The sequence below is a fragment of the Barbatula barbatula genome, assembly GCF_947034865.1.
Source record: "Barbatula barbatula genome assembly, chromosome: 8".
Lineage (NCBI taxonomy): Eukaryota > Metazoa > Chordata > Actinopteri > Cypriniformes > Nemacheilidae > Barbatula > Barbatula barbatula.
Genome location: NC_136771.1, coordinates 12,686,933 through 12,831,111, shown reverse-complemented (window position 1 = coordinate 12,831,111; position 144,179 = coordinate 12,686,933). Strand labels below are relative to the sequence as shown.

The following is a 144,179-nucleotide window of genomic DNA, read 5'->3' as shown; positions in this document are numbered from 1 at the left end:
GGCCCTAATGGTCACATCCCTTCCCACAGGCAAAAGATCACCGCAGATATCTGCGAACTAGAGGGAAAGAAATACTTAGTGGTTGTGGACTATTTATCATGCGATATTGAGATTGCTCATCTACAAGCAATGACAAGCCAGCAGGTTATTTAGAACTTGAAAAACATGCTTGTTTGATTGGGGATCCCATAAGACCTCGTGACAGACAATTAGACTCATGAATTCACAGCCTCTGAATTCATGGAGTTCAAAAAGACATAACATTTTACTCACACTACATCCAGTCCTCATAATCCGCAAGCTAATGGAGCAGCCAAAAGGAGTGTTACAATTGCAAAATGGGTGCTAAGACAGCCGGATCCTCAGCTAGCTCTAATGAGCTATCGTTTAACGCCGATCAGTGCCATAGGATTGAGCCCAGCTCAAATCATGATCGGAAACCAGATCAGAACGACGATCCCAACGCTGCCACAGAACCTGTTACCAAGTCCAGTTAACTACTAACAAACCAAACCGGCTTACCAGTACATCTTCAACTGTCGTCATTCTATGCGCAGCTTACCCGACTAATACCCCAACTCTCTCCAAACCACACACATGTGCATCTACCAGTAAAATAACCTTTGCAGGTAGAGAAGTTAAAAAGCCTGCCAAATTTAAGGATAGTGTTTTGGGATAAATTGGATTGCCTACCTGACTGATGTGATTTGTTGTTCAACATGTTTACTCACATTTCAGATTGTATGTTGAGGCATAGTAGGAAATGGTCAAAAGAGAAAATTGCTATCCACCACATGGGGAATCATAAGCTAAAGTTATCTGTTGCTTTAAGCATCCAATCACATAACATACAGAAAACTTGATTGTACACACCACGTTTTCTACATGTATGGCCATTTGTCAATATACGTTCTTGTCTGTACTTGTATTATTGTGGGCTTGTAAAATGTTATCAGTAGCATCCCAAGTATTCCAATTCAAAGTTCACATCCTGCACTCCAATTCACCTAGCTCTAATAGTAGGTATTGTTTTTTGTTTTGGAATAGTAGGTACTTTTGAGTGCATGGTTAACTAGATGCACTAACTGGGATATGCTAACAGGAAGCGTAAGTGGCCGTTGTGGTCTAGACAACATTGTTGCCAATAATTGTCACACACATCAAAATGCAGCTCTCCTTTCCGTTAAGGTATGTATTCCATATGTAATGTTTACTGTATAATTACAATTGTTACTTTTTCGCATGTAATGTTTACTGTATACTTACATTTGTTAATTTAGTGACGCATCAGTTATATACTTTATAAATGTGTGTAGTGGGTAATATCAGCCGTTAGAGTGTGCATCATTCTGGATCATGTTCATGAACTTAACAAGACGATCAGCAGCTTAAAACTGCACTGACTTTCCCAGTCTTCTTTCCTTTTACAGTTGGAGGCAATAGATGAACGAGCAAAAGAATAGCTGCCGCATCACTGTCCCATCCTAGCAGAATACACCCTACTCCATGAGTATACAGTTAAATCTTAAGCCATTATAAAAACATACATGAACACTTACCACAATCATGCTCCTGCTGACCAGACAGAAGGTCATCCACATGTGCACATGTGTGTAGGTTTTTGCTGTCTGTAATTATCCTTGGTTTGTAGAATGTTGGCCATTTTCGAATGAACTTGCTTACAGTTTTTCTCGATTGTTTACACACAAATATTGGTACTTGAGACACAATGACCACAACATGTAACTCATTCACCAACCCCCTGAACCAATTCTGCTAAACTACTAGCACAATTCCTGCTTTACACTCACATTGCAGTTCTAAAACACACTTTTTTCAAAACACTACACACAATTCTCTGCATTTGGCACAATTTTCAGGCAGAAAAATCTCTTGTTTTCACAAGGAACACACTGCCATTCAAATATGAACACTGACTCATCACATGTGTAAACACCTGTCACAAATGTGTAAACCCCTTCTCCAAGCTATGGAAGATGCATGTCGAGATGTAGCAGCTGATGCTTTTCATGACTGGACTGAAAAACATTGCTTGAGATGTGGATGAGGTGCTGTGGCCAGACCCAAACCGAAGAGAAGATGCAGCATCGTTTTTTTACTGTAACTGTAAACAGTAAATTCTTCTGTTGTTTTGTATGTTAACCACTGTATGTGCAACTTTGCGTTGGTTGGGATGTACACTGTACATTGTTTTTGTTGGAAAAATAAAATATATTTGTTATCGTGTATTTGTGTGTTCTGACTATAAAAACTATTTTATATATATATATATATATATATATATATATATACTAAAAATATTTTACAACACACTTATATATGTACTGTCTGTAGTAAGTGTAACACTGAACCAAATAAAGAGCAAAGTCATTATGATGAATGGAGAAGTGTTCTCCATTCATTATAGTGTTTTATGTAGAGCACATCAGTGTTCAAAACTCCTCAGTGGCAAGGCACCGGGGGTGGATGAGATTCGCCCTGAGTACCTCAAGTCTCTGGATGTTGTGGGGCTGTCTTGGCTGACACGCCTCTGCAGCATCGCGTGGCGGTCGGGGACAGTGCCTCTGGGATGGCAGACCGGGGTGGTGGTCCCTCTTTTTAAGAAGGGGGACCGGAGGGTGTGTTCCAACTACAGGGGATCACACTTCTCAGCCTTCCCGGGAAAGTCTATGCCAGGGTACTGGAGAGGAGAATACGGCCGATAGTAGAACCTCGGATTCAGGAGGAACAGTGTGGTTTTCGTCCAGGCTGTGGAACGCTGGACCAGCTCTACACCCTCTACAGGGTGCTGAAGGGTTCGTGGGAGATTGCTCAACCAATCCACATGTGTTTTGTGGATTTGGAGAAGGCATTCGACTGTGTCCCTCGTGGCATCCTGTGGAGGGTGCTTCGGGAGTATGGGGTCTGTGGTCCTTTGCTAAGGGCTGTCAGGTCCATGTACGACCGAAGCAGGAGCTTGGTTCGCATTGCCGGCAGTATGTCGGACTTGTTCCCGGTGCATGTCGGACTCCTGCAGGGCTGCCCTTTGTCACCGGTTCTGTTCGTAATTTTTATGGACAGAATTTCTAGGCGCAGCCAGGGGCTGGAGGGTGTCAGGTTTGGGGACGACACGATCTCGTCTCTGCTATTTGCGGATGATGTTGTCGTGTTGGCCCCTTCAAACCAGGACCTTCAGCATGCACTGGGACGGTTTACAGCAGAGTGTGAAGCGGCTGTAATGAAAATCAGTACCTCCAAATCCGAGGCCATGGTCCTCAGTCGGAAAAGGGTGGCTTGCCCACTTCAGGTTGGTGGAGAGTTCCTTCCTCAAGTGGAGGAGTTTAAGTATCTCGGGGTCTTGTTCACGAGTGAGGGAAGGATGGAACGGGAGATTGACAGACGGATCGGTGCAGCTTCTGCTCGTGGTGAAGAAAGAGCTGTGCCGCAAGGCGAAGCTCTCAATTTACCGGTCAATCTACGTTCCTACTCTCACCTATGGTCATGAGCTTTGGGTCATGACCGAAAGGACAAGATCCCGGATACAGGCGGCTGAAATGAGCTTCCACCGCAGGGTGGCTGGGCGATCCCTTAGAGATAGGGTGAGAAGCTCGGTCACCCGGGAGGAGAGCCGCTGCTCCTCCACATCGAGAGGGGTCAGCTGAGGTGGCTTGGGCATCTGTTACGGATGCCTACTGGACGCCTTCCCCGGAAGGTGCTCCGGGCCCGTCCGACCGGGAGGAGACCCCGGGGAAGACCTAGGACACGCTGGTGGGACTATGTCTCCCAGCTGGCCTGGGAACGCCTCGGTGTCCCCCTGGAAGAGCTGGAGGAAGTGTCTAGGGTGAGGGATGTCTGGGCATCTCTGCTTAGACTGCTGCCCCCGCGACCCGGCCCTGGATAAGCGGTAGAAAATGGATGGATGGATGGATGGATGGTGTTCAACTGGTTCTTATAAAAATTTCTATTCATATGATGGTTTGTGTGTGTCATTTGATATCAAAATACCATTTTGAGAAGAAAGAACATTGTTTTGAATGTGAAGTTTCATTTGGAGGAGAATTGAGGGGTTTTGCCCATTGTGTTTGTGTTTTTTTATTTGTGTTTAGAGTTCTGAGAATAAGAGGCATGCTTTCAGAAAATGTGTGTAAACAATTGAGAAAAACTGTAAGATGTCATCTTCAAAGAGCATACTAAAGTCTTGGTCAATCTAATACAGAAAAATCACATTAATTAAAAATATACACACAATTAAGATTTTATTTTAAATAATTTGATATAATCAATATTTTAACAATTCTTACCTAGCCTGGTTTGTCCAAGAATCGGGGAAAGTAGTCAAGGATGAGTGAAGATTTCTCTGGATCACGTGTCAAATTTTGTCTGTACTTTAAGGTAATTTTTTTCCTTAATAACTTATGTGTCTGTAGTATGCTTCATCGTGGATACAGCTTCTGTGCATTCGTCACCTGACAGCTGCTCAGCTGTTGAAGATATCTCACGAAATGTCTTCGGACCATCTTTGTAAACTAACTTGGTTGGCATCATGAAGTGATTTACAGAGCTTCGCTGAACAGTTTTCAATCTGTAGGCAAGGTAACCCTGGCCACTGCGTGGATCGTAGTACTGTTTCTGTCAAACAAAAGTCTGATCGTTAAATTATCATCACTAATAAGGCCCAGGCAGAGCTCAATGGTCGTCTGCACTCCTCAGGTCTTGCATGTACGGCTGCAACGATTCTACGAGTAACTCGAGTTACTCGATTACATAAAAACCGTAACAGTGGCAAAGAATCAAAACAGGAAAAAACTACAGGTTAGGGATCATTTCAAGTTGAAAACTAAAGAGAACACAGTGGTCGAGATAAAGGCTTTTAAATCATGTCCGTTTATTATATAAGGAATAAAGCACGATGGCCAGTGCAATTCTGTGAGAAATTTGATGCACGATGGATGCGGAGGGGCATAACACCACCAGATTATTTAAAAGTTTATTCCACGGCTATTTACCGAAGTAATTTATTTAAAAAATGAAACGTGTATACTTTCTTTATACCATTGCCAGGATAAATACTCAGTTGATACAGCAGGTGTGGAAACATTTGTTTAATTTATGTTTGATTGTAATGAATAGGCTTTCGTGAAAAATATCATCAATCAGGTTATTGTTTCACCTCTTTTTCAGTAAAACATCACAGCTTCATATGGACAGATATGTGCGTACAGCTACTTCATGTTCCAGTGAGCAAGCAGCCGAGTTATCAGACAGCATTTTAAACATGATTGTCACAGACATGCGACCACTGTCCATGGTGGAGGATGATGGCTTTAAAGCAATGATTTCCACTTTCAACCCAAAGTACGAGCTTTAAGTTGCTCGACTAAAAGGCAGTGATTGTTTTGTATCATAATTATTTATTTTAATGCATGCCTTCATTTGAAAGCCATTTCTTGTTTCAAAAATGCTTTTAAAATAAACCCAGAATGTAAGGCACTTAAATAATTTTTATCATCAACTTTGTTCACACTTAAGTAAAACAATGATTAATAAGTTTTATCCGATTACTCGATGGAATTTTTGTTAGATACTATTACAAAATTATTCGATAGCTGCACTCCTACTTGCATGTTTACAAATTGTTTGGCTCAAGATGTTTTTTAAGAGTGTACTGTGTATTAAAGTACTGTATACTCACCAGTAAGTGAGCACTTTTCCTTCAAATTACGGAAAAGAGTAATAATTCCAAGAGCGTAGCTTATGCGGATGCTGACTGATGCGGATGCTCCTACATGACAAAAAGCCTCTGGCTCGTTGCAACTGATATGTTTTTATAAAACATACACAATGATTGTGAATTATTTAATTTCTTACTTACCCGTGACTCTCCACCATACAACGATGTTAACCAGCTTCTTTCGTGTCTTATCAGAAAGGCTGTTGGCTTGCTCGTACTCTTTATATATATCAAAGCCTCCTGGTTATGAATGCAAAGCTGCATAAACTAGCTGTTAAAAATAAATACCAGTTTTCAGTATACTAATAATAAAATGAAAGTGTTAATATATAATGCGTGATAACACTGCACCTGCTGCGGCCATGTTACGGCAGCAAACTTCCTTGATTATTATGCTGGAACAGTTCCTAATGAAATCAGCCTAGAAAATCGCAAATTTTCATTTTTCGCCTGTCTAAGTACACGATGTAACAACAGAAGAGTCAAGTTTTAAATAGGAAAAATATTGAATCATTTTTTAACTTGATGCCACTGGTCTAACGTTAATTGGATTCAATGATTTATGCTAAGCTTAGCTAAAAGTGCTATGGCCAGACCCGGAGATCGGCAGAATACATTCCAAAATGGTAAAACTCAACTTATTACCACTTCGGGAGTTGGAAAATGAGCATATTTCCAAAAAAGTGGAATGTTCCTTTAAGTGACCTCTGCAGCCTCCACACCCATCGCGCATGCTTGTCTAGCAGTTAAAATAGCTAGTTTAGCAGTCATGGTTAATAAAACGACAACGTTTATGGTCACACGTGTTTGACGACGACAACTGTTTGTTTTATACGCATATATTGTGTTGCATCTAACACCTTAATCAACCTCCAAGAATCAAGAAAAACTCTGAACGCCATTTTCTCTGTGTTTTTAATCAACAGAATATTAACAGCTATCATCTTAATGGGTGCATATAAAATTCGCCTTGCCTGTGCAATATTTGTTAAACATAGAAAACAATATCATGAATAAACTATGTTTAAAGTGTTTACCGCCTATTTAGATTACGTCGTGTTTATAATTTATATCATACGCCTCAATCATTTGAACGGTTCATATCTCATTTAAAAATGATCTTTATTGGTTTAAACAGCGTGTACTGATAGTCTCACATTTAAATTATACCCTCGTTGGATTATAGTTTTTTACGATTGCTTACACACTAAAATTTTACTTTTCCCACAATTCGCAAAACCGTACACTCAAGGAGCAAAACACAAGGCTAGATTTGCACAACTGTAAGCACATTGTCAGCTTCACACTATTTGCAAAGCATTACACACAGTGATTTGCAAAACACTAAACACACTTGTATACATCAGACACAGAAGTATATCATGATGTCACTTCCTTGCAATTCCTAAGCACTGACTGTCAAATGAGCACACCGATGAGCCAATCTGTTAAACACAGCCATCAGGTGAACAAACACATGATTGCTAAATTGTAGACACACCAATCAGGTTTAAGCACTATAAAAATGCAGCTGGTAGGTTCACCTGCCTTCAACCAAAATGGAAGGAGTCAGAAGAAGAGTGAGGGTGAGAGGAGGAGTACACAGAGGAGGAGGAGGAGGAGGAGGAGGAGGAGGTAGAGGAGTAGAAGGAGGAGGAAGAGGAGGCAGAGGCAGAGGAGTAGAAGGCGGAGGAGGCAGAGGAAGAGGATTGACGCTGAGGGAGGCTGGACTGAGAGTTCAGCCAAGTCTTAGCAGATATACAGTGGCATCTGTCATAAGGACTTTTCGACATGAAAACAGGTAAAATAAGATCTGTCTACAGTTATTATTGTATGCTCCATATTAGCACTTGTGATACCCCTTCCTGTGATATTGTACAGTAATTTACATGTATTATTCTCTACATAGGACTGAGGGTTGGGAACGACAAGGAGGAAGAGGGCCCATATTCACGCAAGAACAAGAGAGAGAGATAATAAACATGGTTTTGGCCAATAATGCTATCAGGCTCAGAGAACTACAAGCAAACATTATCAGTGACCATGCCATTTTCCATAATGTCCATCAGGTCTCTCTGTCAACACTGGCACGCATCCTGAAAAGACATCAGGTTCAAATGAAACAACTTTATCGAGTGCCTTTTGAGCGGAATTCAGAGAGGGTCAAACGGCTGCGGCATGAATATGTGGAGGTTTGTATTGTTCACTTTAGCACTGTGATGTTGCATACTCCACACATTACTTTTGTACATTGACTGTAATATACTAGACCTATCCTGAACGACACAATGTTGTCTTTCACTGTATTTCAGAGAGTTTTTCAGATGGATGCCGAGGAAATCCTCCATTAATTCATATATATTGATGAGGCAGGGTTCAACCTCACAAAAGCAAGAAGGAGAGGCAGAAATATCATTGGCCACAGGGCTATAATCAATGTCCCAGGGCAACATGGGGGTAACATCACCCTTTGCGCTGCCATTTCACAGCATGGGGTCCTCCACCGCCATGCTAAATGGGCCTTTACAACACACCTCACATTCTCGCATTTTTAGACCAATTGCACCACATCGTCACAGCAGGTAATGAAATGCACCAGATGCAATACACTGTCATCTGGGACAATGTGTCATTCCACCGCGCTGCGTTGGTCCAGAACTGGTTTCAACACCATCCACAGTTGACAGTATTATACCTTCCACCATACTCTCCGTTTCTAAACCCTATCGAAGAGTTTTTCTCTGCATGGCGGTGGAAGGTTTACGATCTTCAGCCCCAGGCTCGGGTACCCCTCATTCAGGCCATGGAGGACGCATGTGACCAAGTCGACGCTGCAGTGGTGCAAGGATGAATTCGACATTCAAGACGGTTCTTCCCACGTTGTCTTGCTTATGGCCAGATCCAGCTAGGCGAAGAGATAATGTATAGTATGTTTACTGTAGTATTTTCTGTATAATATTGTCAGTTTTTTCAGATTATTATTTGTTTGTTGTTATTTACTGTAATTGTTACCTGTACTGGATACAGTATTTTATGTTTGTCTGTTGTTTGCTGAGCTAACAGTGTTATGCACACTACTGTAGTAACATGACAACTGGGACATGTTTTCTTGTGATTCTCCGTGTTGACTGATTTGGGTATATGGAGGGAAATAAATGATATTTTCCTCAGTCTATAGCATTGGTCTTGTGTAGTCTTTGGTGAATTATTGTATAGTTGCACTTTTGTGTACTTCATTTACAGTACTCTAATCGCTGAGAATTAGACTTGCTAAAAGTGTTTTAGGTTAGCAACAGCAGTGTGTAAATGGTTAAAAAAGATTACAGTAATATGAAATGTGTGTGTTTCGTATGGTAACCAAATATTGTTTTTAAAAAGTTGTGGATAGTTTTGAAAAATGCGTTCCATTTTGCAAATGATCTGAAGTGTTGTGCTACTTTGGTGTAGTGTTGTATTAATTGTGTGTAGTGTTTTGACAAGCCGGGCCCTGTTTTCAAAATTGTGCTTAAGCAATTGTAAAAAACTGTAAATCGTGGATGTATTTGAAACAAGTTAACGTGGATCATTTTAACCAGACGACGTGTCAAATTAATAAATAGTTTTTAAAAACAATTCGTGCTCAGCATTATATACTTCACCGTGTTATGCATGAATTACTGTACTTTATTTTGGCTAAATCATCTGATTGCGTATGATTTACGTTACCTGCTCTTTTCTCGTCCCCGTACTTAAGAAAATGGCGGTCTCAAACATGTGGCAGTCGCAGACGTTAAGAGGAGGCGCGGCCTGATTTACGCCACTTGACATAATATTTGAGAATACATGCTGACTTCACACTCACACTTTTTTGAAGATTGTTTTATTACGATATAATATAAAAATAATGACAACACTGTGAATTTTACACAGTCCCTTTAAATTTTACACCAGCAACTTTGCTGTGATAATTAAATTTTTACTTGTAACAATTAAGATTTACATTTATGCATTTGGCAGACGTTTTTATCCAAAGCTACTTACATTGCATTTTCCGATACATTTATTTCTAGTATGTGCAATCCCCTGGGATCTCACCCACAACATTGGTGTTGTTAACGTCATGCTCTTACCACTGAGCTACAGGATTAGAGAGCACTATAATTCAATTGTTACTAGTAACAATTATGATTAGAGCTCTCTAAAGCAGGGGTGACCACACTTTTTCAGCTTGCGAGCTACTTTTAAAATGATCAAGTCAAAATGATCTACCTACAAAAATGCTAAACATATTTATTTATACATATATTTATGAATATATTGAAAATCATTTATGTACAATATAAGTTAGTGTACCTTGCATAACTGCATGAACCCATATTGCACAATACAACTCTGTACATTTTTTTTGTCCTCACCTTACTCTGATGACTTGCACTGAATGGAATCAGCCAGGGATGCATAGTCCGGACAGTAGCTGCTGATAGCCAGCCTCAAGCACATTTCTAAATGAGTATCAGTCATGGTGGAACGGTATTTGGACTTAATAATCTTCATGTGGGAAAAGGCTGACTCACATAAATAAGTGGAGCCGAATAATGCAGTCAAGGAGGTAGCACATTTCCTCATGTTGGGGTACTTTTCCTCTGTGAGTAAGTTCCAAAACTGTCCATGAGCCCTGGACTTGAGCTCAATGTCAGCTTGTAGTGTCAGGATCTCATCCTCCACTCCAGACGAGTTCAGGTGAAACAGTGTTGCAATTTTTGATGCAAGTAAATCAACCTCAGCATTTTCCCGAAAAGGGTAACACATGAATGTAGCGACTGGCTCCAATAAAGCAAAGTCTTGAAACCGTTTGTTAAAGTCTGACAGACAGTTTTCAATCTGCTCTGTGTAGCGTCCACTGTCAAGTTGCGCACACGCCTTCCCTTGTGTCTCCAGTTCTGATACGAGGTTCTGAAAGTTTGCCAAATCATGGCGCTGCAGCTTTGAGCACAGATGTTGCATTTTTCGTTTGAATGCATTAACTGAGCTGATCATATTGACCACTGTTTTGTCTTTTCCTTGCAGCTCAACATTAAGCTCATTCAACATGTTTGTCAGATCGGTTAAAAATGCTAAGTCTAGTAGCCACTGATCGTCATTTAGTTGGTTGTATTCTGCATGTTTAGATACAAGGAAAAACTCTTTAATCTCCGGACAGAGTTCTCTAAATCTTTGCAGGAATTTCCCTCGACTAAGCCATCTTACGTCAGTGTGTAGCAACATTTCAGTGTGGTCGCAGTCCGCCTTCTCCAGATGCACACGGAACAGCCGTCTTTGAAGAGATCTGGCGCGAATAGAACAGGCGATCTTCGTTGCCACATCCATTATCTCTTTCATGTTCAGCATTTTTGCGCATAACGCTTGTTGGTGTATTATGCAGTGGTAATTGAGGAAGTCGGGGAAGGCATCATCCTCCCTGCACTTGGCAATAAATCCATTTGAGCGGCCAACCATCGCGGGTGCACCGTCCGTGGTGATGGACACCAATTTGCACACTGGAAGCTGAGTTTTCTCGATAAAGTTTTTGAAAGACTGAAAAATGTCCTCTCCCCGCGTGTGTTCTTTCATGGGCAGTACTGTTAAAAGCTCCTCTTTGGCAGTCATATCGGTAAACACCATACGAATAAAAATGCACAACTGGGCTGTGTCACTCACGTCTGTAGACTCGTCTAATTGCAGTGAGAAACACTCGCAATCCGCGATATCCCTCCTAAGTTTCTCGGTCACATCCTCGGCCATTGCTTCACAGCGCCGTGTAACTGTACTTCTTGACAGCTGGAGAGATTTGATTGAAGATACTATGTCTGGTTTGTTTTTAAAATCTTGAAACAACGATTCAGCCGCTTCAACAAATGCCTCTTTTATCATCTCTCCGTCTTGGAAGGATTTCTTGTGTTTAACGATGACGTGACTCACCCGGAACGATGCTTCGGTGGCGGTCTTCGCTTTTGTGGTAAGCTGTGAGAAAAAGGCCTGCTGTCCGGACAACTGGGATTTTAGTTCTTTCACCTTTCTCCTTCTCAGTTCGCTTTTCGGTGGGAAGTCAGTGTCGTATCTTGTATGAACAGTCCGAAAATGTCGCTCCACATTTCCCTTTTTCGGAATAGCAATGGTAGCGTTGCAGATGAGGCAAACGCACTTCGAATAGGACATTGTGAAAAAAAAGTCCTCCTCCCATTCTGTATGGAAGTGGTAAGTTTTTGGCTTCTTACTTGGTCCAGCTCCCCCACTCATTTTTATACCCTTTTTAAGTTTAGTGGAAATTAATTAGGCTAACTGGGCAACTCGCTAGTTTGCTGGAATTTTGCCGCTGCTGTATGCACATGCGTGCTGACCCATATGTCAGAAAAGATCAGACGTTAGACTGGTTGTCCTGTATGTCAATCAAGAGAAAATGTCATAGTGAGGATGGATGATAGGCTGACATCTATTTTTTTTGTAATGGCATGCGATCTACCCACACTATCTTTGCGATCGACCAGTAGATCGCGATCGACGTAATGGGCAGCCCTGCTCTAAAGGAATTAGAGAGCTCTGCAATTGCATTTTTACTAGAAAGAATTGAACTACAGAGCTCTCTAATTTCATACTTACTGGTAATAATTCTAGTTTTAGAGCATTCTAATTCAATTGTTACTAGTAAAAATACAATTGCAGATCTCTCTAATTCCAATAGAGAGCTCTCAAATTAATTTTTTACTAGTTAAAGCTGTTTTAGAGAGCTCTACAATTGTAATTCTTACTAGTGAGAATTATAATTACAGAGCTCCACAATTGAATTTTACAAGTAAAAAATCGTATTCATTAGATACAAAACGCTTTGCTATTTCCTGACCAAATCCCGCCTGTGATGGAATACATTTCCAGAATCAGATGTTATCTAAGTATTATATTTTATAATTAAATTAATTATTAAAATTACATTTCTGAATAGTCAAAGAAAAAAACTAACACTAGAGATATAAAATGTAATTCTTTGTTAATAAAATGTATTATAAATAAAGCATGCTCCATTACATGTTGCAATATACTATGTACAATATATTTACACTCACCTAAAGGATTATTAGGAACACCATACTAATTCTGTGTTTGACCCCCTTTCGCCTTCAGAACTGCCTTAATTCTACGTGGCATTAATTCAACAAGGTGCTGAAAGCATTCTTTAGGAATGTTGGCCCATATTGATAGGATAGCATCTTGCAGTTGATGGAGATTTGTGGGATGCACATCCAGGGCACGAAGCTCCCGTTCCACCACATCCCAAAGATGCTCTATTGGGTTGAGATCTGGTGACTGTGGGGGCCATTTTAGTACAGTGAACTCCTTGTCAAGTTCAAGAAACAAATTTGAAATGATTCGAGCTTTGTGACATGGTGCATTATCCTGCTGGAAGTAGCCATCAGAGGATGGGTACATGGTGGTCATAAAGGGATGGACATGGTCAGAAACAATGCTCAGGTAGGCCATGGCATTTAAACGATGCCCAATTGGCACTAAGGGGCCTAAAGTGTGCCAAGAAAACATCCCCCACACCATTACACCACCACCACCAGCCTGCACAGTGGTAACAAGGCATGATGGATCCATGTTCTCATTCTGTTTACGCCAAATGCTGACTCTACCATCTGAATGTCTCAACAGAAATCGAGACTCATCAGACCAGGCAACATTTTTCCAGTCTTCAACTGTCCAATTTTGGTGAGCTCGTGCAAATTGTAGCCTCTTTTTCCTATTTGTAGTGGAGATGAGTGGTACCCGGTGGGGTCTTCTGCTGTTGTAGCCCATCCGCCTCAAGGTTGTGCGTGTTGTGGCTTCACAAATGCTTTGCTGCATACCTTGGTTGTAGCGAGTGGATATTTCAGTCAAAGTTGCTCTTCTATCAGCTTGAATCAGTCGGCCCATTCTCATCTGACCTCTAGCATCAACAAGGCATTTTCGCCCACAGGACTTCCGCATACTGGATGTTTTTCCCTTTTCACATCATTCGTTGTAAACCCTAGAAATTGTTGTGCGTGAAAATCCCAGTAACTGAGCAGATTGTGAAATACTCAGACTGACCCTCAAAATTGCTTAAATAACCTTTCTTTCCTATTCTGACGTTCAGGTTGGAGTTCAGGAGATTGTCTTGACCAGGACCACACTCCTAAATGCATTGAAGCAACTGCTATGTGATTCTTTGATTAGATAATTGCATTAATGAGAAATTGAACATGTGTTCCTAATAATCCTTTAGGTGAGTGTATATGTTGTATAAATATACTATAAGTACTTTTTAAATGTCAAATACTATTCATGAACAGAAGTCCAAGTGCTGAATTCTTGTAACATCTTTAGAAACTCCAGGTTTAAAGATGTGGTTGAGCGAGTATGCTTACTTATGGTTCCAGAAATGTAAAGATGTAATTTTTTACATTGTGTAAAGGTAAAAGTGAATTGGGGGGAAAGTGGGGTGAGTTGTGACAGTTTTTACTCAAAGTGACTTTAAAGTGAGGCCATGACCGTAATGCCATCAACTCAAGAGTGTACATATATTTCAGGGTGTGGTGCATCCCTGAGAACAATAACTTTTGATCTGAAATCAACTGTTTCAGAAATATAGCTTTTTGGGAAAAAGTGGTCTTGTGGCACAACCTGGCCCTGATGCGTGGTAAGTTGTGCCTTTGGGGAGAATACGCTGGGGTAAATTGTGCCAGTGATTTCTGAAGTAAAACAAAACATTTTAATGTTATGAACTAGTGCTATATGAAAGCAAGACAAATTAAATACAAAATTACTCATTTAAGGTTTATTTCGATATTGATACCCAACTAAACTGTTGGAAAAAGTCATATTTTGTAGATTTTGGGAAAACACAAAAAAAATGAATTCACAATATATGATATTTGTGTATCATTTCTGGCAAAAAGGCTTTGGCAATAGATGCCTGTTGACATACATAGAATGCTGTCTGTCAATTATGTAACATAAAATAAAGCGACTAATTTCTAAACATTAAACACTGAATAAAACTTCTCTTTAATAACATAGTGCAAACTCAAAACTGAAATCAGTGTTAGCTAAATTAAAAAAATGGCAGGGAAATAAAACACTGATGAGGCATGCCCATCTCCTCACTTCTCCAGATTAACGCTTGTGGGTATGTACGTCTACATGGTTTGGATCTTGCCTACTACTTAACATTCCACTTCTAAAGGCTGCAGGGGAATATAAACTTCTGCTCCCTTCTGCCTGTACCACCGAGTTTATGGGGTGTGGTTAGTTTCTTGAGCACATCACCTCTAGGGATGACTCCTTCATCATTTTCTTTAAATGTAAAGATGGGCTTTCCATCCACAGACTTTTACAACTTTGCCTTAGAAACTTTGTGCTTTGGTTTTACCTAAAAAGCTCATAATGACAAAGTCACCAGCAGACAGATCCTTGTCACCATCATCATTATCACCGTCATTCTGGACATCTGAGCTCTCGTAATCAGTGGTGTGGTTATGTGGAATGGAGATGTCACTCTCTACTGCGCTCCTGTAGACATTCGTTTTCTTTTTGGGTTTGGTTTGTTTGGACACTTTCAGAGCCCCTCTCTTCTTATTCTCATTCATTTTCTGTTTTTCAGCCCTATTATTTTCTCTGTTGTGTGTGCATGTCACATGGTTTAAGTGCTAAAATGTAAGAGTACAATGTACAATTACAAATGTATAATATGTTGAAAATAATCATAAGTGTGGGTGAGTTGTGCCACTGGCACAACTTAACCCAGGCCCTTTGGCACAAATCACCCCACAACCAAAAGTTTGAAAATCTAGCATGATCCAACAGTTAAGAGCGAACATCATGCTAACTGCATAATTTCATTGTGTAGCCTGCTAAAGCACTAAGACATCTGTGAAATGTTTTCAAACTTGTCTATAATTGTTCATACACTACAATAAAAACCTTGAAAATTTTACTTTGAAAGGAAGAAAACTGTTAGCTAAAATGTGCTTACCTCTCATGCCATGTGTCTCTATTCTTTGGATGATGAGTAAAAGGGATGGCTTTTCAAAATGATGTGGTCACATGACGAATTTCTTCTATGTTTTTCCAGAAACAAGTAGTGGAACTACTTCCCCCCTGGCACAAACCACCCCACTCTCCCTACTCATCTGTCAGGCTGCAGTGAAAAGGGCCGGCATATTTGTAGTGTTTACAACATTATGGTATGGAGTGGAAACAATAGGAGTCCTACACTTTGTTGTTCTCTGCCAGTTTCTTTCAGTGCAAGTACAGTAAGTTCCAGTAATAGTGCAGTGGACTGTATGTTTTTGAACTGAAGAATCACTGACTAAATGTCACAACAGCATATAGTTTTTGCCATCGAACTAGTTTTACAGATCATTAAATGGAGTTAGGTCCCTCAGCTCAATGGCAGTGTTACATAAAGAGACAGTCCTTTATGCACAACATGTTGTTAAATTGGCCTTCCCATAGTATAACCTTTGAATATGTCGCTTCTCCTTTAAGAGTTCGCGCTCAGATGCATGGTTTATGTGAACAGAGAAGCAGAGGTAGTTTTTCCTCTCTCGTATTTTTCTTGCATTAACTGTTTCTTTGTAAAGTAATCACTATATTTATGATGTTAAGACACTGTTAAGAGTTCCTATCATAATTTGTATCCGTGTGATTAGCGTATGTTCCTGGAAAGTGGTACTTTTAACTGTGTTAAATTTAGTGTTTTGTTTGCACATGTATCTTATTTGCAGGAATTAGAGAGTACATTTACATTTACATTTAGTCATTTAGCAGATGCTTTTAGCCAAAGCGACATACAAAGAGTTCGGGGAGCAACAACCGATATGTCATGAAAGAGCAATAATACATTCAAAGTTACTAGTTTCAACCAAAGCTAGACCACTGCCTGTTGAGAGAAGAGGGTTAGTGTTCTTTTATTAGCATTCAATTACAACAAGTAACGCTGGGGACAATTTAAGCTAATTCGGCTTGCCATACAGAACAGGATGAATGCACGTGTGTCGCCTGATCCACAAATGCACGTTTTCGATGCACAAATTGTGAAATTTTTATACAAAAGGGAACATTTGCATTCGCAAATATATATCCGTTTTTACAAAGTGATTAATATTCATTCAGTTCCGAATTTCACAGACACGAAATGAGAAACATTTATTAAACACAAATAACGCGTAGATGTCATCTTATTTATTCATTCTTGTTTGTCTGTGGGTCGTGTAATGCTGAAAACAGCGAAACGAATGTATAAAAATTCAAATGCACAGAACAGGATGAATGCGCTTGTGTCGCCTGATCCACAAATGCACGTTTTCTATTATACATGCACAAGTTATGATATTTTTTTAAACAAAGGAGAACATTTGCATTCGCAATATATATCCTTTTTTACAAAGTGATTAGTATTCATTCAGTTCCGAATTTCACAGAAACTAAATGAGAGACATTTATTAAAGACAAATAACGTGTAGAAAAATTTACGAAAGTATAAAAATTCTAATGCACAGAACTGGATGAATGAACTTGCCAAGTCCAATCAAGGACACAAGTCCGTTCTTTGCTTTCTTGAGAAACGGCCATCAGTATTAAACATTATATCTGAATGAGAGACTAATACACAATGCTTATACAGGTAAACAAACAGCAAACAAAATTGAAAACCGGATTACTCATAGGACTATAGTTCTATAAGGTTACACATATCTATGTAATTTAGGATCAGCCTCTTCTCTCTACCCCACCTTCATATTGGCTTGTCTTGCCTCAAGATTTTAGTGAAAATGAAATGTCAAATTGCATTTCCTTTTTCAATTTGACAGGTACAACAAATTGTTCATTTGGGCACATATTGTGCGCGCAGTTGTGTATAATGAAATCTGGTTTTCATTTTCATAGTAAAATAATTTATTTATTTTATATACTTTATTGTATTTACTGAAGTAAAATTGATGTGGAGTAGACTTTACTAAACAAATCAGTTTGTCTCTAATGTTCCTGACTGGAGCTGTTCATGCAGCTGCTGTAACATTCAAGGTATTTCTCCTTCCCTCGCCACAAAATGTCTGAGTTTAAATGTCATACACTCTTGTTCATTTAATCTCCAGACCATGCTTGGTACACTGATATCTCTGTACCATCACCTATGCCGCATTGCTTGACCTCACCGGAGTGGCCTTGAGTTCCTCTCGTTCCTGCTCTTTCACGCTTATCTTAAGGGCTGAAAAGTTATGGAGCATAAAGCCCTCTGTTTGAAATTGATAAAGTGTGGAGGACTGCGTTTCCCATCAGGCCAAGGAGCTTATCGGTACAACCAGCCTGGAGTGATAGCCTGCATTGCTGCGCTCTAAGGAACAAGGCTGACCCTGGAGCTGGCCATGGGGGACACTCTCTCTGGAGACTGTTTTGATGTGGCTGAACTGGAAAGTGTTTCTTATTAAAGTAAAGGTACTGCTGTGGTTTAGGAAGTTTTCTAAACAGTCCAGTCCCTAGGAGGCAAAGTACATTGAACTGTTCCTTTTGCACTAGCAGCGCTGTCATTGAAAATTGGTAAAAGTGTATGTGTACGTGCATGTGTTTGTGCTATTTTACCCTGTTTTATTTTATTAACTCTATACTGTCTATAATGCACATGACCAAATAAACATGGTTCTGTAAGCAGTGCATGGTTAGGGTTATGGATAAAAAGTATTGTTCAATCAGTATAAAGTTCCAAAGTCTTTGTAATGACAGGAATTCATGTATGTGTGTTGTGGTTGATCAGTCAGTGGTCCCCATTATTTAAATGTATTTTTAATCATAATCATATTAAACTGTTTATTTGAAAAGGTAAAAATGCAGAAAGTGTAAGGTAAGGGTGAGGTGAGGTGAGGTGTGTGGGTGTGCTAATGTATTTTTGGATGTCCACACTAGTATTACACCCCAAATTACAGTTTCTGTGACTGTTTTTCAAAGGATTTAATGTGAACAAAAATAGTCAGATACAAACATTTTACACTCCGTTGTTGCTTAAAAGAACCCAAGATATATCTTTCTATATCTGACAGTCTGTCTTTGACCAAGCAAACACTTGTAACACAAATACAAATATTTAATTTCACCATTGGAGTCAATCACACATGACTGTAGTGTGTGCCGTTGAGAAGAAAAGTTTTATGTGTTTGTGAGTATATAAATGTGAATGACTTTAAAAGAATAAGGGCTACAGGGCAAACTGCTATAGCATTCAAAAAACTGAGTTTACTTGGGTAGTAGCACAGTGAGACCAGCACTAAATCCTCCTGTTGTACCATATTTATCAGTGGTGTAATGTAAAGATAGGCGCCTTCCCACAAACAGGCACTTTGAATTGGAGCATATGAAAGAGGCAGAGAAAGGAGGACAGACACATCAGGAAAGTGTTGCTTTCATTAGTATCCAGTGGCACTTTCAGATACAGACAATAGACAGGTCAGCTTGTATAAGGCCATTCATTGCTGTCACGGCTGCATTGCTGCCTTGTATTTCATGTCTAAAGCATAACAATTCCCTCAATTAACAGTTAACTTGCTGCACAGTTTATACATTCATAATTTATTTTTGCTTTCAGCGACGAAACATAGATATTTCTAATCATGCCTGCAAGAGATGTCTTTAATTTTTTCCTCTTTTCTCTGGAGGGTGCTCTGTCTCTCCCTGGTTGGTCTCTTGGTATTCCATGCGCCAGCTGACAAAGTGAGTGCTTATAAAACATGCAGAATGCCATCTGTGAATTTTTCCTTTGGGCATGACTTCTAATCAACAGCAGTCACAGAGCTTTGTTCATTTCTTTTGTTCTGTTGATGCACACAGCATCACAACATCCAAGCCTTCACTTCAGTTCACAGCTGATAATTGGATTGTGCGAACAGTTTTGTGCTTGGGTACGTTATCGCAGATTTATAAATATCTTATTTGTTTAGCTGCTTTCTGTGGTTTCCTTGAGTGGAGGAAGTCTTTACTGGTCTGACGGTGGCTGAAAAAGGTTTTTGAAAGCTATCTCAGTTTGCCTCTGGGTGTCATCAAAAATAAATATTTTCACATCAAATGGGGGATTACATTTTTTAGATCGAGGATCAGATTTTGCCGGTTTAATCTTTTTTCTTATTTTCTTCTATACCTCCCTTTATTTTTTTATTTTCATCACTTTTGCACTTTGTTCTTTTCCCCCTCACAAATTAAAGACCTGTTAGAACACATTTTACAGCAGTACCCAAAGCACCTGCTAGGGGGCAACAGTAACCATAGGACAGATGGTCGGGACGAGAGACACGTCAACACGGGGATATGTAGAAACACTTCCTGGCTTCTCGCAGCAGCCCCTAAATGAGAAATTACACACTCTATGAGTTAGATGATGACTAACTGAAGCAGATGGCTGAAGGATGCCCTACTGTTCTATGTACTGTAGCTCTACAATACACATGCTTTATATGGAGAGAACTGAACATTGGTTGCAACATCACTGAGTGTGCAGAAATCATGTTAAACATCTAATCCAGTATAATAAACTGAAATGATCAATCACTTGCTTTTTTATACATAAAGGACTATGATGTGCCTCTTGCTACTTCCTTTCCTAATTTATTATTATGCCATAAATAAACAGTGGCTACTCCTTAAAAAGCAACAGAAGTAGCTGAATCACCTGTTCCCACAGATGGCTTCCAGCTGTTACGGATGAGGAGACTGAGAGGGAGGGAAGCTTCTCCTGTGGGATCTTTTCCATACAGACGGGGCCTACATACATCTTAAGTAAAATGATTTCAGTGAAAACTGGGTTTTACAGTTGAATTTGAGACTAGAGCATTGTTGAAACCATATTTGAAAACTGTGCAGATGTAGAAAGGGATAGACTAACACACTTTAACAGGAAATGTTTCCTGAAAAGTCTGTGTAGAGGCTGCTGCTCATCTTCCACGCAAATGTTTCCGTGCTATAAATGGCAACCCAGACCAGTGAGATAGTGGCCCAGCGCTTCTTTTTTCTGCAGACTTTTTATAAGACTGGAGATCATAACACTGTCGTATATTATTTGGTTCACAAACAGGAAGAACCAGAACCAAGTTATGACGTCGTCTTCCTGGTGATTTGGGTGTTTTCTTTCCTTATGAACTTACAATGTATTTTGTAATGCATTGAAAGCCGAGTTGAGTTCATTCAAACGGTTGTTTGCATACTCATTTGTTTTCATATCTTAACTGAATTGTGATAACATTAATAATTGGTTTGTGGGGCAGTTATGGTTAGTCGCATGATTTGAGGACAATCAAGTATGGCGGCTGCTCTCAACCTGCTTATAAGGTTATATAGCATTACAAAGTTGTCAAATCAAATAGATGGTTTCAATTGAATGATAAGTACACTTATCGTAGCCTCACAATGTAAGAGATATGAGCAATTCAGATCAAAGATACACCAGCTGTCACGACTTGTGCATTTTATCTAGAAGTGCTTTCTTCTTGAAAACCTTGTGATGTCAGACACACAAGTGGAATATTGCTGGCACAAAGCCATTGTCATTGTGTCATTCACCAAAACAGCGAAGTGACTTTGCGTATGCACTGGGTCCCAACACACTTCTTGAAAATCCCTGTTACAGTATTGTAACATGGCACTCTAAAAAGTTTGCTGAAAGACAACTGACTTGTATGTTGTTCTTGCAACAAAGGCCTGTTCTGCCACTTATTGTCAGTATAGACATGTCAGATTGCAACAGCTACCTGCCATGTATGTTCCAACAGCTTAACATAACGTCTGTTCAGATCTAAATGCCAGACCTGACATTGTATGCACCAGCTGACTGTAACTCTCAGAAATGCAGTGTTCCAAGGGCATTGGTGACTGCAGAGGCTGTTACCCTGTCAGTGAATATGATATGTACTCAGACTGACAGCCTCTGAAAGGCCTAATGGAGTTGTGCAAGCTAACCATGCAAGCCAACAGTCTATTTCCTCTACCAATGACGGCTGAATAATATGACATTGCAGTACTTGCTATAAGGAAAAGACTCAATCATCGTTTGGTAACAAAATACATGCATCGGAAAGACCCAAATATATGTGGTTGATAACTTATAAAAGAGTAAGCTGAAGCTTACACTGAAGCTTAAAGTATAGCAGGTTTAAAAAAAACATCTGTAATATTAACACTATTTTGAGGCTCTACGAGACTTAGAGACTCTAAATCCAAGTATTTTACTCGCTGAAAGAGCTGAGTAACTGTAGTAAGTTCTAAATGTAACACAAAAAAGGCTTTTAAAGTCTTTGGATTGTAAATATAACATTTAATTGTCTAACGAACAAATCCATTAGTGCTTTAAAACAAGCTTTGATCCTTTCATACTAGGCAGGTCACAGACAGTTATGTGCACAAATGGGCACCTTACACGTGGACAAGCGTGCAAGCAAGCTGAACGTTTTTTCTGACGTCATGAGCAGGTGACATGTTCAAAATTTAAAGATGGGTATGTGGGTTAGATTTGCCTTAAAAGCAATTGGTCTAAATATTGTTTTTCCACATGTTGCATTACTAGAACAACATACAGTATAGTATGGCTATATACTGGGCTCGAAAGCCTCTTAGAAGCTTTTAAATGTGTCAATGTTGCTTTACACAAACAGCTCAAATGCAGCACTGCTACCTATATCAGTTCTTTAATGCTGTCTTGTATACTATTGTTTTATGTTATTGAGACAGGGTGATTCATTTAAAATGTATAATTATAATTTACAAACTACTGCAGTGATATATAAATGTACATTTAATTATGTTATTAACCAAAGGTAATAAGTGATATAGTAGGCTATTTATAGTGAAATCAGAGTAATCAGGGCTAAAAAAAGTATATATTTTAATCTGCCATAGCAAAACACTGATTTCCAGATTTGTGAAATCTCGTGTTAACTAAACATATCATGTATATTCATAAAAATATGAAAATTTAGGTCTATATAATGTTGTAAACAGGTGGTGGGTATTGATGTTATATAATAGTAATGTATGATGAATTGTATAAACGCGTCCATGTACATACTATACATGCATATAAATGTATTTGAAAGATGCAGTTTACTGTCTTGCCAGAGGTGCTGTGCGCCTTCCTATCCTAAAATAGTCTATCGTATCCTGTTTCTGTTCTCGGGGCGTGGTTGTGTATACTTTGACCGCATGTGTTTGAACCGCAGGAAGAAAACGCTCAGTCAAGCTGTCAGTCATATAAAGCTCCGCCTTCTCTATCGCCCGATTGGACATCACGGAAGATGAGCAGTATTTGATTGGTCGACTCCGCTGTCTGTCAGTTTTCAAGCGTTTCCCTGCTTCCTTGCCGCCGAGCGATGTTTTGAGGGGAAATGGGTTCATGTTTCTTGGTGGGGACGGAAGGGGAAGTAAATAATTGAAATGTCTCTAATATCTCGGAAACTACATGTGATGGACCAACAATCAACGCCCAAACGGTATCCTGAACATTTCGACCGGAAAAAACTCATGGATTCGTAAGACTGAAGTTGAAAAACCTTGAGTCCCGTCCACTCATGTCTTTGTTTGTTAATGTGCAGGTGACGTCCGCGATGAAGTAAAGACTACATTACGTTTCAGTTGACATGATTCGCTTAATATTTTAACTACTTGTTGTTTGCTAGTCTTAACCGAACAGAAATGTATATTGTTATGGAACGCGGAGGTTCACAGTCCGGTACAGGCAAACAAAGGAGATGTTAACTTGACCGAACCATATCAATGTGTGTATTATTAATATCGCGTTTTCCAGAAAGGGATATATTGGACTTTTTATCTAAAAGAAAAACGCCAATATTGTCGCTAGAAATAGGAAAGCACACAGAAGATGGCCTCGACAAAGGGCAAAACTGGAATAAATAATGAAAGCAGTTGTGGTCGGGATAGTGGGAGGACAGACGCAGGCAGTCCCACGTTATCCGCAGGGGCCGCATCACTGCCCTCCAACAGGATTTATTCTCTAGATGACCTGGACACTATTGCCACTGTCGGTAAGTTGGTCATTTTAACAAATAAAACAAATGTTCATTGGACAAGAGAGATATATTTCGTTATACTAGGTTCAAATAGTCTCATATTCTCCCAGAGGGGTACCTGAGTGTCCCATCCAGAATATAAGGCCATTTCAAGGTTCAGTTTTTGATCCAAGACGTATCCTTTAGACTACATATTTGTACAGAGACAAGCCAAAGCCCAGTAACAGGATATAAAGTTGCCCTGGGAATTACCTTGGGGTTGACAGCAGTACTGGGCTGTCAGATACACCTGCATTATTACCTTACAGAACAAGGCCTGTATGGTTCAGAATTTCACATTTTACCATTTGTTACTTTTTGCAAGCTGCTATTTATCACATTTAACCTTATTTCATATTTAAAGGTGTTTTTAAATGATGCCATTCTATACAATTATTTTATAAAAACCCAGTTCACAATTCCCATAACACTATGACACAAACTAGGCATGTCATCTGTTGATTAGATCATTGGGCAGAATGTCACTGTTATCTATACAATGCTGATGGTGAAATGAATGAGTAATTTCCCACTACTAATTTGTATCAGTTCTTTTGTTGTCTTCAAAGCTATATCCGATGAGAATACTAAGTGTGATGTTTTATTTATTCTGGATCTTCCTCGCGCCCCTGGAGACCTCACTATCTCAGTTCACTCACAGCTCGAACACATTTTAATTAGTTTCATTACACACCTTCTCTTATACACCCGCATTTGTCATATTTTAAGTACGTACATGCTGTGCTTGCTAGCAGCGTAAGACACATCTGAAGGGAGTAAATATCAAGGGAATGAAATCTTAAATGTTAACCAAATGTTTAGCTTCTGAGACAAAGTCCGCTTGTTTACATTTTAATCACATGAAAGCTGCATGTTTCTTCTTTTCTCAGCATATTTTATATCCTGGTTCTTGCCACCATGCAATTTCAGGTAGAAACTGGCTGAGCTATTACTCATGTCATGCCACAATATTACTCATACCAACGAACTCGACCTAGGAACAACCTACATTTAACAACAGTGTTTATGCTGCTTTTTATTGTGTGTGTTTGCGTGAACACACATTTGGATTAAAGTGTCTTCTAAATAAATGTAATTAGAAGTAGGGATGGACGATACATTATTTGGTATTCGGTATCGGCCGATAATAAAATTTAGGCCGATATATTATAGCTGATAAATTATGAATAAATTCCACTGGTTTAACCACTTTCAGCTGCACACTGCTTATAGTGGAGCCGACTGCTGCTGAATGCTTTCGGTCTTGAAACCTGTTAGACTTGTGGCTTTTGAAAACACCTTTCTGGGTTGCTCCGGAAGAACATTGTAACAAAGATCCATAAAAGGGAAGGAAGGAGGCGGGAACCGGCGAACATGTAACGAACTTTAATTAAATAAACAGACAATCAAACAAACTTAAAATGCCGGGAGCCACCTCACGGTAGACTGCCGGCCACAAGTACATAAACACAAACTTAACACATGTCCGGTCCCGGTCAACAGTCCTGTCGCTCGTCCTCTTAAGCTCCCGATTTCCACCGTGAGATTTGCGGGACCGGTATGCACACAGTGATTCCAACTAAACTTACGCCAACGGCCCCGCCTCACGGCTCTTGTCCCGCCTTCATCACCAAAAACATCTTTAATTTGCTTATTAAATAAACATTATACCAGAAAAGTTTAAAAGTTAAAGATTAGTGTAATTAATGAATTAATAAGTGTTAAGTAGGCTTGGTACATGATTTTCAGTGGAACATTTTTATGTTCATTAATTATATTAATATTAGGTACTAATAAGATATCGGCTTCTAATGTTCAAGAATTATCGGTATCGGCCAAAATTTACATATCGGTGCATCCCTAATAAGAATACATTACTTTGTTGTAATTTTGGGTGACTGTACCATTTATCCGCATTGAATGGAAAAGTTATCATGTTGTGTTTCATAGAACGGAGAACGTTATACAGGTGTGGAATGACATGTGTGAGTAAATGATGTTCTGATTTTAACGAATGGTGATGTCCTTAGGTGTGTGCCTTAGGGTTAGGAAGGGAGTAGTTCAATCAGGTCTGAAATTGTGCACAAGTGCCAGCATGTTTTAGTTGAGCTTTTTTAGTGTTGCGATTGTTGCTCTGTGTTTTGAACAAGTATTCCCCCATTGTTTCTATAACTCACTTTTTGCTGTACAGTCAAAATATGACTTTATATATCACTTTTTTAGATTGTGAGGTTTCACAAGAATTAGCCTGCCATGGGTTCCTGTTTGGAAGGTGGTAAAGGTCTGGGACCCGTTTCAATAAGGAGGTTCAAGCAACACTGAGTTAAAATATGAACTCTGAGTTGATTTACTCAGATAACCGCTACTCTGAGTTTTCTGTTTCAGAACAGCTGGTTTCAATGAGTTCAATCCACTCTGAGTAAGTTCACCCGAGGTTACTCGTGTTCACCGCGGCTTTAAAAAGCCATCATCAATTGAGCGAAGATAACACGATTCACCATGGCAACGCCACATGACAAAAAGCGCTCCGTTTATTTCTCGCCAGTCGAATTGGAGGCACTATATATATATATGTATATATAAACATATATACCTACGATTTTTTGTCATGTAGGTGCAATCCTTCTGCAATAAAAAGAACATGGCAGCAGCTGAGAATAAAATATAAAAACATCATTCAGTCCGATGAGTTTAAATGCTCTTGGTAGTAGGATGCCTGACTGGGAAATGTTTGATATATTTAATAAACTGGCCTTGAAAGTTTTGAGTATATGAGAACCGAGCACTGTGGCTGTAGAAGACAAAAAACTGGCCATGCTTGCCCCTGCTCCAGCTATGTCTAATGGAGGCCAGCTAGAGATGCTCTAGCGACAGATGCAATAGGGACTGCGCTCGTTAGGCTCGTGGTTAGAGCGCCCGTCCCTCGTTCTGACCGACGGCAGTTCGAAGCCAGAACAGATTCACCTGCAATCTCATGAAACTCCTCTTTGATGGTCCTCACAGGAAACTTAACACACATGTATATAAAGTGCTTGAGAGCGATGCACACTTTTCTTACTGCTCTGCATACAGTTGCCTTGCTAACGTGTTCTGCATCCCCGGTATATAGAAAGCTTCCATTAGCAAAGACACATAAGGCCATACATAGAATCTGCTCAGATGTAAGAGCGCAGCCACGACGAGTGAGGTTTGTGATGTAAGGATGAAGCAGATTATGAATATATTTAATGGACTGTAAAGAAAAACTGTGCCGCTCAAATAAAGAATCCTCCGGATATGATAAAACATCCAAACGTGGCTTCACCATATATTCTCTCCCGACGTAAATGTAACTCTCTCTGAATGAATGCAGCTTCCTCGTCTACGGGTTCCTGAATAAACGGACATTTAATGTCTGTGTTACGAACTTGTGCGCGATTAAGGAAAACGAATGAAAAAACAAACGGCGAAGGCAATTTCAACACCGCTCGCGCTTCTAAAAGGGGCGGAGATTGTAACAAACCTCGGGTTAGTGAAATAAAACCTGCTCCTGACCAGGTTAGGTTCACAGAGTAGGTTACTATGGTTTCTCACTCTAAGTATAAGATACCTTGATTTCTGAAACAGGCTTGACTTACCCCGCGGTCACGGGTTTGATATACCTCGCGTTCTGAAACTGAAAACCCAGAGTATCCCGTTTTCTGGGGTTAACTTACTCTGAGTTTGCACTTACCCTGCTTTCTGAAACGGGTCCCAGGTTCGTTTTTTGGCTTAAACTGGTCAAAACAACCACCCACTTAGGCTACGTTTCTACAATGACGGTAGGGCTGGGCGATATGGCTTAAAAAAAAAATCTCCGATTTTTTTCACACCAAACCCGATTTTCGATTTTAATCGATTTATTTTTTCTATTTAAAAACAAACTACAACTAACAAAGAAATTGCTCAAAACAAATGTACTCTTAATTGTGTTCTGATTTTCCTTTATACAGTTTAATCTAAATTTCCCATTGGAGCATAAGTGTAACAGGAAACAAGTCTTAAAACATGCTTGTAAAGGAGATGGCAGGCCCTGGCATTGTAAACAGTGAAAATGTAGCTTATCAGTTTTCTAATAACCTCAAACTTACAGTGACACAATGCACCTTCAAAATAACTTGTATATAAATATAAATAAATAATTTAATTGTGTGTCCCTTTTTGGTCAAATAAATGCAACAAAAATGACAAAATTAGATTGTACAAAAATACATACAGCGGAGGTATTCATAAAGTGCAAACAAAACTTTAAACAGCTTTCCTGAATCCCTGAAATTGTAAACAAAATGAAACATCTGCATCCATTACTTTAGTTTCAACATTCTTCATTTACACATTTTTAGCCAGGAAGACAAGCCTGTCTACTACTACCTCTGGCTTGAGACATGCCCGGTTACATGTAACAATGCCCTCTCCCACACTGAAAAGCCTATCTGATGGGGCACTTGTAGCAGGGACAGACAAGTGTTTTTTGGCCAGATTACTGAGCCTTGGGAAGTTTGGTTCGTGACGCTTCCACCACTGAAGTGGATCAGTGTCTGGGTGTGCCGCTACCCTCTCAACAAAATCCATGTCGCAATTAGACGAGAGCGGCTTGCCAGAAGCCCCTCCCATGACGCGTATTTCACTCATGAATGGCGCGAATTACACACGCAAATGCACGAATTACACGCGTGAAAGAAGCGAGTAAACTCAAAATGTTCAAGCGTCCAACTACTCGCGAATAGCGCGTTTTATTCGCGCAACTCGCGTTTGGTGTGAACACTCGGGAGCGTCGGTCATAGAAGTTAAAGAGAAAACCGATTTTCATTAAAAAAAAATCGCCTTAAACGTCAAACTCGAGTTAATCGATAAAATCGATTTATCGCCCAGCCCTAAATGACGGAGTAGAAAACAGAAACACAATGACACACGACAGCGTTATCAAGACTATTTGCATTTACACGCTTTATTATGCATGCCAGGCCAGTTCATGGCAATGTTGTATTGTAAAGAAACCCCAGATGCCTGCGTACATTTGCATACCCTGTTTTAGATAAAAGCACTTTTAATACACTTTGTCGGCATGTATGTGTGTCTAACATTATACAAATGGATAAATTAGGGCCATATACTTTTTAGTTTTTACCAAATTCGCTTGTTTTGTATTTTAAATATTTTACTATATAGTAAACTATACTATATAAAAATACTGTATATCTAGTATTTGTGTACTATAATATTTACTACAGAAATGTTTAAATATACTAAAGTATACTTCAGTGTTTATGAATTAACTTAAAGTTATTAGTTTTATCATCTGGTTCAAATTAAGCAAACTTTTATTTTGGCGGGTGGTCCCGGAGACGCTTCAGCTTGTTTGACTGTACTTTCACACAAACTAAAACATAAAATATAAAATAATCTTAGGATTTTATCTGTTCATGGCCTTCTATAGTAAGATACAGACAAATCAACGGTTGTCACGCTTATCGATTTTCTTTTTCTTTCATATTAACGCAAGCACTGAACATTCATTAACGTGGATTTTATTGCTACTATTATCCACTAGATGTCACTTTTTTTTTAAATGGGTGGATGTTACAACAGTGAGCCTATCGCTCATTCATTGCTTAATAAACATGACGGAATATCTGTAGGATTTGTATCAAATCTGTACTCATTGACTCAAATCGAGAATCGAATCGAGAGCTTGTACATCTGAATCGAATCGTAACCTAAGAATCGAAACTAGGGCTGGGGGCAAATGATTATTTATTAAACGATTAATCGGGTGATTGTTTTAACGATTAGTCGACTAGTCTAACGACAATTTTTTTTTTATTCATCGATCGATTATTTTGCTACTGCTCGATTAATAAAAACCATAATGTATCTCAAATAAATACAAAAATATACTTTATTAAACAGTTTAAATATTCTGCTTTACACAAAATAAAATAATTTAACTGTTATACAAAATTAAAGGCCAGCCTGTTTAGCAGCTGTGCACTTTGCTGGTGCTAGGCTAACCAAGTAACCACCAACGAATTTTGGTTCTCTGTGCAGTTTTTTCGTGCTAGGTTAGTAGCTAATGTTCACGTTAGCTAACGTCAGCTACTATAGATGCAGCCGTAAGCTAGCTTCCATTCAAGCCAACATTAGATGATAACTAACGTTAGCTAAACACAGCTGTCTAGGCACCAGTAGCTACCTAGCATGAAAAAACTGCACGGAGAGCTAAGATAGTTAGCTAGCACCACCGAAGTGCGCAGAGCTCAAGATACTCAACACACTACACAAACATTTAAGTAATAACGTTGGCTAAATAATTTTTTTTATTGTCTCCTTCGCGAGTGACAATGGGGTGCCTCCGTTTCAGATGCTCCAACATTGCCGTTGTGCTGGTGTGGTATGCAGACTCCATTTGACAAAAAGCCCAAATAACGACACCTTTTTAAAGTATTCCCATACCTTCTAAGATTTAGGGCGAGCTGTTTTTTTTAGACTTTTTTTCTTTCATTGGCTTTGTTCGATAATATGTGAGGAGGTTGCTTTTCCGTGTCTGTTCAATGTTTTGGTCTCCCACGTGTGTGTGGCGAAGCGTCGACGCTAAAATTTGACGTTGACGTCATCGACGCATCGCTACAGGCCTAATCGAAACCCAGCCCTAGTCACGCTAACGTTATCATAGTTCACAAAAGAGCTGTGCATAAAACACAGAATCGACGCCATTGTGATTTCAGAATCGGCCAGACATTTCAAATTGGTGTGAATCGTAATGTGTATCGTCCCATCCCTACTTCAAAATTACCATGGAGACAATAATGCCGTCGTTTTCAAAAACTCCCACTTTGTGACCCGTTTTCAAAGGTTTGCACTGTCAGTCCCCTTAAACGTGGATGTTGTGAAAATGAACAGCCGAAACACCTAAAAAGTGTTCTGTTTTTAGTTGAAACCATCTTGTCTAAACAGGAAGATCCGTCAGACTATATCAGTAAAGTGATCGAGCACAGTTTAATTTATTTCTAGTTTTGTGTGCAATATGCATAAGCCAGTTAGTAAACAGTTCGCATGCGGTCTGTGGGAAAAGAGCAAACTTTTTTATGTCTGCAATAAATGTTAATGTAATATATGTCTGGTATACTATCCGTTATCAAACCACTATCCTCAGGCATCACCTACTTACAAATACTTCATTTTTATGTGAGGATCAGCCCAGCCTCAGAGATATTACTGGACTGCATATATAAGAGCTATTTCCGAGAAACAAGGATCTCCTGCTCGTATCTGTGATTTAGCTAAATTATTGAACCGGTAGGCTATGGGCTACGAGGAAATTGCTTTGTGGTTTAGGGAAGAATGTTGCTCATTGCATTTTGAGGGAAGATCTCCTCTTTACAAGTGGATAGTGAGGCTCTAAAGTGTATACTTGAAGCCCAGCATAAATAATCCAATTTGCCAGGCGTTATGTTGGATAGAAGACGTTTACAGCCTGGAACGAATGGCTTAAGCTCCTATCTGAATGCTCTTATTGTTAAATTTTCATTTCAATAATGAGAAATAACTTTCAATACTAACATAACATTTTCTTGGGTATTGCTCCGATTTGATATGAACGAGAAAGGAGATTTCATGTGAACAAAAAAGAACACAAATCCTTTGGTTGAACAGGTGCAAGTGGATCATTTTCTAACAGTTTTCAAAGCTTTTGATATCTTAATATGGGTAAATGCAGCTTAGTGAAGGTTATCCTTTCCCACCAGTCAGAAGTTAGATACAGTGAAAGGCTATTACTAAAACACAGGCTTTGTAGTGAAGGGCTGCAGGTGCTTTACTGAGACATGGTGCAGAGCTTTGCAAAATAACTTGCAGCCTCTCTACACTCTTAAAAGTGTGCTTCAAAAGGTTTTTCGATGCCACAGAAGAACCTTTTTTGTCTAAATGGCTCGATAAAGAACCCTTAACATCCAAAGAACCTTTGGTGATAAAAGGTTCTTTGATTGAAAGGTTCCTGATGGAACCTGAAATGGTCCTTCTATTGCAGCCCTCCCAAAAGTATGTTCGTTCCGGACCCGCCAAGTTCCAAACAAACACGCATGCAGGCACGCATGTATACAAACACACACACAGGCGCACACCACATGCTCAAACCAGTGTAGGGGAACGATCACGTAAAAAGTTGCTGTTAGACACACCTCTTTTGAAATGTTTTCAGTTGGCGGAGAGCATTTTGCACTCTGCTTATGTACGGCTGGCGTCCATAGTAGAGTTTACCGACTGCATCTGGTAAAGCGCATGGATACAGTAAAATGTTGCCGGTACAGCTCCGCGAGTGTGTTTTTTTGCTTTGCTGACGCAGCTTGTCTTTCTCTTGGTCTGTGTAGCGACCAGCAGAAAATAGAAGCACATTCAACCGACCGAACAACTGCGTTTCCAAAACTCTGTCACTGTTACAGACTGCCTGGGCATATGAAAATGGATGTAGTTTGTGTGCAAATATTTGCATGCCCAGACGGACATTTGTGCTGCATGATTCACTAAAAGTTGCATTGAAATAAACAGAACATATGTAAATTAGAGCGGCTTTTTGCATTTTGTCTCAACAATGTGTTCCAAACTGAGTAGTACTGAAATGTGCGCGTCTTTTAATATCTACTTCTGGCCGCCTGGTGGGAGTATGTTATTCCTGAATACGATTGTAACTACATCGAGTGCAAACCCCTGCAGCGTTGGAAACTTCGGCATTTCAATTCTAAGGTGATTTCAGATCACCGCAACTTTCAGAAGATTTGCGTGGCTTTCAACCGATCGCCGGGCTTCATCTAAGCTTTGGACACTGAAGGCTCTAGAGTGCGACTAATTTGGTCGCACATGCGACCTAAATTCTCAATGCTGCGACTTAAAAAAATCTGAGGTTGCACCGGTGCGACCAGCCGTTCGACGGAGAAAAAAAGTCTCCGCGACTCCAGTCTCCCTGTCACACATAAGTCCCATTACGTGGTCTAAACCAATTAGAGATAGGCCTCTGATTGGCCGTGGTCCAGATATTCCTGTACGTGCGTTTACATTTGAAATCGCGTGTGGTGCAATCAGACAGAGATAGAGGTGAGTAGAAAAGATGAAAAGAACGATTGAAAACTTTTTCGATAAGATTCCGTGCAATAATCTTAAACAATGCTCTGACACGGAGCCATCAACCTCCCAGGTTATGTCAAGCATTGGTCCGAAGACGGCATTCGATAATGAGCCAGATACGATCGAGTCCGAGCCGACTGAAATTAAAAGGGCGAATTTCATAGATTTCAAAGAGAGTGGCTCGACAAGTTTCCCTGGCTAAGATACAAAGCTGATGAAATAATGCACTGCATTTACTGTAAAGAGTGTGGGAAGACCATGGCCGGCAAAAGTGCATTTGTGACGGGTTCTAATACAATGATGTCATGCGCCCAAATTATAGGAGTCATCGCAGATACGTTGAAAAAAAAATACGTCTGTGCATGTTGCGAACAGTCCGTATGTCAGTACGCGATCCGTTCGCGCATGCGCACACAACGTTGTAGAAACCGCTCATGCGCAAATGATGATTTTGTTGTGGGATGATTAACGACACTGCACGATCTGTTCCACGCTTGCGCTGCTTTGTTTTACTTTGTTTATATTTTTTTACTGTTAAATTAAATACAATACTCAATTTACTTCGCTGCTGTCCACCTCGTATCATTTCACTATGCGTTCTGTCAAGTCAGTTTGAAATACTGTAATGTTTCCCCTGACTTTGTAGTTCTTTCTTCATGTCAATTAATATAGCCTAGCTAGACATACGTGTTATGTTCCTTATTGGCTTCTGCGAACGCCATTGAAGGGTTTATTTTACTAATTTAGATTACATGGATAGATATATTAGCCTATATAGTCCCATACTAATAAATTACTATATTTAAAGTTATCTAGTATTATCAGATTTTAGTTAAAAAAACGACACAAACCGTCTTTGATAATACTACTGATCTCAGTTCGAAACACGGTCGTTCTGCAGTCGATAAAACACTTTATTCCACATGTAACCAAAATCATCCATGTTCATGTAACAACTGTATTATTTTGGATTGGCAACCACATAAACACATCGTAATGGTAACGTAAGCAACATTTAAAAACATAAGAACAGACTCGCCGTGAACGGTTAAACTATGTAACGTTAGCCTACAAAACAAAAAATATGCTGCCAGTTGTGCCACTTGGCCATCAAATGTTTCATCGCCTGCGTCAGGGTACAAATAGTGTAGGAAAACAATTACGCGCATGCTCAGAACGGATCGTGTACTGACACCGTACATGGCATTCCTAATCGACGGAGACACAGATGTTGTAAATATATCTAAACCAACTGAAATGTATTTCAGTTCAGTGAAGCATACTTTTTCAGTAAGTTACCTTTCTTTGGAAAAAAACTAAATTTTTACCAGATTGTTAGTTAATCATTAACAAGTCAATATCTCCTAAATGGGATCCGGTCGAAAATTTGGGTGCACCCAAATTTTATGCTGGTGCACCTAAGAAAAAATATTAGGCGCACCAGTGCAACCAGTGCAAAAAGTTAGTCTAGAGCCCTGACACTGCTGAAAGATATGTGGACATACTGACGCAATTTCATTGAAATCCTAACTGTGTGTTCACACCGAGCGCGAATGAGGCGTCAAGCGCGAGTGATTACATGTTAAGTCAATGCAAAGACGCGATAGACGCGCTTGCGGCGCGAATAGCGCGAATGAGGCGGCGCGAATGACGCGAATAGCGTGAATGGCGCGAATTGCGCGAATGACGCGAATCGCGCGAGTTGAAAAATCTGAACTTTGGCGAAAATTCGCGGCGCGTTAACCAATCAGGCGCCTGCTTGAGTAGTGACGTAGACGACGTAGCGAGCAGAGGCAGAAATAAAAAATGGAGGACAAGCTCATCTCAGTGTGTGGACACCCGGAGCTATATGATACGTGTTCATAAAAATAGGAATAAAAAGGATCTTGCTTGGAAGAAAGTGAGTGAGGAGGTCGGAGAATCCGGTAAATTGTAAAAACATTTTCGTGAAGCGAATTTCACTCGCGAATGACGCGAATGACGCGAATGAAGCGAATGACGCGAATGAAGCGAGTAAACACAAAATGTTCAAGCGTCAAACTACTCGCGAATAGCGCGTTTTTGACGCCTCATTCGCGCTCTATGTGAACACACAGACAGAGGAGAAAGTATTTTACTAAATCGCGGAAATTGGGTAGTCACATTTGTGGCGGATAGATTAGCGATTGTACTGCAGGTGTCGTTCTAAAAAAAAATCCTCTGTATTTAATAATAAGCATTTTTGATCACATGACTTCCATTGTAGTTAATGTTTACTATTTTAATATATTCCGCGTTATTATAAATATCATAACTTTCGCAAACCTCAACCGTATTTCACAATTCAGGTGTCGTCGTAAAGGGAATTTTCAGCTCTGTCTAGAAATGAGATCCATTATGAGTTTAGGGGTGTTTGGAAATTTTGTTATCATACCTACTGTATGTAACCGTGAATACAGTAAATGCACATACGACTAGATGGTGCCATTAATATGAAGATTTGATTTACAAAAAAATAACTTAACAAGATAACACAAGATGTTCAAAAACAATGTTTTTATTGTGTATTCAAATTCATATCAATGATACTGCATTTGGGTTCATTTGGTAAAGAAATTATATAAAATACAGCTAACTAACACAATAAAAACATGATTTAAAAACATTTAAACTGAGTTATCTGTTTTTCCAAATAAACTCTTCACATAGAGTTGATTTGTTTTTTAATTTATTCAAAGTTGTTTTTAATGTTTATTAAAAGTTTTTTGATAACAATTGTACCGGTACTTTGACATTGACAATAATTCATATTCGACCATTGAATGTTTACTTTGAGAACCACTGTTCTACGGCATCGCTGTGAAGAGCCTTTCAAGCACCATTACTTTTAAGTGTTAAGAGTGAAATAAGTAAATCTAAGAAAAAACTGTTTGTCAACAATCACACTTAAATGCAGCCACACATGTGGGTTAAAGACAGCATGAAAGAATCTATGACATTATTTGAAGTACATGTCTGCCAAATGCAGCCACACATTTGGGTTTAGACAGCATGAAAGAAGCTATGACATTATTTGAAGTACATTCTTGCCGAATGCAGCCACACATATCTATCATTTAGTTATTTATAATAAGGTGAGTGTAAATAGGCCTGTCATGATTAAAAATGTTTATGACAAATAATTACACAATATTAGTTGATATTATGGTGATTAAGTGTCTGTTTTGGGTCTTTGACAATTAATAACAAGTGACAATTGCAAAAAAGCCAAACAGATAACGGTGTCCTTAACATGCCGAGGACACGGTTATCTTCTTGTCGCTGAAGCAGAGTTATTTTTAAAAGAAAGGGGGCAGACTTTCACCTGAGCATTTTGTATGTTATATGGTGTCTGTCTGCAAATATGGTCGACAGAAGGTCAAGGTTTCTTGAAACATTTAGCTGCTATTTCACTCTTTGACATTCAGCATATTGTAGGGTTTCTTAAGGTACTACACCAGTGTTTCCCATAGGATTTTGACCGACTTGTGGCGCTGGTGACGTCACAAACCAATTAGATCATTCTTTGACAAGAAAAAGTTGACAAAAGCACTTTTTTGTAAAAAAACGCTTTGAGCGTATGGTTACAAATAGCAGCCGAATGCCATGACTTTGCGCAGGAAGGCAGCCCAGCGTAACGGATGTTTATTTGAATTATAAACAGACAGCGTCATCGCAATAACTAATCACATATTTAAAAACTATAATACAAATTTCTCGATAGAAGTGCAATCAGAAGTTTTTGAGACTGAAAATTAAACTTACATTTATTAAAAACTATCCTCAAATGTGCGTTTTGGCCGCCATTTTATCTTTTCGACCTATCACCTGCCTTGCATTTTATGGAAACGACAGGTCTCTGTCATTGTTTAGCTGTGAAAAGGAGCTTGATGTAGGGCATTTTTTTCTGAAAAGATTAAGGCTGTGTCCGAAATCGTCCACTATACCCTTATTCACTATTCCCTAAATTAGTTCACTAATGTAGTCCACTTTAAGCAGCGGGTGAAAATGAGTGAGTAAATGCGGACACTGGAAATGCTGTGGGCGCCATCTTCTGCCGAGATGCGGGAATTCATTCAGCGCGAGCATCATAGATGGCTAGCAGCTAGCCGTGAGTGTACATCAGTTGTACATTCGTTATTATGATGCATCGTGGGATTGAATGAGTGCACTCAATAATGTACACTATGAATTCAGACACCACTGAAAATGGATGTCCCCTCAAATAGTGCACTGTTTTAGGGAATAGGGGGCTATTTCGGACACAGCCTAACTCTTTTAAACCTCAAAAGACCCTCTGAGCTGCAGAAAAAGCTCAGGAATTTTTTTTTAAATACTGTTTACTCCATAGGATTATAATGTTAGACAGACGCTAACAGCTTCAATGGTTTCATATGACATCAAACGGTGTGGTCTCCATTTGTAGGACCTGTGATAACAGCAAATCTCAAAGAAATGGGTTCATGTTTTACAATATCCGCGTAGTACGGACGCTGCTGGATAAAAAAACGTGCCCTGGAAACCCGTGGCCACAGTTTTGTCATTCGTTCCCAAGGTTCATTTCTGAAATCTGTACTCACGAATAAATTAATAATTAATGCTCATGCTTTTGATGCCCTAAATGTAAAGACATATTTCAGGTTAAGTTTGTTTTAGATGTTTATGTAAAAATACAGCATTCGTTTACTTAACAGAAAGTTATGAATACATTTGATCAGAATTCAAAGTAAAATATCAAAAATAATATAATAAAAGTAATAAATATGCTAATTATGATTTTTCCATAAACCTTAATCATAAGGTCTTAAAGGAAATTAATGTGTTTTTGTGTAACATTGTTTTATTAGAAAATTGATAGCCTTCTGTGGAAGGTTTTTTTTTTTAATATATTTAATTTCACATGGACTTTGTTGCGTGGAGAATAACATGATTGTAAATAAAGCCTAATCAAGTTACAACAAACAGCAGAAAATCTAAAAGCCAGTGGACAGAAAACAGTAATCTCGCATCTTATATATGCACGGCTGCGCTTCAATGTTTTTCACATGGAGTTTTTATAATTTGTTGATTATGAAATCCGATTCGTTGAATTTTGAAGAGACAAGTTTAGCTAAGAAATGGTTCTTCTCGGTTTCTTTTGCTTGTTATCAGAAAAACTCTACAGGAACACTATTATTTGCGAATGTGTACCGAAAGCTAAGGGCAATCTAAAAACGCACACATGCGCAGTAAAGTTTGTTTATGTGGTTGCTTTGAAACGGTCTGTAATGGCTGTGCTATTAGTTGCACCCAACAGAATTGCAACATTTCAGTCCTCTTGTTCTGCCCAATACTCTTGTTATTGTTTTGAACACTTGTTGATAGCAACACAAAATAAACAATACATGCTGTGCGTAAAGCCTTTTAATAAATATTATCTTCGTATTGTTTTGTAAAAATGTGTTATTGTACCTGTTGTTTCACTTCTCATACACATTCTGTACGAACAATTCATTCACTAAATATGACTTTGAAACCAAATGGTTAAATGTAATTTAAAAAGGGGCTGACGAATAAAAAGTTGGTTAGTTCTCAAAAGGCATAATTTGTTTGCCGGTGCCACTTGGTTTGATACAGTATTTTATCATCCAATTCATGCATTTTAAGTGTGGATTAAGTGCACATATTTTGAGGCCATTGTTGTTATCTTGGCACATGCTGGGATTAAAGAAAGCATTTTAATGTCAAAATATGACAGCAGTTTTAAAAAAAGTCCTGCTTGCTTAAGTATTTTTTGGATTTTCAGGTTGTGCACGGTAGTCACTTTGCAACACTCTTACTTTGACGGTTTTCTGTTTCAGGTACAGGAACCTTTGGTAGGGTTTTTTTGGTGACCGATAAAAAGACTAGCGGTTTCTTTGCTCTGAAGGCAATGAAGATCCCAGATGTGATCCGTCTAAAGCAGGAACAACACGTCCATAATGAAAAAGAGGTTCTGACGGAAGTGAGCCATCCTTTCCTCGTCAGACTGTGAGTGGAAACTACACAACATTACCAGACAGCATATAACTGCTTGTGAAAACAATCTTTAGACTTAAATTTTATATAAAAATTTCTGTGGTATGAAACATCATGATTATTATTGTGACATACTCTACCTATATATAAAAATACTTTGTATTACTATTTAAATAGCAGTTATATTTAATATACCTTCATAATGTAGTAAAAATTCTAATCAATATCTTCGCATATGATGTGATAGCAGCGTTGTGCATAACATGGCAAATATAAACATATTTTAGTATTTGATTGGTCAAGCAGGCCGTCCATAGATATATCTCAATAACAACCGTTATGATATCAGACTACTCATTCGGATGACTTTCTAATAACACTTAAATGTTTAAGTAATAAAATAATCGCAAATAAATATTTTATTTACAATATTCCATGTAGAATTATGTGGCAGGTAATCATATAGTAACTGTGCGATAACAGTCATTGGTTGTTATTGCACAGTTAACATCCTCTCAGGGTTCATTGTGGCTCTACTTGATCCCTTATGTAAAAGCATTGATACGATGAAATCAGCTTTGTCCTTTGATGTGGCTTTCTTAGGTTCTGGACACATCACGATGAGTGTTTCCTGTACATGTTGATGGAATATGTGAACGGCGGTGAACTCTTTAGCTTTTTACGTAGCCGAGGACGTTTCAGTAACAACACCGGGCTCTTTTATTCAGCGGAAATTGTATGTGCCATTGAGTACCTTCACTCCAAAGAAATCGTCTACAGAGACTTAAAACCAGAGAATATTCTGCTGGACAGCGAGGGCCACATTCGTCTGACGGATTTCGGCTTTGCTAAAAAGCTTTCAGAAAGGTATGTCGGCAGTTGGTTTGGTGACATATTACAATATGTCTATGAAGATGGTGGTTGATATTAAGGCTGGGACGATATATCGCGATTCACAACCAATATACTTCCGGTTTGTATAAAACTGTATAGTATTCCATTTGGGACGATACTACTCTTCTAAAATTCCTACACTAGATGGTTGAGTGCATAGTTTAAGTGCATAGTGTATAGTATGTCATTGTGATACACAGCTTACGTGTGTAAATGGTTTTTCTGCCCCATATTTGGAATTTTTGCGCAAGAGCTCACTCTGGCTTTCGGCTGTGGCTGCATTTACCCGTAATTCTCGATATGTTGTCCCAGGCCTAGTTGATATATTTTTTTTTATGTGCATGCAGCTTGTTTGATTTATTTAAAAAGACTTGTTATAGGACCTAGTTGAGATAAACTAAGGGTTATAATTAGTCTGGTATCAGGTCATCTTTACCCCGTCATCCAGTTTTACAAGGGCTGTTGACACCAGAAACATTCTCACAAATCAGCCCAGGGCACAGCAGATTAAAACAGAATGCAGATGTCTTAAAACACATTGTTTAAAAGCTGGACTATTTTTAACCTAACATGCATAGCGCAACACGAATGGCGAGACTCTAAAGAATCAAGGTAGGAGGCACAGATAAATATAAAGCAGCGTTGCTTTACAGCTTTTTTCCGTCAGTTTCTTACTATTTTCTCAAGCAGGTGGTACATGTTTAGAACTCTTAGTTCCTATATTGCAACAATCAAAAAGGCTTTGAGCACAGAATACTTGACTTTTCCATTTGAAGAATCAGTCTTTTAAAATGCAGTTTACGTTTTATTTGATTGTATTGCCATTCATTTAGTTACTCTCAGAATATCTGTACTCTGTATTGAAATAATGATAATAACCAAGAAAATGTAACTTGAAAGCATGATAGTAATTTTTTTTTTATGTGTGAACACATTAGAATTTTGTTTTGTTGAATCAACCACTCAAACGCAGTTGAAAATACATTGTTTGTGTATTTACTAGACAACATGATACAATTTGACTGCTGATTTCACAATTTTTTTCTGTCAGTTGATGTCCCAGTACATTGAAATACTCTAATTTCTCCTCAGTTCCCGAGACACGCTTAGACAGGTTTGTTGATGTTTTGAAATCTTTTGAAGTTATATGAAAGAGATCGGAGCGCAGCAGTCATCTGAGGTATAGGTCCTTGATAACATTGGGTTGGGCATGCTGCGGATGTTCTAATTCATTCCATGAGTTTAAACATTCCAATTTATTTCATTGCCAAATAGTTTTGGGAAGCTTTGAGACCTTCATTGCTGAATTTTTGAAATTCTGTGGGTGTTTTGAGGATTATTTTATCTTCATAAATATAAGAAAGTCATATCACTTCGCTGTGTAACTTGCAACAGTATGTACATAGTATATATGGATCACTTCTCTGGGGGTATTAAAGCTGTCTTCATATGAGCTTTTTCTTTTTGTTCGGCCCCAGAACATCTGTCTGCAGTTTGTATTTCTGAATGTGAAGGGCGTAGTGCAGTTTAAGGGTAACCTTGTTGAAACTTTAAATTCCCTTTGGAAGTGACCCCTATGGTAACATGGAAATATAAAATAAACCAGTAAGTTGTGCAGATATATCTTCTCAGACCCAGGCCTGACCCCCCTGACCTGTAAACACAATGGGTTGCGATTCTGTGCACAGAAAAGGGTAATGACGGACTCAGATTTGCTAGTGACCCACATATAGAAAGTAAAAGTAGCAAAAATGCCCAAAATGCAGCAGAGAAAACAACTGTTCCTGCTAGCAACAGCTTTTATTTTTCCAGTTTCAGTAGGGAATGTCAAGACAAGTTGCAGTGTGGCAACACTGCCATCTGGTGGTCGTGTCTATATTTACCATGCACTTAGGTATCAGCGTTTACACTGATCAATAGCCATCTAAAGAGGCTGTATTGTCGTTAAAGACAGGGCGTAGGTTTTGAAATCTGTTCCTGGATCAGCCTGATGACTTTGAAATGATTCTTTCAGGTGGCATTAGAGCATTTTTCATCTTTCATCAGTTTGTCTAGTATGCTATTGTCCCAGTGTCTGGTAAAGATTAGGGCTTATTATTCTGTCACTGTTGCTGATGAATTGCAGGGCTCTTATTGTGGTTTTGTTAGGGGGCGATGGAGAAATGTGTCAGATGGTAAGGGCACAGATTTGAGTGGCCAATTGAAAACCAAAAATGCACAAAGGGAAATTATGAAGAAAGCACTTGCGTCACAACAATTTTGACATTGTAAAAGTCATTTTTGAAAGTTTGATTATGAGTTTTAAGGTGTTTACATGTGTGTTACAGAAGCGGCAATGCCAGACTTATCAGCTGTCAGAAATAGAGATCTTTGTGTCTGTGAATAATGAGCTCAACTAACACTCAGGCAGATACATTTTTTTTATTGCACGCACACGAACACAGTGATACACACACATGCGTATAATGTTAACTGAGACATCAGATGTGCAGTGTGATCTTAATAACAGCATAATTTTTATGTACTGCCAATAATAGGTTTGTCAGATATAATTAGTGTAAACGCAAATCATCTGAGCCAGTCAAAAGTACGTCAAACTCAACCTCCCTCGCAGCTCATTAGAATGCTGTTGTTGTCTGATACACCCACATTTATGCACTCTGAATAACCAGTGAAGGCTAATCCTCTCCATTCTAGAGAAAAGAGCTAAAGCAAGACAGTGCAAGAAAGTAAGTAAGAAGGTGAATAACAAATAAGGTATTAAAAAGTGCAGTAACCTCTAAGCAGTGGTATGTTGTATTGAAACATTCAGTGAGCCAATTACTGAACCCTGAGGTACCCTTGTTATTTTCGAGACACTTAGACAAATTTTATTGTCATTCATATACAACAAGTGTACAAAGAATGACATGTTGTTACACTGGCCAACATAATATTAAAATGTATCAGTAATATCAATAACTAATATAGTTATTGCTATGTACGTGTTTTTCTCCCCCAAGAAACATTAGAAGATCTACCCATGTGATTTCTATATCAGTATTGGGTTGAAAAGATCTCTTGTCTTTGCCCTTACAGACCGATATAGAGAAATTACAGTTCTTTAGGTCAATGTACATGTTTGCTGCATGAACAGGACATACATTTACATTTATTCATTTGGAAGACGCTTTTCTCCAAAGCGACTTACAAGTATTATACACCCACTATTGAGCAATCCAGAGTTGAGTATTACAGAGATCTTGAGTTACTAGCAGATAATTCCGCATCAAATGTAATACTGTATGAAATTAAATGTCACATTTACTAAGATTGCAGTTGGATCAAGAATTTTAATTTACAGATCAGAAAGCCTTTCTTTGGCTATCTCTCTTCTACACCCAACTCATTCCCTATTGACATCCTGATATACTAACTGATTCTATCTTAATATTATGTTATAAATCTGCACATCATATCTAGACAGAGAAGCAAAAGGCAGCCGTTTGCTGAAGGACAAGTCAGCAGACTTATTTATCGACTGGACCTGTGGCCCCAAACAAACACAGATCTGTCATTTCACCCCACAGAGCCGCAGCTTCTCCATGTAATCAGAAACCCTCTACTACAAATAAAACGGTGTAGTGGGCTTTCATCCAGACGTGAGCTCCATATACTGTTACGCTTATAGTAGCCTTGACTTGAACTGGTATACAACCACTATAGTCCTGTCAAGAAAGTTATCTGTCACAATGTGTTCTGTAATTACACTCTTTTCTGTGCGCTGTCCGTGGCTTTTCTTTTTATATCCAAGCAGTCAGTGTGGTTGCCGGGCTGTATATTTATCTCATATTTTTTACGAAGTTAAATATAGCTGCACTGTAAACCCTGACAAGTTCACAGAACTCAAAAATTATTTTGTAACAGATTACACAACAATATTTAAGTGATGTTTTTAAAAGTTTTAAGTTTACATAACATAAAAATTACATTTTCAGTTACCTTAAATTATCTCAATGTTAACTTAAAAACATAGATATTCCTCAACTTATAATTAGGGAGCAATTCACTCAAAATATTCAATATTTTTCAACTCATAAAATGTGGGAAATACACTAGAAATTTTTTATATTTTTCAACTAATATAATGTTGGAAATAAACTCAATATTTTCAATATTCTTCAACTCATATAATGTTGGAAATACACTCAAAATTTGTAAAATGTTCACATCAAAATGTGGGACATGCACTCAAAATTTATTCTAAACTGAAATACTGATGTCGGCCCACTACACAATTATAATCAGCTAATAACGTTAGAAAGCATGAAAGTGACACCACAGTGACAATTGAACAACCTTTTTTATTTAATACAATGTGCGTTTTAAAAGGCACGAATCAAAGGAGCTCAGTCAAAGCAAAGTGCTTGTCATAAATTAAAACAAAAGAAAATTACTCCATAAAAAACTAAATCTGTTTTAACATATATTAAGTGTTAATAGCTTCATATTCTGATAGTGGTCATTGATACAGAGGGTAGATTCAGTATTTTGGGTCTCCATCTCACATTATACAGTTAACATTATGATAAAATTCAATAAGATTCTAAGTATAATCCATCCTAAACAGCAATGACAATTATTAGGATGTGGAGCCATTTAACACCATTTTAAAACGTTTTGGCATTAAACAAAACAATCAAATAAAATACTGGTTTCTACTGTACAGTACTTTAACTGGCAACATCAAGGCAACAGAATATCAGTATTCACTGTCCGGAGAGTCAGTGAGGTCTTGACCATCCGCTGACTAGAAAACACATATAATACAAGAATGAGTTCAGCCCCTCAAGGATACAAATATATCATGTCTAAACATTATTGTCACTTAGCACTTAGAAATGACAAGTGCTAACAAGTGTTGTTGTTCTTTGCATTTTTGTAATTAAAATTAGTACCCAATTTACAAAACTCACCTATTGGCACCTGTCTGATGGTGAAAAGATGACTCTTTGTAGCACTCTTTCTTTGTAGTCCGATATCTGTACATAACATGCACACAAATGTTTTTAACAAAATTGTTCAAGTGATCAACTGTGGACCACAGTTGATATAAAAACATTTTAAGAAATAGCAAAAGAATGACTGTGCAAACACAAAATAAACCAATTGTTAATAACACTATTTCATATAAATATCCTACCTGAACTGTTGAAGCTAGCACACACAGCTCGACAACGTAAAATATTGACAGTGTAAAGCGGAGGATTATTAAAATATGTTTATAAAATATGCATATACGTGCATTTATTGCCAGAGAGTTCAGACTCATGGCGCTTCCTTCACGGTCAGTTTCCCGGGCAAACATGCATTTTGGGAAATGTAGTTCATCCAGGAAACCCGCTGATAACATTTTACCGTTGTAAGATTGGTATTTGTCAAATTCAACAACTTCTAAAGTGACAATTACTTGGATTTGTAAACTATTTACAACAAATGTTGTCTGTGCACATTGTACAAATGTATTCCCAGTTCCAAATTTAAAACTATTTATCGAAATTCAAAAATAAACAAAACACAGCGTTACTTACCAAATCAGGGCTGAGGATAAGACGGCGCTTAAGAAAACGAGGGCAATAAGACTGATGAAAAAACTGATGTGGTGGTGGTTTGAAGCGGGGGGATTTAGTAAGTAAATAAAAACAAATTAAACTGTGTTCCACATCCACACTGGCTGGCCAAAACTTCCCCGCATCAAGGCAAATTCAAGATGGCTGACTCAGCTTTCCTGAGGGAGAGATAAGACCCACCCACCAGAGCGTCATGACGTCGATAATGTCATGACACTACTGAGTGGTTTCTAAACTTTTTGAGTGTTCCACACAAATTCGCTATAAAATATTGAGCCCTATTCACTTAAAGCGGCATAAATCTCAACAGAGCTCAAAACTTTATAGTTTGGTCAACTGCTTAACAACATTTGACTGTTATGAACTTATCAGTTTTGAGCTAGTACAACTGTTTGGGATTACAGTGTGTGAAACAAAGCTAGGTTACATTTCAACGTTTCTTTATAGGAGTAAAGAAAAGTCTCTCACCCTTTTTATCAACTGTAGGATCTTTATATTTTTTGTATATTTATAGTTTCTCTCTCTGTTTCCTCACTTGTTCTTTCTTTAGGACGTGGACTCTTTGTGGTACCCCTGAGTATTTGGCTCCAGAAGTGATTCAGAGTAAAGGTCATGGTCGAGCGGTTGACTGGTGGGCTCTGGGTGTGCTCATTTTTGAAATGCTAGCAGGGTAAGACAAATCTATAATCAATTTCTGGTAAACGTTTAATGAACTCATAACATTCTGTCATTTCAGATGTAGTTTATAACTGGGACATTCCACCAAATTGGTGACATTTCTTTCCCCAGGCCATTATATGTAGGAAAATGCATAAATATTCATTTTATTGTTGAATAAATATAATTTTATCATCAAACAAAGTGCCCTGCACATTAAGCTAACTGCATTTAAATAGTCAAATTTAAACCTGCCTGGAACACTGAAAAAAAATGCGTTTCTTATGTTTCCCCAATATGTATCGTTATACTTTACTATACTTGTGCTTTTCTGTGTAATTTCATATTCTTTCTATGCTTTTTTATGTGTAATATTTTATATATATTACTAGGGGTGTCCTCGACTAAGGATTTACATAGTCGAATCAGAATTGTCACATATTGCCTATAGTCAACTGATAGTCTAATCGCACGTGTGTGTGCGCACGCATGTGGGGATTCAAGTCACAATGTGCCAAATAATTGTGTTTAGGCAAAATGTCTGAAATGCAGGGGAGCATATTTTCAAAACAAAAGCCACAAATAGCTAAATGAATGGTAATTTTCCTTAAACATTACGTAACAACGCTGTGCCACTAGAACAGATCCTGCCTCCAAACTAACGATAATAATGAATATTTTTTAACAAATGGGAATACAGCATGTTCATTACCAATAAACTACAAATAAAGTAACTTTTTTACAGTATGTAAAGGAGAAATCCAATAAAGCATCGTACCATTTAAACCAGGGGTCGGCAACCTTTTTGAAGTGCTGTACCATTTATTTTTTTCATGGCAACCACTGTAACATTTTAACATCAACGTTTAGAATTAATACATGTAATTGTACCACAAGTTTATTTTTTAGAAAAATGTAACAAATGAAATAGATTGACTAATACACATTTGAATTGTAAAACTGTGTTATTAGTTTGTGTTTAAAATTACATTTTTAACTTAAATTTTAAAGTTTAATTTTAACACGTTTCATTAGCAAATGGCACCCATTCGGTAGAATTACACACCTGCTTTGTCTATTTTAGTTCAAATCTCCATGTATTTTAGCAAACTTTTTCACATAGTATCACTACTATTTTTAAATGGTTTGTAAAAATTTAACTCAAACTCATAATGAGGGAATGGTCTCTAACCAATAGGCATCATTGGTATCTTGGTGCATTTGTGACATTATAATAGCAAAAATAGAGAACATACTACGATGTCTTTAAAAGATTCACAGAGATCATATGGACTTTTAAAGCTGCCTGAAAATATGGCTGTTTCTTTCATCTAAAAAAATGAATAGCCATGACAACTGTTTTCCACATTTAGAGGAACTCTAACTCCGCTAATGAGGAGCAAAACTATTAATTGTTCTACCATATTTGTAACAAGGAGTTTGATTTGCAGCCATAGGCCAGTGAAGCAAGCATGATACCAGATAATGATCTGAAATGTCTTCGCTCTGATGAAGGATTTTAACGTCGTCCACATTTATACCGTAAGACAGTATTAAATTTAAAGTCATTAATGCACTGTAAAAAGGAATGAAAATAACTGTGGTTTTGCTTTCCACCCTGTGCTGTGTTTATTATACTGGTGTGCACTCGTGATAGATCGCCTGTCAGAAATAAACCAGTAGATGGCAGCAGTGCATATGTAGCTCGGCCAGGAGCTTAAACCTCACAACCCTCTAAGCGCACTGTTGATATTTGTTTTGATTATGAAGCATATTTAAGATCTCTATCTCTGTTTGCTTAGAGGTTTTCTCCTGTAGCATGTATACAGTGTGGGTGCGAACTTGCACAATATAAACACGCACACATCCGCGGGGGCAGATATGTTTCTTGCTAAAGAGCATGTTTATAAAAAGATTACATTTTGATTTGCTGCCATTACCCATACATATAAGCACTGATGTACATGCAAATTAAATTAGGATCAATCATAGAATCGTTTATTATTTTATACCCTGGACTCACAGTGAAACCTCTGTCTTGCAAAGGAAATTTGGTTCATTTTGTCACATGAACTCCAAAGCCGGTGGGAAAATAAACCCTTATTCTCTCCTCAATCATTTTCAATGCTGCTGTGTATATTCCATTTAGTCTGCTTCGTTTTCCCACCTGCATGTTGCTGACTATATCCACCCCAGAGGTTTCACAAGCTCTCGTGTGGAGGAAAAAGTGACCCACCCTTTTTATTCATCCAAGACCTTGTTTGAAGTGTTGGCTCCTGTGAGTGAAGGAGAGTGGGATAGAGACCTGGCTCTTCCATTTTCCAAGAAACACTCACACACAAGCTTCTTTCAGTGTGCCGTCTAGGTGCTTGTCCATCATGTGTCAAAGGTCCTGTGACTCCCCTTCGTGGTAATGCAGCAAGTTGTTTCATAAGAAGACTCCTCTTGGGTTTGACAAACTTCTGTTGTATTGACTCAGACAACCTTCAAAGGGGTCATGACCCCAATGTAGTGGCCGGCCGGGTGTTGGGCTGTGAGTGAATGTCTTGCTGTGTTTTTGTAATTTTACACAGCTATACTCTGGGTGACAGAATTTATGAAAATGTTAGCGGAATCTGAGCAGACAGATTTAAAGATGCCTTCGAAACTAGTTGATCGAAAAGTAAATTTGGGGAAGTCATGTTTAATTGTGTAATGCAGTTTGGTTTTTGCAAAAAACACATCCATTCAAAATAGCTTTACAGAAATATGTCTGGATTGCACTGAATTTAAAATCATCTGCATTTCAGCTGTAGCATGAAAAGGACAGTATAAAAATAGATTACTTTCTAACTGTGTGTAATGTTTGTTGTTTGTGTCAAAACAATATTGAAACAATTTTTGGAAAAAGCTAAATGTATATTTTTATAAAGCAGCGACATTTGAATGAGGTGTTCATGAATTTACTAAAGAAATTTCTATCAAAAGAGTCAAATGTGAGTTATATTTGATAGCAAAAATAACTTTTGAAGGTCATAATTGTTGTAATTGTATTTGTTTTGGCTTTCGTACGATATTGGACAGTTAAAGTGATCCAGTCGATAATGAAAATTGTGAAATATGCACCAATACACTACTTAGTATAGTTTAAAGCATGTATTAACTTTTCTAGTTTAAAACATGAATTTTAAATGTCAAATTGAGCAAGTGACCAATATCAGTCGCTACACTAAAAAACAGTGCTGTGTTAAAACAACCCAATTTGGGTTATATTGGTAACCCAATGCTGGGTAAAATAGAGACAAAATCCAGTGTTTGGTTATTTATCCCAGCCTGTTGGGTTGAATCTTTGATCCCACATGCTGGGTTGTTTAATTTAACTCCACTATTGATTTAAAATGATTACATTGCTAGTTAAAAAAAACTTGAATGTTTGAAAATAGTAATAAATAAAAGATCACAGTAATAAATCTAGGCAGTAAAAATCCTAAAGGTTTGGATTTATTAATAAAGAAGAAAATTGAAATGAAATTCATAAAAAGCAGAGACACCCCACAAAATGTCACTACAAATAAAGAGGAAATTACTTTGACTTGACAAAAAGAGCAATAAAAACAATTTTAAACAGACACATTAGGAGATACAATTGTGTTGTTCCTTCCAGAGTTTACACATCAAGAACTTTACTCACAGGGTGTAGGGCATATGGATGATCACTTCGGAATGGAATGGAGGGAAAGGCTTGATGGCACTGACTGTCATCCCCATGACCTAGGACAATGGGGAAGGGTTTTGCAAGCTCGCTTTATTAGAAAGTATTGAACCATGTTGATCCCAACCTTTTAAAAAAAGAACTCACTATACATGCAGCATTATATACAAAATGGATCATTATTGTTTATATATCATGCCGTTGACTCAAATGACATTCTACATTCATTTGCATAATTAGTCCATATAATCTATATATCTTTTGTTGAAACCTGTGCAGCCCATGGTTGCTTAGCAACGGCAGGCGCAAGGAGAGCGTAAACTCATGGGCGCTTTGGAAAAATATAATGGATTAGCTAGACTGTATAAATGCATGCTTTTTGAAACGACGCTCGTGTATCAACTATCACCCTTAAAATAATATAAAGATGCGTAGCAAACTAAATTACTCGCATAAGTCACAAATTTCAGAGGAAACGTTGAACAAAAAACTTGTTTTAAACAGCTGTATAACTTCGTGGCATACAGACTAGCAAACCAAAAGCTTGATGCTACTTTTCAAAACAGTTCTTGTCATGTGCACCGCCCAATTTAGTTTACATACTTTGGCATTTTCTGGTGTACAGCTATAGTTGTATAGATTAAAAACTCTCAAACATACCTTTTTTTGTGAATATACAGCTGTCCTCACTGAAAGACGCTTGTTCCTGTCTTTGGTGATTTAAAAGGCCAGGTCCGCAAAGGTAGAGTTTGTCTGAGACGTTGAGGAGGTGGAGGGGTTTAATCTCTCAACTGTGACTCGATTAGACCCAATCAGTAACCCAGCGTTGGGTTACACAAAAAAACTAGCCAACACTGAGAAAATAACCCAACAAAATGACACAACAAGGCTCACCCAGCATTTGGGTTAAGAAAATAACCCAAATTTTTCAGAGTGTAGTCTTTGTTTCAGTGTAATCTGGCTGTCTAACAATTTAAATGTTGTTTTTTACACTTTGGAATTGCGTTTTGTGCGGAATCGAAAATGAGTTTGTATTCATGCACACATGAGAGACAATGCATGTGTAAATAAACTTACACTCAGATCACAGGAGGGGTGCACAGGAAACAAAGGGTCCACAGGAAATAACAGGAGCAGCTTCCTCTGAGAGTTTAGGAGGAAACTCAAACCTCACACTGGGGTTTCAATGGATTACCATCTTGATTAGCTCCAAAGTTCATATACTGTACCTCCTTTCTACCTGAAGTTCATTTTTGAAGATCTTTATTATTTGTAACATCACAGAAGTTCGAAAACATTCTATATTTTCCAATTTATGCACTTTAGGAGAATAGCAGTCCATCCCCCTAGTTGTCTTTCTCTTTTTCGACCTCCTTGTGTGAATTTTTGCGATGCCTGTGCTGTCCTCTCAGGGTTATGCTCTGTCCTTATGGTTTCCACACTCAATACATTCACTCCTGTTCAACTCATTAAGTGGAACCACCTGAATACACTGCTTTCTAAAGGCCACAACTGGAGGTCTTTAACTAAGAAGGACCAAAGTGTTCTCTAACTGAAGTTCTCAAGCTCTGCTTTAAATGGCCCAAGCCTCAGTCCAGTTTTAAACTACTGGAATTGATTCAGGAACCAATATGATGTATGGCTATGATTGAATGTTTAGAAACCCTCTTATGTGACTTAAGTGGCAAACTCTTTACCATCTCTTTCAGACCCAGGTATGATCAAATATGTCAATGTAGGCAGATCGGGACTCATTTACAGTGTGCGTGTTATATATGCTTTAATTTAAAGCCACTTATTTTTAACAAATATAAAGCTTTGCACTTTCAATGCAATGTTATTTTATACCAGTTGAGCTACAGGAGCACTCTACTTAATAGTTTACTCAGCATGTGCTGAAGGATCGCTTTACCAGACACTACAGGAGACACATTACATCACACACACAGACGAAGGAAAGCTACAGTACTTAGAATCATAATGCAAAATGATTTTTTTTCTCACTGCCCAGTGCAGATTTTCAAATTGTATATCTGTCATGACAACTCTCGGAGAGTTGACATGGTTATGTATATAAAAATGTTAATGTGTTTGAGTAGATCTGCTACGCTGCTGCTAAGCAAGTACCACGACTCTCTACTGACAATACATCAGCCACCAATTGTGCAAGTTCTCCCACTTAAAAAGATGAGAGACCTGTAATTTTCATCATAGGTACACTTCAACTATGAGAGACAGAATGAGAAAAAAAAATCCAGAAAATCTATTTGCATAAAAACAGCCCCAAAGCATGAACCCCTGCTTCACAGTAGGTATGGTGTTCTTTGGATGCACCTCAACTTGTCGTGTTTTGAGGAGAAAGAATGCAGAGTTTTTACAAAAAAGTTCTATTTTGGTTTCATCTGACCATATGACATCTCCCAATAATCTTCTGGATCATCCAAATTCTCTCTGGCATACTTCAGATGGGCCCAGACATGTACTGGCTTAAGCAGGGGGACACGTCTGGCACTGCAGGATTTGAGTCCCTGGCTGAGAAGTGCGTTACTGATGGTAGCCTTTGTTACTTTGGTCCCAGCTCTCTGCAGGTCATTCACTAGGTCCCCCGTGTGGTTCTGGGATTTTTGCTCACCGTTTGCTCACCTCGTGATCATTTTGAACCCACGGGGTGAGATCTTGCGTGGAGCCCCAGATCGAGGGAGATTATCAGTGGTCTTGTAAGTCTTCCATTTTCTAATAATTGCTCCCACAGTTGATTTCTTCACACCAAGCTGCTTACCTATTGCAGATTCAGTTTTCCCAGCCTGGGGCAGGTCTACAATTTTGTTTCGGGTGTCCTTTGACACGTCTTTGGTCTTGGCCATAGTGGAGTTTAGAGTCTGACTGTTTGAGGTTGTGGACAGGTGCTATTAATACAGGTAACAAGTGGAGGACAGAGGAGCCTCTTAAAGAAGTTACAGGTCTGCGAGAGCCAGAAATGTTGCTTTTTTGTAGGTGACCAAATACTTATTTTCCACCACAATTTGCAAATAAATTCTTTACAAAAGAAAGATCAGATGTGATTTTCTGGATTTCTTTTCCTCAGTCTGTCTCTCATAGTTGAAGTATACCTATGATGGAAATTACAGGCCTCTCTCATCTTTTTAAGTGGGAGAACTTGCACAATTGGTGACTGACTAAATACTTTTTGCCCCACTGTATATGTACACAACAAGTCAGCATGAAATTAGCATTCCATTAGCACTTGAGGAGCGGGATCTGCCAAATGAGATACATGTTACATTTACATTTATTCATTTAGCTTTTATCCAAAGCGACACCGAAAAGTAATCGAACCGTCTACAGGAAATAAAGTATATCAACAAAGTATTGAGCAAAGGCTGTGAATACTTAGGTACATTTTTATTTTTAATACATTTGCAAAGATTTCAAACAAAATAATTTTTTTGAGTGGCACGACTTAGTCTAAGAAGGCAAACTCCGCCTCTCCTTTCTGTGGCTGCTGTTCAGAAACTGCAGTTCAGAATCTGTTGCTGCAGTTCCGCAGCATGTCTCGGTGGAGCTGGGGAAGGTGGAGGGTTTCTGGAGCTCGCTGCACTGCGTAGGGCAAACACTTCTGTCAGGTAGAGTTGGACTTATAGGACAACGTGCGCCATCTAGAGTTTCACGACCAAATTTTTTCATTACATTTTTTCTTATTGCTGTATAGTAATGGAATTAATCTGCTTTACTTGGCATTTTTTGACAAACAGCACTGGTGATTGTGTAATTCAAGAGTGATTCTATTTTTCAAACTGCATCTGTCAAAAAAACATGAAGGCACATCCAGATTTTCATCCGTGCGGCTCAATAAGACTAATGTTCCACATCGCTTTCGAAATTCTAGATGACATGCAAGTTGACAACACATGTTTTATTTGTATTAATGTCTTTGTTCTACTTGCCAAAGCTACTTTTTTGTTTTCTGGCCCTTGGCAAGTGCTAATTTTGGATATTACATTAAACAAATGCACATTCATGCAGAACCATCTTTTTTGCATCAGAGTGAGGTGCATGATTAAAGCACGTTTTGCATTTTACAAACATGCAACTTTGGTGGCTGTTATCACATTTAAATGTATAGCACATGTATGAGCTTGTTCTTGCTTGTGTGTGGTATCCAGGTTGGGTCAGTTCATGAATCATTGAAGAGGTTTTTGAAGAACTTAGCTGACAGAGAAAGTGTATTAGTTTATAGCGTTTCAGCAGAACTTTATTGAAGTCTCTACTGTCAATAAGATGAAGAGTGTCTTACTGCGACTTTAAAGATTTTTCCTGCTCTGCGTCATTCTGACAGATTTACTTATCATTTTAAGATGTTTTCTCTCTCAGGTTGGTCCATGTTTAGGGCATTGGATTGCTGATCACAGTTTACTTAAATCCCTAAAAACCAATAGAATATGTTAAAGAACATTAAAATGATATTCATTTTGTCATCTTTCTTTGTCATAGGTATCCTCCATTTTTTGACGATAATCCCTTTGGCATTTACCAGAAGATTCTGGCAGGAAAGCTGGAGTTTCCACGGCATCTGGATTTCTATGTAAAGTAAGTTTAATGGAGAAAACACAATAAAATGACTTTGACATATTTGTGTTGTGCAAAATCCAATCAAATCAATGTCCTCTGTCAATGTACGATTAAAGTGATAGATCACCCAAAATCTAAAATTCTGTCATCCTTTACTCACCCTCAGGTTTTTCCAAACCTGTACCTTTGTTCTGCTGAAGAAAATCAGTACCAAACAGATCTCATCCCCATTTACTGCCATAATAGGGAAAATAAATGATATAGGAGTCAATGGGGGATGAGATGTGTTTGGTACTGACTTTCTTCCAAATATCTTCCTTTGTGTTTAGCAGAACTTAGTATGTTGATTTTAAATGTCATCAATTATGATTATTATAATTGCATCGCAACATCGGTATAATAAAGTATGTTAATACATGCATACAGCATTAAGTTGTTATCCTAAATTATCCTTAAAATGCAACACTGGATCCATCTCTGTCTAAAAACGGGGTTGTCAAAATTGTTCAGGCCAATTTGTGGATAGTTCAAAGATACAAAGGCACTTAAACCATTTACACATGCCCTCTAATGAACTGGTATTAAGCACACTCACGGCTGCCTGTAGACAAAGACAAAGCCTCTAGATTATAGACAGACGTGTGTCTCCTTACTCAACACTACTGTTAGTTCTTTTGATCTAAAAGCCTTCAGGATTCAGCAAATAACTCGCTGTCTTGATGTTCAAACAAACCACACTAACACTCTTAATAATACAGGACAGTATCCTCCCCTAGTTGTAACATCTTAGAAGTCATCACAGCTGCACAAACACACACAAAATTACAATCAAAGCAACATTTCCGTATACGGCTTCTGTCCAAACTGTGCTCTCCAGACACCACAGACAGTTTTAGGAAGCTCTCATGAACAGAAACGGTTACCTCAGGCAAAGCAAGTCCATTTTGTCATTTTGATTGGCAAGGAGGCTTGTGTCACTTGATAAGATAATGCTTTCCTTAAGTCAAACACACATGAGCATTGGGAAATTATTAACATCTGCAGGAGAGCAGAGCATGTCTTCAGATGGTCATCTCAAAAGCAACAGAACTTTAATCGTACAGTCACCCCAAAACATATATAACTTTCTGCAAAGCACAAAAAGAACCATCGATTACCAATATACCATTTTCCCCCACTGAGTTTCATTGTACAGAATGTCTTAAAATATCTTCTGAGTTCATAGAAGTCATATAGAGGTTTTGAATGAGGGTGAATTAATGAGGACATCATTTTTAATAATATTAGCCATACTGTTCAGCCTCTGCACACGTGCTGATCGCGATCTTCGTGTAGTTTTCGGTGGCGGATGGCATACAAGCGTCTGGTGTGTTTTGCGGCACCTGCAGAAAGGGCGTCATTTCTGCGACAGTCGCTCAACACTCCCTTTCTGCAGGTGCCGCAAAACACACCAGACGCTTGTATGCCATCCGTGAAAACAAGTGAAGACTGTATGTATTGTTTCCTTATCTGTCATCTGTCTGACCTATAATATTACATTTCAATTAAATATTTGTTGAGCATACGTAACGTCATACAAAGTGTGCAATATTCTATCTAGTCCAGGCCACTAGTTGTCAATGTCACACTGTAAAGAAACACTCTGCGTACGTAAGCATACCCAGTTCTTTAGCCAAAAGCACTTTTTTATATCCTTTGTATATACGTGTTTTTAAGTCTGGCAAATGTAAATGTGTCTTGGCTAGAGATCGACCGACATGGGTTTCTCTATAACCGATGCCGATGTTTAGAGGTCAGGGTCAGCCGATGGCTGATTTTTAGGGCCGATATTTAGAAGTTTGCCCCTTCCTTGCATACTAAAAGTCACACTACTAATAAGTGGATGCACAACATTTCTAATTCGATTTTTGTTCAGCCATCAGACAGCCATAACTAAACAGAAGAAACATTCATGGTTAGAATTTAAGTAGTGCCATTATTTTCAATTCAGTCTATAATCCAATAATTGATATACATTAACAATTACACTCTAATTGAAAAAAAGTGTAAAAGAACCTAAACTAGCGGTGCAACATATCACAAAACTCATGGTTTGGATCACACTACGGATTTTGAGTCAGGGATCGGATCATTTTTCGGATCAGCAAAAAAGCTGTGTAAACTACTACCTTAACTTCTAAAGTCAGTAATAAAACAAGAACCATTACACAAATTAGTATAGATAAACAGCCTACAACATAAAATTATAAATAAATAAAGTAACAGTAGTATTCAGGAGCAGAAATGTAAAAAGGAAGTGTAAAACAACACAATAATGCTTCCATCGCATGTTAAAACTGCGCCATCTATCTCTTGTTTTTTAAACCAAACTCAAAACACACTTATTTTCTCTCGCTTTTAATGTTCATTCATTTTATCTTATTTTTCATTTTGCTGAATGTACTGGTATGCTCTTGCTTTAGTCATTTTATCTGCTTGTACAGCACTTTGGTCGGCTTCTGTGGTTTTTAAACGTGCTATATAAATAAACATTGATTGATTGATTGATTGTTGCTTTGAAACATCTATAAACATTTGAGTTCACTGTTGTAAGATTTCACATTTATATGTCATGCCAATGTGATGATATTTGGGTCAACCAATCAGTAACAACTTACATACAGAATGCCCAGAGTAATAAAGGAAAGCCCCGATCAACGTCCTTTTTTTGCATAATGATTCTAATGTTCTCCCTCTTTTTCTCTGTCTGTCTTTGTTAGAGATCTTATCAAGAAGTTTCTGGTGATTGACCGGGCAAAACGGCTTGGAAATATGAAGGTAAGCATAGTGTCAATGGAATCTGTTTTATGTACATCGTGTATGTTTGAGCAAAGTATCTCAACACTAATCGGCATCTGTGATCTTACCTCATGGAACATTTTGACAAAGCTTTCATCTTTTGCTCCATATGGGCTCTTGATTCTAGAGCAGTTTTGCATCCTAACAAAACCTAATGGTAGTCTGGTCATGTGAGATGTTGACCACATATGCTTCCAGTTATGATAAGGGGGCTGCCTATCTTTAGAGAGAGGAAGAGATGAGGCTCTGGGGAGACTCCCTGAGCACTCAAGAGAGTGATTCTGACACCGGGCAGCTCTCCCACCGTACTCCAACCCCAATCGGACGAGGTGTATGAGCAGAGAGGAACTGCAGACGGAGCCTATCTGCAAAATATTTCCGTTTGACTTATTCAAGCAGTTGCCTATTTAATGCCGGTTGCTTTTCTAAATTGTCCTTTCAAAGGAATAATTCCGGAATAACCGGCGCCAGATGAGGTGGCAGCGGTGCGCCAGGACCCTGTCATGCATAATGTGACACATAACGTGATGGTGATCTCATGGGAAGTTTATGAGTGGATGTGTCTGGGCTTCATTTTCCCATTAGCTACAGTTAATACTGGCATTATCATTTCCAGCACGTGAGGAATGAGCGCTGCTTAAACGCATATATTCAAGTGAATTATTTTACAAAGGACATTCAATCCACTTCAAATCCGTTTAACTTTGTAGTGTGACAGTTTGATTCACACTGCATCCGTATGTGGTTCCAAATCAGGTTTTTTTTTTTTTTGGATTGGCATCTGTCTAAACAATTCATGTACATTTTTGTGGCGCGTACGTCACGTCATACAAAGTGTGCAATATTCTCTTGTACAGTACCCTCTTGTTTTGCCCACTCTTTTCTCATTGTAGCATAGTAAAGCATGCTCATAAACGGATGAATTCATGTTTTCCTCGCTACTTCAGTGCCGCAACAAGATGTCACGACCAAAAGGCAAAGTTTCCAGCTTTCTGTCGTCCTTGTCAACGGCTGTTCTTACTTGTTGTGTGAGAGTCTCATGGCGTCATGCTGACACATTATTACCGCAGCAACAGATGCGAATGCGCCACATATCAACCTCACTGTCTGAAGAAATGAATCACATTTTATCACTTTCAGTCAGTTTTAAAGACCAGAAAACCAATGGCGTTTTAGAAATATGTCGCTTTTTGATGGAGGTCTTAGACTGGATGTGTTGTAAATTTCTCACTTTTCTTTCTTCTTTCTTTTAATGTGCTCTATTCTCTCCTTCTACATAAAGTGGGGGTTTAAGAGCAGCTGTGTTTGCACTGTGTTTCCACAGCAAGGCCAGGTCCTGTTGGCAGCACTCATTCACAAGTGCAGATATCTGTTATTCCACTTGAGTGAATGTGAATCTCTTATACTCCCAAAGTGAACAGCATGGCCCAGACTGAGAGGTTTCTCAGATACTTCTGCAGGTTAGCAGGGGTGTCCTACTTTCTTTTACGCTGTAAGAAACGAAAAGACAGATACTGAAGTGACCCCAATATTGACCACACCCTTCTTTTAAGACAAAGCCTTATTACATTTGCTGAATTTTGGAGTGAAGTAATGTTCCTTAAGGTCATTTTTAAGTGTTGAAAGACATTTGGTAGCTTTTTCATGGAGCATAATTATAGGTCGTAACCCCCTAAAGCCCAGCCCCCTTTTAAGCACAGGCCTGAGAATCTTTGAGTAAAAGATTTGCAGTAGATAAATATATATATAGATTAAATCATATATTCAATAGTGATGCTCGGATCAGGAGTTCATGATCATGATCGGCTGGAATTATTTATGATGTTTCAAGCTGTATATGACTGATGTGTAATAAGCTATTGCTATCCAGATAAAGCAATGCGTCACAGATGTTGCCTTGGTTATATTATTTATGTGGTACTGTTTTAGTGTAGAATCAAATAAGCGCAGCACATATTCATTCTATAATGAGCAACTTAATATGAAGAGTTTGGTTCCAAAATTTGTAAAATCATATTTTTATTGTTTTTTGTTGTGTTAGTTTGAGTTGTTATAGCTTGAATCAAAACAAACCAACTGCAGTTTGATTGATATTTATTGGAACGCACAATAAAAACGGAGTCATCTCATTTTGGAACCAAACTCTTCGTATGTCTTTAAAGGAGTAGTTCACCTTCAAAATGAAAATGATGTCATCATTTCCTCACCCTCATTTTAATCTGTATGACTTGACTTGAAGTTGAACTATTCCATTAAAAACAGGGCTTACGCAAAGCACCATCCATATTGCGATACTTATTGAAACAATATCAGCCTGAACATTATTGCAATAGAAGACAAAAAATAAATAGAAATAATATGTAGCTGTTTAATCAGAGAATCCCTAATATTATGTAGTTAAAAATCCTAACTGTGCTTGCAAAATTGAGTCTGCTGTTGCAGTTGTGTTCTCAATTTATTGTATGGTGACACACAAAATTACACCAAAACTATAATAAAAAAGATCACCTGGTCTTTTTGATTTTGCATGTTTTTGTTTATTCAGACCCAAAATTCGAAGACATTATAGCTGTGGCTTTGATGTTGTACAGTATCGCCCCTTGAACTCCTGAGGACTCCTGTCGAGTCCTTAAAATAAAATATTGGTTTTCAAGATTTATTTGACAGTCGCCAGTATATTTCACAGTGGCTTTGACAAAAAAACAGCTGGTCACCAGTGACCCATTTCTGTTTTTAAGTGACCCTTTCTTCCTAAAACAGTTTTTAATGTGTCACACATTCGTATGCATTTGTGTGCGTGTGTTTCCAGAATGGAGCTGATGATGTCAAAAAGCACCGTTGGTTTAAGTCGATAGACTGGGATTGTGTGCCCAGTAGAAAACTCAAGGTAAGATCATAAATCTTGTCATTTAGTATTTTAGAGTCCTCCCTGTTTAACGGTGGGAGTTATATATTTAGTTTTTTTCTTTAATGAGTCACTCTTTCCCACAACAGCCGCCCATAGTTCCAAAGGTATCTCATGAAGGCGACACGTCTAACTTTGACACCTATCCTGAGGACGAGTGGAAGAAAGACACGCCAGTACCAGCTAAAGATCTGGAAATTTTTAAAAACTTCTGAAGGGATTTTCCTTGGGGCTTTTGAAAAGACAGAAGGGCTTGTACACAAAATGATCATTTTAATCTAACCATTCAGGGGAAATTAAAGGTCAGTTTCATCATTATAGGGAAATCATTTCTGCTTTTACATATCCATATTTCCACATTTCTATATCTGCAGACTTGAAAGAGAGATACAAACTGTATGAGAAAATCACAACCATTATTATTATCATAAAGAACAACTTCATTTTGTTGGGTCTCTTTATATTATGCAAAAAATGTATTCAAATGTCATTAAATCAGCAATAAGAAGAATCTGTGCAAGGTTCCTTTGCTGGATCAAGACAATATCTTTGCTTACCTAAAAGTGTGAAGTCATGATTCTTTGATGACTCGTAGCTTAAACTCTCTCTCTCACAAATCTCACAAACCTACTGGTGACGTTGATGCTTGGTTGTATCATAATATTGTACCCGTTGTCTATTGTGCTGTACAGTCTTGTTATGTATGTGTTTACTGTTTGTAAAGGACGGTTCACTTTTAAAATGGAAATTCTGTCATTATTTACATGCCCTCTTGTCATTTCAAGCCTCCATGACTTTCCTCTGCAGAACACAAAAGAAGAAATCTTGAAGAATGTTGATAACAGGAAACCGTTGGTCCCGATTGACATTGGCTTTGTGTCCATACATATATTTTTTTCAATATCTTCTTTTGTGTTTTGCAGAACAAAAATTGCACAGGTTTAATTGGCAATAGGGTAAGTAAATGATGACAGAATTTTCATTTTGAGGGTGAACTATTCCTTTAAGTGCATAAACACTTCAGGTTTATTACCTAGTGCTTGTCAAAGGTTGCCTTGCAGCGGTGTAAAGGTGAGTTTAGCACAATTTACTTTACATTGTTTTGGAGGTTGTAAAACGTGTTAAAGAAAGGTTTGCTCAATTCGAGTCTTAATAAGAAATGACTGTTGTTTGAAATGCATTAGAATCGTAGCTACTGTGTGTGTTTAAAACAGTTCTTCCTCTTTCCTAAATGCCTTTGACTGATTTTGTCTGTAGCATAAATCCGTCATTGAAAATTGTCTGAACAAATAACACTTGTGATCATTTATTTGCTTTGTCAGCTTTGTTAGTACACTTCCATTTGAAATTGCACAATTTTATACGATGGAAACCAACTTGCAGATTTCATATAAACTTCTTTTCAGCACAATGCACTGTCAGTGGTACATACAGTATGAAGAGGTGTTGGATTATTTTCTGTTAATCATATTTGTTTGGCATGGTAGAATTGTGTGAATTCTTTTTGCTGTGTTTACATTTTTTATGTTTTTTGAGAGAATATTGTATTTTATGTTGTTTGCAAAAGCAAAGGCTAAAATGAAGTTCTATGAACTTACTGGTTGACATACCACAGCATAGAATTTGTATACTTATTTGTAATTATACATTTTTTTTTAGTTTATTGATACTATCTTTTTATTGCCTTTTAAACTTGGACAGTGTATTCAAGATGGTACAAGTGCAATGTATCCTGAAACCAAGTTGTTATGAAGACAAATGCTTTAACCATGAAAATAAACGGAACTTTTCATGTGGCCGAGAGTATTTGACTTAAAGACACACTGGCATATCTTAGCACACTCGGACCAAACTTGTAAAAGGAACCAGTATGCCTTTCTTTCTTCTTCAGAACACAAAAGAAAATCTTTTGACAAAGAAAACCGTTGGTCCCCATTGAATTGCATTGGTTTTGTGTCCATATAGAGGTCAATGGGGACCGACGGTTTTTGGTCACCAACATTTTTCCAAATATCTTCTTTTTGTTTTGCAGAAGAAAGAAATTCGCACACGTTTAAAATGACAACAGGGTGAGTAAATGATGACAGAATTTTCATCTTGAACGTGAACTCTTCCTTCAAAACCTTTTTACTGAGATGTTGAAATAACTTAAGTCTGATGGCACCATACCATAAACTCCCACCAGAGCCTTTTTAACTACAGGACCGTTTTCCTGGAAACGATTAAGATTTAAAGAGTCTTAATATGTTATAATTTGTATGTATATCTACTATGATGTACTATTTAGCCATTTTATATCTGCTGTGGGACCATTTACATTCAAGTATTTGCGTAGCATGTATTTAAACAGTTAACAAAACACATTAGCATCAGTCTTTGCGCACGCACAAAAGTGTACGAATGATCTCATCTACTAAGGTGCCATGAGACCATTCTGCTTAAAGGAAGTTATTTCCCTAACCCCTGTGGTTAGACTTCACCTCTACAAGTGTTCAAACATAACTTTCTTCGCTCTGCTCCTTGTAAAATGTGACTGTGGTTTAAATATTTCAATGACGTTTAGCTCTGTCAGAGACTCATTTTACTTAATAGTTCCCTTACGGTGTACTGGATGCCTGCAAGATAGACCTGTCCACAGCCTGCTTGGAAATGTTTTAATGTCTGAGACGTAGTTGTGATCACACCTCCGCACTTTTCACATGAGCAGTCAGACCCAATGATGACTACACTGTATACTGTAAATCATTTTTGCTGCCTTTAGTTATTAAATACAATGAAATTGAAATGAAAATAAAATTTGTATAAAATTAACAACTTACTATTTTTAAGTGTCAATTTCTTTACTGCCCAGTTTCACAGACAAGACTAATATAAATGGTTAAGCTGACGTGACTGAAAATGACTTGCCTTGACATATATCTTAAATAGTATGTTACATTCGAAATGAATAGGAACATTTTCTGATTTGACTATTTATAGGTACATGTTAAGATAAATTTATCACTTTTGTTTGATTCTGTGAAGTGTGACATCATTTCTCTCAAAATCCAAAAATGAAAATATTTTTATAGGCATAGATTTGTTGAAGAATGAAACGAGACTGTCGGCTGTGATTTTAGGGTTTGGGGTGAGGCAAGGTGTTGGGTAGCCACATCCTAAAATGATCAAGTACCAGGTTATAATTCTATATATGTTTATACACACGTCGTCTGTGTATTGAAAGTCGTGCTGAATGACATGAAAAAAGGGGAAATTCCTGTCCATGACCACAAATCAATATATTCCATATTTTTGAGACTTGAGACTTCGTTCTATATTCATGTTTAAACAACACAACACTAATGTTCTTAACCTGCTCAGTTCAAAAATTAAATCTATGATATAATAAGCCTGAGTTTTGCGTCATGCATCTTTGCCTTCTCTTGAGTCTTTCACATTGCTGTTGGGTGACTGTCATTCCTGAGGTTTGTTTCTGTTGATATTCAACAGACACTGAACTTAATTTGACATAGCACAGAAATGCTTATTAAAGACTAGACTTTTTCTTGCTGCTGTATATGCCCCCAAAATACCAGTAAGCCTAAAATATACAATATAAAAAATCTAAAATTAATGTTATTTGTTAGGACATTCCATCTGCTGATCTTCATTTCCCTTACAGAAAATACACAAATTTCCTGTTTTTCCACTTGTGTGTGTTTCTGTAACACATTTCCATGGGATCATGTGTGCAACGTGAAAAAAATGTGATAACATGCGGAGACATATCACCACATGTTGCACATGTGATCCCATGGGTTTCACATGGGAATTTAAATGTGATTCACACAAAAGTGTTACAAAAACACACTAAAGTTTTTTTTAATGTGAATTTTAAGTGTCACTCTTTTCTGAAAGACCAAGTGGTATACAAATAATACCTTCCTCTCAGACTGAAGAACTGAGAATGAGATATAATAATAAACTGACGAAACACATGTTTTATTTCAACTAAATTAATTATCATGCACCGTAAAGAAAACACTATAAAAACCCCATGGGGAACAAGTTTTCTATCTGATGGACTTATTTGATGCTTTGAACCAAGAACAGGTTCAAATAGAAGCTGGGCTGGGTGTAATGAAGTAACCTCATAATAAGGAAAGAATCCTACAAACCTATCATTATTCTCCCGTTTACTCAAATTGCTTTGAATGAACCCCTTTCCTTCTGGGTTAAACAAGTCAAAACATTCCGCAAGTTCCTCAGTTCAGAAAAGAAAATAGGTAATACATTGTAATATGCTAACTAGGGACCTTTAATTGCTTTATGTTCTTGTGATATCAAAGAGGCCTGCCATCAGACCACCACCACCCCTATAATGAGATATTATCATTGGAGGATTTTTTAATCACCTATGGTACTGTAACAGTTAAATGTCAGACACCTTCAGGACCGTAAGGCCAAACCTATTCTCAGTTGTTTGTGTATGCTTCTTGACTTATGCATTCCAGATTGTCTACACATACATTATGATGGCACTCGGCCATGTTTCAGGGTGCACCAACAGAAACACTTCCACTGTATGAGACAACACAGGACACGGTTACAGAAAGCCATTAGTGGGCGACACAAAGCAACGGCATTCATTTGTGAGATGGAGCTTAAGTCTGTCTTTGGCTCCGATAACATCAACTTTTCTGTTTGCAGGTCTTTACTGACACACACCTTTTATTACTTAAGGGAAACACACCATCTGAGAGGTTATGTCTCGGTCCATAGGAAAACAGCATGATTTATCCCAGCATGGTTTATCCCAGATTTGGATGAAAGTTAAAAGTCCTTCAGGAGGACTGAAATTCTTGGAATAAACATTTCAAAACAACACAAAAAATCCATCGACTTTGAGCCCATGAACCCGAAAATGCTAACTCACTTCTGGGGTTTCTATACAAAAATGTGTGCTGAACTCTACTGGCTGATCCGTGCTGTCCCACACTATCAAAATGAATATTAAAAGTCCTACACTATTAAAATAAATATGATTGCTGACAGGCTACTTTTTCCATCTATGACAAACTGTCAGAGAGACAGGTGTTATTTTTCAAGACACTCATTTCTTTGTTTTTAAGTAGCAGATATATTTTATGCATGGTATTCCGAGAAAAGATATTTTCCAGAAATGTGAATCGGGCAGTATTATTGGCTTTAGGCTTTGGTCAGAAATCACATCAATAAAATGCAATGAAGCAAACAACAAACTCTGCAAACCATCAATCATATTTCAGTAGATATGTAAACATCTTTTTTCATTTCAAGCATTATGCGGAACACACTTCTTAGAGATTTGCTCAAAGTAAACAAAGAAAGCAGGACAGCTGGATAGCGTTTCAGGATCAACTCAAAATGCATCTGTTTCTAAGTCATGCGCTGATTGCCTTTCTCTACTCGTAATGCTCATGTCACTGTGTCTTTTATAAGGATTAACACATAATGTAATGTAACGGCTAGGGTGGGTGGATGCATGGATGGGTGTGGTGCGGTGACTAATCGAAAGATCTGTGAGGATGCACGCTTTGCAACTTTTAGCACTGCCACATTTCCTGTACGTTTAGATTAGGCCCGTCACAATGTGAGATTTTCAAAACACTATTATTGTGACCAAAATCATTCAGGATAAAAATATTATCTTGATATCTATTGGCCTTTTATTCTAAATTAATGCTTGAAAATGAATTCATCTTTAATGTAGTTTTGTGAGTGTGAATCACAATCAGAATAATACATTTTACAGAAAGTTGGGTGTAAAATTGCACGATTGACAATATTTTACAATATTTTTCTGCCGCCCCAGCTGCTAGAATATTACCGCTTTTCCACGGCATTTGCAAAACCACCACTTCTACAGTATGGTGGAGCGCCAACCAGATAATGGTTCTGAATTCTTTGCAATATTATCATATGTGTAATATTAACACAATATTATCATGATTATGATCAGCCAGCATATTCCGACACACTTAATTCAAAGACTGCAGGAAAAAATGAATCTTTCATTTTCACTGCCATTCCACAATGAATCAGTCAAAGCTTCCTCCCACACTAAGAGGACAGTTAAGGTCAGCAGAGACAAAAGAGACCATAACTAGGTCAATTTACTGTAGATCCCTCATTTTCACACCGGCAATGTTGTAATCATTTTTGATTAACCAGCTGTCGAGTGTAACGGCATCTGAATTTGGAGCAGGCCTCTCCGGTAATGGTCATTGCACAAATATGCTTACTCAGATCTCATCGTCCATTTGCAGAGCCTCTGGGGAAGAGGTGAACTGCTCTGGTGATTGCTCTCCAACGGTCTGATTAGAGGGGACGTCTGCACCCAAATGAGAATCAAATTAGAGGGCATCTGCTGGAGACATAAAAGAGTGATATTACACTTAGATCTGCATCTTTTCCATATATTTAAAAGACTTATCTACTTTGAAGAATAGAGGAGACTTTATTTTAATGATTAACCTCTGTAACAGTCAGAATAAAAAAAGGCTTCTTTTGGACACTGATCCTAAACATTCAACAAGTATCCTGTGCAAGAAATGCTGTAATGCCAGCTTTTCCTTAAGCGTTATGTATACCAGATTTCTTCCATATCTTCCAACGCTGGTTTGTGTTATTTTAGAATTGCTTTGACTTGACTTCATTTATTTTACAGAAAGCCAGACTCGCATGCACAAGCCATTTAGCAAATCACTTAAGCTGTTTTTTCTCCACATCACTGCAAGCCTCTATTATAGATTATATAGTGTCTCCACATCACTGCAAGCCTCTATTATAGATTAATTGTTTTGTGGTCAGTTTGCATAATCCCTCTCATTATGCCTGGTTTTAGTTCATCTTTACTCTGATGCAAGATTTTCTGTCTTTTGATCTTGTTTGTGAGCAGAGGTATTGTCATTTTTTAAACACCAAGCTATATGGAGTTGCTATCTTTTTTTGCTGTAATCTAGCAATTCCTAGCTGTCATTCCTGTTACAGTGTAAAACCCTATAAAAGCCCCTCAGTCTCCGACACACTGACATACTCAATAGGCACCAGCAGACAAGTGAGTCATGCCCTGGCGGAGGTGAAGTGTATTCTGGCATAGCTTCCACGAGATGTCTTTGCTAAAAGAGAGGAAACATAAAACTAATGCTCATGGCTGAAAGACAGCTCAAAGATTTATCATATCATCTGCACACGGCAAGTTTAAGCACTGCCTCTGGCCTTCCTAGCTACCCATCTTTCTGTAGGGGGCGATTTCCTTTAAACTCAGTTCAGACATTTCCAGGTCAGTGATAACGGCTTCAGTTCTTAACGCGTGTTCATGTACAAGGACGTCAAATGTACACATTTTTTAAGGATTAACTGGATAATTCAACAAAAGAGAAAGATATCTTAATGTGTATAAGTGTAAGATGCTTACTAAGTAAGCAGTATACTATTTATTACACTGTGTATACACTTCCATTCAAAACTTTAAGGTCACTTGATGTTGCTTAGGTCTGTCCACATTTTAGAATAATATTCTAAATTGATATTGTGTAATTTATGTTGGAGTGGAGAAAACTTGAAATAAATCAAACTGTAATATTTTAGCATCTTGAGAGGAGTAAATAAAAATGTTGTCTTGGCATTTTGTCATCCAGCTTCTTGAAGCAACGCTACTAATATGAATTGTCTAATTATAATGTGTTATTTTTTCTTCTACATTCGTTCATAATTTTAGATTTTCAAGATGATAAAATGGCCCTGAAAATCACTTTTGACCGGTAGTGTACAGTATATTGTTGTTCAGTGCCAAAAACAACCTGTTGAAACAATGAACTCTTTACAACTCTTTGACTTTAGGATGCAAACAGCAGTGGTCTGTTCTAAAAGGTTACTCTTGTCATCACCCTGTTATTAGTGTCACGTGTGTAAACTCATATTAGCTCACTCATTCGCTGAAGTAAGGATACTAGAGCTTCTACCACAGCTTCAAACAACAAGACTAAATATCACAACAAAACAGGGGTGAGGATTTACCTGGTCATGTATGTTCATAGAGTATACTACAAATTATAACAGTGTCTTGTTTTAAAACAATGCCATGATAGAAACTGGAATCAACGATCGCTTTAAGAAAAAATGATGTCTTATTCCTGGGCTTATTCCTGCTGTATATCCTACTCTGTAAAAAAAATAGTTTACAGAATTTGTCTGGGTTTAATTTATTTTTTAATTAAAGGAATAAGCTAATTTACAAAATCGTTTTTGGTAAGGATGTTTCTTTTACAGTTTATTTTTGGAAATGCCGAAAAAATATAGAAAAGGACTGCAAAAAATGTTTCTTGCTTTCCTCCTCATAAAACAGACATTACATTAATCTCATTCCAGAGACATAACAGGACGATGCTGATTCCAGAGGAGTCATTGATTCTCAGTGTAGGCTACAGTATAGTGTAGAAACACACTTACCGCATATATACGTTAAATCGAATCGTTTTAATGTCATCATTTGATCTACACCAATGAAGCAATGAAACTCTTACAACAAGCTTTGTAATTGAATAAGTCTCTCATTGGAGCACCTCCCTCAGCTCTGTGTGGATCCTGTCAGGATCTCTTCTCCTCTGAGGTCAACTTAAAATCCTTTTTTTACACTCTCTAGCCTTTCACTACATTCCTTCAAAAGAGTACATGTGGATTGGTTTAGATGTACATCTGTTTAAAACCAATGCTCTCGGCTATTGCTCTAAGCTACTTCTTGACAAGTCCTTGTCCTCTCAGGACACATTCTGCATTTTACAATGCACATTTAAACAAGGGGGCTGTGGTGTTCATTCACTAGGGAAAGATAGATCTAAACTTGTATTCTTGAATGAATATTTTGAACACTAATGTGTTAGTAGACCATAACCGGTACACCCTAGCTGTGACAAAGTTGTTTCCAAAGTATTTCAGTCAAAAGTGTACGAATATTTCCATTTTGCAACGTTAAATGCCCGTTGGGCCATCATTTCATTCCGTGGTGCAGTGATTCAGATTAAGGTTCGTTTTCGTTTTGTTTGTCTAGGAACGATGTCTCAGGAATCTAATTGGAAGCGCAGGGTAGGACAGCTATAGACAATTGTTCATTGTTTTTGGACGTGAATGCTTTTGAAAGGCATTCTTTGAATGTGTTGCACAGCTGTTGAGTTCATTATGTGAGCAGTTTTGTGTTTTAGTCATTACTGTTGTTACAGGTAGCTGTTTTATAATCCTGTACATACAGTAGAAATTTCCTTTTTGTGCTTAGCATCTGTTTGTGATCGGCGCCAGACATGTTGAAAATATGTTACGCTGTCTAATCTGGGGTTTCTGGGATAATCCTGATTTATATGATCTTATTCACCTGAAAAGTTATCCAAGGCTTAACATTTACAGTACATCACCTACATTTTTCCCCAGTGCTACCACAAAAAGTTGCTTTTCACATCTTTCTCCTCCAAATTGAGCTTTGGTTTCTGTTTGCTACTCTTTGCTACAGTACGTGCGACAAAATTGAAAGAAGGTATTTATCGAAGTGCCATTCCTCAGATGGACTTCATTAAATTGTTATCTTCATTAATCAGAATATGCCTTCCTCTCTAGAGACTGGAAAATCTTCCTAGAGGACACAAACTCCCAAAAACCTGGATGGGACTGGCTAGAACATTTCTGTGACTCTTTGATACCCTTTAGTTTGAAACCTGTAAAAAACGAATGTGTCAAGACATGTTTGGTTTAGGGTTTCTTTCTTATATGAAGAAGTTTCCACATACCCCTGCCATGATTTCTCCGTATAACATACTGTTCTTTCATTTACGGACTTTTCATATCACAATAATCCAAGCCAGGTGTTGTGTTGCAGATGACAGCATGTGATTTACAGTGGCTGCTGCAGGAAGCTGTTCTTTGGTAAGAATGGATGAGCATTGGTACAGTACTAAATAATAATAGAATGCTTTTTAACATCCTTTTCTAAACTCATTTATATTTTGGGGTAGTTTGGGTATACTGAAGGTGGTTTAAATGTCAGGAGATTGTAAAAATGGAGTAAGACCTCTTTAAAGAGCTGAAATTCTTAACCAATGAAATTCTCGTTTGGCTTAAATCATTTATAAATATTTTAATTTATTTAGAAAAGCAGTGAAAATGTAAGGTTTTCTGATTTGTTTTAGTTTTCAAATAAAACAATACCTTTTTGAAATGTGTAAACGGAGTGGCTCTGTGGAGCTTTCAAAACATTGCTCTGTTTGTTTACGTTTGCCAGCTGTGTGAGTTTGGGGCGTACCAATAACAGAAGGGGAAGTATATAGAAATCCTTATTTTTGCAATTCTGTTGCTAGTAGCACAAAAATAACACGATTTGCTTCTGACGAATTGCTCACAGTCTAAAGGTAAGGCTCCAGAATAAGACATGTATAGGTTTTCCACTCTTTGTAATAGCAGCTGCACACAGCAGGTTGAGAGGCTGTTTATTATACAGTTCTGTCTATGTGGAGGCCCTGGGGATCTACAACGGCAAGACAAACCTATGTGAGGATTCAGCAAAATGGCCTATAAACCTGCGTGCTACGCTTTGATACAGACGCGCTGAAAATCATGTTCTGTGTTCCACAGTAAATGTCAAGAGCAAATACAGCAGAGACTGAACAACAAGGCACATATCTGTCTTGTCAGTGCTTGCCTTCAACTTTTTCCTCTCTTCTATGTGCCCTTTAAATGTCCATCACTGCGGTTGAGGTAAGGTTGAGAATAATTTAGGAGGCATGATAATAATAATCTATGATGGGATGATTCATTAACTCATAATTCATAAAGTCTATTTAGTGTGCTATGTGATACGTTCCACTATTGGAATTTATGACACCGTTAATCATAGCTACTTTATCCTTTTAAGATCGTTTGTCTTCCTGTCATTCTCCTTCTAACATATGTGGTCAGACCACCAATGAAAATAAACAGGGCTTCATTGTCTAGGAAATGTTGTTTATTATTGCTGAGTTGTATTCTGCAGGTCAGTCGTGGACCAGATGGTCAAATGATGTGGAAAAGAAGACTTCCCCTTTCAATTGAAGGCCGATCCAGGACCAGCATAAATATGAGTCTGCTACTGTTTCATTAATACAGGGGGAAATGAACAACAGATTATAGGGCCTAAAGAGGACCAAAAAAAGAATAGAAAAAAGGTATACAGCTGGTAAAATGTTGTAAAACACTGAGGTAAAAGGAAGCAGGTGTACTATTTAACAGTTGCCACCGGTGTAGTCTATGATGTTAAATGTATACACATGAATCAGCACTTTAAGTCTTGTCTGATGCTGTATAACATAAATATCTTAACTGACAAAAGCAATGCTTTTACTACACCTGAATGGTATTTGTAAAGAGATGTGCATGACTTTCGGTCATTTCCCTGTCAGGGGAAAGTTCAGGAACCACATGTGCTAACCAGGTGGACGGGGCCTGCAAAGCTTCATTGTTAAATGGTAGTTACATTCGTTTTCAAAACAGCGGAAAACCGGTGCAACCTTAATCCCTCCCACTATACCAAAATATTGTCAGTTCAATACGGGGATGTTGTCAAAGTGTTTCTGCAGCATTTAATGATATTTCGAAATTATAGCCATGTATTTTAAACACCTTTTACCCCCCATGTTATGACCTCATGCTTTTTGTTATCAAATGTTGTTATTCATCGCTTCTCAGACATTGGCTTTTAGACTGCATTTAACTGCAGTCATTACAATTATCGTAAACAAACCTTTAAAGTTAATCACATAGATGTTGGCACATATGCTCATCAACACTACGACCATTGACAATAGTTGTATGAGCTATACTAAACTGGCTAGACCATATAGAGCTGCTTTATGTCTCTAGGCTCATTAAAGAAATATATTTATATAAAAAGTGTTTCATTTCAAGGGTTTCTAATAAAATATATTACCACTTTTGGGTGAATACATGCATGTCAGTGGATCAGTACAATTCTTATTGAATTATTTTATTTAATAAGAATTTTTGTAAAAGTTCTGCTTTTAAACGAAATAACATTAACATTTTAGTCATTACGCTGCTTAATTTAGCATAGTAGATTGCAACATGTTAGGGTCTCAAAGGTAAACGGGGAATGCAAAAATTTGTCCCAGGTGCATATTTTAGTTCATCATCTGACCACATAACCATGTCAAAGACCATTAAGCATTACTCTAGTATGTTGTTGACCTTTGCACCTTTGCAATGAATCTCCACATTTGTACTCATTTTCCTTTTTCATGTGCGTAAGTAAAGTTTTCAGCCGCTCAGAATTGGACATTGCGATTTGGGACTGTATATTTCCTCATTTACAAGCAGTCCTTTAAAATAGAATTGAGCTGAGCATGCTCTTTGAAGATTTGAAGAATGTACTTGTATGTCAATCATCACAAATCATTTTGTTACCTTTGTCTTGTAAGTGTTAAAAATATTCTCTATTTAATGTCTTTTGGCTTGTTATATTTTGTATTTAGCTTTAGATTGTAATCCTAACATTGATGTGACATAATAAACAATTTGAATCAATTCAAGATAATAATTTCTCCTTTAATTTTTGTTTTGTAATATATACAGTTACATTTAGGTTATTGTAATTATAATATGTTATTCAAATGTTATTTAAAAATCTGTAAAGAACATCTCCCATTTGAAAATAACGTTGATGTTTATGTGATAAATGAGAAGTGTACAAAGAACTGTAACATTTCTGTTTGCAGTCTATTTTTCTCACGTTCACAGTCTGTGAAGGCTACAGTGAAGAGACCTGAAGTCTTTTTTCAACAGGTGTGCTGTCCACTTGATAAAACGTGATGTACAGAATCTCCCAAGTGGTCAACAACATGGACAGGAGCTTTTCTTCTCCGAAAGCTTCAGGGTGAACCTGGGGACTTCACATGTCAGGTTAGAATACGCTCGTATGATTTATGTGTGTGTTTGTGTGGTACACAGGGTCTAAGAGGAGAAAGCCAGGCTTTGAACCCTACTGTTGTAATAGAGTCCATAAAGCGTGTCATGGAAAATGCAGATATCCCTCCCTCTGTGTAAGCTATAAGCAACACTGTGCGCATTTGGTAGACATTGGCCAAGCATTCATTCGCTTTGATTTAGCATCAATACGCTGTTGCGGTATCTTCCTGACCTTTCTTCTTGAGTTTCTGCAACTCCTCGTTTTCAGGAAAGCGTGTGAAGGGCTCGCGTCGGTTACTCCCCCCAGTCCTGCGCACTGTGAGCAGACGCACGCACTCGTGCACGAGAGCAATTTGGCAGTCCCACTCTCACGTTTCCTAACAAAACGCGCAGCTGGACAGCGGGAACCTTTTAGACGCGTTCTGCCATTCCAAGATCTTACCTGTAGCACTTTATTTACATTGTTTGGACGGTACCCCTCATCACAATACAAACAAACGGAATAATCTTCCCCGACGGGAAATAAACACTTTTTTGAATGAAAACTCGTTTTCTTTCTTTTATCACCAGCTACGTTGCTGTCTGATGGACTATCACACCATTACCTCTGGAGATGACATTCTGAGAGGTGCTGTAGACCAAAATCATGTTGGATTGTAGTTGGGATAATCTCCTGTTAACGAAGATAACATAAGGTTTGCTTTATTATATGAATGACTGTTTAATAAAATATGACTTCAATATTGCACGAGCGTTCAGGCTTTGATGTATTTTTATTGCGGGTAGAACAATCGTGATCACAATATTTATACCAAATGCTTATCGCATACTTGAATAGGAAAGTATTGCCTCGCAGTGCTCTTTTACTGTGTTCGTGTTTTGCTTGCATGTAACTTTATTTGAACACTTTTTTTGCGGTATCCTGCTGCTGCTTTTAGGGCGATTGGAGCAGAGCTGAAGATGGCCAAGTTATATGTTCGGGTTCTCATGATGCTGGTCATAGGAGCACTGCAGGTAGCGGTGCGGTGTTGCCCGCGGCCGTGTACATGCCAGCAGCCCGCAGAAGTGCACTGCACGTTCCGCTCTTTACTTACCGTGCCAGCTGGCGTGCCCAAACAGGTGGAGCGAATGAATTTAGGGTAAGATAGTGACATGTTAATATTATCATCAGAATAAGTTAATTTCTAGTTTTAAAATCTTACGCATCTTGGACAAAGTTGAAACTTGCATAGGAATTTATTTATCGGTTGGGCATTAGGGATTCAAGTAGGAATATCTTTAGTACAAAATTTTACAGATGACCTTTGATAGCCTATGAACTATGCACAAATGTCTAGGATTTATTTAGAATTCCACGCAGGATTTAAATCCACATTGAAATATATATTTATCGTTGTTATATGATATTTATAATATAATAATCCCCCCTCCCCCTTTTGTGCTCAGGTTCAATACTATAAGTAGGGTAACATATGGCTCTTTTGCTGGACTACGAAAACTCGAGCTTCTTTTGATGCATGGGAATGATGTGCATCAAATTCCCAATGGAACATTTCGGGACCTCATTGCCCTTCAGGTGCTGTCAACATTATTGCTTGCAATGTCCCTCACTGTATTGATTGTACGGTGGATCATTTGCAATGAAAGATTTTTATTCAAAATGTTAATACAAATAAAAGTAACATATCCAGTTAAACGCTTCCTTTTTCTTAGATGCTGAAATTAAGCTATAATAAACTGAAGGTACTTAGCAGAGGAAACCTTATGGGACTCAGGAGTCTTACTAGATTGCAACTGGATCACAACAGACTTGAGTTTATCCATCCGGATGCTTTTCAAGGTCTCACCTCTCTTCGAATACTACAGCTGGAGGGCAACCTGCTTCAGCAGATTCATTCAGCAACTTTCTCCACATTCTCCATTCTTGGACACTTCTCAGTGTCCACCCTGAAGCAGTTGCACCTTTCGGATAATTTGCTGACTACACTGTCACAGAGAATGCTTGCAGGCATGCCCTACCTGGAAAACTTGTTCCTGCACGGGAACCCTTTGACTTGTGACTGTCGCATGAAATGGTTCAAAGAGTGGAATAAAAATTCACCAGGTATTTATTGTTCTATAACAAATAACATGTTCTAATAACCTTATATAATTTTTACCATATCATTTTTTAATACAGTAATAGTCATTATAATAAGTGATTGCACTGTGCAAAAGTCTTTGTTTTCATGATAATATATTTTTATATACTCCTTTTTTCCCTCTCAAGGTGTGTTGAAATGTAAAAAGGACAAAGCCTATCCCGAAGGCCAGCTATGCCCTATGTGTTCATCTCCAAAGCTCCTTGAGAAGAAACACCTCAAGGAGTTAGAGAACCCCACATGCAATAGCCCTATTGCCAGCACTCCAAACATCAAATCTATTTCCACAGAGGACACAGAAAGTGATCTCCTGACAACAGATGAATTTCTTCAACCCCTTGGCAACATTTCCCTGGGTCTGTCCGATGAGCATGGACATCAAGTAGACCTGTACTGCCTTGTAACTGAGCCCAAAGAGCTGACTAACATAAGCTGGACCTATGTCAACCAACATCAAATATCAGCAAACGTGACTCTGACATTAGATTTAAAGTGTCCCATTGACAGGTCGAGCTATGAGAAGTTGTGGAGATTGATTGCATATTACAGCGATGTCCCGGCCCACCTTCAGAGGGAGATTATGCTAAACAAGGATCCTTACATTAGCTACAGATATCGGCAAGATATTGAAAGGGATGCTCTTTATTATACAGGCGTGAAAGCGAATATAGCTGCTGAGCCACAATGGTTAATGCAGTCATCAATGGACCTCCAGCTAAATAGGCTTCAGTCTACCAGTAAAATTGTTAGACTTATTCTCAGCTCCCATATTACTGAAATTGTGGAGCCTGAATATATAAGAGAGCAGAAAAGGGAATGGGTTTTTATTGAATCCAAAAATTATACTAGAACATTGCAGGTGGCTGTGGTGGGAAGTCCTGTTGAGATGAGCTGTTCTATACATAGCTCAGGTAACCATACAGTAAAATGGATGCTTCCTGATGGGTCAACATTAAAAACACCTTATAGCAGTGGCGATAACAGGTTTTCAGCATCAAGTTCTGGCCTGCTTGAAATAAAATCTGTGGATCATTCTGATTCAGGAGTATACTATTGTATTGCACACATTTCAAAGGATCTTAGTGTCCTACCTCTACGCTTAATAGTGGAAGAATCTTCCAGCCCACCTCCTGGAGGGGAAGGAGTAACACAGCCAATTTCAGGATTTGCAGGTGGACCTGTTTCTCTTCCATGTGTTGCTACTGGGTCCCCAGATGCTGATATACACTGGATTCGTCCCGATGGCAGCATTGTAAACAAGTGGTTAAATGATTCCAGGACACTTGTGGCTTTAAATGGGACTCTGAGCATTAGACACAGTCAGCTTTTAGACAGTGGATACTATAAGTGTGTAGCAGGAAACCAGCATGGGATGGATACTTTGGTGACAAAAGTGATAATAACAAGACCACCAGGTATTATTCCCTTAAGGAAGTACTTCAGAGGGCCTCAACCTGCTGAGGGGGTTTCAACCCAAATAAAGGTTCTTATGTCTAACAATGTAGAGTCATCTGGAGATAATGAGCCGGAAGAGCTTTTGCAGAAAACCCTTCCTCGGCGTGTGGATTTACCCATTCGAAAGAGGGTCCCAAATATGGGCGTAAGGAGTGGCCATCCATCCAGGAATTCCTGGAGACGCCCTGCTATTCCAAGGAGGAGATTAGGTACAACAGGAGTGGACAGGGTTAATACTGTAGAATCGAAAAGGAGAAATAGTGTGTCAAACAACCAAATAGACCCAAAACGCTGGGCTAGCATTTTGGCAAAAGTTCGCAATGGTGGAACTAGTCCAAAAACAACTACTGTAAACTCTGTTCAAACCAGTACAAACAGAAAACAGGAGTCAGTGACTGCCTACACAAAGCAGTCAGGTATTACAAACAAAATTGGAGGATTGTTTGCAGAAAGTGCAACAGCAAGAATACCAGAAGAAATGTTGTACACAATCACAACGGCACGGATGCCTATTCCGACTACTGAGTACAACCTGGATATAAAACCTCTTGATTCTGAGAACCAGAGACAAGTTATATACCAGATAGCTGCACCAGAATCTGATTCAAATTCAAATTTGTTTACAGCACACACATTTATAGCACAGCCTACAGTTGGTCCACAGTTTAGTTATTTTACTGTCAGAGCTTTAGAGGTTGCAAACAGGATTGAAACGAGTACTGCATGGAATACAAAATCACATGGAAATCATTTACAGGAAAACCACTTGATGGGTAGTGGCAGTGTAAATGAAGCAATTCTAAATCCTGATGTTGAAAATTACAGTGATGAATATAGTGTTTCAAAAAGCCATGAGCATGTGGTAGAGGTTGATCGAGGAAGGACTGATCATAGCTTACCACTAACCACTGCAAAGACACATACTGAACAAAGTGCGGGAACACATGGTGATGCCAAGTTATTTACTGAGATCTTAACTACAGTTAGGCAAGGAACACAGACCCTACAAAAGCATACGACTCACCAGAAACCCAATGTCTCAGAAATTCCACTGCTAACTACTGTGACACCAACCACCAAACCTGCGTCAGGAGATAATAAAGCAACCTTCTCGAATTCGCTTTCTGCTTCACGTGACTCACTTGCTAGGAACTCATCCAGTTCGCGGAGGAGGGCTGGTGGAAGACGTAAAAAGCCTAATAGAATTAGAACTAAGACAAACAGATTTAAATCATCTGTAAATGTCACAAATGCAACCCCACAGCCCATTTCTGCTTCAATTGCTGAGGTCATGAAAGGGTTTTCAGTCGTTACTAAGACAACTGCCTCCTCTGAATCTAAAATAGATACATCTCCATGGGCCAAAAATGCAAAAGCCAAGATGAATACTACTGTTCCGTTAAACGACATCCAAGTACAGTCACCAGGCAAAATGACTCATGAAGAAAACACAGATCCTTTATATAGTGACAGGAATCACCAAACCCATCAATCGTTACCCCAAGAAAGAGCAACTGTAACAAAAGATAGACATTTAGATGATGCAACGCCAGCTCAAAAACTCAAAACCACCACGCCTGTTCCAGTGTTTCCATCAACATCCATTAGTTTTGGAAGAGAAATAAAAACAGCTATGCACAAAGAAGAAAATTCTACCTTGCCTTCACTGAAGGCAGGCATTCATGAGTGGTTTACAAGCACCCATACCCCTGCAGCTAAAACATCTGAAGAGACACAACAGGAAATTATTACACCAGATTCGAGCCCAACACCAGACCACTCCCTTGAGAACTCTTATACACATCCCGAAGACACACCAGGTGCAAGTTCAGATAAAACAAACAACCGATATAAACCCACAGATACTAAAAATGTACTGTCATCCAAAGCGATGTTTACATTGAGGCCATTCTCTTCATCTTCCCTGAGTACTCAGAATGACACAGTCAAACATCACACTGAAACCCCTGGTGGTTCAATGGCAGCAGTCATTTTTGAGGGGGCTCATCAGAGTTCAGAGATTACCACAGACAGACCCAAAACCTCTCCCATATTAACCACAAAACCACACAGAGTTACAGCTGGCAACATTTACAGAGAAGATTCTGTGTTTCTGTCTAGAAATCATTGGAGTCAATCAAATGTTACTAAAGGAATTGTACTTACCAAAACAACAACATCAGAAACAACCGTAATGCCCCCTACAGTACATACACAAATGGTTCGTCCCAATAAACCCACTTCTGCAAGCAGGATTGGACACCGGGAAAATGTTAAACACATTCTTGACAGTCATGAGAGAATTTTAACCTCTGGCCAGGAAACCATTCCTAAGGTAGAACTTAGTGAAACATACAGTAAAACAACACCTCCATTCACTCAATTCCCTCATCAATTAGCCCATATCTCAGAGGACACAACATCTCGAGGATTAAAGATTAATACCCCCAAAAAGACAACTTCAAAAGCATCCACAATTCCACCACAATCATCAACAACATCCCCATCACAGCAAAGAATCCCTGGGAGGTCAGGTGGCACCTTTCCAATATATCACACCACATCAAGAGGGGCTCAGCAAAGACCAACAGCAGTGCCTGAAGGAAGAGGCAGACCTCACATCACCAGCACAGACATTAGATTTGTAACAGCACAAGCTGGGACTGATGCCTATTTGCCATGTGTAGCTGTGGGAAAGCCCAGTCCTTTTCTATCCTGGACTAAAGTTTCTACTGGTAAGTCTTTATCATTTTATTTCATTATTTATTTATTACTATATTACATAATTTATACAAAAATGTACAAGGTATTGATAATCTTATATACATTATAGACAAAAAGTGTAAATTTATTACAAATATTTCTGTTTCATATGTACATTTATGTAGAAATGTTTCTGTTGAAATCATAACCTATACCATTCTTAATTTGATATCTAATTTGATCTGTCTTAGATGATTTGTTCCTATAAAATGTGCTTCTGTGCTTCCCTGCAGGAGCTAGTATTGCACAAAATACCAGGGTCCAGAGATTACAGGTCCACTCTAATGGTACGCTTGTTATCCATAATGTACTTCCTCTGGACCAAGGGCACTACCTCTGCAGTGTCCAAAATCAAAATGGAGAGGACAAGATTGTGGTTAATTTAATTGTTGAAGCTGAACACCCCAGGGTGCTGCATCCTCGCTACAGGGAAGCCACAGCATACCTTGGTGAAACTGTAGAGGTGATGTGTCAGTCCCAAGGGAACCCTAAACCTCGGATCACCTGGGTCCAACCTGACAGGGCAGTGGTGCATTCTGGTGTGCCTTCTAATGGCATATCTGGTAAGAGGGTCTCGGTCTCACCCAATGGCACGCTTTACATCAAATCTGCAAGTCACACAGATCGGGGAATCTATAAATGCATTTCTAGCAATGAACTTGGTGCTGATACAATATCTGTTCGTCTGACGGTTGCCGCTTTGCCACCCATTATTGAACAGCCAAGACAAGAGAATGTAAGTCTTTCAGAGGGAAGCACTGCCTTCATGAATTGCACTGCCATGGGTGCCCCTCACCCTTCCATTGCCTGGACCACCCCGGATGGCATGCAACTCCATCCCTCACAGTTTATTAATGGGCGTAACTTGTTTGTCTTCCCAAATGGAACTTTGTTTGTTCGTAGTCTTGTTTTGACAGATACAGGGAGGTATGAATGTTCTGTCTCTAATGTAGTTGGCACTGCAGAGAGGACTATTATTCTGACTGTAAGGAAATCCATAAAGTCGTCCAGGGCCAGGATTACGTTTTCATCATCTCAAAAAACAGATGTGGTCTATGGAGGCAGATTGCACCTGGACTGTATTGCATCAGGGAATCCAGAACCCAGGATCATCTGGAGAACTCCTTTAAAAAAGCTTGTGGATGCCCACTACAGGTAATATAAACACTTCCCTGAGGAACATTTGCTTTGCAGGAAAGTACATACAGGTTTATAAAATGTGAAGTAAATGTGCACATACCTAACTTTCTCTTCTTTCTCTTGCTTTCTCTCTGTATTCAATTGTGCTTTTGTTTATATACAGGTACTTTTTATGCTATATAAAAATGTTTCGATTTTCATTGTCTCTATTTCTTTTGTATTTCAGCTATGACCCAAAGATCAAAGTGTCATCCAATGGTACACTATCAGTCGTTTCTGTGACAGAAAAAGATGGCGGTGAATACCTCTGTGTTGCCCGCAACAAAATCGGTGATGATTTTATGTCTTTTAAGGTCAGTGTCCTGACAAAACCTGCCAAAATAGAACAGAAAACAGAGGCTGATAAGAAGGTAATGTATGGAGGTCACCTAAAGGTTGACTGTGTGGCCTCTGGATCACCCAACCCTAAAATCCAGTGGGCATTGCCTGATGGTACAATGATCAACAGTGTCATAAAGTCTGAGCGTAACATTGGGAGTCGAAGTCGCAGGTATGTTGTTTTTGACAATGGAACCCTCTTCTTTAATGAGGTTGGGATGCATGAAGAAGGCGACTATACTTGTTATGCTGAGAACCAGGTTGGAAAAGATGAGATGAAAGTGCATGTCAAAGTAGTTTCAGCTGTTCCAGTGATTGAGAACAAGACACATGATGTCGTCAGGGTTCTTTACGGAGAATCTGTCTCTCTCAATTGCAGTGCCACTGGTGATCCAACGCCTCTGATATTGTGGTTTTCGCCCACTAACAGAGCTATCGCTTCAGCTTCAGACAAGTATATCATACATAACAATGGAACTCTAGTCATTCAGAAGGTTCAGCGATTTGATGGTGGAAATTATATATGTCTGGCAAGAAACAGTGCAGGGCAGGATCGAAAAGTGATGAGAGTAGAAATCCTTGTCTCTCCCCCTGCTGTAAATGGCCTTAGAGGCACCTCAAATTCGTTGAGAGTGTCTACTGTTAGAGATCAGCGTAAACTGATTGACTGTGAGACCACTGGTACCCCCATTCCACGTGTCATGTGGGTTCTTCCAGAGAACGTTGTACTCCCGGCACCATATTATGGTAGTCGAATGACAGTACATCGCAATGGCACATTGGATATCCGTTCGGTGAGAATGTCAGATTCAGGCCAATTAGCATGTATTGCTCGTAATGAGGGAGGTGAGACAAGACTTAATGTTCATCTTGATGTAACAGACACTTTAGAGAAGCCAAAACTTAGAAGTCCCAAAACGGAGTCACTCTCTTTGACTGTGGGCAGGACCATTAACCTAAACTGTTCAGTTGAAGGCTTCCCGGCTCCACAGTTGACTTGGATTCTTCCAAATGGCTCCCCATTATTGAGCGGTGCAAAATTCAATAAATTCTTTCACAAGTCTGATGGGACTTTGATTATCAGTAACCCCGCTCTGTCAGAGGCAGGCACATATCGATGTTTGGGACGAAATGCAGGTGGACTGGTTGAAAGAACTGTTGCACTGATGCCAGGACACAAGCCAGAAATCAATAACAGGTATAACTCACCTATCAGTGTCATTAATGGGGAGAATTTACAGCTGCACTGCTTGTCAAACATCAACTCAGTCCATCTCACCTGGACTCTGCCGAGTGGGATCGTCTTAAACCGTCCTCAAAAAGCTGGTCGTTATGCCATTCTTCCCAATGGAACGCTCTCCATCCAGCAAGCCTCTGTCCATGACAGAGGCTCCTACACCTGCAGGACCTCAAATGAATATGGAAGCTCCCTGCTCACTGTTCCAGTCATCATCATTGCATATGCGCCCCGTATCACTAGTGGGCCAGCTCCTTCCACCTATGCCAGAGGAGGAGTAGCAGTACAGCTTAACTGTGTAGCAGCAGGTATACCCAAAGCAGAAGTGGCATGGGAGACCCCAGAAAGAACACGGCTTGTTGTCGGCTCTCAGCCACGTCTGTTTGGGAACAAGTACCTTCATCCTCAGGGCTCCTTAATCATCCAGAATCCCACAGCAAAAGATGCTGGATTATACAGATGTACGGCCAGAAATGTCATAGGGGTTGACTCAAAAGGTACATACCTTTATGTGTACTAAAAGGAAAGGATGTCTTCTCTTCGTATGCCCAAGGAACTGCGACATTGAACTGTTACTCAGCTTGATAATATATCAATGTGAAATGAAATCAGCCCCATTAATTAATGATGGGTTCCTAAGAATAAGCAATTTTGCATCTACACCTTTACTATTTTCCTTCAGCTTGGTATCACATCTATGTAATATAACCAACCTACTGATATTATAAGGCATCTTTCTGTTTTCACTGTTTGACAATGACAGTTTTGCCCACTTTCACAGACAAGGCTTAAGGCTAGTCTTAACCGAAAATAAATTGCACTGATATATTTTAAAATATGTTGTTATCATTGTTTTGTCTCAAGATACACACCAATAATATTTTTATAAAAGCATTTTAATAAAAGCGACTTAAATATCATAATTTCACTAAGCCATAGCCCTGGCTTAAGCTAAACCTTGTCGGTGAAACCGGGCCATTGTGTCTAAATGTATAGATTAAAAAGGATTAAATATATATATATATATATATATATATATATATATATATATATTTGTAGCCATGAAGAAACATCTAAATTACATTTTCACACTTTAGATGTTTTTCGGGGATATTATTAATCATACTTCATGCATACAGATCATTCAATAAATTAAATTTCATCTGTAACTACATGACAAGAGTTTTTATCTACATTAGACAATTGGATTACCATCTGCTTTCACACAGTGTTTTTGTGTATCTAAGATTTATTTTTGTTCATTTTCGTATTCAACTATAATACTTATAAATTATTTTGTATTTCTAAATACTAATGTATTTCTATTTTGCATACTTTTTAATAAAGAGGACTTTGAAAAGTTTTAGGTGAGGCCTCGTGAGTAATGACACAATCGTGGCACAAAGTCTGATATTGTCTATAATACCATCAAATATAACATGGAACTTAAGTCAAACATCTCACATGTGTAAAGTTTTTGGACTTTTAAACTAATAAGAAACAATATCCTTCAGTGGTTTTGAGAAACGAGTAAGAAATCAGAAGCAAATATGTTGTGCAGAGAGTGATTGAAAGAGAATATCCTCTCTGGGAGTAATTACTGTGTCATGAAAATGTGTTTTAGAGAAATAGGGTTTCGACATGATGATTTCTTTGTGGTTTCTATATTTAAAAGAGTATCCGCCTGCTTCGGATGAAAATCTCAATCTAAATTAAAAGCAAGCGGTAGGCTTAAGCTCTTCATCTTGAAGTCAAACAGACTCGCTTATCTGCCCTGGGTGTGGTGAGGCAGTCGTTCTTTGAATGACAGTATGTCCAGAAAATTGCAACTGGTCGAATTGTTTAGGTGGGAGAACATTACTGCTTAGACTGAAAATAAACATTAATCACATATGAATAACTAATAGGCTTCAGTTATGTGTTTGGTGCGGTTGAAAACTGAATTTCTGACCATAGCAATGTCCCAACAACACGGAGTCACTTAACGTTCTGAAAAAATCTTTATTTAATTCAATTCCTTGTTGTTTAAAGAGAAATGTCCAAAACATAAGCAACCAGGATGAAGATATCTAGACAATCTCTCTTTTCTTCTTTCTCAAATAGTTTTCAAAATACGTCTTGTTTTGACTGGAAAACACTGTTTACTTCAGCTTTTGTGTTGCACAGACCATTACACACACAGTGCAGGTGCGGAATATAATGAAGCAAGAACAGCTTGACAAATATCTCAAAGAAGGTATCATTAAAATCAAGAATACATAAAAGGGACTCAAGTTACAATTAGCTAAACAGTTCAAACCAGTCATTATGAATGATGACTGAGAATATGTGTAGTATCAATGGATGGATGTAGTGTTTATAGATTTGTGAAAAAAATCTCTAATGCCAGATATGGTAGTGCGGGACGGTGATGCAAAAATATATAAGAAAGTGTGAAACACTTTAATTGGTAGCTTATGTATTGTATAATCTATGTAAAATCTCGATGTGCCCAAAATAAACTGTTTAGATTCTGCTTGGAAGTCTTTCTGCTTGGAAGTGATTCAATCATTTCATTATTCAATATCTATTATATTACTAATATAATATATTATTACAATATACATTTCATGAATAACTTTAAAGCTATATATATCTATATATGAAAATTATGTTTTCATGGGAAGCAATAGAAAATAACTTTAAGATCTGACTTCAACCAAAAAATCTCTCTATGAAACATTCATGAGATATTCATCTCATCCCTTAAGACAAGCCATTAATAACATTCAAATGCGGTGGCCCTTGTGGAAGTGATTATTTCACTTGCAGCACGAGATCCAATGGAACATACTTTAGAATTGACTGAGCATCATAAGCATAAATAGTGCACTAGTTCAACGAGCTGTCAAATTAAAGGGACAGGAGGACCACAGGGTAATAAATGTCTCAAATGCTGAAATATGGATGTGTTTGAAAATATGTGTCTGTCATAGGCCAGAGTTAAATTGAGTATGTTTTAATTTTGCGTACCACAAATCTGTGGTGCCTGATGTGTTTAATGTTCTCTCGCAAAAAAATATCCTCATCATCAAGTGTTAACATCCAATGAAATGTAGTCTGAACCTGGATAATGTGCTTGTATAACAATTGTTCCCCCGATGTTATGAATAGTAAAGTGGTGGATCTTGCATTTATGTTCACAGTCTGACCTCTAGTGGAAATAAATAGCAATTTACCGTAAGGCAAAGATTACTTACTCCCTTTATGCACACCAGATGAGTTCATGGAGCTTTTGTTAAGAAGACAATGACAGTTATTGCCATCTTATTCCCTTAAATCGTTTATTTTATCAAGGAATCACTTTCTCATAATTGAAAGCAACTGATGTTATTTTAATTTGTAATAATAAAACAACAGAATAAAATCTGCACAGCAGGCCCCCTTGCATTAAATACAGCAAAGTTGTACCAGAGAAACTGAATTGCGAAATCTGTTTTAATATCAAGTTACATTTATATGAGACAATTTTACTTAAGATGATTTTCAAAGTAATGTTTTTTGTAAACGGACTGTACAAAGGACTATACACCTTCCAATCCTAGAGAATCATTCTCTTGCAAGGTTTAGTGCCGATTAAACACTTTTGTCAGTCATTTTAACGTAATCCTAAACACCTTTATTGGCTTGTTTAGTTGTGCTTGGTCAGAATTGGAGTTTAACCCTGCAGGATAATGTCCCCAGTACTGGAGTTGAATACATCTGGCCTAATGTTCGATATACTACAGAGGTAGAAACAGTATTTAGCAGGTGAAATGTAACAGCTGAGATGTTTAAGGATACAGTACAGAAGAAAGCTAAATGTTGCATGTCATTGTCTCACACAAACACAAAACCCAGTTATTCAAGGAATCGGTCAAGTTTCCTCTTGATGTTGTCAAAGGCGTCTTTGCCCATGTAATCCATGTGACCTTCCTCCCACATTCGCTTATGCTCCAGGCTTTCCTCCTCTGTTTCAACTGGGGTCTGTAAAATACAAAAAATGTATTAGCTTAATAATGGGGATTGAGGTAAAGTTGCCTCAGTATAAGTCACCAACAGAGAGCAGTATATACACACTAATATTAAAAAGTCCAACACACTTAAGACTAATAATATCGATACATTATAATAACTTTGATTGTGATTGTATAAAAATAAGAGGAGCTTTTGAGATTTTGACTAGAGCAAAGAAAGGATATGAAATTACTGTACATACTGTATAAGTTTTATCTCTGAAAGTTAAAAACAATTCTACCAAATACTTTTTTCTTGGAAAATTGTGAAAATATTTCAAGCATACACTTGATTCAGCTTCTCCAGTGGCTGTGTCTGGGTCATCAGCAGTCTCTAGGCCTGTTTTCTCACTTTCTTGCTCAGATGTAGGGCTGAGAGAGACCCACTCAGCCTCAAGACCAGGCAGAACATTAAAGGGAATATTCTGAGGAGAGACGAAAAATTATTGTGAAAGGACTAACAGTTTTCAGATTTCTACATTGTGTGCAATAACTATCAAAATGACCATTTGCACCACTTGGACTTTTGAATAAAATATGTCAAACACTCACTGTATGTAACTAATGTAAACCAAATCTGTAACCATCTTTGCATACTTTGCAGGTTATCAGAGTTTTTTTGACATACATTCAGTCAACTTTTGTATGTAAACTGATCAAACGCTTCATCTTCGTTTCTTAAATCACCCAAACTGGTTTCTATTGTCTTTGTGTTGTTGTGAGTCACTGTTGGGCGTGTTGCTACATTTTTCCAAAATACCCAGAGGGTGCAGTACATTTAAGGGCATGGTGGAATTGATTCAGACACCGTGGAAGAGGAAGCAAGTAATCTCACACTTATGCTATAACAATTCTCTTGCCCTCGATTCTTTTGAAACTGCTTACCATTTCCAAAGGCTTTGGAGATGAGATGATGGCTACTGTATCCACTGTTGGATCTAGGGGAGATTCAGAGGGTGATATCTTGCCGTGAGATGAGCTGATGGCCAATGTATCCACAGCCAGATCTAGGGCAGGTTGAGAGGGCGACATCTGCCTGCAATAGGCTTCAGTGCTGCTTTTTTGCTTGTGTGATGCAGTATGAGGATAAGAAATGGTCAATAACTTAGATGGACCACCCATAAAGGCTGTATGGGTAAAATTGTCTTGTCTTACATGGCGTACGAAAGAGAAGTCTTCACTCTTGTTGTCGTTTTTAACTTGTAGCTTGCTTTGACTGTGGTATTCTTCCCACCATAAATTTATAAATTTTTCAATGTGCTTGTTGGATTTCTCAAGGGATGACTCATTGGCTCCCTGTGGATTATATGAACAGTGCCAGGGCTTTGTCCCACCCAAGAAGTGGACAATTTTAGCTTGGTGGCCATACCTGAACAAAACAGATGTTTTTTGGCGATTTTACCACGACTTAAAGGGACAGTTCCCCCAAAACTAAAATTCAAAATCTATATAAATGTATTTGTTCCGATCGCTTTGTTCTGAGTTCTGATATTTGGAAGAATGCTTGTAACCAAACAGTTCTTGGCCACCATTAAATACCATAGTAGGCTGAATTACAATGGTAGTCAAAGGTGACTCGGAACTGTTTGCTTTCCTACATGCTTAAAAATACATTCTTTGTGATCAACAAAACAACGAAATTTATAAAGTAATTTTTCGTATGGTGGCCAAAAACTGTTTGGTTACAAGCATTCTTCAGAACAAAGACATTTATACAGATTTGGAACAACAATATTTAGATCTTTGGGTGAACTATCCCTTTAAATAGCATCAGCGTGCTGTATATTATAATAAATATTCAGGGAACACTGATATACCCAAAGTTACCTGAAAACTTACTGATGAAATGCTGGCAGATACGTATACAGCACGCTAGCTGTGATGTTGTACACAAATGGTAAATGCTTGCTGATGTCTTTTATAGCCCAGTCACTGAAGAAAGTGTTTAAAACACCCTGGTCTCCTCCTAAACATGATAAATACAGTATATGTTTATCTGTTGCTTCTGTTATTTAAATTTGTGTGCTACACAATAAATCAGTTACAACATCATTTGATGGCAACCAGTTTAGACAGAGGCAAAGGGAACAGAATTTAAAATAACCCATGACTCACCATCAAAGCTGCCATGTTGAGTAGCGTGTTCAACTAGCTTGGTGTGAGTATTTACGGAAGGCCTGAACACAAATACCCCAGAGTTGAAGCAATCAGGCCAGCCTGGATCAGGTGCGGCAGAGAACTCCTCATACTCAAACAGCTCATCTACATTACACAGTACCTGCAGAACAGTGAAGCTTAACAGACAGACTTTCGGACTATTCAAATAAGTAGCTGTAAGATGGCACTGTAAGCTAGACCTGCAATATTTCATCTTAGAAGGAACTCAGCACCATTGTGTATTTTTATCTGGGGTTTTATTTGATATACAGTATGTATGAACAAGAAGGGGCGGTTTCCTGGACAGAGATTAGCTTAAACCAGGACTAGGCCTTCTTCAATTGGGATATTTAAGCTGTTTTAAAAAAACATACTTTACAAAAAACGTTCTGTGCATTTTGTGAGAAAAAACACTTTTTTAAGATATATCAGTGTAAATTGTCTTAGTCTGGGACTGGTCTTAAGCCCCTGTTCGCCAAACCCTCCCCAACTCTTTTACTGCTAGTTGTAAATGGGATAGTTCACCCAAAAATGAAAATTCTGTCTTCATTTACTCACCTTCGAGTTGTTCCGAACCTGTGTAAATGTATTCTGCTGAACACAAAGGCCTGTAACCAAACAGACCTCATCCACCATTTACTACCATAGTAGGGAAAATAAATACGTACTATGGGAATCAAAGGGGGAGGACATCTGTTTGGTTACTGGCATTCTTTCAAATATCTTCCTTTGTGTTTAGCAGAACAAAGAAATGTATAGAGGTTTGGAACAATCTTAGAATGAGTGAATGATGACAGGATTTTCAACTTTCCCTTCAACTTTAAATAACCTACTTTAGTTTCTTACAAAAGCCAGCAAAATGTGTTCTTCACTACAAAGTACTCACAAGTGTGTCTGCATCCAGAAACACACACTTGCTGTACTGGGTAAGAGTCCAGCAATGGAGCTTCGTGAAGGTGACTCCCAATTCAGGACGTCCCAGCCAGGAGAGACGAGCATTATCTCTACTGTCCAAAACATCTACCATGATAACTTCATCAAACACATCCTCCAAAGACAACCTAGAATGTGCATGGATAGACAGATATGTGACAAAAATATTGAAATATTGAAGCCTTTAATCCACATTTACAAATTATTACACTTTTAAAAGTCGTTTGGTAAGAACAGAAATATACTGACCATTCCTAACTAGGTTATTAATGTTATTTCAAATGCAAAGTAAGATTATTTAGTTTGACACGGAGGTCACTCTCACCTTGCATCTTTGGGGACATTGGGGGAAACCATCACAACCAACTTTCTTGACGTTCCATGCCTCCGAAGACTTTTGCCTACCACTAAACTCCCCATGCAGTAGGCATCTGTGGTGGCCAGAGTTACAAATGCCTGAGATTCTGAACGTAAGAGATTTAGAGAGAAACAAAACCAGAAACAGATGGACAGACATGGCAGAGAGAGACCATATATCTACTTAAATTGTTTCTCACGAAAGAAAAATCATTATTATAATATTTTTAGCCAGCATACATTCAGTAGCCTACTTTAAAAGCCTCCCAATTGGATACCACACTGGTTACAACACTGCCTCAAAGCAGATCCACAGTATGTACAAAATCAGTTTAAAAGTGTACATAAATACTAACACGGTTATTTAAAATGACTCAAAACTGTTTAAAACAATAATCGTAGGGAAATAGGTGTGGGTGTCAAAAACTGATTTGTGGTGTATGTGCATGTTACAATGTGTATTTAAAGAACTCTTGTATATACCTGATGAAGGTCATTGACCAAAACGTTGTATTTAAATACATATATGATACTTTTGAAAGAATGATAGTGTGCGGTTTGTTCCTAACTATTGCATTAAAATGTGACCCTTTGTGGGTCACAGTTTTGTGGGCTTTAAGCCAACGATCCACATTCACCCAATTAATGCGCGTTTGTTTTAAATATACTTGAGATGAATCTCAAGGTGGCACTGTAAGTCTGTCTGCCCCTCTTTTGTTTGTCAGACAAAAGATGATAATGCTGCACTACTATTTCACTGGCAGGTCAGTGACTGAACTTGGAAAAAAAGAAAAGTTTCAGGCATGCAAAATGCGCTCTAGTTCGAATACATTGGATGTTATAATTATTTTAATGCCACGTCCTCAAGACCAGACTTCCTAAGCATGTTTAATACATTTAGAGCTATGAAATATGCATGTTCTATTTTTACTGGTTTGACTTTGGAAGAACGCAATCTCTCTGCTACTGTACAGTACGTACTGCATGACATTTACGCATACGAGTTAACCTACCTGCCATTCTGCGTCCAGTTTGTATATCGCTTCTGAATAACGCTGGAAATCCCAAAGACGATTGCAACACAGTACAAATTTGTTATTTTTAAAGAACAATAATAATAAAAAAAAAAGTCGACGAATCAACAGCCCTATAAACGGCAGAGTGCCTTTGATACTGACAAGTGAAAGAAATCTATGATGTGACGGTCACGCGGTGGGGGTCATTCAACCCCTTTACGAGGGAACACGAGCATGCACACACCGATATCGACCGAGGTCGTTAACTTTATGACTGGATTAAAACCATAACGAACGAATAACAGAAAATCGATTCGATTTGATTACAAACAAGACAATCGACAACAACACGGCTAGAAATCCTGGAATGGCCAACGGCTTTATTTTGAGGAGAACCAAAGCAGTCAAAAAATACTAAACAACAAAAGACACAAAAGCGTTGCATGTATGTGGTTGTGGGTTTAAGTTAGTCAGTTGTATAGGAAAATTATAAAACGGCTTTATCAAACACAGATTGACTTGTGCGTAAAACAGCATGTGAACCAGTCTGAAATGATCTAATCTATGCAAATATCTTATGCATATTTGCATTTGCAATATCAAAATAATGGTTTTAAATAAACTACCTTTCTAATTTAAATAAGTTAAAATGATCCATGAAGCATGTTAGGTAGCAGCCCTATTACATTTTGCGAACTTTTTCTTAAAACAAAATCATGATTCTTACCCATGTTTATCAAAACAATCTCCAGCTTCTGTCTTCTAGGAACTTTTAAGGATAGTCTACAAACTAATAAAGATTATTATACACAGTAACATGGCTTTTCTAAAAGACGTGCTGCCAAAAAAGCTTTTTTTATACAAATGTCTAATGAAAAACAAAAAGACTGATGTAGTCAATGAATGCAAGTTGTTTGCTTTGAAATAGCAAGTCCATTATGCAACTCAAATAGTCAAATCTCTAAAACAGTATAAATTTCCTAAACACAACGTACCGTATCTTATATTTGCACTAGTTGAAGAATACTAAAAGTGACTTATACCTCCCTTTCCTCCAAAGGCACAATCATTTTGTTTTAGAAAAAAATTAAATGATCTAAAAATACACAAAAAATATTTTGAATACAGAAAAATACATTCTTAAACAAAAAGATCAGTTCAACAATAAACACACTCGCACAAACGCAAGGATTGTGAATGTATTAAAGTTAATAAGCATCTGACATGACTGTTGTTTTCCCATAGGGTTAGGCTCTCCATAGTTTTACATGCTGAAGGTGCATATATGTGTTCCATTTGGCCGACCGGGCACCAATTACGATGAACGGAGCAGGTTGCTAAAAACTTTGAGGGGAAAAAGGAGAAAACTTTGTTATACACTAGGTGAAAAAAGTTAGGAAAGCTTTCAACATTGTGTTTAAAAAACTTTAAACAAGCAATCCCAAATAAACACGTGTGTTTGTGATTTGAATCAAATGTACAAATTCAAGAATTAAAACATTCGAACAGGGGTTTACATTATGATTATGTTTTTTTTATGCTGAATTTAAGCGCTTACCCTGATTGTCAGAGGTGCCACCAGGCTCGACTTTGCCACTCTCTGGGTCTTGCCCTGTATGAAAAAAGTAAGGAAATAATTCAGTTTATTCTTTAACAAACTTTTTAACAACTTTTACTTAACATCCTCCACCAACATTTTAATGTCTGAACAATGTAGTGCTAATTCAGATTTATCCTGGTCTCAAAAAACTCGACTCTGGTGGGACTCGAACCCACAACCTTTGAATCACTTCTCTAAGTGTAGCTTAGAAGTCCAATGCGCTATCCATTGCGCCACAGAGCCACCTGTTGAGGCCTCCAGGGCTTTTGTTATACAAGCTAAGCCCAACCCCCACTTCCTCTACATGAGCTGCTTGTGCTTGGCTGCATGCCATGGCTCACTTCAAGTAAACAGTGTCCTGTTGTAGTGTATGTGTTACTTGTCAAACAAACTCTTTAAGTTGTTTTCATTAAATATCGTGTTTAATGTTCAATATTTCTCAGCATTTAGACACATGATACTTTCAGCAGAGACAGTACCAAACTCACCTCCTTGTACTTTGAAACAAAGTTTCTTTTTCTGATACGCAATGTAACTTGAAGCTGCACCAATAAGAGCAACGCCCACGGAGCTGATGATGGCAGCCATCGTGCCTTGAATGGAAAAAAGTTAAAGGGACAGAACACAAGAGTCTCAGGATTCAAAATATTTTCAGACAGTGTCAAAAGTGAATGTGAGTGACATTTAACAAATGTAAATCTTTTCTCAAAATACTTTTTCTCAGTTACATTGGGGCTCCATCACTTATAAAAGGAAAGTCGGAGCACTTCGGAACAACACTGTTTGTTTCTGCCACTAGGGGGTGCAACAGGAATTTCCTACTCTAGCCAGCATACAAAACGTTTCTTGTATACACGATATATTGATAACGTTTAATGCCAATATGCTATATAACACTTACTCATTTGGCCAACGTTTACCACGACCTAGAGTGAAATTGGGATATACATTAATCCGTACGGAGCATTTTAAGAAATATAATGCAAAATTGTGTCATTTTAATTGCCATGCTTCCCAAAGAACAGAAATTCTGAAAGCAGCAATACTCTTAGTGTACGTTTTACTGCATGCATAAAGCCTTGGTTAATATTTGGTCCTATTCAAAGTCAGCCACTTAGTCAATAATCAACAATGGCCTCTCATAGGTCAAAAAAAAGAAAGCATGTAATCTGATTTACTAATAATTTAGCAAATTCGTGCAACTATACAACAACAACATAAAAACCACAGACTGGTGCTAAACGTTCCGGGTATCGCTTGTATCCTATGTTTTTTCAGATGTATACATTCTTGCTTAATACACTAGATATAATAAAGCTTTTAAACTAAACTACGTTTTTTTTAAAGTAGGAATACATTAATTTGCAAGTAACAACCTACAACCAGAAGCTTTATGAAATAAATGAAAACCCTAATGCTAACAGAGATCTGTCCCTTCACACATTGATGAAATGTACCCAGTTATCTATACGTGACAGTTGAGACCAGTTGGGTGTGACACTGACATGAACCAAACGAAAACTCTCACGTTTCATTTTACCAGACAACCTCAAGAGTCAAAAAGGAAGTCTGAGCTCACAAAACAAGAACACTCAGGAACAAATGAAGCTTACTTGAGAGAGAGCAAACAATTGTAAAATCATATTTTGTAAACGCATGAGACTAGCCAAATTTGTACAGGCAATATTCAGACAAATAAATAAACAAAAGGGAGGCTACTGAATGACAGCTAAGTGTGGTATGTGTAAATGCTCTGTTTTTTAACTGCTTAGTTAAAGAAAATGTGAATGTTAAAGAAACATATGTTATGACACATGTCTAGAGTTCTAAACACTCCTGTTCCTTTAGTCTCTATAAAATTTGGGACACTATAATCCCTTTTGTGTGCCATTTAACAGAGACTCCTATGTATAACCTTTAACTCTTCTGGTATTAGGTCAAGTAACCAAGTAAAGTATAAACAGACATACCTGTATAACTGTAGATTCAAAATGTCCATTGCACAGATTTTACAGGCTGGGCCTTCAAGGACTAGTTCACCCCAAAATAAATTGTATCCTATAAAACGACTCACCCTCACTGGTTCTAAAGCAGATCTAAAGGCTAAATTCTAATTCAAAGCAGTAACTTTTCGAGGCAGTAATGTCATTGGTTCTCTTGTGTATTTTGACAAAACACACAACTAGACAGAAGAACCCATGACATTTGAAGTTAGCAACAAGCAGCCATATTTAAATTTCAGAAGACACATATGGAGTCATTTGGATTAATAATTGTTTTGGAGCTTTCCCATTTTCAGTATCACACACAAAGATAACAGCATTTTAATATAAATATCTTTTCAGTTGAACACAAATATATTAATTTATAAGTCATATTCATCCAAGATGGTTTAGGGGTGACTAAAATAAAGGATATGTTCAATAAAAGAGTATTTAATGGAAAAATTAATTATCTTTAAGGATTAACATTAATGTTATCCAAACCAGTCATATCACACAATCCCATGATCACAAATGTCATGAATAAATCAATGCAGTATAAACAAAAAATATAATGTGTATTCAGATGAAAGAACTGGCTTTCTATGGTATGACAGCCTATCATCTGTCCATTATCTTTTTTGGCAAATGTCCTTACAGCATCTCCAAGTGTGAAAATGGAAGGACGTAATAAAGATTGTCCTGAGGAGATAAACCCGCGTTTGTTTTATTATGTAACTTAAAAAGGAAACTTCAACTGTTTGTGCTTCACATAAGAAAGAGTCATATACAAAAAATTACAGATTTTGTTTTATTTTCGGGTGAACTAACCCTTAAGGATGAAAATGAACCTTTTTCTATGCATTGCAAGACTTTTACACAACTATAAGTGGCTTCCACATTTATTATAGCTAGACCAATACCTTTCCTTCCCAACACAAAAAGAAACAATACCAGTCAACAATGAAACACCAAAGTTTCCTTACAGTAACTTTATCACTACAAAATATACAGCCTATAGGAAAAAACCTGAGCACCATCAATAAAACCAAGTATAATTTCCAAACCATGTAAACAACCATTGTAAAACATCTTAAAACCCAAACGCAAGTGAAGATGATTCCTATCCTAGACATTTAAAGCTCAGTCTTTTCCTCTGCAAAATTCAGAAGTTCCATAACTCGCTCTAGATGGGGCACAACTACATCTTTAAAGTTGGCAATCCAGACACTGAGCCCTTCTGGCATATAATCGGCTAGAATCCTGATAAGATGAAGCCACTGCTGGTTTAGATCTGCAACGACAGGCATTCGAAGCAGAGATTTAGGGCACAGCCACTGGCAATATAAAAAGTAAAATCTATCAGCCTTCGGATACTGTATACTACAGCAAAAATACACTCCATTTCAACACAAAAAGAACAAATTCCACTGGTGAAAAACTTGATTTACTCCTGTCAATAGTTGGTTCTGTCTGTTGGACCATCCTGTTAGAACTGTGTGATTGTTTAGTCATCAGACCGACGTGGTTTCCAGACATAAAATGTGTGATTCTGGACAGAAGAACTAAAGGAGAGGCCACAACTATTCTTCTATTCTGTAACTCCATGGAGAACTTTACTCCACTTTTGCACACAAACATAGGCAAATAAACCAAGCAAGGAGGAACTAAAGAAAAAGTAAAAGACAGACTTTGTCTGAGCTACAACATAGGCACTTAGATCATGTGTTTGCCACCTCATACTTATGTCCACAAGTAAACTACATAACGCTCATGTTATCTTTGATAGTTTACAGAACAATTACTAAATAATTACTTTCTTTACAGTAAAAATATCAATATACAGTACTGAATATATTTACCTTGAGGTTGCTCAGAAGCACCATCTGTTGAGAAAATGATATACATATTGTCATCCAGGTAATGAAAAAAATTGATAGATTTTTCAGCTTACTGCAATTACATTTCGTCATTCCAAAATGATTTTTTAAGCTTTCAAATCTTAATAATCTTTTTAATTTATAATTTAAACTTTTCAACTTTCAACCAGTGACGGATGAAAAAGAAATGCAAATACCTTCATGTCCAGGGTCAGCACCTCGCCCTAGTAAAAAATAAAGTTATCTTTGGGTCTGATTGAAATGTTACATATAGTCCATAACGTTCCTACAAATTCAGGTAGTAAACAACTACCTATTTACCAGGAGTATAAACAAATCAAACATGCTAAATTGCAATGTATAACCTCAATATTACAACTGGATAACACCTGTCCATAATTTTCCTCTGGGCTTTATTTATATTGATCAGCAATTATTTACTTTTGTTTATATAAAAGTTAGTGGAAATGTAAACATAACAGAAAAAAATTATAATGTTGGGAAAACTAAGAAAATAAATGGCTCAAACCTCCACTTTTTCCTCCATCTGGCTTATAGCCATCCTCTTCATTAACCAAGTCAAGCAGGTCACTGTCTCCCATATCACCACCACCTAAACAAAAAGGACATCCAAGAATGAGAAAAATAGCAATGCAAAGTAAATAAGAAGCAAACTGGGCTTTTCTGGTGTAAAAATGAGGTGCAATAGACTTAGCACCACTATATGTATATTACCACTGTGCAACAGACAGATGTTGACAGACACTAAACATACCTGTACCAGTCCCACCCCCTTTAGGTGGCTTCACTACGGGTTTTTTGGGTTCAGTATCTGCCAATGGTAGACAGTAAATCAAAATAAACATTAGTTAAACAACACTATTAACCACAAGAAAATACTTGTTGAATGTTTTACAGATCCTTTCTAGAAAGATTATACCAAGTAGAACACCAACAGAAAAAGCACTGAAAGAAAAACACTAGAAAGATGTAAACAAAAGTACTAGAGTTGAAAAATGAACAGTTTTAAACTTGAACCTCAACATATTTGATAAAGCTAGATAATATAGTTTGAAGGTGTAGAAAACAGCGTAATGTCAGAGCTGCAAGACAAGGTGCAATTACAAACAGAATACAGACTGCAAACAAGACAAAACCCAGAAATTCCCAGGACCGAGCAACACACACTTTTACAAAATTTTTACCTGGACCCAATGCATCAGATAAATCAAAGCCATCTGGGAATGAAAATAACCAGTTCAGGCATTAACACCCGACATATACTCTGATGCTTTTAACATCAAGTCGTTTGATCGAAGGATAAAATAAGGTAGAATGGCATGTGAACATGTGACTATTTTACCTCCTCCAATTGGTTTCTTTGGATCTGCAAATATATAAAATAAGGGGCAACACATTATTGGAATTCATATTTTCTACTTCACAGAACACAAAGCATCATGAATTAATCAATAAACTGAAATCAACTAATCAAAAACTGCCAAAAAAAACACTACCAGTACAAGCAAACATTATAAATAATATTATGTAAATGATACTGTATATTGTAACATAATACTATATAACTATATGTGTGTGTGTTCGCGTGATATGGCATGCAATTCAGGAAATTTAAGTATTTATAATACTGTTTGATTGGTTGAATTTATGGAATGAAACTAGAATATGTGGAATAAATATCTCTGTGCGTATATATTATATATATATTTATTATTTTGTGCATTTATTTATAATGTAATATCAACTTGCCTTCTGATTTAGGGGGATTCACAGCTGGTTTCTTGGGGTCATCTGTATCAAATAAACACAGATTATAAACAAACATTTTCCTTTTGAGTTTAGAATTGTTAAAACCAGTGGACAGCATTTGTTCGACAGAAAAGGGAACTTAGCTGTTAATTCACATACCCATCTATAATGTAGATGACGTTGGGTCTCATTCACAAAAAGGCATGCGTACACACACATTTTTGTGTCAAACCTGGGTACGAGCATTTTGATGAACAAATCATGATTCACTAAAAATGTTGTACAAAAATGTACTCTAAATTTAAGAAAAATATAGGAACGGCTGAAAGCACACGTACGCATAAATCACACTCTGGACAGTCTTAATGATCTATCATATAGCTCAGCCGGCAAGAGAGAGCTCTGTAAACTCTGTCTGTATGAAAGTTGTTTTAATTTCTGTGAGCTGACTTTGAGAACTGAGCAATTGGAATGCAGACACGGTAAAATGGGTTACGTAGAGTGTCTTTAACTTAAGATGCAATTTTATAGATCACCAAAAGCCAAGATCTTGTTTTAGCTCAAGATCTTCACGGTTTTATTAAAGAAATAGTGTCACCTTGGATGGCGAGTCAATTAACAGGAAGTTATTTTTTGTTGAACTTCCCCTTCACATTTATTGAAAGCTCCATGTCCACAAGTTTCCATAGGGCGCCACTACAAAAATTAAAGTGGGTAAACTTCCTGTGAAACGGGGCAAGTAGTGCAATGTACGAATTGCAGCGTTGAATAACTTATTCTGATGACAGGAAATTAATGTGATTCCTATTTTGAATTGTAATACTGTTGGTTTCATGAGGTAATCTATTAAAAACTATTTTGAAACTGATGGAACCATACCTTCTGTTTGTGGCTCTACTTAACAAGGCGAAGAATCTATTCATTCGTATTCATGGCAACGAATATCACCATTTTTTCGTGTGCTTGAACACAATCTTCTTTTAATGTCACTCTGCACGACTTTCAATACACAGACTGCGTGTGTATTTACATTTATACATGTATAGCCTGATATCAAAAGAAGTCGTACAAATTGTAGGCGTTGATTTATATTTATACTGTTCATATGAAATATACCATGAATTTTAATATTAAATCGATTGAAAGTCGATTGAAATTGCTCATTGGTGTACTGTCACAACAACTTAATCAATAAATATCCTCCGTCAAGTATTAAAATCTTCATCCCATTCCTCTGTTAAGTAGTGGAAAGAATGATGATGTAGTTTATGAGTGCTTTCAATGTTTAAATTCACATTCTGCTATAAATGACTTGAAATGCAGCAGAAATTAATATTTCGCGCAAAGCGTCATGGGGTGTAGGAAACTTGTGGATAAGGCCCACCAAGCAAACATTTGATTCCATTTAAATTCTGCACATCCCAGTTACAATCAATTTAAATGAGTTTCTGTTCAGAATATATAATAATGACTTAATTGCATACATCATACATGCAGCAGTGACCCCATGACCATCAGAGGCCAAGCAGGTCAACATCATTCTTAATGGTAGTGTTAGAATTTAAAGACCATAATATGATGAGATTTTGATATTCAAACATGTCATTATATATTTAGTTGCACTATATTTAGAAGATTAAGTTGCACTAAAAAAACAATAGTGTAAGGAAGAACAAATAAACCATCATACTGCTCTCGGTCTTACCAAAATCAAATGCATCTGATAGATCAAACCCACCTAAAATAAAAAAGAAACAACGTTTGAATGAGGTGAAACACATTCAATTCAAGACATAAACATGCTTAAATATGCATTCTCTGAAAATGTGAGTTTTTTTAATAAAGTTACCTGGATTTGGGTTTTTGGGTGGGGCAGGTGCCACTGGTGGTTTTGTAGGGGCTTAAAGAGACAATAATATTATCACCAATTGTCATTAGTGTATAATTGACAATAATTGTCAAATATTAATGTACACAATCTTTACACAAAAAGTAATTAAACTTTGCTGGCAATAAGAACACTTATTTTGCTTGTAGTACACATAAATAACACCACGTCAACATAGAGATCCATAAACAGAGTTCTCCTGACTTACGTGGGTCATCATCAAAGGCGTCAGCGAGGTTGAAATCTGTAAAAGAAAGATTTCCTTTAAATAAACAAACTGCAAGCTACAAATGTATGTATAGCTCAGCACAACAACATATTCAGCCTATGAATGCTTAAATGTGTTGCATGTTCTTAGAACTCACTACATTTATATTGGGCAGTTTTGTTTGAGATACAGATGACAGGTAATTTAATATTTACACATCACCCATCGCCTTTGTGTTGGAGAAGGTGTGTTACACCCATCTCTCACACAACGTCTAGTCAAATGTAGCTCAATTAATATGTAGCAAGTTTAACCACAATAGCATCATCTGGGTGTTAGTATATTTTCTTGAAAAGCAAACTACTACGATTTTAGTCAGATTAAAGTCCTTACATAAAAAGTTGAATTCCTGCTTTACTTGGTTCAAAAAGAACACTCTTGAATAGTTTAAATTCTCTAAATCTCTTATTCCTACGGTATACAAAAATCTCAATGGGGTTACATGATTCAAATTACACAACTTTGTCTAAAAAAAATGTGGCCACATCTAGTCACACAGAATCTAGAAAATATATCAGATTCAAGAACTTTTACACCACAATCTAAAAGGATCAGTTAAATAAATACAACTGTGAGTTTATAACCTTTAAATTAAAAGTTGTTCTAAAATCAGCCCACATACCAAAACATTCTTCGTTACAAAGCACACGTGACAGTGAGCGTGCAACAGTCTGCCACATGAAATGCTCTGGCAAATGCAAGCTTCCTTTGGGTTAGGTTGCTGGGGCAATGCTTTGGTTCTATTATGATCTACTTATAAACCATGGTGACTACAGGAGTAAGAATTGAAACTAGAGAATGTTCCTTTATTCTTAAAAAGTTTTTAAGGCAGTTTACTTAACCTGCAATCTGTCAAGCTGGACAGTTCTGCAAGACTGTGAAGGTTAGTGTCATTTTCAGCATTAAAGGCATCGAATGAAAGACAATGAACAGCAGTTTGAATTTGCATGTCCACGTTTTCGGTTTAGTTTTGCTGTGCATAAGCAGGGGTTAACTAAAAGGTAAAAAAACTACTACTCAATGCTACTGTGTACTACCTTGGAAAGTCTTCATAGTGAAAACAAAGGCTAAAAACAAACCTTCACAATAAAACTGGCCAAACTGCAGTAATCCATGTGCAGATGCCCAATTCTTTCATAAACTAGCTTGCAGTTATGAACCAAATTCTTTCCTTTCCTTTAATATTCCACCACAAAACTGTAATGTGCATCAGCAGGCAGACATTATGATACTCAAAGCGTTATTTCTGGTAGTTTACTGTAACCAGTTGCGCAGATTCAATTTCTTCCAACAAATTACCCAACAAATGACTATTGAATCCGACATCAAAACTGGTCCCAGATCACACTAATAGCAAGACTCATAAATGCCCCATCCAGAACAAAGGAGAATGCCTGTGGCTTGCGTTGCTTCCCAATGAAGGAACATCACAGGAAGTATTGAGTCAACATCATGGGATCAAGTATATTTAGTACAATGCGTTCAAGCAACCAGACGCTCATTGCGCAGCTCAAAGCAGAATTTGTTCTGGTTAATAAGGTTTTTCCTTGTGTACTTCAGTGTCTATGCAGATGTTATGGATTGTGAGGAGCTGTGCTTTTCACTCAGTGTTAGGAGATATAGTATAAATGCACAGTTATCTGTTGTTAGTATTTATTTTAAACAACCTTTGGTCTCTTTCGGATATAAGCTTGTGTTTGGCACAAACATTGTGCTGTTATTCCTTGTAAAAAACACTTTATGGAACTATTACATTAAAAACTAATGAAACCACCAGATGCGTGGTATTGTCTGACACTACTGCATGTGTTTAAAAAACAGCACTGTTTTATTCAATTAATTTCAATTGTATCTATATAGCGCTTTTCACAATGTGCATTGTTCCAAAGCATCTTTTACAGGGGAAAACCTTGAACACAAAAAAGGTAACACACACTACATGGTGTTTTATATTATAAATTACATTTTATTTGTATTAATTTTATTGGGATTATTCTAGAATTTTAATAGGAAACTTTATTTAAACTACAGTAAATGACGGACCTATGCTTCAGAGAAAGGTAAAGTAAATACAGAGCAGAGGAAATAAAGTGCAGAGGAATAAAAGAGGAAATAAAGTTTACACTTTCTTTCGACTGCAACCATTTGGCATCTGGGAGACACTAGAATGTTATGAAAACACATACAGCAGAGAACAGCCTGGTGCAAACGCATTTTACGAGATCCACCCAATGAGCCGATGAGTCATGGCGACTGTATGTGAAAAAATATCAAGCTAGTCATGTTCACGTGTTTGCGACCTCAAATGTTCCATTCACTGTTGCCAGGCACATATATGTGGGCAAATACCTGGCTTAAACAACCTTTATTCCTCGATCGCACATTATTGCGCATAAGATCGGTTACAAACAGCGAAGACAGCTTTCGACAGTCAAACCAAGTCAAGCCAAGCGGTGTTAAATGCCACCCTGCGTGTTTATATATGAGAAGTTCCAAAACGAAGTGGGAAATTGTCATACCTTGCGCTCTTGTTGCCACAAGACTTGCCAGAAGTATAATCCACATGTATGAAGTCATTTTGAATAAAAAAACTAAAAAAAATCACGTGCAGTCCGGTTACCCTAAGAAAGAACGAGATCACCCGTTAAGAATCAATTTAAATAATCCGCGTTCAAAAGCCGAAACGCATTTACACCAGATTTAAAGTTTCGGGAAAGAAAAGTTGTGCAACGTTACCCACCCCTCCGAGTGTTATCCAATCGCGGTTGCGCGGTTCAGCGGTTCGACTGCAGTATTCAAAAAGAACATTCAAAACAGTGCACGGAAAAGACGCGCTTTGCCACACCCTACCTGCCCTTTACATGAGTGCGCGTGCGTTTCAACAGGTTTTGCCTTGAGGATCAAGTTAGAAAAGTGTAATAGTGTTAAAACTCTGTTAAATGGAGTACATACTGATTCATAAACCGATGTTTAATAAAAAATATTGTTGTAATTACTACTGTTTTATTTTGTATTAATGGCAGTGGTATAGTCCTAATAATGCGTTATTTAGCGAATGATACGTAGCCTGCCTATCAAATGGATGGTTTCTTACGCCATCTAGTGTTACATTTAATACGCCGCAGCATTAAGCGCACACACTGCCTGTCCAATATGAATTCAATTCCAAAGGAACAAATTTCGTCCCTCTGAGACTTCAAAAGAAAACTCTCATCGACGAAAGCATGTCGTCAGCGCAGCTGAAAATGAAGTTGCAGTAAAACAAAGGTACACTTGTCTTTCTTTAACCGGTTGACAATCATTTTCAAGGACATCAAATTGGTAGGACAGAAAGCTCACAACCAAAATCATATTATCACTTATTTCACACTTTAAGAGTTAAAAAAACACTTTTCACAATACAATCGCATAGCCTATCAAAATACGTTTAAGGCGATTTAAATTATTAGACTATTTCATATTTTATCTTTTAGTATTACAATCTATGAGAAGGTGGTTTAAAAAAACACTTTTCACAATACAATCGCATAGCCTATCAAAATACGTTTAAGGCGATTTAAATTATTAGACTATTTCATATTTTATCTTTTAGTATTACAATCTATGAGAAGGTGGTTTAAAAAAACACTTTTCACAATACAATCGCATAGCCTATCAAAATACGTTTAAGGCGATTTAAATTATTAGACTATTTCATATTTTATCTTTTAGTATTACAATCTATGAGAAGATGGTTTAAATATGCTTTGAGCGACTGGTAGCCATGGGTAACCTGAAAGGACCTCACAGGATAACATGCCCTCTTGCGCAATTGGTGTGAGAGATCACCGCTGGATGAAGCAGCGCTGCTTTTGCGTGTCATGATTTTGAAGAGCCCACGCGTTTCACTCTAGGTTTCCCAATCGGCACGCACCAATGCAGATACGGACCAGATCGGATGCTGCTGGCGCCTGAACGTGTATCCATTTTCATTGCGCTCACGGTGTCTGCTTTCTCCAGCTAGCCGGTATCATGCAGTCTTTAATATCCCCAGTTACCAAAGCAATACTGGTTGCTCTGTTCATTTTTGCGATTCTACTCATTCTTTACGTGATATTGTGGTATATATGTCGAGATGTGGATTGTGATCACGGAATTTGATTGACATTATTGGATGCGTCTTTAAGGACATGCACCGGGTGTCCCAGCATTGGCACTGATCAACAAGGGAGCAAAGGTTGACTCTGGTAAGTGCGATGCCCTATGAATAACATGTAGGCTGTAATCCCCTATATGCTCTTTAAGAATTGTCAATGGATTTCATTGGATATGTTTATTTACTGACACTGATTATAGTGTTAAGTTCTTTCCAACGTGTTGCGCTTCACCGATACTGAGCGGGTGCCAGAGCTGTCACTAACAAAGAGCGATGGCATACAACAGCTTTCTCTCCATGTGTTATTTTGTGGCATACTGATTTAAATTATTGAATTTGTACAATATTAAGATTGTAAACGGATTTGCATCGAGAAGGTATACTAAACCATAGCACATTTGATAGTAGCAGGTTGCTTGTTTAAATCTCGTTGTTATAAATTCAGTTCAGTGTAGTTTTTATGTGCTCATATGACGAAGAACTGAAAAACACATAGTTTCTGAATATTCAGTAAACACCTTTATTAAACACACTTCTATCACTCCTAAAAAGACAACGGAGAGCATCCCCTTCCAAGCTTCTGCTGCGCTCTGAGCGCATTGCACTATATTGAAAATGAAAGTGACATGAAGGTGGAAATAAGTGTTAGAAATAGCTTTTACGCATGCTTTTTGCTTCTTAAGTGAACAGTTTATTGATGTTTCTTCTTTCGACTGTCCTAGTGTTCACATGCACTGTCGGATATCGCCAGTACAACTGCAAGTTTATGGAGACCTGCGGTACGCCAATTGTGCGTCAAGATGAAAGCGTTTGCTTTGATTTAGCCATTCAGTCTAATTTAACTCGATGCTTTCTACAGTCCTAGATGTACATGGATTTGTTCACGATCATAATAAAATTACCAATTTATCCAATTGGTTGTGTCTATATGCTGTATAAGAAAATTCTGAATATTCCAATAATGTGTTGTAGTATTCACTCTTAAGAGTGTATGGATTTCTCTATTTCTTTTGTTACAAAATTTCACGCCACGAGCTTTGTGACTCACCGATTCAATTCTCCGCTCTGAACGTGAGAGGAATTTCAAGCATCAGCAAAGTCACCATAGCGCATCAGATGCGCGCGTCCAAACCGCCAAATTGCCCTCAAACCGGAGCTACCTAACCGTGAGCTTAAGAAAGAAGCCTTGGATCAACATCAGTAGCATTATTGCAAACCATTATAGACGAAACGCAAAGATGCGTTTGCGTTTTTAAATGAAGGACGAATAGAGGACAGATTGGTTGTAGTTAACCCAGATTTTGTGCCTGTATGAAGCTTAAAAACGCTATTATTCTACAGTCAAACAAACTAATAACATAAAGGGGCATAAAACTACATGGGCTATAGTTTGTGTGTGATGTTTTTGTGCAAGTAACAGAACAAGATGTGGCATTGTTTAAATTTAGGTTGTAGCAAACATTATAAATGACCAGATTCATATGAAGCGTCACTAGAATTCCATCATGTATAACGTGCAAATAATTAAAGATTCTTTTCTTGAAATATAGGAAAATACAAACTAGAGTGAGAGAGAATAAGAAGCAATACAGCGAGAGAGGGGGAAGGGATTGAGCTCCCAGGTTAAATGCTGTTGTTCTGAATACATTGTGACATGGAGTCTGTTGTTACAAACAAACTTTAGGGGAAATACAACAGCTGTTTTGCAACCCTGCTTCTTCAGGAAGTGGATGAGACAGATCAAGTGTATGCAAGAGTGAATGTTTGTCTGGAGGCTTAGTACTTTTGGAAAGAAAGACTGTGAGCAGGGATTCAGGTCAGTTGTTGTAGATGCTCATAGAAGGCACCCTCCCTGCCCCGGAAAAGATAAAACAACATGCCGAACGATATGAAGACAGACTTTCACACTGACATGCTGCAATATAACCTGCAGAGACATATGTGTGATGCTGGTGTAGAAAAGCCCATTTGACTTAAGGTGACCCCATTTATCCTGGATTCTCATAAAAAGAATCCCCCTCATTCAGCCTCTCCTTCTCAGACAATTTTTTAGAAGGCCTGGGAGCACTTTCAATGGAAAATGTCTGTTTGCACAGTACTAGTCAAACATTATGGAATCCCAGCATCCTGCTGTCATTGCACCAAAGCTGAGCTCCGGGTTCGCGTTTCTGTCTCTTGAGGAGTTTTCATCGCACACATTCCATGTTGAATGACAGGACAATATCTGTGTTAGATCTGTGTTAGTGCCCATTAGAAAAAAGCATGCATGTGTGAATACAGAGTAAATCTGACATTCTGCATGAACTGATTTCTTATGCAGTAAATGATTTGTATTCAGAAAAAAATATCTTTTCAGAATTTGATTGACCTGCACAGATAAACCACAAAATGCGCACTGACAAACTCAAATGTAACATGTTTGAAGTTAACTTATGGTATTTATTAATTCACTATATTTACAGAAAATAGATATGATAATCTGGCCATAGTTAATGCTTCACCCAAGAGTTGTAGAATTTTCTTGTCTATGACACTGGTCGACCGATATGTTTTTTTAATGGACGATGTCGATATTGGGAAAGCAATGTGGCTGATATAAATGTTTTTATTATATAAAGGAGAACAATACAAAACATTAGTGAAACAAAATTAAAATTTATTTTCCATAATAATTATGCAATATTCTCTTAATTGTACAACATTAAATGAGATAACACTTTAATATTCACAATTGGTGCATCTTTTTTGTATAACTGTTTCACTGCTTCTTAAATCCAACAGAAGATTATAGATAAAGTGTATAAATATCGACAAAAACAGAATGTTATTCCTTAATATTGATATACAGTTACTGTACAAATAAATGGCATTACGTTATTTTACTCAGTACATTTACATTTACATTTAGTCGTTTGGCAGATGCTTTTAGATGTGGAAACATTGGAAGCAATTATAACAACATAGGCTACATAATACGTAATACATAATACATAAGTGCATCAAAACTGGTCCATTAAAGCCTAGCACAGTATACAAAGCTAAGAATAGTGTGGTTAGTATTATTAATTTTTTTTTAGTTTTTTTTTAATTAAAATTTTTTTTAAGAAGGAAAGCGAAAAGAATTAGGATAAATCAATCAGCAACGTGTTGACGGAAGAGATGCGTTTTTTAGGCATTTTTTGTGTTTTTTTGTGTGTGCTGATCTTGTGGCAGCAGGTAGATCATTCCACCAATGTGGAACAGATCCAGAGAAGGTACGGGAGAGTGACTTTTTTCCTTTTTGGGATGGTACCACTAGTCGTTGTTCCTTTGCAGACCGCAATGATCTGGCAGGAACATAGATCTGCATTAGCGAGTGGAGATACGATGCTGCGGACCCGGTGGTGGTCTTGTAGGCCAGGAGCATAGCTGCTCCTGTATATTTCACATTCTTAAATTAGGTAAAAATAAAAAATACTTGACTATAAAGATTTCGTCTTTGTGAAAACAATATAAATCCACGACAAAAGCCTACATGAGTGGGTGCGGTTTATTGTTTTTCTCTGCGAATTGATTGGCAACTGGCAGCAGACTGAAAGTTGAAGGGGAGGAGTTAACGGATGCTCCGGCCAAGCTTAATTTACGTCTCATGAGATGGATTTCAGGCCGGAAGTGCATTTTCAGATTTTAATTGAAAATTATGAGGGTACATGCATTTTAAAAAGAGGACGACCCACATTGATAAGCTATTTACTATAGACGCTGCAATATTTCATGAAAAAATAAGAATTTTAATTTCACTGGTACTTTAATGTTTTTTACATAATATTTAAATTTTAAGCACACTGTTTGCATAAACTGTTGCGGCCCAAATAGACTATGTTTTACTTTCGTTCTTGTTTATTCCCTGGCAGTTTCCCTCCCCTAAAGTAAATATTTGACGCCTGCTGTAGAAAGCGGAACTTTAGTGTGAACCTCGGAACTGTTCCTGCTGTGCTTCAGCACGGAGCGTAAACACTGAGACACACGCTGTCATCTTCAGACATGTGGCGGTTTCTGCACTTATTGCTTGGCTTCATCAGACTCTACTTAGATGGCGTGAAAGTTCTCATATACCAGCTTTTCAACGAATCGTTCACATTGCCAGGTTAGAGAATTTTATTTTTGAGGATATCTAGTGCTCTGTCGTGAGTTTTTTGTCTTATTAAACAGCTGTTAAATCTTTAATTTACCCGTTAGTTCTCAGCTGGCAGGTGGAGTTTGGGAATGTTACATTTAACGTTAATTTAGCTGCTGTGAGAAATATACACAGTTTTAATTTTTTTCTGTAATATTCCGAATTGTAAAAGAATTATGGCAAAGTAAGATAATTGACTACACGTGTCATTGTTTGTCCTATACATGATTGCTTTCTGTGTTGTTACAGTATGTGATGCCCCTTTACCAAGCGTTTTCTAGACACGTTTCAACAGTGGCGTTTTTGTTTACAACCAAATTTACAATCGTTGTTAATGGGCAATGCACCAGGATTAGACCTAAATCCACCCACACAATGAAAGTGTTTATCAGAAATATTTAAAGCTTTTGAGGCTAGATGGGATTATTCAAAAGGATCATTGATGATGCTTTTAGAACAACACAGTGCAGGCCATTGAGCATTATTCAACCTTGACTCAACTTTTACCTTGAATATTGCTTAGTGCTTGTAAAATCCCGGCTTGACTAATTGGTTTGGCTGTAAAACATTAGTGCATACATTGACTATATTTTGTATTGTTATAAAATACACCAATTATGTTTTCAGTATATATGTGTAATATGGCAAAAGCATTTTCTGCATTTGATGATCCGTCTTTAGACCTTTACACATTTAAACATCTCAGGGTAAAATAAGATTTTTTCCCCTTCATTGTTAGTAATATATATAATTTTCATCATTTTCTGGTTTCCTGTCTTGCTTAGATCTGCCCAAGCAGAATGGAAAGGTTGCCATAGTGACAGGAGGAACCCGAGGAATGGGATATGAGATTTCAAAACATCTGGTCAGCCTGGGCATGCATGTGGTCATTGGTACAGTATCATCTCTACTGCTGATTTCAGATCAGTGAACCAACACCGCTCCACTTATGACTTAATTGTTCACCCAGGTTAAACCAAATAAACTTTTCTTAGAAATGGCTCACCTTCATGCTATCCAAGATACAATGACTTTATTTAATTTTGTTTAACACAAGAAACAATGTGTTATTAAAGTACCATCATGTTGTCTTCTTATTTGGGGATTAACATGGCAAGACGCACATGCATCAATCAGTGAAGAAATCATATTTTTTCAAGTGGGGTAATATGTCTTATAATATGTCCATATGTTGCGAGAGTTTTATTTTGAGTTTCTGTAGCAGTAAATAAATTCACATATGGTAGCCTGTTGATTATTTTTAATTATATTAGTTCTTTCATGTGACTAGTTGTTATATGCATGCTTTGTTATGAGACCCCCAAGAATCAGATTAAATTTTCACATTAGGGTAAACCATTAAACAAGTCCTGTTAGGATTTTCCTCGTAGAATCTCAAACAGTGGGTACAAAAAGAGAATGTTTTATTATTTCTCTCTTTTGTTTCACTCTTTAAATTGTTCTTCAGGCAATTGCCACTTGACTTTCCTATTTATCAGAACATAATCAATATGAATACTTGTCAGAGATAAAAGACCATGATGAAAGCTTATGCTGGACTAACTTTCTTCACATGTTTATTAAAATGGAGGACAGCAGGTCGTAATGGTAATCCCCACCTCACTAATCCCCAATTCCTCAGGGTGTTATACAGGGTATAGAATTCTGGGCCCCCTGAAAAAATATGAATGTGGGCCCCCACCGCCTTCCAATTTATAGAGGGACATTTTATAAGAAGTTTTGTATCATATCACTTTGACATAGTTTTTTTACATCTACAGAAGATGATAATATTATTGTAAACCCCCATTTTCTTAAAGTTAAATGTTATATGAATTTATGAAACATTGTCTTAATTAATGCATGGAGACTTTGAACAAACCAATAAAAAATGACCAGCACTACTGTTTAATAGTCTTTTCAATCAGTCTGTTATCAAATAACTGAAGTTAACATGGTCAAATCAAGTCATCTTTATTTTGATTGCGCTTTTTACAATTTTCATTGTTACAAAGCAGCTGTACAAGAAAACATTGACTATAAGATAAACATAAAAGGCTATGCAAGTCAAAACACAGGTCAAATATCAGACAGACTATAAATTCCTATATGCAGTGTTAATAAAATAAAACTATAAAATTCTAGCAGCCCCCCCGGCCAGGCATACCCTGCATGGGATGTGCAAGATGGTATGCAAACGGTGGCGAGGAACCCAAAACTCCATTGGAGGAGAAAGAAAAACCAGGCCTAACCAGGGGATTCCAGTTCCCCTCTGGCAAAAGCTGCAGCCTCTGCACAACCTCAACAGTGCTTGCACAACAAGGCAAAATACAAATTAGATTATCATTAATTATCTAATAGCGGTTGCAATTTTGTAGAGTCGCCGCATCCTTTATCCAGTTCTATCATCACAGCATTTGTCAGGTCTGGGCATGGACTGCGTCCTGCCTGCTCTGGTAACCTTGGAACAACGAAACAAGACTGGCTGAGAGTAGAGTACTTTTCTGCAATCTTTGATGCAACAAATGCATCAGTTGTTATTGAAAGTGCAGCCTAAACCTTCGGAATATATATATTATGATAGTATAGTGTAGCAAGATTAAAAAGATGCGTCTTTAGTCTAGATTTAAACTGACAGAGTGTGTCTTCCTCCCAGACAGTGCGGGGAAGACTGTTGCAATGTGTAGGCGCTAGATAGAAAAAGGATCTGCAACCTGCACTTGATTTTGAAATTCTAGAAAAAAAATCGAAAAGAATGCAGTCATGTAAATAAATAGATAGACCATGTTTCACTCACCTAAAGGATTATTAGGAACACCTGTTCAATTTCTCATTAATGCAATTATCTGCTTCAATGCATTTAGGGGTGTGGTCCTGGTCAAGACAATCTCCTGAACTCCAAACTGAACGTCAGAATGGGAAAGAAAGGTCATTTAAGCAATTTTGAGCGTGGCATGGTTGTTGATGCCAGACGGCCGGTCTGAGTATTTCACAATCTGCTTAGTTACTGGGATTTCTAAGGTTTACAAAGAATGGTGTGAAAAGGGAAAAACATCCAGTATGCGGCAGTCCTGTGGGCGAAAATGCCTTGTTGATGCTAGAGGTCAGAGGAGAATGGGCCGACTGATTCAAGCTGATAGAAGAGCAACTTTGACTGTAATATCCACTCGTTACAACCGAGGTATGCAGCAAAGCATTTGTGAAGCCACAACACGCACAACCTTGAGGCGGATGGGCTACAACAGCAGAAGACCCCACCGGGTACCACTCATCGCCACTAAAAATAGGAAAAAGAGGCTACAATTAGCACCAGCTCACCAAAATTGGACAGTTGAAGACTGGAAAAATGTTGCCTGGTCTGATGAGCCTTGATTTCTGTTGAGACATTCAGATGGTGAATGAGAACATGGATCCATCATGCCTTGTAACCACTGTGCAGGCTGGTGGTGGTGGTGTAATGGTGTGGGGGATGTTTTCTTGGCACACTTTAGGCCCCCTCGTGCCAATTGGGCATCGTTTAAATGCCACGGCCTACCTGAGCATTGTTTCTGACCATGTCCATCCCTTTATGACCACCATGTACCCATCCTCTGAAGGCTACTTCCAGCAGGATAATGCACCATGTCACAAAGCTCGAATCAGTTCAAATTGGTTTCTTGAACATGACAATGAGTTCACTGTACTAAAATGGCCCCCACAGTCACCAGATCTCAACCCAATAGAGCATCTTTGGGATGTGGTGGAACGGGAGCTTCGTGCCCTGGATGTACATCCCACAAATCTCCATCAACTGCAAGATGCTATCCCATCAATATGGGCCAACATTTCTAAAGAAGACTTTCAACACCTTGTTGAATCAATGCCACATAGAATTAAGGCAGTTCTGAAGGCGAAAGGGGGTCAAACACAGTATTAGAATGGTGTTCCTAATAATCCTTTAGTTGAGTGTATAATTAAATAAAGTCAATAAATGTATCTATACAATTTCCCCATAAAATAAATCCTCTGCAAAGACCTTTGAGTTTCAGTGCGAATGGGTTTTCTCAAAGGAAATGCGTGTGAAGTATCAGAGCAGGTCGGAGATGCTCATGTGTTTACGTCTTTAGTTAGACGCAGACACTGACAACTCCGCGAGCATCACACATGTAGTTACACATCCCCTTTATTATGTTTTTACCCCTCAATCACTTCAATCCCTCTCCATTCCACATCGTGGGAATTATAGAGCCCTACATTTTAAGGAACGTCTTGATAGAATGGGATACAGCAATTCTCTATGTCCTTTTTATGACATTTCTGTTTTTTGCTGTAATTTGTTAAATTTTTCTGGTATTTCCTTAAAAATCTCATTGATACAATTCATTTATAAAACTTATTTACAAAACAGGTGACTTTATAGGGAAACTGTTGGATTTTGTGAGGCCCCTCGGCAGTGGGGCCCCTAGCAGAGGCAAACTGGTCATCTGGAGCACCGGGAGTTTTCCCGGTGGGCCGCAGGCCGGGCCGGCCCACTCAGTACTAAAAGTCAGAAGCCATAATATAACATATTTTTTCTATGCAGATGGATCATTGCATCAATCGTGCGGGTGCCGCTGACAAAAGATTGTGTGTTTATGCTTGCCAATGTTCTGCCCTCCCCCTCCCTGGCTGTTGTGATTTCTGTTTCCCGATGGTTTAATGCAGCCACTGACAAACGAGTGCTGATCAATGTCAAAAGATTGACCAATCAAATTAAATAAAGACCGGGTTCACAGAATTCCAGCCAATCAGATTACAGAGACCATGCAGAATACAGCCAATCAAACTAAAGAAGACGACCTTTCAGCCAATCAAATTGAAGAAAGCAAAACTTACTTTTGGTAGGCAGGCGCTTAAAGTGCGCAAACTCCAATGGGATTCAGTTTTAATGATGACTGTGTAGTGAGATGTAAAGCTCAGTTTATACTCATGCGTAGGACCTACGCTGTAGTCTCTATGTCGTAGGCTACGTGTCGGTTTTCATTTATACTTCTGTGTCGTTTTCCGTGTCGACAGGCAATGACCACTAGGCGTCAGTGTCCACGCACGTGTTGATTGTGTAACCAAGACAAGAGCCGAAGAAGAAGCAGCTCATCGTCATTTTTGTTGCAGTTTGAGATGTTAAATAACAAATCATTTACTTAGATTATTCTTTCGGAAATGCGTTTGAGTAAACATGTCATGAGAGTTTTTTGACACAAGGGAGGGGTTCAAATAGACCAATAACTCTGCTTGTGGTCCGCGTAGGGTCCTTGTTGAGTTGATGGGTTGTAACATTTTTGGAGCGCTCCGAGTCAGGCTACAGCATAGGGTAGCGGCTCCGCGTAGGCCACGGCGAAGATCCTACGCATGAGTATAAACTGAGCATTAGAAGGCAAACATAACAAATCCAACGGTTTTACAATAAAAACGCTATATGGTAAGATACAGAGATGCAAACTACTTACTTTTGTGAGTTTCTTTCGATTGTTCGAGTTAAATGCTACAGACTGCAGAACTATCATCACAGGTCATGAAATGATTTAAACATTTTCTGTCAAATTTTTCTTCATTGTATACTTTTAAAAAGCCTATTAAGCTCATAAGTAAGCTACTTGCTTATTAAGCCCAAAGAGTGAAAGTTCTCTCTCCTCTCTTCTTGATTTATAAATCCTAAACACTAAATTTTTAAGACTTGTATAATGTTGAGTTTGGACTTTACAGCTGATATATATATATATATATACCGTATATATAAAATGTGTTAGCAAAGTCTAGTCACACCATGTCACGGTCAGTTAAAATACATGACCTTATATTACAATAAATACTTGATATTAAATTACATGTTTAGGCAGGCATATTTTCATTTTAATTTATGTTTGTTGCTTAGTTGCTTGCTTGTTTTATTGACTTTGCAAGGTGGCATGAAAGGTCTTAAAGACATTTACATTTATGAATTATAGTGTTATAGAATGGTTTGTAAATCAGTGCGTTGTTGTTTTATGTTATGTTGCAAGCTGGGTTTTGCGGGCTGCTCCTGTTGAAGAAGTCCAGGGCCACTTTTTACTCTCAGTCCACCCCAGGGGCCTCATTTATAAAACTATGCGTAGGAACCTTACTAAAAGTGTACGTACGCACAAAAGCCAAAAATAGCGTACGCAAAAAAAAAATCAGATTTATAAAACTGTGCGTACGCACAACTGCACGCAATTTTCACTTTATAAATCACAGTCTACCTGATAATTTGCGCACGTGAAAAAAATCGACATCCCGCCCTCAACCCGCCCCTTTTCAACCATATATAGCACATGCAAATCACCTCATGAATGGCCGTGCATCTTAATGAGCAAGAGGTTCTGTATGCGTGATAATAGCAGCAATGGAACTAAGGGGAAAAAGAGAAATTTCACAGACACAGAAACAGAGAGGTTCTTGTGACTGAGGTGGAGGAAAGGAAATTTATTTTGTTTGGTAGCCATAGTATTGGCGTCACGAACAACTTGCACATTTATGTAATGCACGTTTCGATTCACATAAATGTACTCGTTCTCATGTGGAGATCTTATAGCAATATGAGTGCAGTCAATTGCACCGATTACATTTGGGAATCCGGACATTGCTGCAAATGGCCTTTTGATATTGGCCTGTTCCCGAATAGTGTAAGGAAACTTTATGTATCGATTTGTCATTTTAATAATCCCTTTCAAAACAGCAGGCATAAGGAGCTCAGTGATGGCTGTGAAATCCCAGACTTATGTCAAATTAACAGAATTATAAATTTCCAAATCAAGCTTTGCGCATGAAAAAAATCCCGGTTGCCAAAAATCCTAAAACTGACAGGACTTGTGATGGTACCGGGATGGCGCGGTTTCTTGTAGTTTGCCTTTGTAATGTTGGCCCCAATTCAGCACACAGATCCAAAAGCATGGCTCTAGGGAATCTAAATCTGCTTATTAGTCAGTCATCATCGTGGGCTGGAAAATCTTCGCGGTCTCTAAACACCCTTTCCCTCCTAAGTCTGCCATTGGCATAGTCCTCCAGCAATGCCAGCGCATCCATCATGTCGTAGATGGGGTTTCACCGTAGTATTTATGTTTACAGCGATCACATTCAAGCCTTTACACCTGTCATAGCAATCAGACAATGAGTGGTAAACCCATACGCCCACCCTTAGATCATTAGCAAATGAAAGTAAAATAAATTAAATTGATGCACTTTTATTTGATAGATTATTACCATTTATTTATATAAATTGGAATTGTGGACATGCATGTTTTATGATTAGGACGCATAATGAGGGTTGAAAGTGATTAGTATGTTTATGGTTATATGGATAGGTCTATATGCGCAACTTTTCAAGTTCAATGTGTTTAATTTCATTAATCTACCGTCAATCCCTCAGCTCACCATCAGTGTCGCCAAACTGCTTAGTCTTCAAAATGTGCGTACGCATGGGTCACAGTTTGCGTGGATGTGCGTATATTTTCACGTCAAGTTTTTCTTTATAAATCCCACCTTTTGCGCAGGAACTGGCGTACGCATGTTTTCAGCCCCGTTTTGTGCGTACGCAAGCTTTATAAATGAGGCCCCTGAACCCTTTGCTACATGCTTGACATCTACAGAACATCATTTCTTTCCCTTCTGGTGTGGTTTTTCCAGTGTTGAACATGATCTAAACCTGCATAGCACTGGCCCCTTAAACAATTTATGAGGTTTTTAATTTACATCATTTATTTGAAGATATAAAAACTAAAATATTCGTTTGATTTATAAGGCTATGCCTATCCTTGTAGGTATCGTCTAGAAAAAAAGTTTTGTATTTTCGTTGGTTCATTGATTTAAATCCTACAAATTCTGTTTCATCTCATTGATTGATGTGATGAGAATGTGATAATTAGTATATTTAACACCTTTTTTTTACCTCTTTCTTTCCTTAGCAGGGAATGAAGAGGATGAGGGTCTGTCAGCAGTAAAGAAGATTCAAGAAGAGTTTAGTGAAAGCAAAGGTAAAAATCTTGCAAATGAAATCATTCTGATTGGCTTTCTAGTTTTCGCTGGTCAACTGTTTTGCAAGAAAAGCTCAGTCAACTGAGTTCCTGAGCATGTAGACCCATTCCATTGCTGACCCTTAGCTTTACAGCCTCCTTGAAGTGATGATTTACTCAATTATTACGGAAGCCGTAAAGTGCCAAACAAAACAACAAATCGCAAAACAAACAACAAATCTAAAAGCCAAAAAACGAATCCCAAATCACAATTACAAATCTGAAAACGCAACACCAAATCTGAAAACACATTAACAAACCATAAAGCGCAACAACAATTCCGGAAACAAAATAACAAGTCAGAAAACACAACGACAAGTCAGAAAACACAAGGACAATTCGGTCAAACCGGAAAAGGTAGGTCTTTTGTGTGACCGGGGTAGTTACTGCTGATTGGACGGAACCCCTGTCAATCAAGATAAACAGTCAGGTGTGTGTTTTCATAGAAAATAATGGAGTTTGTTCAGCACTACTTTCAAGAAGGACATTCATATGGCGTGATTCTAGATATGCTTCTAACATATCATGATATTAAGATCAGTTTATCTTGATTGACAGGGGTTCCGTCCAATCAGCATTAACTACTCGGTCACACAAAAGACCTACCTTTTCCGGTTTGACCGAATTGTCGTTGTGTTTTCTGACTTGTCGTTGTGTTTTCTGAATTGTTATTTTGTTTCCGGATTTGTCGTTGTGTTTTCTGACTTGTTATTTTGTTTCCGGATTTGTCGTTGTGTTTTCTGACTTGTTATTTTGTTTCCGGATTTGTCGTTGTGTTTTCTGACTTGTCGTTGTGTTTTCTGATTTGTTATTTTGTTTCCGGAATTGTTGTTGCGCTTTATGGTTTGTTAATGTGTTTTCAGATTTGGTGTTGCGTTTTCAAATTTGTAATTGTGATTTGGGATTCGTTTTTTGGCTTTTAGATTTGTTGTTTGTTTTGCGATATGTTGTTTTGTTTGGCACTTTACGGCTTCTGTAAATTATGACCTGTAACCACTTGCAGAGAAACAGGCGCGTAATTCGTCTGCTCATGCTGAAACCCATGTCATATACTGGAACAACCTATAAGAGCAGGCGGATGAAAACCAGAGAGAGATGTTTGATGATTATGTTATTCGTAGCACCATCACCTCATTGTAATGCAGATGTGATATTGGTAGCGGCAGTTTGGAAGAAGGCATGCTCACTTCCCTGCGGTATCCACCCCTCCCCCGTCAGATTTTGAACTGCCAAGTGAGAAGCCCATCATTTTTCACTCCTAGCTTTCATCATTGCCCTATTGACGTTGAGAAATAATTCACCGAAGGGAGGCTGTCTTCTCTGTTCCGTGGTCAGTTATCCAAAGCCATAACCTTAAATAGCAGTTTTGAAATCGTGGAATTGACTTGATTCAGACGGGAAAAAACAATAATGGTGGACGTGTTAACAAGAAATGAGTCTGCTGGGGTTTAGCACAAGCAAGGGCTGTCTTTTGCGTGTGTTTGTGTGAAGCTTTGCTTGCACACAGCGTGATCCATCATTGTACTTTTCTAAGCCAGTGTAATAATGACACACGATTGCTCATTACTCGGCTAAAATCACCTAATGATGGTTAGACATCACATCCACTTTAACAGAGGAGGAAAACCAGATATACTGAGCTGACAAAGATAAGACATATTTCATGATAATCTGTCATGATATTTCATGTTAGAATTTCACAGAGGGAACATCAGAAGTTGAGCATCCTTGTTATTTACAGCGTGCAATGTTTACTTTTTAATGTTCCTGTGTATCGGACATTCTAAATGTGGCTGGTTATTGCTAAAAGCGAATAATATGTCTAAATGATGCGGCATTAAAAAGCCTTTTGACACATCATGGAGACACATCATCCACATCATGGAGATTTGCGTCTCAAATTACGTTTAGCTCGATTACAGTTCGAGACGCAAGACAGAGCTCAAGCACGAAAGGATGAATTGCAACATCAGCTGGAATTATATCGTATTGATGCGGAGATGAAAGTTAAAATGCAGCAGTTAGAATTAGAGTTTGATCGAGAAGATCCAAAAAGATCTAGAAAATGTTCCTTCGAAGATGGGCCTAGTTCTGATTCTGAAGCTGCTGCATTAGTGTCAAATGATCCGGTGATATCTACAGTTGACTCTCTACCTGGGTTAACAGATTCTCTTGCTCAATCGACTTCGTTTAATGTAGCGAAAAATATTGTAATTGTTCCACCTTTTCGTGAGAAAGAGGTTGAAGCTTATTTTCAGGCATTTGAGAGAATAGCTTCGGCTTTGAAGTGGCCAACAGAGGTCTGGTCCTTAATGTTACAACGCAAGTTCCTGCAACAGGGAAGGCGCAAGAAGTTTCTGCATCTCTTCCTTTCGAAGATAGTTAGAGTTAGTGCTTGAACATTACAGACAATGTTTTCGCTCAACAAAGGGTCTTGAACGTTTTTTGGGGCAAGGACCCCTTAGATAAAAAATGAAGAGCTATTTAAATAGAATCAACCCTTATTGTCATAGCAATTTTGTTAAGACATTACATTAGGTCTATTATACATGTTATTGTGGCACAAACAACGTTCTCTGTGTATTCTTTTTATTGTTTATATAGATTGCTTGATATTTTAAGGGATTTGCAACATCATACAATTTCATTTTAGTGTGAGATGGACAGTTAAACATTTACGTCTGGAACCTTAGTTTTTATAAAGGCTTCAATGAGATGATTGACCCTGGTTAATGGAAAAAGACTATTCTAGTGGAGGCAGAGGTTATCTCTGGATGAGAAAGAAATCAGTCCAGATGACGTTATGCATTTAGTTTTAAAAGAAAGTAGTTTTATTAAGTTTAATTATTTTTTGTCTGCTTCTCTGTGTGTTGCAGAACACGCCGCTCTTTTATAATTCTGAGCTCTGTTGTCTTTCTCGTGGATCAGCAATGTCGCGGATGCTACACCAAAATGTATGAGCTTTTTTCTACAGAGCAGAATATCAGACTAAGGAGAGTAACATTCCATGAGTCTGTGTTATATTTGGGGTACATAGTGCGCGTTTCATTGATTTGAAGCCTAAAATAGTTTTGTCAGAGTTTACAATGCAGAAGCGGTGTGTTGTCATTTGCCTGTCAAATTAGCACTTTACAGCTTTAACAGATTTGAACAGAAGTTCAGAAATATATGAGAATGCACTTTACTTGCATGCAACTCATGCAATTCATACGCATACTCTGAACTTATCGGAAGAGAGACAGAAAATGCACTGATTCTAAACTTACAGTCTTGAAAGAAAGACATAGGTACTTATTTGAATGTAGGTACTACCGTTTTTTTATGATGCAGATGTAACGTTTCTTCTATCGCTTCTGCTGCCTGAATTTATGTTTTTGTCCGCAAAAAGTTGCCTGTGAGTAAATGGTAATTAGCGGACCCCTTGCAGTTCCACAGCGGACCCCCGGTTGAAGACCCATGTAATATGTCAACAGATGCTTCACTATGATACGTGCTGACTTGAACTAAACTAAAGTGGATTGCGAGAATGACCCCATAAAATCACAATTGGAGTTTTGAAGCTTTAAGTGGATGTCTATGAGCTAAATGTCAACAATGTTTGCTTTTAGTACACGTTTAAAATGTCTTCAGTGATCTCAACTTGAACCACACAGATTTTCTCCAATCGCATGCTGACTTGAATAAAAATCCTCCTTGCCTAATACCACCTGCTGCTGCCAAAAATCTAATAATGGGTTATGGCCCATTTTTGTTACAATAGGAACAAAAATACACCTCAGAGGCTTTAAATGTTCCTGTTCCACATTGCAGGAAATTGATCACAGGATTACTGATGACAGTGAATAGAGTATTATAGGAATTGAGGTTTGATGGCAGGATTTGAACGTGCCCAAGCTCAATTGAACTGAGCCACCCAAAATGGCACCGGCCGAGCTCATCACCGGGTCACGCTGACCCTTTACTAGAGAGGCTCCAGAGATTGTGTCAGTCTCAGACAGATAGTGCTGAGTGACTGATTCAGGGCAGAGCTCTGCTGGCAGACACACTCGTCCCACACTGATCCCCTCTCCTCTCTTGTGCCCTGACAGCACAAGGCAGACGTGCAGAGCTGTGGCAGGCAGCAATACACCCTGTCAATGCGTTATGGATTCAGTCACTCCGGATGGGTGGACAGCTATCTTCCCAAGGCTGTTTTCCACCCATACTCAGCCTGTCTCCTTCTCAGCACAGCACAGCTGCTGCGGCTCCGGGTCTGTGGCACGACAGGGGGGGGGCATTGTGGCTTATCATTACGGTTTTGGTTTTCAGAAAGTGTCTGTGTCAGATGTTAGATGTGGTCATAGAGCCTGCCATAATGACATGGGTTCTTGGGATTTTCTGAAGTTGTTCGGCCGTGCAATGTGGGAATTGTGATATAGGCTATGTGTCTACTGAATAGCCGTTTGCCTGTTTATTTTCTGCTTTACACAGAGAGGGTGTATCCCAAATCACATAATGTCTGTCCTAAATAGTTTGAAGGATTAGGATTAGTGCATTCTTAATCATGGTGCATTGAAATAGTATGCCAAAAGTGCCTGTACTGTATGTATACTATTTCCAGTGGATTTTTTGGAAGTGCTTGCTTTCTGAGTGAAAGCAACAAACTCGATAGAATGTGTTACTGTTCTGAATAAACAAAGTAAAAGTAAAGTTGCCACAGCCTTTTTTTACCCATTTTCTCATAAGTTTACAGACCTTTTTCAAAATCTTTGAAATGTGTAGCATTCATTTTTTTGTGGTTGCTTCCTAAAAGATATTCAAATCTTTAAGATATTTATGTATATTCCGTGAGAACTGAAATCAGACCCTTCTTAAAGGCTGATACTTGTTTCTTTTCTCTTGCATGTGTACTTTTGTATGTTAACAAGTGTGCTTCAAAAATTGTATTTGGAAGAATGTCAGTAACCAAACCCCCATTGTAAACCCACATTGACCTCCAATGTATTTATTTTCCCTATTATGGCAGTAAAAGGGGGATGAGATATGTTTGGTTACTGACATTCCTCCTAATAAATTCCTTTGTGTTCAGGTTCAGGTTTGCTTCCTTTGTGTTCAGGTTTGCAACAACATGAGGGTGAGTAAATTAGAACAAAATTTTTTCATTTTGGGGTGAACTTTCCCTTCAAGCCCTTTTGCACCATCACAAAAGGTCATAGATGTTTGAAGAGGTAACATGATTAACAAACCTATTACCTTTGAGCTGAACGTTATAAACCCAAGTAATAAGTTGTCCATTAATGATGTCCGGTAATATATTCTGTCATTTCGAGATGGAAGGTTTATAATGCCCAAAAATGGCATTTTATGTAAGCTGTTCCAAATTCTCTATAAACTCTGTATGAACACAGTGAGAGTTTATTGTCATAGTCTGGCACCTGTTGAAAGTCCAGCTGGCAGCTAATGTGAACAACAGACGTCAGCACAGTCAGAACCTACACAGAACCCGTTGGATCCTTACCAGCGGAATCATTGTTTGGTAAACTGATTGCTTAAGAGATTGTCCCAGGGGTGACAGCACCCCACCGTCTGATGTAATTAGGCAGACGCCCCAACATATGCACGAAAACACACACTGTGTGTGGAAGGTTCTTAATAGTTGTTTACAAGATGTAAAAAATGAAATTGCAGACATCCGTGTGTATACAGAACAGGGTGTTCGTACATCTGCCTGTTGTCAAATAAGGTGGTGTCTACACACTTATTTATTGGCTTAAAATATGCTTGTCATCGTTGCAGTTAGGTGTTAGGCAAGTGTGACATACAAATAATTTGATGCAACATGTCCTGTCTGTATATGTTAAATCTTGTTTTGTGTTGACAAGATGTACTTTTTTATCTCTGTGAAAAAGATGCAGGTGTACATGCTAACAACAAACCCATCATCATTTTACGGTCTCATTCAATTTGCTGATGTCATATTCAATTCTGACATCACCAAGGAAAGTCAAGTCTGTTGTCCTCTTTATCTCTGTTCTGTATTGATCTATTCCCTCACATCCTGTCTCGACAGAGAGATAAATCTTATCATCCCTTCTAAGATTTACTGCCCGATTTGCATCCTCCGCTCACATTTCAAACCTGTTGGACACCAAACCAAGTGATAAACTCGGCGTCCCAGCCAGTGCTGTCCCTTACACAGAAATTATTTTCTCCCTCTCCTTCTCTATCAGTGGCCTTACAGAAGTGCGTGTCTGATTTACTGGCAGCTTTTTAATTGATGGAGGAGGGGGAAATATCTCTGTTGGTACTTGAAAATGGCAGCATGCCAATCACTGTGTCATCCATCTGGCACTTTACCACTGGTGCCAAAAGTATCTCATTATAACATTCTTTGGCTACTCCAAACTTAAACTTCGTTGGCTCCAATGGAACATTTTTTTCACAACAATGGCGGTTCACGGAGGCTCTCAATATTTCCCGGAAGTTACTAGTAACGGATGGGGCAGACCAACTGAGGTAAACTTCTAACCCATTTAAAGACGAAAGCCATTTAATGAATACAAAAATGAAAGAAAGAAATTATTTGAAAAGAAACTTCCTGGAACTATCTGAAGGCTCCATGAATCACGTGACGCTCCATCGTTTTGGGCTTCTGTTGGCAGAACTCCAATGTGTAATCTTTTGGAGGATCGGACACTTGACGAAACTGGACAAGTGTAATTCATCTGATTGTTGAGGCCACATTTGTCAGGGCTTTCCTCCTCCAAATGGAGTGCCACTGGCAGCCTTGCTGAAGCGCGAGTTCTTTGTTTTAAAACGGGACAATCGCACTCACAATGCGCTGTGAAATTTTCTGTCTTACCGGCATGTCTACGGCTCAGTAAAGCTAATAGCGGAGCTACTTCAAGGGAATTTATACGAGTGTCGGTTCTCGACGTCATCAACTAGGATTTTGCAGGAAGACTAATTAATATCGTGGGGAGAATTTCTACCGGTATATCGCAAACAACATAATATCGCACATCCCTAATTGGAACAGAAGAGGTCCCTCTCTAAATTGGGTCTGATTCAGATCTAGGCTTTGTGCGCCCATGCCAGGTTCATTAAATCATTTCATGATGGACCTTGTACACGGGGGCATTGTAAAATGTGTGTGATGGGTGAAACTGGGAAAGTCAATGATTTTTACAGCACTCTCATGAAACTTGGTAGGGCTATAGTTATTACCCGGTTTCATAAAAGCCTGATATTTTATATAAAGAACATTTCCCCTGATAGTTTAATTAAGCTATGCAATAATCCATTTTAACTATCTGTTACAATTTGTACCATTGTGCTCTCTCTTGTTGTTCTCATTTAGGAAGCGATCACTGAAACTCTTGTGGTCCATCAACTGTGTCTTCAGTCCAAATTAATCGGCCCACTGCAACTCAGTCGCAACAACAGTCAGCTCCCCAATAAATTCATCCAAACACTACATTTTAACTAGGGCTGAACGAGTTTGAAAAATAATCTAATTGCAAATTTCTTTTATCAATATTGTGATTTACATTTAATATGCGATTATTTTTAAGCACCTTAAAATCTTTATTATTTCATCAAGAAAATCAATAAATCATGGTAACCAACGCAATATAAGACAGATTTACCATAAAGTTTAGGTCAAGTTTAAGATGATATTAGTTGATGCATGAATTGATGGACATATTTTTATAGAACTACCCCAATCATACAAATATATTGGATGATTTGTTCAATTTCTAGCCATGTAATCATGCAATAATTGTCATGACATAAAACACTGGCAAATAAACTTGGTGTAACATGAAAGTCATTAATCACAGAAACAAAAGTGCAGATTACATAAACATAAAACAAAACTGTGGCTTTACCACACTCAGTAATTTGATAATGCAAAGTCACTGTACTAAACATATGATAAACATGTTGGTTGCACTTAAACACTGTCTATTAACTTACTAGACAATCTTTAAATAAATAAGAAAAAGTATAATCTATTAATATATGTATTATCTTACTGTATATATTGTGTTTTATTATTGTGTTAGTGCTGCATGCCAAAATAGTCCCACACAACTGATGTGCTGTTGCTCTTTTACACTAAAGTTTCCACAGTGCCACGTCCTGTCAGCTTGAGGCCTATGTAGAACTGGTACACTTCTGCATTCTAAAGTGAAACTAGACCATTGGTCTGGTTGAGTTGTCCAAGAATGCTTTATTATTTGGGGACGAGTAAGAGGCTTCATAATGAAGGGTTGTCGGTCACAATGACGTTGGACGATTAGTGTATTTGTAGTGGGTAATTGCAGTAATTGTGTAACTATAATTAGTTTAATTATGCGGTTGAGTACTCGGCAGTAGAAGGGTTGATTCTGTGCCAAAGAGCTGAAAGAAACTGATACTCAGTTACACATTTTATTATTGGTATAAGACCTTTGCTTCCGAGTAATCATTGACGTAGTATGTAATTGTAATGGGAGGGCCACACAGACAATATTTTTCTATGTTGGTGTGATAAATACATAATCACCTGCGGCGAGATTGTATTATATACCACATCCAGCGCCTCGACTGCCAAGCGAATCTCTTCTCATTGCATCTGTTTTTCGCATCCACCCCTCGTCTTTTCGCTCACTCCTTCCCTTCATTATTTTATTCTCTGCTGATCTCATGGATTGATAGCATTCAGGTCAAGAGCACTATAAGGGGAGGAGAGGCCATTCCATCCATACAACCAATTTCAATCAGCCAGGCTATAAACCTTATGGGAGTGGTGCTGTTTATCACAGTGTACCTCAGAAATGAGGACACCTTAAGCATCAGGTTGGCTTCATTATATGTGAAAGGTACAGTATGGGAATTGTTTCTCGAAAAAAATAAACAACATATCTGTGGTCAGAAGAGCGTCACTTAAAAGCAAATGTTCCTCTTCAAGGCACTTGAAATTGTATGTTTCTATAGTGTACAAATGTAGAAGAAATAGAGGAAAGGAAATTAGTTCAACAGATTTCTATAGAGAGAGCATATCAAGCTAACTTTTGGTATAGTTCGCCCAAAAAATTTGAATTCTGTCATCATTTACTCATCCTCAAATTGTTCCAAACCTGTATAAACGTCTTTGTTCTGCTAAACACAAGGGAAGATATTTGGAACTGCAGTAACCGAGCAGATCTCCCATCTACTGCCATTGTAGGGAAAATAAATACTATGGGAGTCAATGGTGGAAGAGATCTGCTCGGTTACTGACATTCTCACAAATATCTTCCTTTGTGTTTATCAATCTGAGGGTGAGTTAATGATGACAGAATTTTCATTTTAGGGTGAACTATCACTTTAAGCTAAATAAAAGTAATATACATATAGATGTTTTTTTAGATACACATGCTGGCCCGAAGTTAACTTCCGTCTGTGTTTGGTAATAATGTAACAATTATTTTATATTAAATTTATGTCAATATTAATTCATATTAATTAATTTAAGACTACTTAACAGTTATTTATTTTTTGCAGAGGTCAACTAGAAGGTAAGTTTGGGCCACATCACGTTGGTTAATGTTGCCACTGAAACGGTCTGTACTGTATATATTATTTTGAGTCTTGCGTTAATATTGGGCAAATTGGAGCATCATTAAATGTACGGCTATTGTTTCTGATGTTGTTTTTGCACAAATGCCTGTTTGTATGCTTAAAATATGCCCCTGGCCACATTCAACTCTAGGTGACTCTGTTTAGAAAGGACGGTGAAGGTGACTGCTTTGTTATAGTTGACCTTGCTTCCTTTCATTATTATGCAGGAAGAGGGAAAATGAACAAAATACCAGGATTTGCATAACATGAAGACATAAGCTGATTGAAGAAATGATGTGCATATGACTGGAATATTTTAATGTAGTGTCTCGTTTTGATAAGCTGAAAGCCCCATGGGCTCATGGAAGTAAACACATCAGAATTTTTATTCACATTATCAAACTGCTGGATTTTCTAAGCGTGAGCTTACGGGTTCGGAGTTCGGCTTCTGCTCAGTCTCAGGCCCTAAAGTAATGCTGTTTGACAATCTGTTCATATTTATACTGTTTCTTGGGTTTCTAAGGCATATACATTAGACATTGTCTAATGTAAAATCTATGATGTCTGTAGTAGGCTATGAAGTGTATGAAGTTTGTAGTCTTGCCAAGACCAACCAGTTGATCAACCAGTAGATCAACCAGTAAAGGAGTGTTCACATTTTAATAATAACTATAACTATAAAGTATCTTGTTGGAAAGCAGTCTGTTTATGGCGGGATATTGTGTACTGATGTAACCGTTGTACATTTAGGGTCATATTTTAGAGAAAAGACTTTCGGGAATGAAAACGGACGTATTAGCATTTTAGTGATTACCCCAATATGATTGCTAAAAACAACCCATGAAACTCAGTTCGGTTTTGGCGCAATAAAAGACCAAAAGCACCAAAAAGGCCCAGTTAATCTGAACCAATAAGGGCTGGAATAATGAAAGGAATAATGTGTTTATGACTGGACTACAAATTGTTTTGAACGTTTTGAAATAACTTGACTAAATAAAAGCGAAGAAAATGCAAGCTGCTTGGGTGGGTTTTTAATTTCATAAGAAGCCCAAATTTTGTCCACCTGCTCAATGCATTTTTCTCCAGTCAAACCCGCTCAAAAGAAGCCAACACTTAGACTAGTTCACTTTATATAACTTTATTTTCTGTCAGGTGTGCCCATATAAATGAACAAATACGTATTTCACTGTTATTAAGACTTTTTTATCTCATTACAATATTTATTTCAGAGGTTTACCAAAACACATACAGCAGGATTTTTTGTTGTAAGTCTCCTGTGTGTGTTTCTTGCTGTCCACCCCAGCAGCGGTGTAATGGTCTAATTCTCACTTGGGACGTCAGGCTGAATGAATGATACAGATAATTAAAATTGATGAGTGGGCAAAACCACAGCTTCTGTTTCCACAAATGGGATGATATGAAGACCTATCACTGTATTTAGATTAGTTGACCATATAAGTCTGTTTTGTCGAGATGGAGCAGATATTGATTTTAAAAGAGTTTAAATTGCATTACATCAAAGAAACATGACAGGCTTTAGACAAACGAAAGTCACTTTTAATGTCCAAAACCTCTATGGAACTTATTGATTAAGAGACACCAAATGGTCTGCAAATTCAATACATTTCTACTTCAGTTACTTTTAATTATTGTAACTATGCCATCGCAGATGGTGACGTTTTTGGTTTACACTTCGGTACACTCCAGATTTCTGAAGCAAAAGGGATCATGCTTAAAGCAAAATGCATTCAAATGTTATTGATCAATGATCAAAGATTTTCCAAACTCTCAAGAGAATCAATGACCCCTTGCAGTCCCTTCAGACATATAATCTGTCCTGTTCAGCATAAACTCTAGAGGGTCAAACGTTGACCTTTTTGTATCATCGGACTCTCAGTGGAAAGGCACAAATGCAGTTGTCCATCTATCTGACAGATAGAATTTTGCCTAGTGATGTCAAATAGAAGTGAATGTCTTTTTGACCTCATGTGTGGTTGAGAATTTGCATGCTTTAAAAAGAGACTTACTGGACCCATGCCTCATACAGACCTGCAGAATAATGTCAACAAATGAGCTACAGCATAAAGTGCAAAAAAAGAGAGAATTTGACCTTCTAACAGATTCAAGCACCTAAAATATGACAACTTGTTTTATTTGTGGGGAGTTGCTTTGGTATTAAAGAAACAGAAAAAATTGAATTAGCCTATATTTTACTCGCCATCAAACCATCCCAAGTGTACTGTCTTTTTGTGACAACAAGAACCATTCGTTGAGAACACGAATCTCAAGGTTTGAATCTTTTTGGTTGTTGCTTTCCTGTAGCTCAGTGGTAAGAGCATTGTGTTAACAACGCAAGGTTGTGGGTTTGATCCCAGGGGATTGCAGATACCTATGTAAAATGTATAGGATAATACAATGTAAGTCGCTTTGGATAAAAGCGTCTGCCAAATGCCTAAATTTAAATGTTGCGTGTCTTGTGACCAAGAGAACCAATGAGATTCGATGAGCCTGCATGTTGCCATTTTGAGTGAGAACAGTTATATTCTTGTTTACATCCAAAGTGACTAAATAAGCTCAAAATATGAATAGCTTTTGCTCACTAATGTAACGTTTTGGGTCATGAGCCCTGGACATGGAACCCTGTAGTTGTATATACTTTTATGACTGATATACGAATCTGGACAATGATTTTTTTCCACCGATCAAATGAAAATCTCAGACATCTTGTATTATGTTGGAAAGTTCATGACATGTGCTTATGTTTCCTTTCATCATTGGTCTAAGGTGTCATTTAATAAATACTGATTCTGTAATCTTTTTGTTTTCAGTGGAGTTCATGTACCTTGATTTGGCCTCTTTGATGTCTGTGCAGCAGTTTGTCCAGAGATACAAAGCCAAAGGTTTGCCTCTACATGTCCTTATCAATAATGGTATGTACATTTATGTCTTACTTTAATATTCCAATCTTAGGTTTGAATAGTACAGAGCCCTTTTAGGGACATTGTGGTGGAAAAGAATATGGTATGAGAGGGAAGAGAATTCTTTTTTAAAGCTTTTGCGTTCTCTCGCAAACATATTTATGATATCTCGCAAAACATTCTGCGAATTCTGAAAAACACTTCATGTTCAATGTCCCAATGGGCTGGCAGACTTTGAGACTAGCTCATTCTATGTAACGTAAACAAAGAGCCACAACTCAATTTTCCACAAACCGAGCCTTGTATTGATCTGAGGTGGCAGACAGAAGGATCGTCTGCAAAATGGCAAAAAATTGGTGACACCACTCTGTGTAACATTGTTACATAACACAAGTAAAAAAAACAAGTTATTAATGACTATTTTTGCTGTGACGCTTTTCAGGTTTACAGTCACTTTGCTGACAGTCCATTAGGACTTGTCCATGTCACTTGCTCAATTTATATTCTCGTTTTTGAGGAAGACTAGGTTGTAGATCCTTGTCTAAAGAACTATGAGTTATTTATATTATAATAAAGTTTAGCTCACACGTTATTGGTCCGGGAATCTACTATGAACAGCTCCATTGTTAATGTACGGATCAGGACAACAGCACATGTTTGCGAGAGAATGCAAAGGTTTCTCAGGGGAACGCAAAAGTAAAAATATTTCTTATGTAGAATATTTCTTATGTATTTCTCATATTTCTTCCTAAAGGGGCTCCGTAGAATCGTTCACTGTATTGGGGTTGAAAAGAACCATACCGGTCCGAAATTAACGGGGTCATGTGGCAAAAAGGCAAATTTAAAATATACAGTAATTCAAAACGGTTCTTAAGATGTTATATATAAACATTTGTGTATAAAATAAATACTGACAGAGAGGACACATAGCAAATATGTCTCAAAATCCCTCTACGAGGTAAACCAGTGATCCTTAAAATCACATCTAGGATACAGATGCAAGTTGCAGGTTTTGGAGATTTATTGAAATAGGACTGCACATTTTGTATCTCAACCTACAATTCTCCAGAGCCCTCCTAATCTCACTCTGTTAGACATGTCTGGTCTATGTCCTGAGGGCCTTGGGGTTGTTTGTTTTAACCAAATGACTTTTATTTAGAAGTCTGCCCCAGGGAGCATCTCAAAATGACAGGAACAGTCACACACTGTCCTCCCCCTAATAGGGAAAAATGTATAATTCACGCTCCTTTTATCTCGTTTTCTCTATGTGGCACACACCGTTTCCCTCAGATGGCAGATAGATGGACAAATGCATTTGTGCCTTTCCACTAAGAGTCCGATGATATACAAAAAGGTCAACGTTTGACCCTCTAGAGCTTATGCTGACCAGGACAGAGTATATGTCTGAAGGGACAGCACGAGCCTGTGTTTGGTTTAATAAAAAAAAAGCATATTGTTAATGTGTATTACATTTGCTGTTAATGAAAACAGATTTATAATCCTGATTACTATTGTCTCCAGTGGACTGAGCTGTAATTCAGTTAGGAGCACAATAATGGGAAAACACAATGTTTTTTCAGGCAAAAGCTTATTCACACATGAATGCTGGGGCTCAGTCTTCCTCAGGATGTTAAACCAGATTACATCCATTTAATGTTGAGATCCACTGATTTTAATTTTCATTTGGACGCAGCTTTTAAAGTCATTGAAATGCATTTCTGCAGAAGGATATTTTAGATTATTTGTGATTGTGAGGCATGATCTTCACATCTTGGATGTAACTTTCCTGTAGCTCAGTGGTTAGAGCATGGCACTAGCAATGCCAAGGTTGTTCAATGCCAGGGGATTTTACATTCTTAGAAACAAATGTATAGGACAATGCAATGTAAATCGCTTTGGATAGAAGCGTAAAATGTAAAATGGCCAGTTAGCTGAAAGACATATAAACAAAGACATAATAATTCAGACTATTTAGCAAGCCATAGCATTTTTTTCATTGCTTTTCAAACCAGAGGCAAGAGTGAATCACAAAATCGCCTACTAATTCACAAAATGATGTGGGCCAGTGTAATTTTTAAGGTGCGAATACTCTCTTTATTAAGCCTTGTATTGTACTCTTTATCCTCCATATCCTGTCTGTTCATAATAGAATAGTGATGCTGTTCCTTTATGTCTGCAGCCGGTATTATGCTGGTTTCTGAGAGGAGAACAGAGGATGGATTTGAGCTGCACTTTGGGCTTAACTACCTGGGCCATTTCCTGTTGACCAACCTGTTGTTAGATGTGCTGAAGAAGTCAGGCAAACCTGGGAAATGTTCACGAATAGTCATTATGTCATCAGCTACTCACTACGGAGGAAGATTATCTCTGGAAGACTTGCAGGGAAGGTTAGAACATACACACACACATTCATATTAGATTTTTTATCCTTTGATTTGTTTAGTTGGGTTTTCTTTTTTTGGGCCAATGAATCACTCACAGCGTATTAAATGTTATAGGAGTGGTGAATTATTTATGCTATTATCATATGTCTAGTAATAACAAATAATTGATCATCATGCTTTTTAAGTCACATGTATTGTCAATTGCGTATATCCCCTTTACCACCCCTCAATAGTAGTACTCTATTATCATACAATCCAAAGTGGGTTAAGCAACCCTACAACACACATGTACGTTGCAACCGTAGTAAATATGTGTTAAACACCGATCTTCATGTAGTTTGGAGTGGACCTGTCCTTACTGTTGCCATCTGCTTGCTCCTGAAAATATGGCTATTCTTCTAACCTTTTTTTTCCAGCCCTGCTGTTACTGCTTTTCAGTCTTAAGTGTCTTCATCCGTTACAGCAGTCATGTACTGCAAAGACTTGCTAGAGCTCAAGGACACAGTAGCTATAACATGCAGCGTGATTCAGAGCACCGTGTGTGTATTGATTGCCTGAACGTTGCAAAGCCTCCTGGGAGGCTGAACGGGTGGTTATAAGCGTTACAATAAATACAGACTAACAACAAATCCAATACAGCAAACAAGGTGCCCAACTGGTGAGACTCGTCACACTGTGTGTTTAACATGTATGGGGTGGGGGGGAGGGTCTCAAGCTGTACGCTGGTGCAGAAGATTGTTAATAATTGTGTCCTTCAAGGTGAGAGAGATAGACAGCAGGGGTGGGCACAAAGACATCTGCTGGTATAAATAATGTATAAATGAGTCAGCTGAAAGATTAGACTTGGATTTTTTATTCTAGGGCATTCTGGGACGTTTTCTGACTTTTTTCTGTTTCAATCTATTTTTGCATAGTTTTGGCAGTTTGAGGGTCAGTGTCTCCTAGATGCCCATCAATTTACATGGACAAGATTTTACACTCAGTTAGACCATGATATAGCAATACAGTGCCCTTCATAATTCTACTGCCTTCCAGTTTGGGATTTGTAATGAAACAATGTACATATTTGTTACTTTTTAAGTAAACATTAAGTGATAAAGTTAATGAAAAATGGTTCCCTTTACATGCTTTAATACTTCCTGGTCTGAAGAAGAACATGTTTGTCTTTCAAATCTTTTTGTTATAAATGCCTATGAACCTCTTTTGCATAAACAACCTGTCAAGAGATGCCTTGACGGCTGTGCTGGTCTGTTAAAGAAATAACTGGTAAAGAAAATACTAGGTTTCTCTCCTAATTTACTCACCCTCACGCCTTCCTGGTTGAATTGTACTTTTCTTCAGCCAAAGCCAGTCAGGGATTTTTTTTAAAGTCCCCCTGTAGTCGAGAATTTTATCACTTAAAACTTGTGCTAATGTGCTTATAATTTCTTCATACCTTAAAACAGCTTAAATGCAACCAAACTGTGTTTTTGAGACTTTCTTTAGAAGACCAGCGTTTTATGGAGAAAAGACTTCATTTTTACCAGCGGGGGGACTTTAAATTATATCCTGGCCCTTCGTAGCTTTGTAATTTGATCAGGATCTTACGTTTTTGAACCCTCAAAAAGCACATACATTACTCTATCCATATGACTCTATGCGCACTGTCGCTTTGCGTCACACGTCACTTGAAGTAGTTAGATGTCATTCCTAGTTTTGGTGCTTTAGTAACAGTTATAAACAAACACTGCAGTAACTGACTGCTTTTGCTGTAGCTCTGCCACTTTACTGCCATCGCTCCTGAAATGTGCTCATAACTTGCATAAAGTTGAACAATTCTCAACTTTGTTGGTTTGATGAACGCTCATTTCCTGACATCAACGGTCCTCAATGCTAAATGCTTTTTTCTCTCACTTTCAGGAAGTGTTATAGTGCCCATGGTGCATATGCCCAAAGTAAACTGGCCCTGCTGCTGTTTTCCTACCACCTGCAGGACCGGTTGTGGGCCAAAGGGGATCCAGTAATGGTTAATGCAGTGGACCCAGGCATGGTGGACACAGCCCTGTATGACAATCTGTGCGGCCCGGCCCAGATGGCCAAGAGGCCTTTTGCTAAACTGCTTTTTAGGGTAAGGCAAATCAAATTACCCTCTATTAAACCTCATTTATCAAGTTTACTGGAGTATAGACATGGGATGGACATATTAGAGAGCCTTATAATTAAATTAACCTGACAAACGTTTGGAAAGTCAGCCAAACTAGGTCTGAGACATTGGAGGCTATGAGGATTATTCATCTATCTATGCCCGACAGGGAAATCTTAAGGTGTATACTGACTGGAGCTTCAGTACTCTATGATGTCATTGTTTTTATTGATTTGTTTGCTTTTGCCTTTTTTGCTATTTATTTTGCGAAGACAGAAAGAGGGCAGGAAAGCCTCTAAGGGTGCTTTTTAAAAACAGCATTACCTAACAGTCTCAAAATCTCTGAAATATAGGAAGCACTATAAGCAGGGTCATCGCAATTTCACATAAGGATTCATATATATCAAAACCGATTAACAATATAATTTTCTCCACTAAAACATTATGGCGCGGTTTCCCAGACAGGGATTAGTTGAAGACACGACTAGGCCAAAATTAATTTAGGATATTTAAGTTGTTTTAAAATCATTCTTTACAATATGTATTTGTGTACATCTCTTGAATTTTGGTTCAGTGGAGGTGAGTGGAAAAGAGGAACAAAACAGAATCTGAAATAGCACGAAATATCAATGTTTCTTCTGCCATTTTTATATCCTAGGGTTGATTTTAAATAAAGCGTTCAGGTTACATTCTGATTACATAGATTGCGTTCTGTTTAAAACTGGGTGTTTTTTTGTCAAATTATTTAAAAAGCGTGAACATTGTTTTAACTGTGTGTCTTTATTATAGATTAGCTATAATTTGGCCATATAGCAGGATAGTGGAATCTGCATTATTATTCCAATACAATGTTTAAAATGTCATAACTATCAATTTCTTACCATCACAGAATGCTGACAAGAACAGTGTGGTTAAAATGTGGTGAAACTTAATCTTGGTGACATTTTATAATTGAAGTATTTTCATTTTAATGATGATGAAATGCACATACTGTAGGCTTTTTTGGTGAAGCAGATATGCCGCACTGCTGTTATTGCTGATGCCACTGTCATGAATGAAGGCTTTTGCCTCATGAAACAAACTGCTACAAGCAAAGTAGGGAGAAACGCTGTAGCAGATCAAGGCAGGTGGTGCTGGGAAGGAGGAGGGCTAGGAGAAAATCTCATAGCGATCGGCACTATATTGAGCCAGAACAAAATATAGATTGGCAATGCTGCCAGATCTTTAAGTTCATCTGATGCACGTTAGAGTTTCATGACTGAACTATGGATACAAGTAAGTGGAGGGAGCAAAGGTTCTGAATAGAAAGCACAGTAACATTTACATTTCTCAGCTGACTTCATTTTTTGGTAGCAGAATAGGGTGGACAGCATAAGAAAATCCTAACAATGTTCAATGACCTTAGCCTCCTGAGAAGATAATTATTTGCATAAACAATAAAATGTGTAATCGGTTGAATACAAATGTAATTTCCTTGAAACTCGTACTCTTTTGGATGTGGGATGTGTTAAAATGTTGATTTATTGTGATAGTTATCAGCATGTTAATATCCTTTGCAGTAGAATGCTGTGCCATATGCACACAGAATTGTATGCAGCATAGAAAATCCGTCAAAAAAAATTTGAAATTATGTGGCGTATCTAGATCAGAAAAGATAACAAATTATGAATGTGATGAGGGGAAATGTTGTGACAGGCAAATAAATTAAAAACATTCATCCACAATAAAAAAATGAAATGCTTCAGGACAAGACCATTGGAATAGTTAGTTTATCCTAGGGCTAAAAATAAAGTAGGAAAACATATTATAATTTTTTTCATAGTTTCAGATTATTGCGATTTTTTTTATTATTTAAATTAAGTTAATAAAGAAGTAATTTATCATATTATTTAGTCAAAATTTCACATTAAGCTTCGTATTTAATTATCATTTGTCATGACTCGCGGAGGCAGAGACTCAAATGCAGGAAAAAAGTTATTTATTTACAAACAAACAAACCTTGGGGGACACCACAGGCAGCAGAATAATCCACGGGGAGAGGACTTTGGATTCAATTTATTGTCATTACACACATACAAGTACAGTGCAACGAAATGTATCGTCACTGACCCGTTGTAGACTCACAAGGAGAGAATCCATGGTGTCACCAGCAGGAGATCCGGGGGGGCCAACGGGGGCTGGACAGAGGGGCGATCTATAGACAGAGACTATAGCACTGCAGTGACGAGATAAGAGAAATCAGCAACTATCAAGACTGAGAAGTATAAACTAAGACTATGGCAGTCAGAACTGGCAAAACATGACAGTCTGACACGGGACAAGAGAACAGCAGGAAATAAATGGGGAACCTAATTTACAAACAGCGGCTACAGGTGCGAGTGTGATGAGGTAATAAGAAACCAGTGAGAGAGAAAAGAATGAATGGGAGAACACGGTAGCGGGGTGAGTGACATAGACACCGAGCACATGGTGAGCTGTCAAAACAAAGCACCATGCGCTCGACAGAACACACACCCACAAATGACAACAAAGCCCCAAAGTGATCGGGATCACAACAATCATTAAATATCCATAACGCACTAATATTATATCTTGTATATAGGTTTTTAATGTTGAAATAATTAGCCATGTTTATGATGTGACCGTCATGTGAGGAAGATATTGGTCGTACACAAATTCACTACTTAGGAAGTTGGTTTTTTTAAAGCGCATTTTAAAGCAGTACAAAAAAACATCCTTGCAAAATACTTTACAGGCAGTCACTTGAAAACGAAAGTGACCTATTTGTCAGTTATGGTAACCCATAACCGAAATGTGACCTCTGCATTTAATGTGCATTTAGCCATCCAGTGAGTAGTGAACACACACACATCACTGCAAGTCATGAACACACGTACACCCGGAGCAGTGGGCAGCTATCACTGCAAACAGGGAGGTCATGTGCCTTGCTCAAGGGCACGTCAGTCGCTACCAGTTGGCCCTGAGAATCAAACCGGTAACCTTCTGGTTATGTGTCCGGCACTAGGCCACACCTGCCCCACAAATCCTGCGACGACCCTAATTCTCAGGAGGAAAGTTCAAGCTTTTAGGTATGTAAGAAGGTGCCAGTCTTATGCTAAGGCCAAATTCATTAACATTAGTTGCAGTGAAATTGTCACAAATACCCAGACAAAAACGATGCACACCAGATTGGAAAACGTTTTACCAGTTTAATGAAACCGAAGGGGGAAAACAGTTGACCACATCCAAAGGGTATAACCGACAAAGGGATAATCCACAATAGGGCAAAAAAAAAAGACAGCATTTATAATTTTCGAATAATTATTGCTGATCGAATATTTGAACATCCGTGCACATCCCTAGTTTCATTTTTTTATTCTGAAAACAGAATGCTTGCTGTGTGCAGACTGAACACGGAATATGAATTAAATCACCGACGTAGATTTTTTGGAGCTGTCTGTGTTCCTGATAAAGAAAGACAGAGCTGTGACATCTTTTCTGCAAATCCAATGTGCTCTGCTTTTGTCCATTCAATACATTCATGCTGCATTATAGATTTCACTGATTGTTTTCCACCAGCAGTTTTCACAGCTGACATCGTTTCTGAACAGTGTAAAGCTCTGGTTGTTAGTGGTTTAACCAAGCAAAAAAATCCTAGATATTAAACCGTATGAGCTTGTACCTCAGCTTTTGCTGCATTCCAAGCACGTAAGGCCCTACACTAACAGTTTGAAGCTTTTCTCCCACTCACTGTTGTATTGATTCGGCTCAGTATAGAAAAACCTTGTGGCTCCTGTAGTTTAGTCTAAATTCCCTCAAACGAGATCTGGAAAAGAGAAAAACAGTGCTCAATCCAATCGCCTGGCCTCAAAGAGAGTCGTTTGAAGTGCAGAATCTGGCACGGCTGGTGAAAATTGGCCGTCCCGTGTAATTGATTCGTCTGGAGGTCATATTCTAACTGACCGTCTGCATATCAATCTCACCAATTGTGTGCAGCTCAACGTTTAGATGCTGTGATGCGGAAGGAAACCATAACATATGTAATTAGAATAGTAATTGTAATAAATATCCATTGAAGTTTGTAATTATATTGGGTTCCTGATGCTCCTGAAGTTGAGCATTGCTTTAGTAGCACAAAGGGTGTTGGTTTGATACCTTGGGATCATGCATATTCATAGACATGTATAATTTCAATGCATCACTTGGTTGAAATTCTCTGAAAAAGTATGCGTACCTTTTTTAAAAACAAAACGAAACTCTATTAAACAAATCATAATAACAGCCCCAGTACGGATCCAATTGATTTGCTGCTGTCAACAACAGGCATAAGTGGCAATAACCAGAACTTGTAGCTAAGGATACATGTCAAGTACTTGAGTTCGACTTAAAGCGCCGAAGAGAACACAACTGCAAACATGTGAAGGAAACGTTGCAATGCTCATCACGCACAGGATCGAAAAAATGTAACTAGTCTGGCATATATGACAAATGCATCTTTAAATAGACCCAAAATAGCAGTTTCATTCAAAACAATCTTTCTTTGAGTTGTGATTCAGTCCATCATCTCTGATTAAAAACTCTGTCCATCCACAGACTCCTGCAGAAGGAGCATCCACGGCCATCTACGCTGCAGCTGCCTCCGAGCTGGAGGGGATTGGCAGACTGTATTTGTACAACGGTCGCAAGACGGAATCATCAGCCATCTCTTATGACGAACAGCTGCAGGCCAGGCTGTGGAAAGAGAGCTGTGCTTTAGTAGGCCTCCATAAGGCCTGAGAGAACATCAAATCGGCACTGAGCTTTTGGTTGGAATATCTCCGATACGGCAGTGCTGCTCAGTGAAACCTTGGCTTCATCCCGCAGTTCATATAGAGTCCACCTGAAGAACGTTTTAGCCTCATGCCTTACATTTTAAGTTAGTTTCCCCAGCAGCCAAATTCTCTTTAAACTATCCCTTTGTCAATAAATCTCTTCATTATCATCACAGTATTCGTTTTTTGAGGCGAAAGTTTTGGTAGATAATCCCTAAAGCTCTCAAAGGCTCTTCAGAAACAAGAGAGTGACTTGACTTGGACCTCGACATATCGGTCACACATTCTAAAACGTTTTCCGTCCTGATAAGGCTAACCTGTTCTTCCCTTTCTCTTAACTCTTAACTGAAGCGGGAGAAATTCATGATTTTGACTAATAACCTGCTATCACGTATTCTGCTAAGCTTTTTTGGGTGCTTAATGAATCAGGACCGCTGCAACGGGAGCCCGACTGATTTTTCCTTTGAATTTTGTCAACACAGACTAAAGAAACTCGGAGGATAAAAGGATTATATGTGAAATCTCAAGCTCTCCAAATTGAGCAAATGTAAGCCAGCCTCTGTTGATTCTCTCAGCTACCAACCATGAGATGTTGCGTCTGTCTTTGTTACTATAGTTGTATATCTTGTGCGGCTCCTACATCGGATTATTTTGGCCATCAGTCAGTGTCTTTCCTCCGTCTGACTACCGCATCTAATGGCGTAAACACAAACTGAAGCAGGGATAAGCGGGGCCAACATTTGTCTGGCTAAGCCCTTCATTTTTCATTTCTCTACTGTGCATTTTGAAACACTGTGTTTAGAATTTTTCACAAAAGAGATGAATCACCTTGCTGCCAGGTGCCTCGGTGGTGCCTCCCCCACCTTTTCTCTCCCTTGGGATATTTCATCCAACTGTTCTGTTGAATTTGTGATTATGATGTGAAATAATGTATTTGTGGTGGCTTTCGTTTGAATCTCGCTTCTGAACAGTCCTATGTCAAATGAAACATTTCAAATGTGCACAGTTTTCTTTTTATAAACGATGTGGGCTTTTTTTACATGTTGCAAAAGAATTTGGACATATTCAATTTATTTCATTCCTATCCCGTTGTCTTTTTAAAAATAGATCTGCGTTCAATAGATTACCACTAATTCTTGAACATGTCCAAGTTTACTATGAAAGTTGCTTCCTAAATATTAATATCTAAAAGTACGGTGAAATGATTTCTATGGTAACTTTCCACCCACCCGTGTCTGTAACATACATTGTCATGAGGTTGGTTGCTTTGGATAAAATGCTTCTTTTTCCTGTTCAATTCCATTTAAATGTACTGGTGTTAAAATGTGATGTTATGTTTGTTTTGTGCCATCAATATTGCGCTCTAAAGGAGCTAAACATTTACATTATATCTCCCAGCTAAATCTGTTCAGTCTTGTGAACTGAACAGGATATTCAGCTTTTGGCGGAGACAGACGTATTGTTCACCCATTTTTATTGGTTTCGAGAATTTGCTTTCGTCGTCGTCTAGTTTTGCTCATGGTACTGTAATTCTGCACCAATCAGGTGAAGTGCTGCTGTACTATAATGTATTTAGCATTATAGGACATGTAGTTAACTTCCATGCACATATTATAATGACCCTATATATAAATTATATGGTTGTGAGTCTGAGAAATAAATGAATTACAGTGTTTGGAGTCACCAAATGCTTGATGGTAAATGAATCAAGAATTGGTCTCAGCACAAGATGTGCATAGAGGATTGGGTGTACTTAGCTCCTCAGCCACATGCACTGTGAATGAGCCCAGTGTCTCTGTCATTTTTACGAAAGAGATGGTGAGATAATGCAGTCTTATTTTGTCCGATCTTGTGGAAAAGAGGCACTAAATAAAATGCTGATATCCGTGTTGTTGTTTCTGTTGTTCTATGTTTTACGAATGGGAAAGTAACTGCATTTGAATTTTATGTAAGATGGTTTCAGAAAGGTAAGCACTAATACATTGTTACATCTTCATGCACTGTGACGTGAAATTGTATGTGATAGTAATAATGTAACATGTCATATGTGTATGTTAAGCTTAAAGCAAATGGTTAACTGTTAACAGTGCGTATGTGCGTCATGACCTGAAATCCACTATTTGAGTGGATGAGTCATGTACGTTTTTTTTCTGTCACTAAAGCCCTAGGCGGTGTGTGAGACAGATCCAACTCGAGCACATCCAGCACCCACTCTTAAACATGCAAAGATGTCCAGGGCTTAGCACACTCACGTATTTATATAGTGACACATTTGATTGCTTTATAAGTGATACTCTCCCAAACGTAAGCCTTTGCTTTATTAATTTGAGACTTTTGAAGTGACTTCAAGCACCAATGTCTGGGATGTATTACATAACACAATGCAGGTTTTTGTATGGGTCTTGTCAGTTTTTAATTTAGAATACTTCAATATACTATACATACAAATTCTTATTTATGGTGTTTATCTCATGTTTGCCTGTGCAAGGTCCAGACTGACTTAGCAGCCACATTCACATTTGGGCAGAATTCAATCTCAATCGTAAAGTGCTATACATCCCCTGTCTCTGTAGGGTGGCTCGGCTGGGATCTTATGTTCTGGTTGGGCAGATAATCATAGTTCATTGCATGCATAATTTTGTACATTTTTTTCTGTGATTAAATTGACCGAATGCTTTTTAATTATCAGATTAAATTTGTAATTACAGTATTGTCCGTTGGATATTTTTGGGGGGCCCAAGAAAAATCTGTTCCCCCTAGCCCCCCAACCCTGTCTTGACACGGGTTAAGCTATTGCAATGGAAGTGTTCTACTCTGAATTTCCCGTATTTTACAATGCTACAATCCATTTTCATCAAATCTGCACGGAAAATGTAAAATTTCTATATATGAGATTAAAAAAATTCAAATGTAAATATCCAGGGGATACATACAGTATATACAAAAGCACTGCTACAAGTAGAAAAAAATTATCTGACTGTTATATCCATAGCACTATTAAGCAAGTACTGTATATGTCTTAAAATAGGTTCTCTAAAACGGGCACATTCATATGCAAAGTGTCAAAACAATGTCAAATCTCAAGTCCCTGCTGACTCAAGGATTTTTGAATAGAAGGATGAATGCATAAATTTTTAACCATTAGGAAAAGCATGTTTATAGGTAGACAAATAATAAAGATCAAGCCTACTAAGAATGTATATTTGGAGTTAATAAAGAAATATCAAGAAAACAAACAATAATATATTATTTATATTTCTAATATAAAATGGCATAAGAGAGATTTGTCTTTCTTGTTGTTGTTTTTTCTAAATCTTTGCTGTCTGACCATATTTACACCATATAACACATTTATTTGTCAACTCCCCATACAGTGTATATTTGTTCTGGTCAGACATTTGGTTATTTCGCTTGATACATTCCCTAGACATTTCAAAACAAACAATGGCTATTCACACAGATGCATCAGTAAATGAAGCTAAGCAATACATACTGACTTTGATTGAGATATAACCAGTGTAATTGTAATGACCTTATAGATCACACTGCAGGCGGAGTCATTTCACAGTCTCACTTTAGAGGTGACCGACAGGCTCATCAGGATGCATTTACCCTTATCAGTAATCTATCACATTTGCTTAAGATGAATCCTCTTGCCCTATTCCATTCTCAGTGGGTTAGAGAGTGAGGTTTTTCAAAGCAAGCTCCTTTCTCATCCACACATCCACACGCCACATTAGTCTGTTTAGATGTTTACGTCTGTGTGTATTTGCATGACCTGAAGAGGCTATCTCTAATTTATCAATGTCACAGGCTTTGCCTGTCACTCTATGGCTTTTGGTTTCTCCAGCCTTCCGTTCCCCACAACATCTGAAACACAACAGAATTCTAGAGCGGCACATACGGTAATAATGGGGATCAGTTTTTGTTATATATGAAATAATACACATTAATATAAAACATTTATTTAAGCAAAAAAAATAGCATTTCACCAGATTGGACTATAATGCTCAATAAATAGCTAAATAGCTTTTTGTAATTATGTGTCCTCCAGAAAGCTTTTCTCCTACAAGCCACTGAATGTTATGTGGGTACTCCAAATCCTCTGCCTACTTATCCCTTACAGCTGAGTGATACAACGGCTGACACTGTTGCCAGAAACAGCCTTTGCCCCTCATCTAAGATCTGTGTCACCACATATCTGGTTAGAATTAAGGTAAGGGGGACTGTCCTTGCACCCATATAGCAGAGCAAAGCTATGAGCTCCTCTTCACCAATAGCTCCTGTGCTCCCTTAAAGTCCTTATCTCCAAAATGCAGCAGGCCTGCTTAAACCTAAGTAATGCTGGCAGGATAAGCCGTCATTCTGTTCCTCCTTTGCTTGCCTGTCCCAAAGTCAGCTATCATAATGTACATATTTAATGAGAGCCAAATTCTGATCTGCCAAATGGGAAAAAATGCCCCAACCAATTATTTACACCCTTACAATTCTTTTATAGACAAACAATAAATATACTGACCTTCTGAACGCTGTGATATGTTTTATTCAAAAGGTGCCATCCAAATGTATTTATTTGTATGTATTTATTACCAATATTGGACAATCAGTTTATAATTTCATGAACCCCTGTGTATAAAGTCTAGACATTAGAAAAATATCAGTCAGTGCAAATGTTTTTCATTTCAGAAATAACATAAACATGTAATGTGACCAAAAATTAACTTTATTTGAGACAACATCATTTGTAGGATTTCTGTCCATTTAAATGCACAAACCAAAAGGAATTGTCACAAAATGGCTTTGGACAGAACCCAGATGCAGGCAGACGAGGGGTTAAGTATAAATGTTTATTAAATAAAAGACCCACAATGGGGAAAAACAAGAACAAAAACACACCAGAAAACAAACACTAGAAACAAAATGTTCACAAAACTGAAACAGGAAACAGGGTAGTCCAACAAGACGAGAAACGGGGATACTACCGTGAGCGTTGATCGCAAACACTAACATCAGACATAAGACAGATATAGATAATGCACCAACACTGAACAGAGGGAAACTAAGACTATATAAAGGGAGACACTAACGAGGAGTGATTACATGGGGAGAGTGGTGACAGCTGATGGGAATAAAACCCTAATTAAAGTGAAACACCAAACACACCATGGGAATGAAACCCTTAAGAAATTACAGGAGACAGGAGGGTGGGGCTGAGAGACATTACAGGAAGACACGTGGCATCAAGTAACAACATAAAGCCACATGTCTCCACACACACAACAGATACCCGAAAGACGTGGCAATGTCATGACTCTGCCCAGGGAGCTTGAAAGCTCGAGACAGGAAGGACAGAGTCCTAACAGGAATAATACCCAACAAATGGTGAAGAGATTGCTCTTTTCATTTTAATTTCATGTGCCTATTTATAAAAAAATATGGACTGTTATGTATGTGACAGCTCTGAAAGAGGCACTTACACGAATATGCAAAAGCATGAAGTACAAAAATGATATGAAGACGTTGAGACCTCACATGGGTGTTTAAACTACATAATATTGACTAGGCTTTCAGTTTGGTGAAAACCTTTGGTAAAACCTTTTATTGTTCATTGCAAGTTTGACCTTTGCATGGAATTGCCCTCAAATTACATAAAATATTTATGGACTGTCCTGTGGACCACCCATCAACCCACACAACATGGTAGACTCAGGCAAACAACCTAATACTACATAAAAAATCAACATAAAATACAACATTGTAGACCCTACAAATAATAAGGACTTTAAATTTGACATGGACACATAGTGCAACGCATGGGATCTAATAATCAAGATAATTATTAATCAACTAATTATCAAAATTATAACAACAATATTAGTGAAAGCGGAGATCTTCCGTTTATTTCTTCAGGTAAATTTGTTTTAATATTATGTCTTGGGTTTTTGAAAATACTACAGCTTG

General features: G+C 38.0%; 6 protein-coding genes across 18 annotated transcripts; 3 read left to right on the top strand and 3 right to left on the bottom strand.

Annotated features, from left to right (window-relative positions):
* Window positions 1-10,126: 10,126 nt before the first annotated feature.
* Window positions 10,127-11,905, bottom strand: LOC306897125 (general transcription factor II-I repeat domain-containing protein 2B-like; the record flags this gene model as incomplete). The annotated part of the gene is made up of 1 exon (XM_079461609.1): window positions 10,127-11,905. The coding sequence occupies one exon, from the start codon at window positions 11,903-11,905 to the stop codon at window positions 10,127-10,129; it is 1,779 nt and encodes a 592-aa protein (XP_079317735.1).
* An 11,193-nt stretch (window positions 11,906-23,098) lies between these two features.
* Window positions 23,099-62,935, top strand: prkx (protein kinase X-linked). Of its 2 annotated transcripts, XR_013787036.1 has the most exons (9): window positions 23,099-23,781; window positions 38,799-38,967; window positions 39,559-39,822; window positions 46,009-46,128; window positions 54,298-54,393; window positions 57,135-57,192; window positions 60,023-60,100; window positions 60,208-60,809; window positions 61,093-61,914. XR_013787036.1 is itself a non-coding variant. In XM_079462829.1 (8 exons), exons 1-8 carry the CDS (start codon window positions 23,619-23,621, stop codon window positions 60,331-60,333), a joined length of 1,074 nt encoding a protein of 357 aa, XP_079318955.1. In that variant the 5' UTR covers window positions 23,099-23,618; the 3' UTR covers window positions 60,334-62,935. The 2 variants fall into 2 exon arrangements, 1 of the variants encoding a protein (XP_079318955.1); XM_079462829.1 differs by having other exon boundaries at window positions 60,208-62,935.
* A 10,778-nt stretch (window positions 62,936-73,713) lies between these two features.
* On the top strand, window positions 73,714-83,060 carry mxra5a (matrix-remodelling associated 5a). Its single transcript, XM_079461530.1, has 7 exons — window positions 73,714-73,776; window positions 74,020-74,220; window positions 74,528-74,657; window positions 74,795-75,185; window positions 75,351-79,412; window positions 79,674-80,595; window positions 80,807-83,060. The coding sequence occupies exons 2-7, from the start codon at window positions 74,042-74,044 to the stop codon at window positions 82,713-82,715; spliced, it is 7,593 nt and encodes a 2,530-aa protein (XP_079317656.1). The 5' UTR covers window positions 73,714-73,776; window positions 74,020-74,041; the 3' UTR covers window positions 82,716-83,060.
* Window positions 83,061-85,495: 2,435 nt separating this feature from the next.
* gyg2 (glycogenin 2) lies at window positions 85,496-90,879 on the bottom strand. 3 transcript variants are annotated; one of them, XM_079461989.1, is made up of 9 exons: window positions 90,690-90,876; window positions 89,645-89,783; window positions 89,273-89,447; window positions 88,345-88,507; window positions 88,069-88,195; window positions 87,385-87,598; window positions 87,115-87,294; window positions 86,517-86,654; window positions 85,656-86,200 (listed from the first exon to the last, which is right to left on the bottom strand). In XM_079461989.1, the coding sequence occupies exons 1-9, from the start codon at window positions 90,694-90,696 to the stop codon at window positions 86,075-86,077; spliced, it is 1,269 nt and encodes a 422-aa protein (XP_079318115.1). In that variant the 5' UTR covers window positions 90,697-90,876; the 3' UTR covers window positions 85,656-86,074. The 3 variants fall into 3 exon arrangements, with proteins under 3 accessions (XP_079318113.1, XP_079318114.1, XP_079318115.1); XM_079461987.1 differs by having other exon boundaries at window positions 85,496-86,200; window positions 87,115-87,598; window positions 90,690-90,879; XM_079461988.1 differs by having other exon boundaries at window positions 85,496-86,200; window positions 87,115-87,598; window positions 89,645-89,750; window positions 90,690-90,874.
* A 173-nt stretch (window positions 90,880-91,052) lies between these two features.
* Window positions 91,053-103,164, bottom strand: cd99 (CD99 molecule). Of its 8 annotated transcripts, none has more exons than XR_013787030.1 (15): window positions 102,821-102,953; window positions 102,600-102,701; window positions 100,021-100,056; window positions 99,774-99,824; window positions 99,630-99,662; window positions 97,925-97,966; window positions 97,518-97,541; window positions 97,360-97,392; window positions 96,930-96,986; window positions 96,684-96,767; window positions 96,352-96,378; window positions 96,137-96,160; window positions 92,781-95,568; window positions 92,251-92,304; window positions 91,053-92,036 (listed from the first exon to the last, which is right to left on the bottom strand). XR_013787030.1 is itself a non-coding variant. In XM_079462560.1 (15 exons), exons 2-15 carry the CDS (start codon window positions 102,655-102,657, stop codon window positions 92,008-92,010), a joined length of 657 nt encoding a protein of 218 aa, XP_079318686.1. In that variant the 5' UTR covers window positions 102,658-102,701; window positions 102,821-103,164; the 3' UTR covers window positions 91,053-92,007. The 8 variants fall into 8 exon arrangements, 7 of the variants coding, with proteins under 7 accessions (XP_079318686.1, XP_079318687.1, XP_079318688.1 ...); XM_079462560.1 differs by having other exon boundaries at window positions 92,781-92,885; window positions 102,821-103,164; XM_079462561.1 differs by lacking the exon at window positions 97,360-97,392 and having other exon boundaries at window positions 92,781-92,885; window positions 102,821-103,156.
* A 4,944-nt stretch (window positions 103,165-108,108) lies between these two features.
* Window positions 108,109-140,106, top strand: dhrsx (dehydrogenase/reductase (SDR family) X-linked). Of its 3 annotated transcripts, XM_079462108.1 has the most exons (8): window positions 108,109-108,341; window positions 109,157-109,264; window positions 116,309-116,377; window positions 121,485-121,529; window positions 128,812-128,913; window positions 131,081-131,288; window positions 133,185-133,392; window positions 138,001-140,106. In XM_079462108.1, the coding sequence occupies exons 1-8, from the start codon at window positions 108,239-108,241 to the stop codon at window positions 138,181-138,183; spliced, it is 1,026 nt and encodes a 341-aa protein (XP_079318234.1). In that variant the 5' UTR covers window positions 108,109-108,238; the 3' UTR covers window positions 138,184-140,106. The 3 variants fall into 3 exon arrangements, with proteins under 3 accessions (XP_079318234.1, XP_079318236.1, XP_079318235.1); XM_079462110.1 differs by lacking the exon at window positions 121,485-121,529 and having other exon boundaries at window positions 116,312-116,377; XM_079462109.1 differs by lacking the exon at window positions 121,485-121,529.
* Window positions 140,107-144,179: the final 4,073 nt, after the last annotated feature.

Excerpts from the sequence above, each read along its gene's own strand:
- prkx (XM_079462829.1), top strand. The coding sequence starts at position 23,619 with ATGGCCTCGACAAAGGGCAAAACTGGAATAAATAATGAAAGCAGTTGT. Across the intron at positions 39,823-46,008 it reads GCTAAAAAGCTTTCAGAAAG|GACGTGGACTCTTTGTGGTA; the intron begins GTATGTCGGCAG and ends TTCTTTCTTTAG. Across the intron at positions 57,193-60,022 it reads AACGGCTTGGAAATATGAAG|AATGGAGCTGATGATGTCAA; the intron begins GTAAGCATAGTG and ends GTGTGTTTCCAG.
- mxra5a (XM_079461530.1), top strand. The coding sequence starts at position 74,042 with ATGGCCAAGTTATATGTTCGGGTTCTCATGATGCTGGTCATAGGAGCA. Across the intron at positions 79,413-79,673 it reads CTGGACTAAAGTTTCTACTG|GAGCTAGTATTGCACAAAAT; the intron begins GTAAGTCTTTAT and ends GCTTCCCTGCAG. Across the intron at positions 80,596-80,806 it reads CTTGTGGATGCCCACTACAG|CTATGACCCAAAGATCAAAG; the intron begins GTAATATAAACA and ends TTTGTATTTCAG.
- gyg2 (XM_079461987.1), bottom strand. Across the intron at positions 87,599-88,068 it reads TATCTGCCAGCATTTCATCA|GTATGGCCACCAAGCTAAAA; the intron begins GTAAGTTTTCAG and ends TGTTTTGTTCAG. Across the intron at positions 86,655-87,114 it reads CTCCAAAGCCTTTGGAAATG|AATATTCCCTTTAATGTTCT; the intron begins GTAAGCAGTTTC and ends GTCTCTCCTCAG.
- cd99 (XM_079462560.1), bottom strand. The coding sequence starts at position 102,657 with ATGACTTCATACATGTGGATTATACTTCTGGCAAGTCTTGTGGCAACA. Across the intron at positions 97,967-99,629 it reads ATCAGATGCATTTGATTTTG|ATGACCCCAAGAAACCAGCT; the intron begins GTAAGACCGAGA and ends TATTTGATACAG. Across the intron at positions 92,305-92,780 it reads TTGTTTCAAAGTACAAGGAG|GGCAAGACCCAGAGAGTGGC; the intron begins GTGAGTTTGGTA and ends TTTTTCATACAG.
- dhrsx (XM_079462108.1), top strand. The coding sequence starts at position 108,239 with ATGTGGCGGTTTCTGCACTTATTGCTTGGCTTCATCAGACTCTACTTA. Across the intron at positions 109,265-116,308 it reads GGGCATGCATGTGGTCATTG|CAGGGAATGAAGAGGATGAG; the intron begins GTACAGTATCAT and ends TTCTTTCCTTAG. Across the intron at positions 131,289-133,184 it reads CTGGAAGACTTGCAGGGAAG|GAAGTGTTATAGTGCCCATG; the intron begins GTTAGAACATAC and ends TCTCACTTTCAG.